This window comes from Juglans microcarpa x Juglans regia, chromosome 6S, assembly GCF_004785595.1.
Source record: "Juglans microcarpa x Juglans regia isolate MS1-56 chromosome 6S, Jm3101_v1.0, whole genome shotgun sequence".
NCBI lineage: Eukaryota > Viridiplantae > Streptophyta > Magnoliopsida > Fagales > Juglandaceae > Juglans > Juglans microcarpa x Juglans regia.
The window spans coordinates 17,906,992-18,048,643 of record NC_054605.1 but is presented as its reverse complement, the minus strand read 5'-3'; the positions used below and the strand labels follow the sequence as shown (position 1 = coordinate 18,048,643).

Genomic DNA, 141,652 nt, shown 5'->3' with positions numbered 1-141,652 from the left:
TTACCTCATATACCCCCACATATTACGTGAAAATTTATTATTTTTTTCATAGAATATGATGATATTTTTTATAAAATATAGAGATATTTTTTATAAGATGTAAAAATATTTTTCATGAAATATATGATATATGATAATAAATAGTGACTGATTTAAGGAATTTTTACTGCTTTTAACTCGGACAATGGTGACTGGACACCGGGAGTGCCTGTGTGGCTTAGAACAACACCGGGATCAACTTGCTTTTCTGGCTTGCCGAGAAAGCTCCTCTTCTTTGTATAAATCACCAAAATGCCATTTACATTTTCTTACCATTTCTTTCCCAATGGAATTTTGGAGAATGTTTGTCTCGATACACTCTCCCTTTTATAGTTTAGTCTTCAAGATCAAATTCATTTATTTATGGGTAGTATTATTTAAAATTTTTTATACTATACACTATGCATATGATATGATCTAAATTTTAAAATTTATTTTTTAAATTAAATTATATCACATGAATAGTATGTGATATAAAGATATTTAAATAAAATTATTATTTGTCAATTCTCAAAGAAAGTATGTGTTAGCCAAGATCTAATTTTTATCCTTTTTTTTAAAAAAAAATGTAGAAACAACTACGTGAAAAACTACATTAAAAGCTCAAACCTTAATATAATGGAAAAGTTCCAATTTTTTTTTTTTAAAAAAAAAAAAAATCTAAATTAGGGGAGAGTTGTGCCTCTGCACTCAACACAACATGCAACGTTGTGTTTATGGTTTTCATTGATTTTATTTTCGTTGGAAGAGCGAGCCAAGTCAGCGTCCACAAAAACGAAGGGGAAATGGTCCAGTCCTGAGAAGCCATGACCAGGTATCTCGCTCATATATAACATTCCAAACCGAGCCAATATCCTTGCATCTCAATTTTCTGACTTCTGACTTCTTCTAATTCTTCTTCTTCATCAATTTTCCTACTCTTCTGGTTCTTTATTTCTCTCTGATTTTTTCCACAGTAAAATAAAATCTTTGTAGTTTGTACTCGGGATCGTCTACATCGAAATCTTTAGATTCAACAATGCGTGCAACGGACAACCAAGGTTCTTTTCTGAACCGAATCAGTATCCGCCGGAACCAGGTGGTTTCCATGGATGGAAATCACGAGCAGGAGCTCCAGGACCTTGAGCTCTTCCAGAAACAGGTGGCAGACCGCTTCTCCGATCTCCTTTCATCCAGCTCCGAGGACGGCGCCGATGCCCTCCTCTCCGTCTCCTGGCTCCGCAAGCTCGTTGACGTGTTCCTTTGCTGCGAAGCTGATTTCAAGGCCGTTCTGGTAGTGGGCCGAGACCCTTCACAGATTTCCAAGCCCCCACTCGACCGGCTCGTCCCGGAGTACCTCGACCGCGTCGTGAAGGCGCTTGATGTTTGCAATGCAGTCTCGCACGGGGTAGAAGCGGTTAGACACTACCAGAAGCTGGCGGAGATCGCGGTTTCGGCTTTCGAACAGAGACCCATCTTCGATGGACAGGTCCGCCGTGCGAAGAAGGCCCTGAATTCTCTGATGCTGACTCTCGAGGAACAAGAGGGTAGCAACCTCAAGTCTGCGGAGCGAACCTGGTCTTTCGGGCGTAGGGGTGCCACCATCAAGGACCGAGCCCTGCCCGGACAAATTCAGTCCTTGTCGTGGAACATGGCGATCGGATGGTCGGCCGCGAAGCAAATCCAGGCCATGTCGGCGAATCTGGTGATGCCGCGTGGGGCGGAATCGTCCGGTCTGGCCTCGCCTGTCTACATAATGAGCACGGTCATGGTGTTTGTGATGTGGGCTTTGGTAGCGGCGATACCGTGCCAGGAGAGGAACGGCTTGCCAACCTATTTCCCCTGGCCGCGGCAACAGGGCTGGGCCCAATCTATGGTGGCGCTGCAAGAAAAGATTTCGGAGGAGTGGAAGAAGAAGAGGGAGAAACCCCGCTTGGCCGGGCTACTGGAAGAGACGCAGAGATTGGAGAGGTTGGGGCAGTCTCTGATCGAATTCGCCGAGTCATTTCAGTTCCCGACGGAGGCTGAGGGCTTGGAGGAGGTGGTGGCGCAGGTGGCTGAATTAGCCGAAACTTGCAAGAAGATGGAGGAGGGGTTGGTGCCTTTGCAGCAACAAATCAGAGAGGTGTTTCATACGCTTGTGAGGAGCAGGACAGAGATTCTCCATGTGCTAGACCAAGTTGGGAAAGTGTCTGCACCCCCAATGTAAATCTGGCACACAATAGAGAGGGGTACTGATCGATCCAGGCTCCTGAAGTTAGAAACTTTTTAGGTAATTTTGTTGATCCCAGGTTCAACTTGGTCACGGCAGATTATCATCTATGGTGTTCTTGGCCTATGAACAGAGGAAAGTTTGAACCTGTGATCATTGATTTGGATCTGTACAGGAGTCTTTTTTGGAATTGTAGCTTCAGCCACTGAGATTGCGCTGAAGTATGCATTGCTGAGTTCGAAATCTTACAGAAACTTCTTTGGTTGAAGAGAAATGTACATACCCAATTAAGGTTATTTTGTTCTTAAAGGTTATTTTTGAGGTTCTCTCTTAGGAGGGTTGTCTTATTTGCGCGTTTATTGGTGACAATAGTGATAAGCGTTTATTGGTGACAATAGTGATAAGGAACTTAACACTTTGATTTTGTTGCAAAGCAAAGGGAGTTTATCCCATTGTAGTAAATGACAATGGGAATGCCATTTGGAGGTGTCGAGTGTGATTGTTTCTGACAAGGTGCTCCCGGGAGTTTATCCCAAAAGAAAGACACGGTATTTTAGCCTTTAGGTTTGATGAGTTGAGCAGAGTCATGGGTAAACATAGATGCCTAAGCAGGCTTCATGTAACATGTAGGGGAAGTGGAAGTGGAAGTGGAAGTGGAAGTGAAGGATTTCTCTTTTGAATTATCCGTTGTGTAAAAATAAGTGCACTCGCAATTAGTTGAGATTTTATCCTTGACATCTGCTATCAATCAAATCAAAGAAATTATACAAATTTATTTATTTATTTATTTTTAGGCAAGTTTCATTGATAAAATGGAAATTAGAGTCTGACAATAATTATACATATAAAGAGGAAGGATCTTTCCTACTATAAAAGTCTAGGAGATATTGTGGGATTAAAACGAGGGAATGCTTCCAAATTTCAGTTTGGATGCTGCCTATTGCACTAAGTTATGTGCGCATCGATTCTGAAATCGATAAATTTTTTGCATCTTCCAATCTTCGAACTTGTGTAAGTTGTAGTGGATATCCTTCTTATTGCTTGTATTGTCTAGTCTAAGGCTACCTTTGGATTTGAAATAGCTTGCACTACCTATTTTGAGTCTCCTTCTATTACAATCTTTTTTTAATTCCCTTGTTTGCTGCTTGCTGGATGGCCATAAGTGCTACCGGTGCTTCTCCTAAGTTTGGGTTGGTGCTATAGATGTAATCTGTCTGAAAAATGATTGGGTTTCTACTTTCTAATCTGCATACTGAGGCTATGATGCTGCCGTGATCTTTGACTACCACATCAAATGTTAGTGAATAGTAACTTTCTGGGGGAGTTTGCCACTTTAGTTCCTGTTGATGTTCTTTTATGGTCCAGACTTTTCTATGTTCTTTGTGGAGCTTTGTGACTTTGAAAACAAACCACTCAAATGTTGAGCATTGGGTATTATGAAGAAGTTGGTTTCTGAGAAACCAAAGATTGTCCATGGCAAGAGTTGCAAAGAGTTGGAATGGATGAATTTCATCTTTTAGAATTTTTATGAGAGGTGCAGGATTGAGGATTATTTTAATCCAGTTCGAGATTGGTTGATTGGCAAAGGTGGAAATGTTGATTGTCTCCATAAGATTCTAGAGAAGGGACAATTAAGGAAGAGGCGAGTGAGATTTTCTTCTTTAGTCTTGTAGATGGAAATTACTCTTTTGATTAGAGATTTGGTGGGTAGAATATTATGCATTATTTTTCAGAGAAAGAGTTTAAGTCTGTCCTACATTTTGAGTTTCTAAAGCTTTTTTCAAATTTCAGAGTTTTGGTTTTCTAGTGTAGAGTTTTGTGTGTTTGTTAGGTTGGCATAGGCTGATTTGACCGAAAAAGTTGCCATTGTTACGATGAATCCATTTGATCTTATTATTTATTTATTTAGTGATTAAAGAAGTGATTTTAAATGTATTGATGTATTTTTTTATTTTTAAAAAATACTTAATCTATTAAAAAAAGTGAATATAAAAAAATAAAAAGTTAAAAAACAATTAACCGTCAAGTAGAGCGGATTTCTCTTAGTAGCAGAGTAGCCCAACTCTTTCAAGAAAGTATACAAATTACATTAAGTGTCATTTGGATTCGAAGATGAGTTGAGATGAGTTGTGAATAGTTATGAGATAGGTTGTGAATAGTAGTGAGATTTGTGAGTTAAAGTTATTGAATAATAATAAATAATAGTGGGATGAATTAAGATAGATTGAGATGAATTGTAAATACAAACGAGATCTAAAGGGCTATCATTTATGCTCTTTCAATGATCGAACCCAAACATCAGACAGCTTAGAAAAAAAAGAACCCAAACATCCGAGACGCCTGAGTTGCTGCATTGAATTATGCCGACATTACGGTGTTTAGTTGTAATTGGATTAATTTGTTAAAATAATAAAATATTAAAAAAATCCTTCATAACTTTTTAACTACATAAATTTTTTGGATTTCGAATTTGGGTTTCGAATGTGTCTTTTGTTGTGAATTTTTTATTTTTTTTAATTATCACTTCTGAATATCTCATTAAATTAGTCAATATTACATTAAAATTTAATAAAAGAATGATACTTAAAACTGTAATCAACGGGGGTATTAAAAAAAATGTAATCAACGGAATAAACCAATAGTCTGCGAGCGTGTAATCCGCGCCGTCGAGATATTTTCGGGGACACGTGGTATGATTTCCCAAAACGCTGGCAACGACTTTCGGTCTAAAGCTATAACGGTGTCCTGGCTCTTGGACCCGCTGTAGAGCCACCGACGTTTGTTTATTCACAAGTTCCCATCTTAGATCACAGTGCAGAAAAGCTCCTACTATTTCTATGTCTGCAGGTTCAACTTCAATGCTCAATTCCTTCCTTCCTTCCGTAACGATTGCTCTAATTGCTTTTCTATTTTTCAAGCTACAGTTCGTAGATTAATGGCCTCCATCTCAAACTCGTTGCCACCCAAGCATGGGCTGTCGCTCTGGTGCCCTCGTGCTGATTCTCTTCATCCAACTCACCAGCCTTCTTCGGTCGGATTCAGTGGCTTCCGGAGAAGCTACGTGGCCGCCTCTTCGGCATTCGCTAACGACAACAGAGAGTTCAGTTTATGAGTTTCTTTTTTTTTTTTCGTTTCAGTTTTTGCTTTTTTGGGTTCCCGTTTGAAGTTAAGGTTTTGAGTCTGAAACTTACACTTTAAATTTTATTCTTAACACTCATCTTCCTTCAAGGGAATAATCCGACATACGAAATATTTAATTAAAAAGATTAAATTAGAGTATCAGAATTTAAATTCAAAACTTTGTTACGATACTATGTAAAATTCAACTATTCTCCCAAAAATTTAAGTCAAGGGAAGGAGTTAGATTCAATTACTGTTATTATATTATTGACCAGAAGGGATCTTTCAAATGCGATTTCGCTAGGTTTGTGATCGTTGGAGGTGGCAATGCGGCTGGTTACGCGGCTCGGACTTTCGTCGAACATGGCATGGCTGATGGACGACTCTGTATTGTGTCTAAAGAGGTGAGCCTGCCTTCATTTCTAGATTCATTTGATTGGCCACTGCGTTCGAATGATAATTTGAAATTTTAACTCACAATTTCGTTTATTATTTGAAAGCTCTTGGCTCTTTTTTTTTCGCAGGCATACGCGCCTTATGAAAGGCCGGCATTAACGAAAGCTTACTTGTTTCCTTTAGATAAGAAGCCAGCACGCTTACCTGTAAGGACTATCATTCTTTACGCATTGCATTAGTTTATGTACCCAATGCTTCGAAATTGTGATCTGAAGTTTTTGTGAAGAGAGCACCTGCTGTTAGATCGTGTCGTGAAACTTAGTTTGTATCCTCTAATGAAAGTTTGACACATCAATGTCCTACCTTGTCCTACCTTGTGGCAGTTTTGATTCCTTGAATTTGAAATAGGATATGTTAAGCATACCAAAAAGAAAAGAAATACGATATTGTATAAAAATGTCATTTTCTTAATTATTGTTGGCAATGATCAGGAAGTGTTCTGATTTTGAATGTTAATGTAGGGGTTCCATACCTGTGTTGGATCTGGTGGGGAAAGACAATCCCCTGAGTGGTATAAAGAGAAAGGGATAGAGGTATTCTTCAGAATTCTTACACTGAGCAATGTATAACTTCTTGGAACTTTTCCAATTTATTCTGAAGGGAACATTCATAATTATTTTGTGAATTGCTATCCATAAGTTTGAAATCTTTGTTTTTCTCCTCCCTAGATGTTTTATGAAGATCCTGTAACAAGTGTTGATATCGAAAAGCAAACATTGATGACAAATTCAGGCAAGCTGCTTAAATATGGATCACTTATAATAGCTACAGGATCCACGACCTCAAGGTACTCTTGAAATTTTGAATTACTAACTAATTTGAGTGCTTTCAGATTATGCATCTAAATGGTTCAATTTTTTTTTCACTAATTTTTCAGGTTTCCAGAGAAAATTGGAGGAAACCTACCTGGGGTTCACTATATCCGAGATGTTGCAGATGCTGATTCACTAATATCATCATTGGTAGTTTCTTTATTGTCTTTTTATCAACTTCTTTTGACTTCTTTTGGTATGCTATGCCACTGAATAAGCATATAATTTTTAAACAGCTGCACCAAGTGTACAAGTGTCATATGAGATTCTTGTCAAAATCCATATATTCTATATAGGTATTTACCTTCTTGTTAATAAGGAAGTTTATTTGTCAAACAAAATTGCTTGCTGTTAAAAGACATCATCATATTCAACCAGAACATTTGAAGCTATGCTACATCAAGTGTTAAGCAAATTTAGCTAGCTTTTCATTTACATTTTCCTTCAGTATTCTTGAAGTGGAAGTTTGAAAATTGAAAATTCAGAAACTTCTATAAATGTTTTTTTTTATAAGTAGAAACTTCTATAAATGTTACCACAGAATGTCATCCTTTTATTAAACAGAATGAAATATACTTATTTGTTTTTTAATTTTATTATATAAAAAGCCTCCTATGACAATCACTTAGATGTAGTGGAGAGAATTAGCCAGCCGTAGAGATAGGGACAATGATCCTTTTCATTTAACTTGATTTCATTAAAAATATAGGATGCCTAATTATTTCACTTATCAACATAATCACTTTTGGACGTTGTATTTCTAAAATATCTCATATTTTACACTAAATAGATAGTGTTCATGTTAAGTGAAATGGAGAGGATCCTATAATGTGGAAATGGTGAAATTCTCAGATGTCAACTCTCTGTAAGGATAGATGTGTACCCATTGAGATTTGTGACGCACTAAAATTTTGTTAAAATTGATTTCAAGGCTATTTTGTGGTCTGCATGTTCATCAATGATTGCTTCATAGCTGGAAGCTGCTTATTCCTGGTTTTATATTGACTTCCCATTTTATTTTTAGGAGAGGGCACAGAAGGTGGTCGTTGTTGGTGGTGGTTACATTGGCATGGAGGTTGCTGCTGCAGCTGTTGGCTGGAAACTTGATACGACGGTATGCGTTCTGTCAATCAGCTGCTTAGGTAGGGATGGATTTAGTTAATGAAAGTGACGAATGTTGGAACTTACAGAACTCATAATCATTTCCATTCACATTTTTGGAACATAATTGTTGTTTGATGTACCTGGGCCTCTGCTCTGGTAACCCCTGCCAACTCTTATCTTATTTGACTGGTTTCTCAAGTTCACTTTTAAAAGTTCTATCTTCTTGCCCAGAAAATCCTCAATACCTTAATTAAATCTATTCTTGTTCCAATATCGGTTTGGATTGCTCAGTAGATATGTCATGAAGCAGTTTTTACATGATGGACAGCTTGTGAAAGTTTTCCTTCTATATGATGGGAAAACTTGATGGCATGAAACTTCAGCAGAACTGCAATTTAAACCATCTCAGTGTTATTTGAATTTCTTCCATCCTTTTGTTGAATAAAGCACAGAATGTGTACTCTTACATGGTGATAACTCACTTTTTTTTTTTTTTTTCCTTAAAAAAAGATCATATTTCCAGAGAGTCATCTTTTGCAAAGACTATTTACTCCTTCTCTAGCCCGAAGATATGAAGAACTCTATCAAGAGTATGGTGTCAAATTCTTGAAGGTACTCTCTCTCTCTCTCTCACGCATACATGCACATGCATCATTTGTGTAAAATAGTTGTGTTTAAGTTGTGAGCAGCTGCCATTTGATTATTTCCCTACAAAGAGACTATGTTAGCTTGTTTCCTTGTCAACCAGGGTGTCTCCATTAAAAACTTAGAAGCTGGTCCTGATGGACGTGTAGCTGCTGTCAAACTGGGGGATGGATCTACCATAGAGGCGGACACAGTAATCTTCTGCCCATGTTTGTGAATTATATTTTACACATTTATTCTTATCTAGGGACAAGTATCCTCATCGTTCACTGCATGTTGTATAATTTCATGAGAATGAAATTTGGTCTGTCTTGTTTGAACATGCGAGGTTAAGATTTAGAAGTAGATGAAATGGAAAATGCTATTTTTCTTTTGCAGGTAATTATTGGTATTGGAGCAAAACCTGCCGTCAGTCCCTTTGAAAGTGTGCACTTAAACACCACTGTTGGTGGAATACAGGTGAGCCTAATTTTAAATTACTCTTAGGTAGCGAAAATTAATGCAAATTTGACTTGAAATACTTTGTGCAATCAGAAATCTGATAATAAATTGTTCCAAGCTAACACAACTAAAATAAAGTGTCTTTTCTTTCAATAATCATGATAATAGTTTGTTTCCAACTGTAACTTTGCCTACATTAGGGGCCAGAGAAAAAAATAGATAAATCAATGTTCGTGTAGACCTGATATATATAATATCAAATCTCAGGTTGATGGTCAATTCCGGACAAGTATTCCTGGAATTTTTGCAATTGGAGACGTCGCAGCTTTCCCATTAAAGGTATGTTTATCTCAAATTTTGCTGTAACAACCTTACTTAATCTAAAAATACGTGTGGTTTGCACCGTATAGATTTATGACCGTATAGCTCGAGTTGAACATGTGGATCATGCTCGTCGGTCAGCACAACATTGCATTAAAGCGTTACTGAGTGCCCAAACACACACGTATGTCAGTTTCTTTTCTCGTACTTAATTTCCAGGACATAACATTGTTGTCAGTGTCTTTTTCTCCCTTCTGAATCATTCTATTCATCGATTTGCGTTGCTGATTTGCTTTACTTTACTTTTTGATTTACAGGTATGATTATCTTCCATATTTTTATTCGAGGGTATTTGAGTATGAAGGTAGCCCAAGAAAAATATGGTGGCAATTTTTTGGGGATAATGGTAAGAATCTGTAACGCATGTACTGTAGCATTGAATGCTAGATATTTTTCCTTATATTGGGCACTCTATCATGGTTTATTTTCCCTTCTGAACAGTTGGAGAGACGATTGAAATCGGAAATTTCGATCCTAAGTTAGCTACCTTCTGGATAGATTCTGGTACTGTAATTCATTTGAAATTCTCTCTCTCTCTCTCTCTCTCTCTTCATGCGTGTATGCATGTTTAATTTTCTGTTATTGAAAAAGGATGAATAGTTTATTCTTGTCTTACAGGTAAACTGAAAGGAGTTCTTCTTGAAAGTGGAAGTACTGAGGTCTTTTTTTCCCCAAATTTTAAATACCATCGATGATAGATTAGTCAATACAACAAAAGAGAAAAAGTTTGTGGCAATTTTTTTGGAAGATTTTCGTGAAACTTTGGGATGTTATTTGTTGTGATAGCTGAATAACACAACAATATGATGTAATTTATCACGGGAGAAAACTCATGATCAATGAGTTTCTTTTAATAGGTCTCACAAGTCTTAGGTTCATGCATATACTTCTACTAGAATATATCTGCACATTATTTCTGATGCCAAAGTATGGCATAAGCAATCGAGAAAATGAAAAATTCTTTCTCATCACCCACTATTTACTATCTCACACCTCACACTAAAAAAAAAAAAAAAAAAAAAAAAAACAGCTGTCAGGTATAGGGTGTGGGAGTGAATAGTAGCTGATATATAGCAAAATCCGGTGAGTCAACCTCTGTGCAACCCAAAATTGATAACATGTTGTAGACATACCCATTTAATTAATCAAGCAAACCAAAAGTCGTAAGTAGGAACGGAATTTGAAACTAAAGTCATTTTACAGCTCGATTGTTGGGGTAAGATTTTTAACTCTCGTATTCCTGCATAGATTCTGGGCAATCAATTGGAGCCTGAAGAGAGGACAAGAAACTGATATCTAACATTTAAATATAGATTTTTTTTGGTTCTGTAAAATGCCTCCCACTTTATTATATTAAGCAGACTCTGGATTATTGAACTATTATACTGCCTTTGGCTTAGTAGACTATAAAACTGACGCCTTGTTATGCTGTTTAAGGAATTTCAACTCCTTCCAAAACTTGCAAGGAGGCAGCCTTTTGTTGACAAATCCAGGCTTCAGAATGCATCTTCAGTTGAGGAGGCTCTAGAAGTTGCTCGGACTGCCTTAGAAGTTGAATCTGCAGCCTAACATACTACAAAATAATGCAGGCAAATCTTCAGAGTGCTGATCATCAACCGACATTTCTTCTCTTACCAATATGTAATCAATAAATCTTCAATAGAACTTTGCAGAAGCAGTAGTAGTTCTAATAATGATGTTTTATTTGGGGATTATTTTTCCTCAATTCTCATGCTCTATGCGTAGGAGTTTATGGAATCTTTGGTTGTGTACCAAAGAAAGTATGTACAGAGAGAGAGACAGATGGTACTTGTGTATGCAAATATAATATGATCTTTTTCATTTTTTACTAATATATGAAAATCCAAATAATCTAATGACTCTCTCTCTCTCTCTCTCTCTCCCCTAAATAAATGCAATTTTATTAACAGAAAAATACTTAATAGGGTTGGGTCAAAACCGAAATTCAACCACCTGAGTAGCCCAGTGGCACACAACCCAACAAGGCCAAAAATCAAGAATTGACCCAAAGTTCAGGAGACAATGAACTTTATTGCAAATCCGAGAAAGGCCCATCTCAGATCATTTACCCATACAGGTGTCTGTCAACTTGACTCAAATCAATAGATTCAACACCCATCTTTGTTACATTTATGCCTTTTTTGTTTTTATAATTATTTTTAATTTATCTTATTTTATTTAATTATTATAATTTTTTTAATTTTTATATAAAATAAAATAAATAATTTAATTTTTAAAAATTATAAATACAAATATTATTAAAAAAATATATTTTAATAATATTTTATTCAATTTTTTATTTTCATTTCAAATCATCTCAACATTATAAATTTCTCAAATTTTCACATAAAAATATAATAAATAATTTAATTTTTTTTAATTTTTAAATAATAATAATATTAAAAAATAATATTATATTCATTTTGTCTCAAATATCTAATCTCATCTTTCAGCCTTTTTGGTACGATTTCTTTTTGCAAAACAGAGGATTTGCGCTCTTACACGAAAATAATTGCACCTACCGTTACCAGAGGAACTAAATAACCCAACCACTATGAGAAAATTCAAAATTACCTTAAATGGCCGTCACATTCCTTCCAACCTTAGATGTTTTTTTAGTTACTAGAAATATAACTTCCCCGCACTTCCTTAAAAAAAAAATGGGATAAATTTAGAATTTTTATGAAAAAATTATTTTTTTAATAATAAATCCTACTTTTTAAAAAAATAAATAAATATGCTATATTTAAATATTATAAAATTATATTTAACATTATTCTTAGTTATATATACAAATCAAATATGCATAGGCTCAGAAAGAAAGAAAAAAAAAAAAGAAAAAAAAAAAGTTGACAAGCATAGATAGGAATTGAGATCTTGACAGGTAAAAAAGCCTCAGTGGAACATTTATTGAGATCTTGACAGGTAAGAAAGCCTGTGGAACATTTTTAATATCTTTTTAATATCAAACGTGATAGTCCCCACATTAAAAGTAGTGTTTCCACATCAATCTTTAAAAAATAAATTATTAATAATTTACATAAAATAATCTTAAAATGTCAAAAAATAAAAAAAAAAGCCGAATAGCCTTTCAGGGATGTGGGATCCACTCGAATCACTCTCATCACGGATGGCCGACAACCTATATTTTAGTAATACGGTACAACGTCTATCGCTTCCAGCTGAATTATCGTCAAGTAGAATTGATTTTTTTTTTTTTTATATATATATTTTAATTTTTTTAAAAAAAATTACAATATTATTAAAAAATATTTTATTAATCACTAAATAAAAAGAAAAAAAAAAATAAAAAATCCCAACGATAAAATTGAACGGTAAAAACCATCTGTGAGAGTCTGAGACTACTTGGAACGGTTCAATAACTTCAATTAATGTGCGGTTTTTCTTCAGCTGAAACGCTTTGTCCTTCGAGTTGCCAACTTCTAGACCCATCGTGTTGTATCCCATGCCATATGTGTTGATTTTTCCTCTTTCTTTTTAGTACTTAATAAAGTAGGAATCTTAGGGGTGTACAGTTCGATCCAGTTTTATATATTTTTCGGAACCGAGTCGGTATATTTCGATTTTAAAATTTTAAAGAATTCATATCGAATCGGTTCATTATTAAAATAAAAATTTTTAATTTTTTTAATTTTGATCCGATTCAATTCAATTTTTTTGGTTTTATAAATTATTTATGTTAGTAATAATATGATGTTTATATATATATTTAACTATTAATCTTTTTATATTTTATTTTATAATAATTAACACATACTATTATAGTATTGAATTAAACTATAATCTATATAAATTCTAGACTTTTTATATGAATATATATAATAAAATGTATAAAAATATATTTACAAAAAAAATATATATTATAATTTATTATATGAAAATGTATCTTTAATATATATATATATATATATATATATATATCAAACGTAAATTTATATTAATAACTTAATATTAATGTTTATGTTTAAGATTAAGGTTTTATATTATATGAATTTTATATTATAAGATTAAAATTTATATGTTTATATCAAATGTTATATTAAAAATTATAACATTATTTTTATGTTATATCATATATTATATTAATTTTATGTTATAAAATTAATAGAATTGAATAATACGATTAAAATCTCATGTTATATTAATTAATAATTTAGCATATATTATATAATATAATATAACAAATTATAAATATATATATCGGTACAGTTCGGTTTGAATTGATTTTCAAAATATGAAAATTTTTAAAATATAAAAACCGGTACCATACCGGCTTATCACTGGTTTCAATTTTTAAGAATAGCATCACATTAGACCACTTAAAAATGGGACCAAATTCACCGATTCGGTTTGGTCTAATCTAGCTTGACTGTTTTTTTGATATATTTTTGTTTTTTTTACATCCCTAGGAAGATTCCTAGAAACTTTAGAACAACTCGACATCATACATGGTACAAATTACATGACATGTATATGTATATGTTGAGGCTAATAAATTCAACATTTAATTGTCCAAACTGTTATCATCTCTCACTAACAACTAACAATTGTCAGTACCTTTTTCTCTAATTTCTTTACCAACTTGAATAGTCTAATACACAGAGATACAAACACAACATCAAATGCTCATATGGGTTTCATATTGTTCAGAAATTTATATACACATGATATTAAATATTGTAAGATACACATGATACGTCTCTCTTTTCAGAATTAACCATTTAATTCCATCTTTGCAATTATTGAAGACTTTTATCATGCAATGCACGTGTCTATGGTTGTGAAATAAGAAAACGATTTATGTATAATGAGTGGAATTCAATTCAAAAGAAATGGAATTCAATTCAAAAGAAACTTCGTAAGCATTATTAATGTATGGCTTTTCAACACCTTTATCGATCGGAAAGGTCGTAGAAAGTGTGCGCGAAAAGGTCTAAAGCCAAGACTAGCTATTCAGATTGTGTGTGAAATTTCATTCTTCTGTACTAATTCGGTAAGAGTTGTAAAGCTTCTTGAATTATTTTCTGGGTGCTGTTAGGGTGCCGCCAACAATCATTTTTGGGCGTGTCATCAGGTAAAATTTATATTTTAATTTTTTTTAATATTTTTAAAAATAAAAAAAAATATCAATATATAATAGTTACTTTCTTGACTAATAAATGTTAAAAAAAACAAAAAACGCGTAATAGCCTTATTCTTCTCCAAAACGCGTAAATTTTACGTAACGAAAAGGGCATGACTTTTTAAAAAGCCATGACCTTTGAAATTACAAGGGATCATTCAATAATTGACCTAACTTCTGTAGACAAGGACCGGCCGACATGAAAAGATAAAATGAAATTATCTTGTAAGGGAATGTTGAACTCAAATGAGTTGAATTAAAATAATAAAATATTATTTTTTAATATTATTATTATTTTAAAATTAAAAAAAATTTTAATGATGAGTTAAAATAAGTTGAGATGAGTTTGATAAGTAAGATAATCTTGTCCTATATTAAATTTTTTTTATAATTTTTTTAATATTATTTAAATATAAATATTTTTTAATTTTTAATTTTTAACTTTTTCATTTAATCAGTATAATTTTCTAACTTTATAATATAAAAAATAATCTTAATTTTTCAAATTTCAAAACATAAATTATATTAAAAAATTATATTCTAGTTTTATAATATTTTTATTCAACTTTCTCTCTCCTATTATCTTTTCAAGTAATTTTACGTATAATTATGAAGAGTGCGTAAACGTCACGTAATTATTTTGAAAAATAATGAGAGTCTACTATTAAAAAATTATTTTTTTTTCTTTTCATATAGGTCTCATGTTTTATTTACTTTTTTCAAAATAATTATACGACGGTTACACAATTCACGATTACAAATATTTTTTCTAAAATACAATAAAACTAAATTAACCAATTAAATCATGACACTTGGTGGTGAAAGTATGTTCCTTGGTGTAGATGATCAAGGTATTAGTGTTTCATCAAACAAATCTTTTGAGCCAAGTGGGTCTCCCGATGGCTCAAGTCATTAACTAAAACCTTATCTTGTATGGTGCCCTATTTTTCCCAGTTATATGATATCACTCTCTAGTGATGACGTGTGGGAATATTCCGATATTAATTATTGAGTTTGTTATATTTATAAGTGAAAAACGTTTTAATAAAATTCCATACTATCGTTTTTTTAAAAATAGAAATAATATTTACATCTTATTTTAAAAAAATAGATAAACATAAAAAATACTTTTTTAATAATAAATTTCACTTTTTTTAAAAAAAAAAAAGTACGCGTAGCTTATATGCTTTGGACCGTATCAAGCATTCTTAAAATAAAAAAATAAAAAAAAAAGTGTAAGATTTGGTCTTTAGAGAACCATTTTACATACTTAATAGCATTTAATGCTCTAGACTTCCTATAAAGTTTAAACCCTTTATTATTTGACATAATTGACGGTTAAATTGGAGGGGGAGATAAATAATATATAGACTTACGTGTTTATCTAAAATTGTATTATATATATTCGTCAGTAATTCTTCTCATCAGATACTATTTGTTATAAAGATAAATAATAATTGATATATAGTAAATTTCATTTGTACCATCCAATTCAAAACGATAATCAGAAAGGATATTTATTCCATGCTAATACAACCCTTGCATCCGCAAAGATTTTCTGGCTTTCCCACCACAGGTTGGTTCCTAAGGCATTTGCTACTCCCTTTCGTATTCACCCAGTTTATCAAAGGCCCTTACATCTTCCAAAACCTATTCAACGAAGAGAAAAGTAATAAAAAAAAAAAATTTTCTTTCGCACCCTCCTATTCATGTTCTTCATCTTCTATTGCAGGTCATACTCACTAAGAAGTACTAAATATTGTAAAGTGATCCATATAATGTATTTATTTATTTTTAAAACTTCACCAATATTTAATTTGATTAAGTAATTAAATAAGATTGATCTATTTTCTTACGAGTAATGCTAGATATAGTCATGAAGTACACAAATACCACACAATCATTTTGGAAAAGAGTGGAGTATACTATTAATTTTTTTTTACGTGAATCTCATATTTACTCACTTTTTTTAAAAAGATTATGCAATGCCTGTCCATTCAACGACTGTAAATATCATTTCTACTCTGCTATAGCCTTTATGTACTCGAAGACGTTGATATAAATAAAAACCTATTAGGCAGTCTATAAGTGTGGATGATGCGTCCCAATTCAAAATGTCATATTTTGAATAGTCTCGAGAGTATTGACACGTCGTATTCTTATCCAGATGTTATCCAGATATAAAAATTTGGGGAGAAGCCACTGTAGTGGGAGCAACCGCTGCACACCCTACGAGGCATAAGTAAAATGATGAAAAACACCCTACAACATTCATCTCCCAAATTCAAAATTACTATGGACTGAGAGAGAGCTGATGAGAGAGAGAGAGACTGAGATGTGTGAGAGACGATGAGAGAGAGAAGGAGATGAGAGAGAGACCGACGATGACAGAGAGATTGACGATGAGAGAGATGATGAGAGAGAGAGAGAGTGACAATGAGAGAGAGAGACCGGGATGGAGATGATGAGAGAGAGAGCGGAGATGAGAGAGAGAGTGTGGCGATGAGAGAGAGCGGAGATAAGAGAGAGAGTCGTTGATGAGAGAGATGTTGGAGAGATGATGAGAGAGAGAGGTAGCCGTCTGTGCGTACAAAAAAACAAAATAAATAGACTAAAAATAACTACATAATATATGCAATGTATGCACAACTACCGTAGCTGCTATGTAGCAATACTAAGAGATTAGTAGATACAAATACCACCAATTCCATGACTTGATACACAGCTTTCGGGTCCACCTGCTACTCTCCAATTTAGTTGACTTTTTTTCTTGACTTGCTTTTGGAATTCCCCCTAGTTTTATTTAAGTCCTACCATCTTCCAAAACCTGTTCATCGAAGAGAAAAAGACTTGGGGTTCTCTCTTTCTTCGCACATTCTCCTTCTTCAGCTGCTTCACTTATTTAATCTCTGCTCATCCATTCATCTTATATTATATGTGATTAATTAAACTAAGCTGTGTTAAAACACATTTATTTTGCTTCCCCCTTCCCTTCCGCCTGTGTGAGAACTTTGGACCCAGGAAAATGAAGGTGAGGTGTTGTTTCACGATTTTTTTAATGAAGTAAACTGCATGCAATTCTTATACTGTAGAGTTCTTGATGAACTTTACTGTTGATATTCCAGAATTCGTTGTTTTCTTTGATCATTTTCTTCATTGCACTTGTCACTGTTCTTGAAACTATCCCTTCTCTGAAAACCTCTGGATTATTCATAAGCAGACTTTAGAAATTGATTTCCAAAAGTATGAACTTTTCTGGGATGATCGTCTTTCTTTATTTAGAGAGTATTACTGTTTCTGTTTCATCATGGTCATGTTTGTTGTCTCCAATCTCTGAAACAAAAATATTTTGTTTTTGTTGCAGAAAGTTGTGTTGAAGCTGGACTTGCACGATGACAAAGAAAAACAGAAGGCCCTGAAAGCAGTTTCCAGCCTTATAGGTATAGACTCTAACAGGTTTCCAGCTGCCTATGTTTTGTTAATGACAAAGACAATGAAACATATTGGTCGTGCCATCTCTGTTTCAAGATTTATTTTAAGATTAATTGAATGCAACTTTTGTTATTCGGATAATTTTATTTCCCTTCTTTTTCCTGCAAATATCTGCGACCAGTTGGAGCTATCAGTCCTATCTAATTAAACGTCTCGGATTTGATTGAAAAAAGAAAACTTAATCACTCTCTGCTCATAACTTATCTAATTCTGCTCTGTTCAACAACATTTGCAGGCATTGATTCAATTGATATGAACATGAAGGATCAAAAATTGACAGTCATTGGCACGGTAGACCCGGTGGATGTTGTGAGGAAGGTGAGCAAATTTTGGCACACAGAACTTCTGACCGTTGGGCCTGCAAAAGAGGAGAAGGAAGATGAGAAGAAGGATGACGCTAATAAAACACAACCTCCTCCCGTGCTCACATACTATTATTATCTGCCACATCATGGAGAAGAGTATCAAAATAACTGTGTCATATGCTGATTGGTGAGGCCTGAGGAAACAACTGGAAGATTGGATGCTTTGTTGTAAAACTGAAATCTGTCAATAAAACCCATTGCAGAAAACCATGAGCAGAGGTCCCTCTTGTGTTTAATTCATATCTGTTGAGGGAAAAATTAGTTGATTGGCATATTCTTATAAAAATATGTGTAAAATTGAGTTGTAACAAGTGTTGAAGCAGTGTAATATGAAAAAGACCAAAGTGTGCTCAACATGGCTCAACTGGCGCTCGAGCAGGACCTTCTAGAGAGGTTCGCTCGACGTGCGCTCGATTCAGCGCTCGAGCGGAACCAATACAGCGTGATTCGCTCGATGTGCGCTCGATGCAGCGCTCGAGCGGAACCATACAGAAAGGTTCGCTCAAGGTGCGCTCGACGTGGCGCTCGAGCAGAACCCATCCAGAGTGGTTCGCTCAAGGTGCGCTCGACGTGGCGCTTGAGCAAAACCCATCCAGAGAGGTTCGCTCAAGGTGCGCTCGACATAACGCTCGAGCATAACCCATCCAGAGAGGTTCGCTCGATTTGCGCTCGACGTGGCGCTTGAGCAGAACTCATCCAGAGAGGTTCGCTCAATGTGCGCTCGACGTATCGCTCGAGCGGTTTCAGAAGACAACGTGCGCTCGACCTTCGCTCGACACCTCGCTCGAGCCAATGTTCAAGACAACCTAATTTTGAGCGCCGTGTCTTGCTGGGACTATAAATAGAACAGGTTATTTCTGTTCTTTGGTGTGGAGAAATAGAGCAAAAACCCTAGTTGCCTCAAGAGCCATAGAGAGAAGTTTTTCCACATTGTTGAATCTCTCTTGGACAAACACATCTCCTCCACACCACACTCAAGATCAAATATTATTCAAAGTCCATTGAAGTGGACGTTTTGTTTAGCCGGAAGCTTTCCGGAGCTGCTGTTGATGCAGAGATCGAAAGGTTCTCGTGGGATGCTATAGAAAGGTCGGAGTTCCGACACTACATGCGTGTAGAGATCGAGTGGGTCACTCATGATGTTGCAAGCCAAGTTTAGGAACTACAAAAGTTTTGTGAGTGTCTCTAAATTAGTTGTAATAAACTTTTTCTATAGTGGATTTTAGGTAGTGGCTTACACCCAGAGTGGTTTTAGATTTTGAAGACGTTCTTCAAATTAGTTTCCACTTCGTGACCAAAATCATTGTGTTGATTATTTGTGTTATCTGATTAACTGTTTGTTTGTTTATAATTTTGTAAAGACCAACAAATTTGGTTTACACCTATTCACCCCCTCTAGATGTAGTGATTGAGAAAACCACTGCTTTTTCAATATCGATTATGTATTATGCAGGTTAGCACTTGCAATTGAAATCCAATGTTGAGAGGACTAGAGGAAGTGGATTATAGAGTATAGAAAAAATGAATAAAGTGAGTTATGGATAGAGATATAACCGGTCCGGTTCAGTCCGGTTTTGGATAAAATTTAGGACCGAACAGGTATGTACCGGTTTTGTATTTTTTAAAACCGATTACGCACCAGTTATCCTCCTAAACCGGTACTTCCGGTTTTACCGGTTTCCGGTCTGGTCCGGTCCGGTTTTCCGATTTTTTTAAAATGTAAGTTTCACAATTTGTTATTAAAAATTTGTTTATAAAAAAAAAATTGATTTAAAAACAATTGTTTTATACTTTTATTAATATATTAGACTATATAATAGTATTAATATTAGACTATTGGTATAGTTATAAGTTATATATTAGTATTAGTTATAAACTTTTAGTGATTTAATATTAACATTTTATGTAATAATTTATAAATTATAACAAGAAATTACTTCATATATGAATATATATAATTATATATATTATATATAAAAATTTCACATAAAAATTTATAATTATACATTATATGTTAAAATTATATATATTAATATTTAATATATAAAAAATATTTTGTATAAAACTTATATATAAAAATATTATTTTTTATTTTTTTTAATCAACCGGTCCGGTTCGGTCCAAAAAATCCTGGAACCGGAACCGGACCGGAACCGACTGGTTTTTAGATTTTAAAAACCAGTTCCAGACCGGATCGGTTCAAAACCGGTAAAACCGGTCTGGTCCGATCCGGTTTGGACCTGTTTTCCAGTTTGAATTTACACCCCTAATTATGGAATTAAAGTGGTTTCTTGTCTGTATTTGAGAATTGTTTATTTTCATCAACTGGTTATTGTTATTGGAGAATTATTACGCATGGGTACCCCCGCCCACTTCAATAATGGACTATAATCTATTAGGTCCAAAAATTATTTCTGAGTCTAAAAGTGATAAAAAATATATTTTTAGATCCAAATTGTAAATTTAAATTTGTAAATATGATTATAGTTTAAAATTTGTTAGTACATATTTTGTGTAAGTTGTAGTGTAGTAAGATGACCCTTTTATAGATTGCCTTCACAATATAAGTCTCACACTTAAACAATGTGAGACTCTTGTATTGCCTTGACAATCTATAAAAGGGTTACCCTACTATACTACAACTTACACAAAATATTAAATAAAAGTTCTACTTAATACATATTACTAGATTTATATATAGTAAAAATAATAAATATTTATAAATATATATAGTAGAAATATATATTTATATAATAAAATATATAAGTGTGTGGTGGGGAGGGCCTATGTGGGGCAGGGCGAACGTGGGCAGGGTAGCGGGGTGGGGTGCACGGCCCCGCTGCCCAGCCTTAGTTATTTTATAAAAATATCTCTCATTTTAAATATAGTTATATAAAAGGTTGTAAAAGAGATTGTATGTCTATCAATTTCTATAAAAAAAAAAAAAAAAAAAATATCAATTTGTAGCTCAAACATCGTATGGTCGAGTCTTTTTTTTTTTTTTCCTGTACAGAAAGTCTTTGACATACCCATTTCCAAATTAAGAAATATTTGGTCTACAAAAAGATGTTACAAAAAAACTTATGTGATCTAACTAATACGTTAGGTTCTAAAGCATTTTTAATCATAAAGTAAATTTGACATATTATACAAGTCATAAATTTACTTTTATAAGATTTAGAAGTAGATGAAATGGACAATGCTATTTTTCTTTTGCAGTAATTATTGGTATTGGAGCAAAACCTGCCGTCGGTCCCTTTGAAAGTGTGCACTTTAATACAACTGTTTGTGGAACGCAGGTGAGCCTAATTTTAACCGGTTGATGAAAATAAACAATTCTCAAATACAGACAAGAAACCACTTTAATTCCATAACTCACTTTATTCATTTTTTCTATACCCTATAATCCACTTCCTCTAGTCCTCTCAACATTGAATTTCAATTGCCAGTGCTAACCTGCATAATTCATAATCGATATGAATTCAACACAAGAGGGCCCCCTGCTCATGGTTTTCTGCTATGGGTTTTACAGACAGATTTCAATTTTACAACAAAGCATTCAATTTTCCAGTTGTTTCCTCAGGCCTCACCAATCAGCATATGACACAGTTATTTTGATACTCTTCTCCATGATGTGGCGGATAATAATAGTATGTGAGCACGGGAGGAGGTTGTGTTTTATTAGCGTCATCCTTCTTCTCAACTTTCTTCTCCTCTTTTGCAGGCCCAACGGTCAGAAGTTCTGTGTGCCATTTGCTCACCTTCCTCACAACATCCACCGGGTCTACCGTGCCAATGACTGTCAATTTTTTATCCTTCATGTTCATATCAATTGAATCAATTCCTGCAAATGTTGTTGAACAGAGCAGAATTAGATAAGTTATGAGTAGAGAGTGATTAAGTTTTCTTTTTTCAATCAAATCCGAGACGTTTAATTAGATAGGATTGATAGCTCCAATTGGTAGCAGATATTTGCAGGAAAAAGAAGGGAACTAAAATTATCTGAATCACAAAAGTTGCACTCAATAAATCTTAAAAGAAATCTTGAAACAGAGATGGCACGACCAATATGTTTCATTGTCTTTGTCATTAACAAAACACAGGCAGCTGGAAACCTGTTAGAATCTATACCTATAAGGCTGGAAACTGCTTTCAGGGCCTTCTGTTTTTCTTTGTCATCGTGCAAGTCCAGCTTCAACACAATTTTCTGCAACAAAAACAAAATATTTTTGTTTCAGGGATTGGAGACAACAAACATGACGATGATGAAACAGAAACAGTAATACTCTCTAAATAAAGAAAGACGATCATCCCAGAAAAGTTCATACTTTTGAAAATCAATTCCAAAGTCTGCTTATGAATAATTCAGACGTCTTCAGAGAAAGGGATAGTTTCAAGAACAATGACAAGTGCAATGAAGAAAACGATCAAAGAAAACAACGAATTCTGGAATATCAATAGTAAAGTCCATCAAGAACTCTACAGTATAAGAATTGCATGCAGTTTACTTCATTAAAAATCGCGAAACAACCAGAAGTTAGACTAGCATGGAGGGAAACCTCACCTTCATTTTCCTGGGTCCAAAGTTCTCACACAGGCGGGAGGGAAAGGGGAAGCAAAATAAATGTGTTTTAACACAGCTTACTTTAACCAATCACATATATATAATATAAGATGAACGGATGAGCAGAGATTATGTACGTGAAGAAGCTGAACAAGGAGAATGTGCGAAGAAAGAGAGAATCCCAAGACTTTTTCACTTCGTTGAACAGATTTTGGAAGATGGCAGGAATTTAATAAATGAGTAATGCTGAGTGATCGTGTAGTGTAAGGACCGTATATTTATTTTAAAAATAATAAGATTTATTATTAAAAAAATAATTTTTTTTTATAAAAATTTTATGTTTATTCTTTTTAAAAATAATTACATAATATTTACATACTTATCACTGTAATTATTGTGGAATGCCAAAGACAAGTCAAGAAAAAGGTAAACTAAATTGAAAAGTAGCAAGTGGACCCGGAAGCCGGGGACCAAGTCATGGTATTGGTGGTATTTGTATCTACTAATTCTTGAACAGTCTTTGAGAGTATCGACACGTCGTATTCTTATCCCATTATAGCAAAACGAACCAAAAGCCAAGACTGAATAGTAAAATAGTAGTAAAAGAGGTATAAGAGTATATTATTCTTTATCAAAATCGCATTATAAAGTACTACTCCACCATTCAGACCTGATTTTCTTTTATCTTTTCAAGTGCAAAGTTTTTAGCCTGTCTTCTAATTCCTCCCATTCTTTTTTTGTTGTTGACTATTATCTCAAACACATGAAAAAGAAGCGTCATTCCCTTCTGAAAGTGCAAGTAAACCGAGATCAATTATGTGTAGAAAATTAAAACTGGATTAATTAGCCATCCACAATCTCACTGTCATGGGCCATATATGCACATTCATTGGTGCTGATGTGAATCGTTGTTAAGAACATACGTGGAAGGAGTATTTTCATTCATTTACAAACCGCTAAGGCTAAATTGATTGATTCTTGAAATCCTTTAATTTTTTGTAAAGATTACAAAACACAGGGCCCAAATTATGAATATTTAAACAACTTTTTTTTTTTTTTTTTTTTATTTATCGTCATGGGATGGATGTGCATAATGATTTAAATTTTTTTTTTAACGAATGAGATTAGATGAGAGTTGAAAGTTGAATAAATATTATTAGATAATTTTTTAATATAATTTTTATTTTGAAACTTGAAAAACTTGAATTATTTTTCATATTTTGTTTAAAAATTTAAAAAATTTGTAATGATTAGATGAAATAAGATAAGATAATTTGTAAAAATAAGTAAGACATTATTTTTTTGTTTTACGCGTAATTATTTTTTAACCAGAGAGTCTGTCGAGGGAAAAACAAAAAAAACAAAAACCATATGAAAACAAATCTCCATCAATGACCTGACCCAAGAATTGGACAAAGGAATTCTACAGGAAAGCCTCAAGGAAAAGGCGTAAAGACTTGTCTCTTCCAAGTCTACCCCGGCTGCAAAGTCCAGTTTGGCTGTTTGGGCATTTTAGGATTTGGACAAAAGTATTTTTAAATTCTTATTAATATTGAACAAATAAATACAAGATGCTATATATAGAAAATACAAAAAGAATATTTTCCTCGATATTTTACAAATAGAGAATGTGTACTACACAATACATTATATGATTATAGTAGAATTTGTTGATTCTCTTTGTTGAAACCATTACAAGCGTGTCTAGAGAACAAGCACCCATCTAACTACGTGATTCCTGAAGATTTTGGATCCTTGGCTGATGTTGTATAGCCTTGTGATGTGGAGGCTAGCGTGGATGGCTCAATTTGCCCCCTCGAGCCTAACGGGGTATGAACAACAATGAGGCTCATTTAGAGAAGATGAAACCGAGATGATGCAAGGGGCTTTGTAAGGATATTAACTGTCTTTGGATGGAAGGAAGACAACTTAAAAGGTTTTGGCAGCAACTCTATCACGAACAAAATGGAATCAATTTCCATATATTTTGAGCGAGAGTGCAAAATTGGATTAACGGACAGATATGTCGCATCGAGATTATCACATCATAGAATAGGTGTTTTAGGAAGGAAAATCTACAGTTCTTTTAAAAGATTTTGAATCCAAAGTAACTCTACAATGGTATTGGCAAGGGTCTTATATTCGGCCTCTGTACTTGAGCAAGAAACAGTCCATTGCTTGCGAGAACACCAAGAGATCAAATTATTACCTAGAAAAATACAGAAGCTACCCGTAGAGCGGCGATTGTCTGGGCAACTAGCCTAGTCGGCATAGGAAACATCTTGAAGTTAAAGGGAGGAAGACTTGTGAAGAAAGAGACTAAAGTTTAGTGTTTGTTTGAGATATCTGAGAAGACGTTTAACAGCCTGACAAATGTGAGTGTCTCAGGTTATGCATAAACTGACAGATTTTGTTAACTGTGAATGCAATGTCTGGCTGAGTAAGAGATAGGCATTGGAGACTCCCAAGAATGTTACGATAAAGAGTAAGGTTCGAAAAGGTAGGAGTATCTGAAATGGAGAGACGACTGGAAGCTGCCATTGGAGGATTAACTCCATTGGCAGAGAGCATGTTTGCTCGAGAAAGCAGATCACATATGTATTTCCTTTGAGACAATAAAATGCCAGTGTCCAGATAATAAATTTCAATGCCAAGGAAATATGACAACTTTCCTAAATCTTTAATGGAAAAGGCAGACACTGAAGAGGAAATAAGATGGTCAATTTGAGATAGATTAGAGCTTGTTACAACTATGTCATTGACATAGACTAACACATAAATAAGGATTGATTGACAATTGTAAATGAACAATGATGGATCTGCTTTTGAAAGAAGTAATCACATAGGTGAGAGTTAGGGGTGTAAAATTTAATCATAAAATTGGACTAGACTGGCCCGAAACGGTGGAACCGGTTTTCCTAATTCCAAAACTGGCCGATATCGGTCCGGTTCCGATTCTATACTTTTTAGGACCGGACCGGACCGGACCGGTTTTACTATATTATATATTTTAAATTAATTTTTTTTAATATTATATATAATATTTTTTATATTATATAAAATATATATAATAATATAAATTATAATTATATCTAAGATAATGTTATTATAATTTATAACATAAAATTTTAATCTTAAACATGAAAGTTTATTTTATCATATGCTTTAAACATAAAATATATATATATATATATATTAATAACATTTTATGGCCTAATAAATTATCAACATATTCCTTTTAATAAATACATAATATATTAGTAATACTAGTATACATTAGTATATTAATTATATTTCGCTTTATTTAATTAGTATACTAATATATATATTAGTATATTAACTACATTTTATGCCCTGATACTAATGTTATTCAAACTGAAAAACTGGACCGAACCGGACCGGAACCAGTAAAACCAAAGGTACCAGTTTAGGAGGGTAACTTGTGCATAATCGGTTTTTAAAAATGCAAAATTAGTGCATACCGGTTCGATCCTAAATTTTGTCCTAAACCGGACCGGACCAGTTACACCCCTAGTGAGAGTTGAGTTGGGTGAACCAAGCACGCAGTGCTTGTTTGAGGCCACAAATGGTCTTGTGCAGACAACACACATACTCAAGGTGTTTAGGATGAACAAAACCTATTGGCTGAGACACATAAATAGTTTTGGTAAGCTCACCATAGAGAAACGCATTTTGGATATCAAGTTGCCAGAGAGGCCATTTGTGAGACACATCGAGAGACAGGACCAAGCGGGTCGTGGTTGGTTTTGCAACCGGACTGAAGGTCTCGGAGTAGTCAACACCTTCTTGTTGGTGGAGTCCCTTAGCGACAAGCTTGGCTTTGCGTCGATCAATCGAACTATCAGTATGATACTTCGTTCGGAACACCAACCTACAACCAACAACATTAGATGAAGGGGGAGGGGGAACAAGTGACTAGGTTTTGCTCTGAAGGAGAGCCTGAAATTTGCGATACATGGCATCACGCCACTCAGAGAAGTGGGAGGTAATGGTGTATGATGATAGTTCTTCAGGAACTGGAACGATCAGAGTAAGGTAGTGACGAGAAGAGGGGTAAGGAATCTGACCATGTGTGAAAAATTTTGGACAGGAATTGTTAGTTTTAGAGCGGGTAATGATCGATGATCTAGGAGGTGGAGGGGGTGGGATAAGAGGAATTGTGAAGGTAGGGTTATGGGGATTCGGGTTGGAGGTAAGAGAAGGGGAAGAATCGATTGGAGAGGTAAGAGTTGAGGATGGGGCAAGTGTAGGTGGGCTGGAAACAAGGGTTGATGGAGTAGAGTTATTTGATGACGTTGGGCCCAAAATAGATGGAGTTAAGATTGGTAAGGCCGTGTGTGTTGGTGGAGAATAGTGGCGCCCCGAATCAGAAGAAGAGTTATAGGGGAATGAATTTTCATTAAATAAAACATCACGATATATGTATAAGCGATTGGAGGGAATGTGGAAACATTTGTACCCTTTGTGGATCGGGCTATATCTGAGAAAGAGACATGAGAATGAACGAAAATGAATTTTGTGGTTGTTGTAGGGCCTCAAGTTGGGCTAACATTCGGATCCAAAGGCTTTGAGAAATGAGTAATCCGGATCTTTGTTAAAGAGAAGAAAATGTGGTGATTTGTTGTGGAGAGATGGTGAGGGGAGAAAATTTATAAGATAAGCTGTAGTGTGAAAAGCACCGGACCAAAACTTGAAAGGAAGAGATGCCATTGCTAAAAGAGCAAGGCCGGTTTCAACAATATGATGATGCTTTCTCTCCACCACACCATTTTGTTGGCGAGTGTGGGGGCCAGAGAGTCGATGTGTGATGCCTTGAGTTTTGAGAATATTGTTTAGGGGTCAAAATTCACTCCCCCAATCACTTTGAACAATTTTAATCTTTGTATTGAATAATTGTTCAACATTTTTTTGAAAAAGAACAAATGTAGATGTTGCATCACTTGGAAGCCAACGGATAGAACCAAGTATATCGACTATAGTCATTCACAAAAGAGATGTAGTAATGAAAATCATCATGTGAAATATAAGGGATGGACCCCAAACATCTACAAAGATTAAAGTAAAGGTCCTGGGGACTGATTAACATTAAGACGAAAGAATAATTGCCTACATTTGGCAAGTGGACAGTTTGACTAGAAAAAAGAAGGTTGACATATGTCTTATTTCTTATGAATTAGGATTTTTTGGGAAGGCCTTGTATTTTGGCCAAGGGCTTATTTGGAAAGTTATTATTTTATTGACCTAGGGTTAGGGTTTTACTGTAGCGAGTACTGTAACCGCGTTACTGTAGCTGCGGCACTATTCATCCAAAGGCATTTTTGAAAGATGAGGATTTATTTTGGCTAGGGTTTGATTAGGTTTTGCTTAAATACTCTTTGTTGCCTCATGTTAAGAAGTTTATGAAATTTGATGAATTTATTCTTTGTGAGTTGAGTTTTACTCCTCTTGTTCTTAACTGAACCCGCAGAAATGAAATCCCTTGAACCCACAATCAATTTGAAAACTCTCCAAGAAAGTCAAAATCAAGTCAACGGATGGAGAACCTAGACCTGATGAGAATTCGTTTCAAGAACCTAGATTATATTAAAATCTAGACTCGTTGAAGAACCCGTCTCAAGAACTCAGATTACAAAGCAGGAACGCCACAAGGTTGTGATTTACTTTTGATAAGTTCAAGAGTTCAATCAAGAACAAGAGGAGAAAACTCAACTCACAAATAAAATTCAATATTGTCTAAACTTCAAATGAGGCTACAATGAGTATTTAAACTAAACCTAATTAAAACCCTAGCCAAAATAAAACTCCTTTTACCCAAAATGCCCCTGATGAACAGTGTCACAGCTACAGTAACGCTATAGTAACCTCTTGAAACCATAGTTCCTAAAAAGTAACTTTCCAAATAAGCCATTGGCCAAAATACAAGGCCTTCCCGAAAACCCTAGTTCAATAAAAATAAGATGTTTGGGCCAAGCATCTTCAAGCCCACTTATTCTAAACTGATAAAATAAATCATTTAATCAAATCAGAAGCCTCCAATAACAATGGGCCCTATCTCTAAGTCATGTCTTCCACAGCTTGAATCAAGTGGATCAAAGCTGGTTCTCCTTCTGTCAAGCCCATCTTGAGTGTTGGGCTCTTGCTAGCTTCATCCCAAGTAGATTGCATCAATCCGTGCATTACTTCATTGATCTTCTTGGCCTTTAATCTTGTAATTAGCTCATCTGGAACTTGCAAATGATCTTTAAGAGTAGGTCCACCTTGGTTCTGATCAGTTGAGTGGGGGTAAATGGCAGACACTTGGTGCGAAAGATGTGAGACACAAGCTGTAGTGAAGGGTGGCTGAGTCTATGATGCCACTGGGCAATGGTAGGTCTCTCACCAACAAGAGCAGCAGGAGATGGTTTGGAAATGACTAGAGGAGGGAATAGATAAAGCCCATCATGCGTTGTTCCTTAGAGTAGTAATGTCTCAGTTTGCTTGTCCTTCACATAGAAACGAGAATCATGAAACTAAAAAAAAAAATACAATTATTTTGACAGAATTGATTAACAGAGACTAAGTTCTTTGTAATATGAGGAACATTTAATAAATTGTGAAGAACAAATTTAGAAAAGGAAGAAGAAATGTGAGAATCACCAATATGAGAAATGAGGAGATTAGTGCCATCGCCAATAGTGATCTGCTCAAGGCTAGTTTATAGTTCAAAAGAAATGTTTAAGTTGGTGAGATCAGATGTGATATGGTTTGTTGCTGTGGAATCAAGGTACCACTGTGAGTTGGAAGAGGGTTGCGAAGTTGTGTAGTGGGCCGAAAGGGATCTAGGAGGGTCATACTGGTAAGCTTGGTCAAATTGGTGGTAACACTGGAGAGCAACATGGCCAACTTTATTGCAAACTTGACAGGTGAGTTTGTTTAAGGATTGAGACAAAGCTCGAAAGGAGGGGGAGTTCGACCACCACAAGTTCGAGGGCCACCACGTCCTCCAGTTTGATCATCACGAAAATGACTGCGTTTGCCACGAGAGAATGAAAGAGTGGTGATGTTAGTTGTTGGAGTTGGAAGAAGGCCATGCTAGATTGAGTTTAGGGAAATGTGGCTTTCAAATTTTAAGAGTAAGTTGAACAGTTCAACTGTGGTGATTGGGGTGGCTCTTGTGGTGACTGAGGGAACAAACAATACAAACTCGGAGTTAAGTCCATTGAGGAGATAAGAGACAACCTCAGAATCACAAAGAGGTTCGCCAACAGCTGTCATTGTATCAGATAGAAGATGAACCTTTTGGTAATAATCAATGACAGAGAGGGAGCCTTTTTTGGGGTTAGTGAGTTGATGTCGAATCTGGAAAATTTTGGCTTGAGACTGAGATGTAAACATGGTTTCAAGTGTTACCCATAGCTCACGAGAAGTACGAGATGAGATTACTTGGGCAAGGATTTGTTCGGTAAGGGAGGAGAAGAAGGCACTGAAGAGAAGTTGATTTGTTCAATGCCATTGAAGCTAGGCAATACTAGTTTTAGGAATGGAAGATATGGATGTTGAATAAGAAGCAGATAGAGGAATGGGAGGAGGGGGAGGAGCCGAACCATCGATGAAGTTGAAGAGCTCTTGTCCATGGAGGTAAGGGATAATTTGAGCTCGCCAAAGAAGATAGTTGTCAGAACTAAGCTTAACGGAGACAATATGAGAGAAATTGTTGGGAGGTTAGAAGTTGTGTGGGAGGGAAGCATCTTTTTTGGAGGAAGAAGAACCATCACCAACCATGACTGAAAAAAAAAAAAAAAAAAGGAGACGTGAGTCACTTTTTAGCTCTTGATACCATGATAGGATTTGGAGAAAAGTATTTCTGAATTCTCATTAATATTGAACAAATGAATACAATGTGATATATATATATAGAAAATACAAAGGGAATCTTTTCCTGGACATTTTTACAAACAGAGAACGTGCACTGCACAATACATTACATTACAGCAGAATTTGTTGATTCTCTCTGCCAAAACCGTTACAAGCGGCACCAACCTAGCTACTTGATTCCTGAAGATTCTGGATCCTTGGCTGATGTGGTAGAGCCTTGTGATGTGGAGGCCAGCGTGGATGGCTCAATAGGGCATTATATGTGAAGTGATAGGATGAGGAATATTTCAACCGAAAATGTAAGAAGGCCACCTTATTAATTATCCCATTAAATTATTTATTGAATGAAAACATTTTATGGTTATAAATGAATCTATATATCTATATATTATGTGATTTTCAAGCTTTCATTGAAAATCAGTCTCTAATGCAAAGAGAGAGAGAGAGAGAGAGAGAGAGAATTTAGGGAAGCTGTACATACAGGCGATGTCTTTAATTTTTTGTCTTCCAAGAGGAACTTAATTAACAAACTACAGTCCTAGTTCATGAACATGTTTATTATTGCCATGGAAATGCAGGAAGTCGATCTGCTACAATTTTGCAGTGGCTTTATCTTTGAATGATTTGGTGCTTACCAGGAGTCGTTATGCAAGATCATCAGTCTTACCAATGCTCTAAATCATTGCACATGCAAGACCAAATAGCAGATACCATGCAGTACTGCAACCACTTGGAGAATGGTGAATGAGTGGATGAAGTGCTTAGTTTCATTTGGGTTCTTTCAAAGAATCTGTTCTCTGTTTTTTTTTTTTTTTTTTTCCTGAATACTGTTGAATAATAATATGATCAAACTGATTTTGTGCAAATACTATTACACACTTTTGTAATCAAGAGTCTTTAATCTTATTCGTTAAAATACAGAAATTAAATGGATGCTTACAGAGCAATTTCTTACAAAATAAATGAAACTTTTTTCACCATCATTTGGTATGTGAAACAAGAAAAAAAATGCACTCAAGAAGGAAGAAGAAGAGGGATAAATGAATCGAATTATCCCCATGCGATGAAGAGAGCCACTAAATGGTTCCAGGACTAATGCATCAACATCCCTTCTCAAGGAATAAGTTTTTTATTCCTTGAAAAATGGGTCAGCCTAACTTCCTAGGGATAAATTATGATGTTAAAGATTGCGTCAACCTTTATCTTAACAAATAAATGGTGGAAAGTCACAATCTCTATATCTAAGTCCTGGCTCGAACAAGGGGAGAGTGTATAGGGGAGTGAGGAGACAACAGGCACTGTGCCATCAATATGTCATCTCTTCTAGATGAGAAGCTGAGTCTTAGGTTGTTGCTTCTTTCCCAACACTGTCTTTTGCTGGGAACTCTGACCTTATTAACAAAAGTACGGATTCTTGTTAAAGCCACATCCATTGTGTTGTCATCCATATTAGCAAAGCAAACTCTGAACCACCCTGGCTCTGAGCAATGGAAAGAAGAACCAGGAGAAACATTTAGCTTGACTTCATCTATTATAACTCGCCACAGTTTCATCTCTGCTTCAAATGTCTGCTCTTTGAGGAGCCGACGCAAATCCATCCAGACAAAGAGACCAGCATTGCTGTTCAAACAATCAATGCCTACTGAAGCAAGACCCCGAGTGAAGACCCCATGTCGTTTTTCCAATCTCCCAGCACTTTCTGCAATCAATCTATCAACAAACACATCATCTGAGAGCATCGATGCAATGAGATGTTGGGTTTGTGAGGAAACAAGTCCAAAACTGGACATTTTGCGACTGCAGTGAACTACTGCATCATTGTAGGAATAGACAATGCCAACTCTAAATCCAGGGAACCCCATGTCCTTTGAAAGACTATAAACAATGTGGATGAGATCACGGTTGCAAGTTATTTCTTCCTCTATTATCTCGGATATGCTTATGAAATTAGGTTGACTGAAGACAGTGGCAGCATAGATTTCATCAGAGATCAAGTGGATGTTCTTTTCATTGATGAAGCTCACTATATTTCTTAGCGTCTCTTTGTCTAACACAGTGCCAAGTGGGTTTGAGGGATTGGTAATGAGCAAGCCCTTTACAGTGATGTTGTTCTCTCGAGCTCTCTCATAGGCAGCTTCCAAAGCTTTTCTTGTCACCTTGAAATTATTAGAGCTTTCACAGACTACTGGAAGAAGTTGTACTCCTGTTCTCCATCTCAAATCCCGATCAAAACTGCAATATGAATCCAATTTTTGTTAGAATAATCCTGCATATGTAGATGAACTCCTGTGATATAAATATGCAGTACTGTTATTCTAAGACTTATACACCATACTGCTTACATGACATAATTTGATTTGAAAGATAAATTTTCAAATTTGAATCTTACAAATCAAATATTATTATTTAACTGATTTGAATAGTGTGTTCTATACATCGACTTGAGAATAAAATAATTCATAAATATATATAGACTTTTACTACACCATATTGCTTACATGATATAATTTGATTTGAAAAATAACTTTTAAAATTTGAATCTTACAAATCAGATCTTATTATTTACGTGATATGAATAGCGTGCTTTATACACCAACTTGAGAATAGAATAATTTATATATATATATATATATATATGTTCTGTATATTGCTAGAGGTCTTTCACATATCTTTGTATACTAGCCAAATTACTGATGATCAAAGTTGTAAACTATGTAGCCTGCATCATTGCCTAATGGCTTAATTTCCTAATTACTGCTTTGACAGTTGCAGTAGTTATATGAAATCTAATATGGATATGAAAAAAATCGTAACCTTCTGACCTCAAGGCAGAGTACTACTGGAGAATCCTAGCTATTACTTGAAAACTTGTCTTATTTTATTTTTAAAAAGAAAATTTGTTGCACTCGTGTCCCCACACACCCCCCCCCCCCCCGGGAGTCATGCTAGTTGAAAGGAATGCTTGTCGCCATAACAGTTAACACCAAAATCTCTATTCATGGGAGCTAGACAGCAAAAGGCACGTGAAAAAAAAAAGAAAAAGAGCAGAGGTCAACGTACGCTGGGTGTATGTGCAGAAAAACAGTGCAAAACAAATTTAAATCGAAGCTCAATAACACCAACTTGCATTATTGGGACATTTATAATTTCCTTGACTTTTTGATTAGATAGAAAAGATCTAAAGCCATTAATTAGAGAGGTAGAAAATGAAATGCAGAGATGTTTGTCCGTACCCTGGATAATAAGGAGTAGGTACGAGAAATGCCTCCCCAGGGTCTGCCAAACAAAAGGCGATCATCTCATGTGCCCCAGTTGCTCCCCCACTCATAACAATGCGGTCAGCCTCGAATCTCACTCTGTCTCCTCTTCCTTTTGCCATAAACTTGGCAACAGCCTGTGGATTTACATAAGAATCTTGATTATTATTTCTTCCGATAATTTTAGCATACAGATTTTCCTTTTAATGTGCCTTTCTCAAGAATAGAATGAACAAAACTTGAAGAATATATATGAGAGAAAAGAGTGATACTAATTGATAAATATTATATTTACAAAGAGATTTTATAGAAGAAAAATATAAATTGATGTGACATCTTGTAACACGTTAGATCTATTCTGAACTAAAAGTATTTGTATAATATAATATATCACATCAATCCATGTGAATTTATTTTTCGTATTATGTCATATCATTTTTATACGAGGGAACATATTTTAATTACCTCTCTGAACTCTCGCAAACCATGATAATCCTGAAAGATGGCTATATCTCTGAAGTCATTTAGTCCTTCGGGCGTGCAGATGGAGGCTTCTGGGTTATTCATTATCCACTTTTGAATCAAATCAAAACAAAGCTGCATGCACGCACAAGACATAACAACCATGACTGAGTTTGATCAGTACTATATATGTGCTTCAAACGAGTTACCAAGCTAAAATGAACCGATAACCAAAGCTTAATTATAAGCATTTTCTTACCTGATTTTCTGCAAGACCCATTTGGATAACTCCATGAGGGTTCTCGTTAAAATGAAATGGATTACTGTCAAACGCCTTCCAACCATCAAAGTAGGGAGAATCTTCCCCATGCCCATTGCCGGTTGCTATCTTAGATAACAAGTACTTCTGTTGGTTGGTGTTTTTCAACCCCATTTTTTTCGTGGGATCGATGCACAGAGAAATGTCTAGATGTGTTGTTCAGATCGAACGCAAGAAGGAAGTACTTTACAGGGAGGAATGAGTAGGCTTAGACGTTAATGGACAGTCGTACAGCTTTTTTTTTTTCCTCTCGCGTTAGAAAGTTGTGCAGCTGTAGACAAACACTAGCATTTGAGGTTAGGATATGCAACTTCAACTGGGTTTATTTATAGTTGGTACGTAGCAGTCTGAGGTGACTATGCGTTTCCGGGTTACCTTTGTTCTTTAAAAAGGGCGAATACTAGTTCAAAATCAGATGAAGTTTCCATGAAGGACACTTGTTTGAAAACTTGGGGTGAGAATTAATAAGTGCATGTGCAACATTGAAATTCATTGTCCATCTAATTTTAATTGAACTAATATTATTCTTCATTTTAGATTTTATCATTTCCATGTATATTGGTTGATGTGACACGTTAAAATAGTTTTATAGTCAACCACTTAAATGGATAGTCATTAAAAATGTGTTATGTCATAATTATAACCGACAAGATTTAAAGATGCCTTTGGATAAAAAAGTATTATGTGAATAATAATAATAAAATAATAATAAAATAATAAATAATAATAATAAAATAATAAATAATAATAAAGTATTTTCATATTTTAACTGAAAACAAAACTAATGTCCGATTATGGGTCGAGACCCAATGGATTTGCACCACTATCCCATATCTTCAATTATGATTGTACACATAACGATAATGTTACAGTCCAATAAATTTTAGATCTTGTCATCCCTAATCATACTTACTGAAATGATACAAAAGTACTGTCTTTATATATCATGAACCACTTAAAATTATGCCACGTAATGGATATAGTCAAAGACAACAAAATTCATTCAAAACGGAGAAAATCATTTCTCAAAAGAGTGGTTTTCATGATCTATTTTGAGCAAGTTGAGAGCTAGCTAGGACAGATCAGGGGGTACCCGATACAATGGGCAAGCCGCTACATTAATTTGGTCCTATATAAATGAAACAGATCAGTCGAAAGCAGCGACAAGTACCCAAGCAAGTCATGCCCACGCCAGTATCCTACGAAGACAAAATGCACTATATACACACACGCTGCATGCTCCTTTGTGAAAGCTTTCATATATTAATTGTATCAAATGATCAAGGTAGTACGTACGTACATGATACAGTACCAATATTATTCAATCTGCATGCGTGAAAATAAATAAATAAAATATTGAATAAATATACACAATTAGGCCTTATTTGGACAGTGAGATAGGATATTGAGATGATCTATAAATAATAGTAAAATTATTTATGAATAATAGTAAAATTATTTGACTTGAGATGCTTTATAGAATTTTGAGAAATGAGAAAAAAAATTAAATAAAAATATTATAAAATTAAAATATTGTTAGAATATATATAATTTTTTAATATTATTTTTATTTTGAGATTTGAAAAAGTTGAATTATTTTTTATATTTTTTTAATTTAAAAAAGTTGTAATGATTAAATAAAAAAATTAAAGATTTAAAATTAAAAAGTATTTATATTTGTAACGTACCTATATTTAAATATTAAAATAAGATAAAATGAGATGAAATGGAATGGAAGGCTGTTACTATCCAAATTAGGCCTTAGTAGGCATTACTTTGTCCAACATTAATTATTTTTTCATCGCGTAGCTCTATTCCACACGATCTATCTACCAGGAATTAATTGCATGCTGGCAATAATGCCAAACCCTGGGTGACTCCGAAGGAAATGAAAATGGTAGTACACCCGCTAGGATTTTTTACTTTTTATTTTTTATTTTTTTACTTAATAATTAAAGAAATATTTTTTTTTTATCAATGATATGAATTTTTTAAAATATTTAAAAATTTTAAAAAAATACATATAAAAAAATAGATTAAATATATTAGTGAGAGCTCTCAGCAGTGGCTGTAGAGCCAACCAATTAAAGAAAATATTATTGCATGCGCAAGTGGGTTTTCAAACTTTTTGACCTACATTTATATATTATATGAAGTGTTTATGAAGACATACAAATATATCTTATTAAATCACTTATTTATCATGTAGGGTTCAAAAAATTCAATTCGTCGATCCATCCAGAATGTTCAACTACAGCCAGCAGGCCACATGTTCTTAATTATAATGCACCTAATTCTTAAAAGTTCCAACTCATAAAACTACACAATTAGTTTGAGTTATTGGTGAAATTGACATGTTTGGGAGATATCTCATCTTATTTTCTTCTCAAACATCATTAAAAAATAAATACTTTTCAATTTCAAAATTTTTAATTTTTTAATTTAATCATTATTTAATCATTACAACTTTCTCAAATTTCTAAATAAAATATAAAAAATAATTCAAAAATTTTCAAATTTCAAAATAAAAATTATATTTTAACAAAATTTTAATTTTTATAATATTTTTATTCAACTTTCTTTCTCTCATTTTCTAAAATCCCATAAAACATCATAAATCAAACATTTTTACTATTATTTACAAATTATTTCACTGTTATTTACAGATTTCTCATATCATCTTATCTTTCAAATATTATCTAATCTTGGAAAATATTTCTGTCGTGTTTGCTATAGTAGTTTAGCTGGTAATGCAGCCATGCATATAGCATGGGTTGGGTCAAGATATTGAAGGACTGGTGGTTAGTTTTAGGTTACTAATTATATGCCTAAGTTGTCCAAATTAATACCAAATTTCAATTAAAAAAAAAAGTGTTGCAGCCATAATTAAATGGTCATCAAGTTTTTGTCAAGCATCATGTGGGTGGCTAAGGTGATAAGTCGCAAGCAAACCAGATTTTTGGATCATAGACTGCGATTTTCCTTTCTTTGGTCAACGGAGCGGTTCAGGCTCTCAAGGTTTCCAATTAGTCAGGCTCTGTTTGGCTATTTTCCATTTTACAGTAGTTAATGAAAGACCATTGTATCCTATTAGTTTTTAGTCAAAGTCATCCCCTATGTTCTCACACGTGGAGCGTTGAAACTTCCCCACGTTAATTAGTTTATTCCTATTTCTATCCAAAAATTCTATTCGTTCTCTCTCCTCAATAAATGGTATATTTACTTTGAAGTATATCACATACTTATTTAGCTGCGTTTGTACGTTAGAGATGAATTGTAAATAATAATATTTTATAAATTTATAAGTTTAATTTTTTTTTAAATCGAAATAGATTTATTTTTTAAATTAAAATGTATAAAAAAAGTTGAGATAAATTTAATATTTTTATGAAAAATTAAAAAAATAATGAATTTTGTTAATAAAGTAGATTGAGATGAGTTGAGTTTGATTTCAACGATCAAACATAGTCTCTTTCGTTTTTTTTCACAATTATTTTCATTTCATCATATCTTATTATTATTACAATTTTTTTAAATTTTTTTAAAAAATAAAATAAAATAAATAATTTAATTTTTTTAAATTTTAAAATAAAAATAATATTAAAAAATATATTATAATAATATTTTATTTAATTTTTAAATTTTATTTCAATTCATATCATTTCATTCATAAAAATAAACTACACGACAGTCAAGAAGTTATCATTAACTCGATGACGTGACAGTACCGTGTGGCAGTTTAGGGACCCCACATCAGCCCATACGCAGCACATACGTGAGAGTCCATGCACCCAGCATTCCTGTTATGGTTATAAGGCTATTGCACTATTCCGCGAGTTAACTCCATCAACTTTTTACAGCCTTACATTTATCTAGTCTTAACAATTTGGTCAGATAATTTAACAGCAACTTTATCATACTTTTTTATTATTATTATTATTATTAATTGATAGATGGATAGGTTTCTCACCAGTAAAGATGATCAGACTTTCTCACCAGAAAATGCAGCCTACTTTCCATACTTTTTCCTGTATATTAAGTACACATTTAAAACGCTGGCAAAAGCACCGGAAAGGGTTTCAAGAATTACGTGCGATACAAAACAGTTCAGGTCTAGTCAAGCAATTTATATGTTTCTCTATGCTTTACGCCTCCTCTGTTTTGGGTTAAACCCACAATATAATATGGGAAAGATGAAGTTTTACGAGGAAGCGTTCAACAAGCATGAGCAGTGCAAAACCATCCTGTCTGGTCAAAGAAATATATTCAGATTCAAGATACATGTTGAATGGAAAACTAGCCATGGTTTAATTCTTAAACATGAGTAGAACAATACGTTTGAATTCAAAATTGGCAAATTCTAATCTAAACCTGGTTAAACTAAGAAAATGCGACTCTTTCTGGAGTGATCTCAGTCAAAATGTTAACCATGGCCAATATGACACATGCAAAACATAGTTTCATATGGATTGTTTAGACCAAAATCCCCATCAATGCTTTGATAAAGTTTTCTTGACTAATAGATGATAAACATAAAAGATCCGACCAATTTTAGGGAAGAGCTCATGCAAATCTAGAAGACACGTCCGTCAAGTACCACAAAGACCAAACTTAAAAATAAACAGCCATCACCAGGTGCAAATAACACCACAAATTTTCTATTCCAACCAATTATGTTAGTTTTGGCAAAAATCCATGGGATGTGTAAGCAGTATTCAACAATAATAATCAGGCATAATTCTTACATTTGAGACACTATCTTTTGGCCAATTTTTATCGCCTCATTAGAAGAACCACAGTATGAGCTGCAATACTCCTATTCTCTCCAAGGCTGTCAACATTCTCATGAGTTTTTGCTTTCAGATTTACAACAGAAGGGTCTGCTCCAAGCAGTGCAGACAAGTTTGCCTTGATTGCCTCCTTGTGCGGGCTCACTTTTGGTCTTTGAAGAATTAAAGTAGCATCTAAGTTTCCAAGCTCATAACCAGTCTCTTGCATGAGTCTGACCTGAAATGAATCGTATCAAAGAGGATAAGCTTGATAAGAAACTTCAACAACTGCTAAGAAAGACATTTGTTGTATCCACCCATGTTCCAACAAAGATTCATTGACTATCCAAAAGATTATTACTGTGAAGAAAACGGAAATTGATGGATTATTACATTGTTATTTACGAACCATCCTCCAAGAAAACCTCCTGCAATAAAAATCGATGTTATGACAACGACTGCTACAGCATTTGTTCATTTAGTCACTATATGCTACAAGCTGCCAGAATACGAGTCAAAGTTCAGAAATGTTATCTAGTCATTTTGATCATGTTTTAAATGCACTAGTTTGCAAGAAAATCTATGCCTTTTTCCCCTTTCTCACATGTTCATGGTAAACCACATCGCAGGTGGTTCTCATCCACATACTCAATACCCTCCTCTCTTCAGGTGAGCCCAAAGACCTCCCCTTTCACAGGGAGTGGCACCACTTGACTACAAAGGGTGGCAGACCCTTAGAGAGTATTAAGTCACCCAGTACGTTAGCCCTATCATAAAAAAAATAGCAGGACCTCACCCATTTTGATGCCACTTATTTTCATGGTGACTAGAATAATGTCCTTTAATTCTCATGCTTGTAAAGATGTTAGGAAAACAAGATTCTTATCCTTTCTTTATATCTATTTCCTTTTGCTAGGATATTCTGATATTCATCTCAAGGTTGAGGCCAACAGCATTCTAATTGGGTCTATAATTTTTAAATTTAGCAAACAAGGTCTGTCAGCACAATAGCATGTATCCAAATCTTCAGCACATTCTAAATGTAACATAACCCATTAGTGAGGTCGTGTTGTTTTTAGATAATGTAATAACACCATTCTGAGAAAAGAGAATATTGGATGGACGATATATCTGAGCTTATGCAGGGTTGGAAAATAAGTAGTCAATGCTATGAAAAGCTAAACGCTATGAGGTACATTAAATTGTGGTCAAATGAAAACTCACAATACCACTTCATAGAAAGAAGTAGGAACTCGGACCCTTAGGAATCATAAAGAAAACAGTTTCCATCATGTTGAACAAAGACTGACGGACCCAACAACTCTGATTAAATTAGTAGCCACCGCCACCCAATCGCCCCAAGTTGGCCAGTCTAGTTCATATGCTGCTTCACCAACAACACAAAATATTCTTGCTCTCTTGCTTTTTCCAAACCATTCGCAATTATCGGAAGATAAAACATTTCAACATTCAAAAGCATAGTAACAATTAAATATCCATAATGACTTTCTACAAATGCCCCATAGCTACTACATTCAACAATAACTCACAGCTTCCTTGATGAAAACTGAGGATGGCGCCCCCTTCCACTTAGGATCGTTGTCTGGGAATATTTGTCCGATATCAGGAAGCCCCAAAGCACCCAAAATCGCATCAACCACACAATGCAGCAAGACATCCCCTGCAACAAAAACAACAACAATAACAGTTACAACTAAAAAACAACAGCAGCAGAAGCAGCTAAAACAACAGCAATAGGAGCAATGGAAACAAATCACAAAGAAAATGGCCGCCTTCGCCAGCAGACTTAAATTCAAAGAAAATGAAGGGAAAAATGGAAATCCAAAACTTCTTAATCTCAATTCATCCAAAAATAAATCACGACATAATCCAATAGAACAGGACGAAATTATTACCATCAGAATGAGCCTCACAGCCTCTGTCATGGGGTATGTTAATCCCACCGATGATCAGAGGGTACCCGGGCTCCAACCGGTGGAGATCGAACCCGTGCCCGACCCGGAAGGGCAAGACTTTGGCGGACGTGGCGGAGAGTGGAGCCTGCCCGACTTCCAACGCGCTGGTTGTGGCGGCCGACACAGAGTGCCTAGCAACTATTGTTTTCGTGCGTACGGGTCGGATAGACAGTTGTGAGAGAGAAAACGAGTGAGATTTAGTGAACGGAGGGAATACGTTTTGAGGGACTGGGGGTACACGAAGTGGAGGTGCTGCCACGGCCATCGAATTTTCAAGAAGCTAAGGGACGCTGATGAGTGACAGAGTGGTTCCGGTTCGTGTGGTTGCTGACTCTGTCGGGACTTGGAAGTGTTAACACTCATCTACTTTAATCGAATATTCCGATATTTTTTTTTTTTAACATTTAATCATCCATCAACAAAAGAAAATCGATGAGAAAAAATATCTAATATTAATAGAATTAGTTTCCTCTATATTTTCTAATTAACTTTAGGAAAGTCAAAATTTTGTAATTCTAATGTCAATTCCATGTTATTAATTCAGATTTTATCATATATTAACTGTTATTTCTAAATAATATTATCAAATTTTTCACTCTCAAAAGTATACCGAGCTAACAAAAGCTGCAGAAGGCATGATGCCAATGGCATAAGAGCACCTGATCACCTGATGACCACACAGGGATCACCCAACCGTACATATCTCTCTAAATCACTTCATTCCTCGTAAACTATCACAGGGATCACCCAACCGTACATATATATATATATATATATATCTAAATAAAATTTGATTTCTATGCACAAAATTTACACTTCTCACTTCTAGCTAAGCAGCCTACAACAGTGAACATGCAAATGCCCTTCATTCCTTTGGAAAGAAGAGCTCAGTAGGAAGATGCCCTCGGTTGCTTGCATCCATGCTCGGGTATAAGATGTTCGGTTGCAGCTCTCTTCGGTCTCAACTGCAAAACAGAAAGGCCACGCAAATCAGAAGATTGACAGAAGCTAAAAAAACTGACCTATGTTTGTTTGTAGACCCACATATCCACTTGGTGGCCACACTAATTGAGTATGTCGTGTGTGTACTTAAGTATGAGATGAAGAACTTGTTGCATCATGTCATGTGTGTGTACTTAGATATGAGATGAAGAACTTGTTACATCCTTCTCTTCAGCACGCTGATAGATGTGTCTCAAAAGGATATTTTTGGCTTCAGTAGTTATCACTGCAGAATAAGTTTCAGACAAGTCAGTTCCTCATTATCAGATACCTATACTTTTGTTTATTTGATGTCATTAACAGAGAATACTTGACAGCACAACAGCCACAATTGTCATAATGCATGTAAAATGAAGGGTAAAGGTCGAAAAAGCCCCATCAACAAATAAATAAGAGAAGCTCCAAGATGAAACAATGAGGAAAATCAGGAGGTACTAATTGTCTTCATTACCTTGATCAGGTGGCGGAAGGGTGCGGCTGTGAGTAGGATGATAAGTTGCAGGCGTCATTCTCTGCGTAAAGATAGAAACATTATTATATATGAAAAGAGAGATCCTATTTTTCTTCTTAAACATAACAAAGAATACAAAGTCATAAACTTTTTCACTCTTAAAATCACAGGCAAAATAACATCATGCAAGTTAGTGCAATTTTCCAAAACCCATACACACTTAAGAGCCTACCAGAAGATCTAAATGTCACTAATTTTATAAAAGGGATAGTCCAGCACAGGATGTATATAGCAGGAATGGATATTATTATACCATGAGGTTATATATCCAAATGTAACTTGATTGGAAGAACTAGATCAAATAAAATAGTAGCCTACACTCTGCAGGCAACAAGTTAGCATCTTATGACAAACAAATAGAGCCTGCAGTGATTTTGTTTATACACATGGAGAAATTGCTGAATGCCATTTATTTCAACTGGGAACAATTTTACCATAACTTGAATAGCTACAAAACAAACCCTCCTCAAAGAAAGTTGACTAATACGATTGCGAACTTCATTATCCACAGCTGATCACATTTAATCCTGATTAGCTACTTTTTTCTATTGGATATGCTCAAGCGTCCAAAAAATCAATTCAAGCATCTTAAACAAAATCTCACTTGCTTCTTGTGAGAGAAAACATCTAGGTGTGAATTTAGAGGTGAAAGAATGATTGAGACAAAGAAGGATAAAATAGGGAAGTTCTTTCCGATAATTCTTTTTATCAATTTGGCCACCAAACCCAGCTAGAATTTTAATTTTCAGATACTTTCGTTGACATGAACAATTACGTCACTCAAAAGGCCAAATTAAGTACGAGAAAGTGCAACTCATATATCTTCCATTTTATCACTCAAAAAAGTGTATTCATGATTCCACAATTATATCTTGGAAAAGCAAGATCTCCTTTTAAGCCCTCTTTAAAATCAATTTGTATATCCACTTTCTCTATGAGTTCTAATACCATGAAAAGGCAAAATTTGAACATCAGATGAAATTTATCCCGGTAAACATCATAGAAATCGAAGAGTCACTGACCACCCAACACATCAAGTTAAACACTTTAATCCTCAAATTTGAAAGTACATCTGAATGAATGCCAGCATCTGTTACAATGAAATTTTATTTTTACAGGCACGATGCTGCAAATAAAGTCAGTACCACAACTGGAAGCGACTGATCAACTGATCAACATCAGCCCAGTGTCTCAAACCTACAATGTCTCATTATGTAAAAACTAAGATAAGCCAACCAAGCTAAAGTAACAATCAGTTCCCATGAATCTAAGCATTCGTGAAATCAAAACGAAATATTTCAGAAACTATAATTTAAATCTATTTGATTCTAAAGTTTAATCTCACCAATAAACATATTTACTAATTTCCATGACCTTCAGTATCCCAAGAAACACAAGTGGGTACATCCAAAAGGCTACTCTGATCACACAAAGTCATTGCTTTTCATGGCTACGATACTCAATAAAGTAAACATTATCAAAATGGGCTAGGTTTAGAAAATAAAATACTTACTGAAGGAATGGAAGGATCGGCCGGTCGAAGTTGGCTGAAGTTGTGAGGGTCAAATGACGGCCAGTCGCCGAGCAGAGACCCCATCAAATGCTGATTTCCGCAACCAAATCTAGAGAGATTACGAGGGGAAGAGAGAACACAAGCACAATGCCCGATTCAAGAACCAGCCTCTCATAGAGGGGAAAAAAAGAACCCAATACCCGCATACGATACTAGGACCAACCGACCAAGGAGAAGGTCCACTCATGATGCTTGCGGTAAATCGATGACCTTACATATATTATTATTTTATTTTCAGGTCCATGCATAGTATATGATATATCTGGTATGACATGGGTTGATTTAAAAAATAAGACTCGATTGAAAAGTTATCTTATTTCATTATTATAATTTTATTAAATTTTTATATAAAATATAATAAATAATTTAATTTTTTTAAATAAAATAATAATAATAATATTAAAAAATAATATTCTAACAATATTTTATTCAACTTTTATCTCAACTCATATCATCTCAATTCACAATCTAAAATGAATTATTTTAAAATTTAAATTTTATAAATTAAATCGATTTAAGTGATGTAGATGGTGTAAATTAAACACCAGATTGAATATAGAAAAACTATTTTTTTCATTTTTTTTCCTTCCACTTATTAGTTCTTACCAATGCTAATCAATAATGCTTTCTAACAAATTAATTTTTAATTAAATTATTCAACTTATTTAGTTTTAAATAATGATTAAGATTCAAAAAGTTTAAACATAAAATAAAAATAAACTTAATATAGAAAAATAATGATCTTATATGAATTGATAAAACTCAATATACTCTTGGTTTTATAATTAATCTTAAAAGGCTTCATTGAGTAACCTTTTGAATTTTAACTTGCAATCGGAAAATATTGATTGTTTCTCTTTTAAACATGATCATTTTTAATCTTTTTATGTCAATCATTTCAATCAACAATTACTTAAAATTCATCATTTCAATAAATAAAATTAAGTCGATTAGACTTAAACTGAAAAATAGTATTTTTCTCTACAATATAAATAGACATGAGTCTCAAATCTTTGTTCGAAGAAATAGAGATATACTTACAATTACAAATAAATTATACTAAAATAAATTTACAAATTGATATCATTTTGTATGATCAATATATTAGATCTACTTTATATGAATAAAAATAATTTTACAATCTAAAATATCGCATCAAGCCACGTCAGTTTGTGAATATATTTTAATGACATTTTTTTGTGGCCAAGCATTTCTCTAAAACATAACATTCATAGCAACAAAGGTGCACATCAACGCTGTTGATGTCGTGTTTCGCGAGCCTGGGCAAATCCACACCTCAGGTGCCGCGATGTGAATTATTTGGAGCCCCCAGCAGTGTTCCAGTACGGCTGTACGGTAGCGTTTCATATGTCGATAGCAGTGAATGAAAAATAAATACTGTGAAAGTAAAAAGAGACGACACAAGATTTACGTGGTTCGGCAATATGCCTACGTCTACGAAGGTTGGGGAAGGAAGTCTCCAATATAATATATATCTATTTATAATCACTCATGGATCCTCATATCTCATTGTATAGAGAAGGTTGGAGCTCTTCCTATCTGTATATTTCTATCGATTCATTCGTCCAGATGGTCTCCTTTTTTCATCAGTTCAGAAGTCCAAGTCCCCTTTAATACAGTCTGAGCATCCCCTTTTATAGGCTTGCCTGCCCCTTACTGTACATGTCAGCCAACTTTGAGTCGGCAAATCTCCCTTACGTGAACTATTTGCCTTCTCCCTCTGATCCTCTGACATTTTATAGCCTCTCACATCCCTCTTGTCTCATTCTTACCTCCCTCTAACATTTACAGCCTTTATGTCTCACTCATATCCATTCTTATCTCTTCATGGTCTCCCTTTTGTCCTTAATAAAGGCTTGGTGGGGTAAGCCCTAGTTTTATGGGCTATGGGTATTTTTCCCCTCCACAAACGTGGACATCAAAATTGGATGAAACTTGTCAAGGTATGCATTCAAATGTTGAAAGAGCTAAATTCATGTGGTGCATTATATGCATTAGTGTTGTCTATTCCCATTATTGTGTCTCCCATCTTTAATTTTTTATAAGCTTGGATTATAAAATGGTATCATTCTTGGCGGGCACGCTTGTTGGTTTTTTACTCGTGCTTACAAAAGTGTATCACTTTAACAACTTGGAAAATTATTCGAGATTGAGATATTAAAATTAGATTCTCATGAAATTTTGAACACCGCTACTCTAAATTCTATAAATATATATATATATATATATATTATCTCAATTATACTAATTTATATGACATAATTTAAGCGAATGTCTTGCACTCATGATCGTATTTGTTGATACTGTAAAAATCGCACAATAGGTCGGAGAGAGAGAAAGATTCATTCTCGGCCTACTGGGTTGACTGGGCCTTGATCGGTGTTGTTTGGAGTCCCCGACAGTATTCCGGTATTGTTGTACGATGGCGATACGTATATCTGTGGCTGTGAATGAAAAATAAGTGCTGAGAAAGTAAAGAGAGATGGATACCAAGATTTACGCGGTTCGACATTAGGCCTATATCCATGGAGGTTTGGAGAGGGGAGTTTCAACTATAATATATTTGTTTACAGTCTCACGTAATATCTCTTATCTCACTGTACAAGGATTGCTAGTGATCTGCTGGCTGAATAAATTCTTCATGGAGCTTGCTGTAGGTTGAAGAAGAAGTCGAAAATATGATCGAGAGAGCGAGTTGAAGTTTGTCTAGGCATCCCCTTCTATACGATCATCTCCCTGCAACTGTTGATAGTTGTGTGTCTGACCCTTCACTGTGCATGCCAACCTGCCATGAGTTGGTTGGTCTCATTTGCGCTTGTTAGCTTCCATTCTCTTCCTACTTTCCCTTTGACCCTTCTGGCACTTGTATGCCCTCATGTCCCTCATTGTCTCTTTCTTATTTGTCTTCTTATCTCTAGTGGTGGGCTGGGCTCAACTATGGGCTATAGTATTTTCTCCCTCCACAGTATGGATTGAAACTTGAACTATTTCTTGTGATGTTAGGATCTGGATGTGCCTATGCTTCATCACAAGATCTCGTTTGGTTATACAGATAAGATGAGATGAAAGTTGAATAAACTATTATTATAATATAATTTTTTATTTTGAGATTTGAAAAAGTTAAATTGTTTATTTTATTTTATATGAGAGTTTAAAAAAAATTGTAATGATTAGATAAAATAAAATGAGAACGATGCAGTTTAATGTCGTCCAATCTATTCCTTATTACAAACACATGATGGACAGAGCTATGCTCCCTCACTCCATCTTATAATCATAAACAATTTATTAGTCCCCACTCCCCATGTAGTAATTCCTTGAACAATCTAGTACTACTTCTGTACACATCAGAACTATTATTTGCAGGTCCTACTGCTTCAATGGAATGATAGCTGGTTCAGATGCCAGCTTTAGATAAGCTATATATAATATAGCTCCTCGAAACCGAACCATTTCATATAGCAAGCTGAAACACGCAAAAAATGAAAAATGGAGTACTTGGCATAGACAATGTTACATTAATATTCAGAAGAATGAGAGAAAGCGAGTACATATTTTAGGCTAGCAGGTGCATTACATTAATATTCAGAAGAATGAGAGAAAGCGGGTACATATTTTAGGCTAGCAGGTGCATTAGAGGCCCATCCGTGTAGGCCTGCACAGCGTTCAACCCGCACTGGTTTTGGGCCCGACCCGACCTGACCCGTATCCAACCCAACAAGCAAAGAACCGACCCAACTTTAGTCGGGTCAACCCATCTGCCAATTTAGAACTTAAAAGTCAAAATTGTCCATCGCATCTCATCCTCCATTTCTTGAAGATTACAGACACGAGAAAGAAGAAAATTTTTCTTCTGCACTGCAAAAACCCGTCTGCCAGTTTACAACCCAACAAGAATGGTCGAGTGAATTTATGGCTTCGCATCTTCCTCTCCATTCTCCAAAATCGCTTCGCTTCCTCTCCTTCCAAACTCGCTGCCGATCAATTCTTTCACTTTTTCCATTCTCGTATTGACGACATTCTCCTCGATGGGGATGAGTTGGGTCGTGTGATGTTTTTCTTTGGGCTACCAAAATGTTTGAAGGTGAGCTTTGTTGATAAATCTTTGGTTGCTTGGTGGACGAGGGATTATGATGAATTTATGGTTGCTTGGTGGTTGGTGGACGAGTTACTCCTCTATTTTCCTTATTTTCTCTCTGTTTGAGGTTGTGCTTGTTGCTTGTTGGAGTCGACAGGGAAGACAAATGGAGTCGACAATGATGACGAACAGAGTTGACGGTGATGACAGAGAGAAATTGGGAGGGATGGCAGCTAGGGTTTGAGATTTGGGGAGGGATGGCAGATGGTTTGAGATTTGGGGAGTTTTAGTCGGATCGAAACCGACAGTTAGTTGGTTTGACCCGTAAGTTAGTTCAACCCGCTTTTATCGGTCGGGTCAGGTCGATTGGTACGAATGGTGTGGGTTGACGGCTTTTCTGCACAACCCTACATCCGTGCACACAGCTGGATTCCATGAAAGTGGAGCACTGCTTGCGCAAATACCTTTTGCAGTGGCAAAGAGAAAAGGGTACTTGCCCATATATACCACCATATATACCTGTGCATGTCCATTGCCTTCGTTGCAGCAGTAGTTTATACTTTAGGCTATCCCCTCCTTTAATCCAATCCTACTGACAAGTATTGTGCCTGTTAACCAAAGATCAGACTCCACGTACGTAACATATATATAAGTGGTCTTAATCTTATAATACATGCAAAGACATGATGCATCTCGCAATATTAACGAAGGCTTTATTAATTAATTGTATTATTGGTTCCAACATACATATACACGTTCAAAATCATCAGTACTAATTGTCTCATGTTTAATAAGTCAATAGAAAATCAGTGAATCCAATGATTTAATAAAATCCACGACATGTAGATGAACACCCCTTTACATGATCATCCCGTCATTTGTAGACTAGATATTTTTGGATAGATTTATCATTCATTAACAAGTTGATTTCTTTTTTCATGTAGTTTCAGCAGCTAAATAAGGTTTTTTTTTTTTTTTTTTAGAATAGGACGGTACCCTAATTTTATTGATAAATCTCACTTATGGCGGAGAAATACCTTGGTTATAATCAAATACTTAGAGGTTACAAATAATTATAAAATCCCAAACCAAGTATTAAAACCATTATTAAAATCAATTTAAACATTATACAAGCAAACTAAGACCAAACAACACAAACAACAACAAATAACAATAAAAATCCCATCCCTCTAAATCAAGTTCTAATATATGGAAGACCAAGTTTATCAGTCCTAATCATTCCCCTTAACAAAAAGGGACAAAAGACAAGGACTCCCACGTAGCAGCACAATCATCAGATGCCAGCTTTGCCAAGAAATTTGCCTGGCTATTACCTTGCCTATAGACGTGCCGGATGGTGAAATTGAAGTCCTGAAGCAACTCTATTTGCTCAATCCAATAATCTTCTAGGTACCAAATGGGACAATTAGAGGCAATTATCCAATTTACAACAACCATAGAATCCATCTCTATTTCCACATTAGTAAAACCCAAACTCTTCGAATGTCTAACACCATGTAATAGGGACATGAATTCGGCATAATTATTATAAGTACTGTACTCTAGAGGGACAGAAAAAGCAAGCACCAAATTTCCTAATGAATCACGTATTAACCCACCTGCACCTGCCTTCTTCAAGCTTTCCTGACTGCTTCCATCTATATTTAGTTTCAAATAATGTTCCCTTGGTCGGTTCTAGCGCACTATCTAAATTGGCATGTTCTTCTTCAGCTTGTATGAAATATTTAAATTAGCCAACAAAATCTCATCGCACCGAGATAAAGGTTTCAAAACCTTCAATTTCTCGCTCAGTTTAACAAGCCAAAATTTAATACTTCGCCAAATATCCTCCACCGACTCCCACTTTCCTTCCATACGAGCTCTACACAGGCAAATCCAAAGTCTCCAAGTTACAATAGAGGGAATAAGGCCCATAAGGTGATCCTTTGTCAATGATTTGGAGGCTCTAGGAAACCATGCATAAACAGTTTGCATCCACGTGCATTGTTGATGTCTAAGGAACCCCACTTGCATAGCACATCTCTTCCAAATAGCCCTTGCCACTTCACCCGATGTCAACACATGATTTAAGTCCTCATATTCCCCTTGTGCACAACTGTTACATTTTGAAACTAAGGGAATGCCAATACTACGAATTTTATCATCCACAGTGTGAGCATTATGACTACTTTTCCACATGATAGTTGCCATATTTTTTTGGAAGACACGGATGCCAAATCCAGTCAGTCCATCTAACATTTGAAGCTTGTATCCGAATAACCTCCCATGCACTCTTGGTAGAAAAAATACCTTCCTCCTTAGCCGTCCATATTAGACGATCAGCACCATCCCTCTGCCTACAGAAATTATAAGAGATTTCTTGCACCTTTTGAACACCCACTAACTAAACAAGCAAATCTATATCCCAACCCCCTTCCATGCGACAGTCTTTCAATTTTAAGTTTGGTAAAATAGTAGGACATGCAGCCGCAAGAGGCTCATCACCTAACCATTTATCCAACCAAAATGAAATATTATCTCTCTTGGGTTTCCATCTCGAATGATCAATGACGTCTGGTATACTCTTCATCACCATTTTTCAAAATATAGATCCATTGGTTGGGTTAACAATGGAAATATGATTCTACTTGATATATTTGGCCTTAAAAAATTTGGACCAAAGAGAGTCTTTTGATAATAACCTCCAAGCAAATTTCATATGTATAGCTCTCTGTACCCCATCGAAATTTCGAATGCCAATACCACCCTCTTTAACGGGTTTGCACATCAAATCTTAGGATTTCCAATGTTTCTTTGGCTTTCCATCCTTATAACCCCATAAAAAATTACTAAAACTTTTGGAAATATAGGAAAGGACAAATTTTGGTACTTGCAAAACCGAAAGAAGATGAATCGAAAAACTGACAAGCACATGCTTCAAAAGTAGGAGGGGAGCTCCACTAGACAAAAGCCGAGATTGCTATCCCCCAATTTTATCTTTGATCTTACCAAGGAACTCATCAAAATGAACTGCTTTTAACCTCTCAGACACAATAGGAACCTCCAAATATTTGAATGGCAGAGACCCTTTAGTGAAGTTAGAAATATGTAAGATGTTTCTTCGCCTAGCACATGAAATAAGGGTCAAAAAAATAACTGAGGACTTCTCTTTGTTGACCCGTTGCCCAGACCAACTATTGTAAGAACCTCATAAATGGCGCAATTCAACTTTTTATCACCACTAGCAAAAATCACAATATCATCAGCATATAACATGTGAGATATAGTTGGTGCCCCTCTAGGATGCTGAAAAGGAGAGATATTCCTTTCTTGAAAACTCTTTTTCAACAATCTGGAAAGAATTTCTTCCACTAAGAGAACAATATCATCAACATATAACAGGTGAGATATAGTTGGTGCCCCTCTAGGATGTTGAAAATGAGAGATATTCCTTTCTTGAAAACTCTTTTTCAACAATCTGGAAAGAATTTCTTCCACTAAGATAAGAGGTAAGGAGATGAAAATGATCTCCTTATCGCAAACCTCTTCCTCCTAGAAAAAAATCCTTTGGAATACCATTCATGACAACTAAGAACCATGGGGAAGAGACACATTGACGTACCAAAATACAAGCTTCCTCAAAAAACCCATAAGCAACCAAAGAATGAATAAGAAAATCACATTTAATACTATCGTAGGTCTTGGCCATGTCTATCTTCAAAACCACATTACTTCACCGAGCCGGTTTATTAATGTTTTGAATCATCTCCTGTGTTAAACTCACATTTTCAAAAATGCTTCTCCCAGGTATAAAGCCTCATTGTTCCTAAGAGATTAATAGAGGTAATAAAGAAGATAACTGACCCACAAGATTTTTTGTACATGCCTTATAGAACACTAAGCAAAGGCTAATAGGACGAAACTTATCAAAACTTTTTAGATTATCAACCTTGGGAATCAAAACTAGAAAAGAGGCCGTGAATTCCCTTAGGATTTTACCACCACTAAAAAAAATCATGTACTCCATCCACCACATCTGAACCAACAATACCCCAACAGGCTTTATAAAAACCCGACCCGAATCCATCAGGACTCGAACTACTATCCGTAAGAATTGAAAACATATCATGTTTTACCTCTTGGATTGAAGGAAGCTCTAGAAGAGTCACATTGTCATCCTCCTGAATGACCCGATCAATAAGCGAAGATAAATCTGGTAATGGTGATTGGTGATTAAAGGCCAATAAATTTTGGAAATAAGCCACAGCCCCTAAGGGAACTTCCTTCGAAGTTTTCAGCCATGAATTCTCACTAATTTTCATTTGCCCCACCACTTTATGACTTTTGGAAGCCATGAACTTGAAAAATTTTAAGTTTGCTTCTCCCGAATTCAGCCATGTTTGCTTTGCTTGTTGGGCCAAACAACTTTCTTCTCTACTATTCCACGTAGCCAATTCAACTTTGGAAGTTAATAGATCTAGTTTTACATCCTCTGAGACACCAACTTGCAATTGTTCCTCCAATGCATGCACCATTTCCTCCAACTGCTTAATTTGAATCCCAGTCCAACCGAAAACCTTCCAGTTCCATACACGGAGAGCACCCTTCAAACTTTTTAATTTCCTCACCAAGCGAACCATTCCCCCACCACACTGTTCCTCCTTCCATGCATTAGTAACAAAGTCTAAAAACTATTCATGAGTTGTCCACATTTGCTAAAACTTGAACGGAACATGTTTATATCTCATATCTTCTCGCATCAAATCAACCTATAAAAGAGCATGATCAAAAGGTATTTTTGGTAAATAAAATACTCTCGCCGAAGGATACTTTAATACAAAAACCGAATTGACAAGAGCTCAATCCAATCTTGCCCAACTCCAAGACCTCACAACGTGACCATTACACCAAGTCATCTTATTCCATTGGAAGCTCAATTCACCTAATCCAGCCATATCAATGAAAGAATTAAATTCCTTTATGGCAATATGCGGGTGAGATCGCCCCCTAATCCGCTCCTCATCCGATCCGATTATATTAAAATCTCCAATAACCATCCATGGAACATTCTGAAGATGTAAACTATATAAATCATCCCACAACATCCGACGATCCCTATATTTACATTTTGCACAAACAAAAGAAATTCACAAACTTTTACCATTCAGATTTATCTCCATTATAATACTCTGGGAAGAAGAACCAAGCACAAAGGTTTTCACATCTTTAGACCATAACACCCAAAGTTTGCCCCTTCCTCTTGATTCAAAGCACTGCCTTCAAAATAAACGTATTTCTGCAAACGACAAAGTTGTTGCCCATCAACAAAAGGCTCAGCTACGACAAAAATACATGACTTACTTGATCTCACCATCTTCAACAGTCTTTTTCTAGAAGTCCCAAGTCTTTGAATATTCCAATACATAATCCTATTCATCATAAATTTAAAACGCAAAGGCTTGCTTTTTGCCCTATTAGAGCTTCTCACCTTAGTTCCCATCATCCCATCAATGTTTCGGGATGACTTATCAGAGTCCGATATAACTTCTTTTTCCTGTTGAATATGAGCATTGTGCTGTAAACCTTCCGAATCAGACAGGGTCTGAAGATGCACGCCAACCAGCGCTTCCTCTTGAACCTCTAGTTGAACATCATCAATGTCCGTCAGTGGAGGCATGTCTAGATCAATTTCATCATCAACTTGAAGACCATGGTCTTCTTCCTGAGCATTCTCCCGTTCATACTCCAAGCCAACAACCCCAGATTGACAATGGCCAACCTCCACATTTGCCACGACCAAAGTCACATGTGGCTCCTGCACAAGGTCTTTGTTAAGTAAAACTTCACCCTCTTCCACCTCCCCAATAAGAACTGTTTCTTCAGTCACCAATGCTGACCGTTTCACATGACCCTCCTGCACTACAACATCTCCTTGAGAAACTAGCTCCACGTGAATAATAATGTTCTTCTGATGGCTTTGTGGTTTTCCTTCCTTCCTCAGATTTTCTACTTTATTCTCAAGCACCTTATTGCTTTCATCGGCAATTACACCTACCACATGCACTTCATTGAATTGAACCCCAGTAATGAGATTTGTCTGTACTGGCGCACCGTTTCTCCTTATGATTTATCCTGAAGACCCTTACGCACCCATTTCTTTCCACCCACTTTCTGAGTCGATATGCCTTTCTCACCTTCAAACTTACATGTCATCTCATTATGTCCTTGTAATTTACATTTTGTGCATAATACAGGGAGAGTTCCAAAAACAAATTCTTGTAACTAGCTAGCAGCAGATCCAGGGGAACCGATCCAGAAAAAACTCGGGGAGTCTTCGTTGCATCCATCTCCATGCAAATACAAGCGCCATCTGTTCTGACTGCACAGCAAGTTATATTGTCACGACAAATAAATCTTCCAATAGACACAGTGAAAATCTTCAGAAATAAGGAATGATAAAAGTGTGGTGGGAGACCTGGTAGGGAGATCCAAACTAGGACTAAAGATGGTTCCTTATCCTCATTAAACTCTGTCGACCAACGGAAAGCCCGATAATGCACTCCATCAACGTCAGGTGCTTCCCGAGCCAAGGCTTTGTTTAAATCATCCTCTGACTAAAACTGTAAAAACGTTACATTGCCTACTCATCGTCGAAACCACAGGGATTCCTGACAAACCCCAATGAGTATGAATGAAAGATCGGATTGTATCCATAGAAGGTCGTCACCAAAGGAATTTCAGAACAAGGGAGAACCGGAAAGGTTCTGCAGATCGTTTAAGTTCATCCTTAGAAAACAAAAAACAAAGCTCACCATCAATGATTTTCGGTGCCCTAACTGGCACATCATATTCCGGAATCGACTGAGGGGCCGCTGAGACTAGGTTCGTGAACTTCCAATGATGACCCTAAGTAGCCGCTGGCCCATCAGCAGTTGCCATGGAGAGGCACCGGCGCGCTCAAAATGGCAACCGAAAAAACGTTAAACCAATCCGCCAAAAATCACCAAACCAATCACCCGAAAATCATAGAGAATTTTTTAAAAAAATTTATTAGGTTGTTAGGCCTCATCAGCTAAATAAGTTGAAATCATATAAATATCATATGGTACCATTAATTAATTAATTAATTACATCAAATTAAGGTGATGCAAATCCAAATTAATACGAGGTATTGATGCAAACCAAATTGATATAAGATATCCAAAGTTTCTAGTCGTCAAAGTTTTGAATAATCCACACAACAATTAACGGCGACGTATAATGCACGATTTGACTCAGATTCAGTCCTAGCTCAGTCCTGATAGCCAACCCGCGTGGTACGCACGTAGATTCCGTCCCCTTCATCCGAAGCCCAGACCTTAATTCCAGTCTTTCCAAACCTCCCCCAAGTGGGCCTCTACTCTATTCTCAGTAGATTCCCTACGTAAAGCCAAGCTAAGCCTAGAAGTTGTCAAATCTTCGGTGGTCACCAAAAGTCCATTCTCGAGCGAGCTTCCCCTGCATCTCAAGGAATATAAAAACCATACTTAATTAATTCTTTGAATCGCTATAATTTTCTCTACATATATGATCTCTGGACTCTGTTAATCCTACTTCAAAACTTTGAGACTTTGACATCATGAATTTAGACTTTCGGAAACCTGCAGGATGTCTATATTGTATGCATTAATTAGAGTTCATCATGTTATAAAAAGAAAACGATAATTCAGGAGGTACGTACTTAAACAATATATAATCTTTCCATTTTCCTTTTTTTTTTTTTTTTTTTTGTATTGATAAAGATCAGTCCCAAGGTCCAGGCCATTAAGCTCGTGGCCAGTATTGTGTCGGTAGGGGGTTTATACGTATATCACACGGGCAAGTTGCAAGCAGTAACTTGACTTATGATTCTTTGACGGGGATGCTTCTTGTCTTTGAACGGCGGTTCATGATTTTGTGAACAAAATAATTATGCCCTTATGGGCATGCGCTGTCTTAGTGTGTGTTTGTAGCAAATTTGACTTTGAGCATATATATCATATCAAACTGATGGAGTCGATCAGAAAAAGACTGTCTTTTAGGGCTTTAAGGCAACCTTTTTTCATGCAAAGTGCAGAAGGGATGGAGATCGATCGATCAGGGACCAACCAAGATATAATTATATATTGATCTAGGCCTTCTATATTCGAATCAAGGGTGTGTAAGATACCGCGTGACGGCCTGGACACTAGCATAAAGCCCCATAACGGCTGAATGCGACCCTGATCATTAAGCTGGTTTGTGACTATATATGCAGATCTATCACTTCAAAAGTTCAAGAACTTTATATATACTGAAAGGAGAAGTTTAATGCGCATAGATCATCCCTTTGTGTGTGTTTTTCTTCTTTGGGTTATCCTGAATCATTAATAGTTATCAACCTTAGTTCACGTATTTGTAGATTTGATCACTTTATCTCCAATATCCAATATCTGAAAATTTAATTTATAATAATAAATATAGAAAAATATTTTAACCGGATTACACAAAAATAATATCACAAATTAATGTGTGCGAGTTGATATGATTCGTCATATTGTAAAATAAATTTAAAGAATCACATGAAACTACATCAATTTATAGGATTACTTTCGTATAATCCAGGCTGTAGCATCTCATAAATATAATTCAATTCAAATGGTTTGCAAGTGAAAATCTTATGAGCAGGATCCACGTGGTCGACGCACGAAAGAATGAGTACTACTGTATATAAGCGTATCCAAAAATTCCAAATTATTGGTCCTGATCTCTTATTGCATGATAGACGTACAGAAGTAACCACGAGAGTTCCTAAAAGAGTACTGCATGATACGCTCAATTTTCTTCGGTACAAGTTAGAGGAACAAGAAGGTACTATCAATATTGTCGCGATTATTGTTTTTTGTTTATGATCGTAACCTTAATTTGACTTTACAAATTGTCAAACGAGTAGACATTCACAACAAATTAATTAGGAAGTGGTCTTCAAAATGACGGTTTTAGCATACCTCTCTGATCTCTCTCTCTCCCCAATTATATATAACCAAACCCTGACTTCAATATTTTCCTCACAAAGTTCTCTGCAGTTCTCTGGCAGTCTATACATATATAGTCACCTCCTCCTCCGCCGGAGTCCGCTGCTCTCAGCTCTCTGATCTCTCTCTCTCTCTCTCTCCAAATATTATAAGGTCTTTGATGAGTGAATTTGCATGCATGGAGGACTGGGATTTGCAAGCTGTTGTAAGAGGGTGCATAAATATTGAAGCCCCTACTGCTATCCTTGGGGACCCAAAATCTTGTTTTCCTCCTATGAATGCTGTAGAAGATGGTGCTTTAAGCTTTCCTGAAAACAGTGAAACTACAACAGTTTCAGATAAACTGGAAATGCTTTACAAGCCCTTCTATCCTGTCTTGAACCCTGTTAATTCCTCACAAACCATCCTTGCAAGCTCCATATCTGCTCCTAAAGAACTCAAAGAACCAGACCAGATCAAGCAAAGTATAAAATCACCAAAATTAAGAAGGTCGGTTATTCGGGGGTAAAAAGTTTGCTCTAGTCTATAGATTTGAAAGTCCATTGATCTCCCAGAAATTTTTGATACAATTATGTTCCATGTATATATTGCTGTAGGAAGAATCAGCAGAAAAGGGTGGTGCAATATGTGACAGCAGCCGAGGGATTTTGCTCAGATATGTGGGCGTGGCGTAAATACGGTCAGAAACCCATCAAGGGATCGCCATATCCGAGGAGCTACTACAGGTGCAGCAGTTCAAAAGGGTGTTCAGCAAGAAAGCAGGTGGAACGGAGCCCTTTGGACCCGGGAGTTTTCATTGTAACGTACACTTCAGAACACAATCACAGCCGTCCAACTCGCCGAAACTCCCTCGCTGGCAGCACCCGAAGCAACTTAACAACACCCAGAAAGAAAACCAAATATTCTCAATATTCTTCCAAAGTCCTTTCTCCAACAACCCCTTTGATGGCATCCATTGAGGACGAGTTTGTGCAAAATGCGAGCTCGAAGAAAGAGGAACAGCAAATATTGGTGCAAGAAACTGATAAAGGTAATGAAATTTTCAATATAGATGATATAGTATTGGAAAACGAACCATTTCCAAGCCTGGAGGATTTTGAGGAACTGGCCTCAGAACCGGCGCCCTTGAGTGGATGCTGTTTGGATTCATTATTGGAAAACATTCCTGTACCTTGGTTCGTTGATCGATCCACAGCCACAAATGATGGTCATTGACGCGGAGCATGCATATGCGATATACAGGATATATATATACAAACTGTAATTTCATTTTCTTTCATTTTCCCCTCATTAATGGTTCTTGTTCTGTAATATATTAACTGAATTAAATAGCCTTTTCAGGCATTGAACAAACGACCCAACCTATTCAAGGCTACTGTAGATCTATTAATTTTCCACAATCATTAAATAAGGATTTGTAATTAAAATATCTTCTTTAATTAACCATTTTAATTGATGTGTAGAGCATATATCATCTACATTACTTAAATAATAATATCTGATTCGTAAAATTTAAAATTTAAATTTTAAAATTTATCTTTCAAATCAAATTACATCATGTAAATAATTTATTATGCCATGCATGTGATCTATATACCAAATTGTGAATATAATTTTTCATTAATATTTTATTTGAACAGGATAATCAAGACTTCGTTATGCAGGATCTTACTTTATTAATGTTGAGTCCTACCCACAAATAGTGAAATTATTTTTTAATCATCATAACTCTTGGCTGATTAGGAGTACTGCTGATCTAATTAATCTATTATTTGGAACAGAAACAGTTCTACTTCGATTGCGTTCGACTATATATGGAAAAGAAAATCTCGAGGGATTGTTGTTTCAAAGTTTGGAAGCAATCCCCATCATGACATATAGTTTGTGACTCAGGATCGAAAATAGCATATTTGCTACAAGTAATTTTTATATATAAAAAAAAATGAATATATTTTCATTACAAATAATTATATTTATAATAAATAATTCTCATAAATACTCAATTTCTTGTAGTGGGACCTACCTACATGGAGTATCCCACTTAGCTTGATACTTACAAAGCCAGTATAGTATGATAAGGAAAACATTATAGATACAAAAGGATCTCACACACTGATATCAGTGACCACATATTCCCCCTATTTTTTTCCTTTCTCCCCATCCCCATGCCCTCTCCCCGAACCAACCATGGTGGTCAAGGACCACCTCATGGTGGGCAGAAAAAGCCGACGGACATCCAAGCAGCACCACCGACGTGGAGCGCCAATAAGGAGGTAATCGAGAAAGGGAGGTGCTGCTCGGGGAGGAGGAGAGAGAGAAGGGCTCCGATTGTTGCGGAGAAGCTTATGTTGACGAGAGGCTGAGTGTAGTGGCGCAATTGGGCTTCGACGGCGGCACTGGTAGCTACGAGAGGGAGAAACCGTGTGAGAGGGGCTCAATTTCGAGAGGAGGAGAGGAAGAGGGGCTGTACTATGGGGGGTTGGGTCCAGTCGGAGGTACTAGTAAGGGGGAACTATCGCTGGTGGTGACCAGCGACAAGCTGCAGTGGCGGGAAAGAGAGTCGGGTGAGGCGCATGATTGCTGGGAAGCTGGAGAGAGAGAGAGAGAGAGAGAGAGAGAGAGAGAGTAGGAAAATGGACACATGCCACACTGTGCCACATCATTGTCTCTAGCAGCGTCCGTATGATAATGTACTTCTTATACTAGCAACTAGGACGTAATTGCATGGAACCGCGGCGTGGAGATGTGTGGTAGAATTTATAGGCTGTCTACGTACGCGGTAGAAAAGTCAAAACAAGTTTGTCACATAGATTACATGCATAATCATCACAATATATAAGATACTAATTCCCACTACCTATACGGTAGCGCTCATGATCATTAATCTCATTTTCAAGGCCATCCTTTTATATGATCTGCACAGCTTAGTACTACTTCAGCGTACGTCTATATATATATATATATATATATATTATGGTCTTGCATCATTTGGCATCTTATATATTAATTGCTAGTTTGTACATGTACAAATTACAATATCAAAATTTAGGCCTAAACTTTGATCAAGTTTAACTTCTTTGAGTAATTGCTGCCTGAAGGTCTCAATTAATAGATCAAGAGATCAGGTTGACACGTGATCAAGTGGACCCCACAATATTTATTGTTGACCGTTTAAATATTTCAAGTAACAATAAATAAAAAATAAATTAATGTTGAGAGGATTTTTTTTCACAAAGTCTAATATTAAAACTTAAGTTGATGGGAAAATATATTCACAGATTAATCATTTATATTTCATAATTCTTCTTTATGGCAGTCTGTGTGGATTAATCTTAAAATGATTGCCATTAAGATTTTTCACACTGATCTAATCAGTTTATTATAATTTGGCCTGATAATTTATTATCTAAGGAACCCAAATACGTACGTATAGATCAGCGGGTATAAATAAATTAATAATTAGCTTAATCTACGTACGAGTTGTTTGTATATATACTATATTGTTGGATAAACTAGTTTCGCAGCTATATATTTTGCAACGAGCTGGAGATCAGAGGATTTAATTTGTTCATATGTTAATATGTTGTCATGAAAAATTAAGAAATTAAAAAAACTGGATTAATAATTAGAAACTTCGATATACATGAAAAACATGATTACTTGGAGCTAGCATATATAAGGGCCATGAGATCATCATGATCAATGGCTATTCAAAAGTCAGCTTGCGTGCACGATCGCTAGCTTTACCTACATGCATGAGTACGGCTATATATATATATATTGATCTATATATTAAGAATTAATAATATTTACTTTACTTAATTTACCGTTGATAAAATATTCAGCCACTAAGAAATGTACGTACTTAGGTTGTAGTTGAACTGCTAAATTCACCGCTAGACCGCAGAATATATAAAAGATAAGAACGAGGCCTATAATTTATAGTTATTTTTATATGCACGATGATCCTTAAGTTTTCATTAATTATCAGCTTAGACGTGCGTTCCTTTAATGTGGTTTTAAGCGCGCGCGCATACAGTACTGGCATTTCTGGGTGTAGATAACTTGTTATACAAGCTAGCAGAGTACTACTCATGAGGTTTTTCCTAATTAAAAACCATGAACGAAAAAAGTGGCATTAGAATAATATATATATATATATAATTTGTAATGTTATATATTTAAATTAATATGATCTATATAATAATTGAAGTGGTGAGTTAATTATTTTGCAGCCGGAAGCTTATGATGATCATGCCCGCTGAGAGGGTTAATCAGAGTGGCCGGTCAGCCAATTGATGAACAAATTCTGAACTACCACAACAACATTTGTTCTTAACCCAAAGACGCTGGTCGATCTGATTAGCCGCTTTCAATACCTAAATCCTGTACTTTAAGCCATTTAGAAGCCAATTGTCTTGCACGCATGTGCATGTGTAGGTGACAACAGACGGTGGAGAGAGAGATAGAGAGAGAGAGAAAACTTCCTGAGGAAACCCTAGCTAGCTAGCTTATGCGCATGATAAAGCCAACTATACTTCACCTACTTCTGTTCAACTGTCCTATTGCAGAAAGACATGTCCAAATAGATGGAACTCTCTCTCTCTCTCTCTCTCTCTCTCTCTTTGAGCATGGAACTCTCCAAACATAAGCGAGTCTATCCTTCCATTACATTCAAGGTCCAAATTAACATATATAACCCCAAGCTAGCCTCTACGTACTTTATTCCTTAGAAACTAGCTTATTCCTTGGGGAGCTGTTGTCATGGACGAACTCCCCCCTCCACTGACTCAAAAGATTAACGTTCCGATCTCCTACTCACTTCCATCGCCTCCACGTGATCTAATGCAAGAACCCAGATTAATGCAAACTCAAATAGCTTCAGACATCGACTGGGTTAGCCTCCTCTCAGCTGGTCCCAACTTCAAGTTTGGCAACCAAAATCCCTCATCAACAAGCAAACCCCTAACGGCTAAGAATGGAGCCGTAGGCCGTGAAAATGGCAGTACTAAACATAAAGGAAGAGTAGGCAGGACAAAGAAAACCATTCCACCGAGGATTGCCTTCCACACGAAAAGCCCAGATGATATTCTAGACGATGGATTCAGGTGGCGGAAGTACGGGCAGAAAGCTGTGAAGAATAGTATCCACCCCAGGTGCTATAATTTCCTGCCTCAGTACTCACTTTGCTAGATCTTTTGTCCCTTAATTGCATTCAGTAATTTCTCTCGTATGCCATTTTCTAATATATTTGCTTCGGGATACCCTACAAATCAAATTAATGTTGTCCTTAAGTACTATGGTTACTAACAGAAATTTTTTGGTTGTGCAGTTTTTGGAAAATTTATTACCTTTGTGTGACTGATAAAAATAATTACGCTCTACTTGGTTCAAATTATACCTCAATTATTCAAACTATCACTCCATTTATACATATGCTACATATGCAAGATCGATAAGCTACTAAAATTGCCACCACTTTATTCTTGTACAGTACTATTCATTTTGCAAGTTGGCTCCTTTATAGGCCCGAGCGTACCCCTCTCATGAGGCAGATCGGCAGGCGCCCACCCATGCACAAAGGCGGGGGCGGGTGCTAGGCTGAGCCTTAACCCCAACTTAGTTTCACCTATCCACCCAACCCAAATATATATACATCCTCTCATCCTCTCTTCTCTGTTCCTCCTGTCCTCTTCCTTCTCCCATCTTCTCTTTTCTTCTCTTCTCTCCCTTCCTTTCATGTCTCAATAGCCACTCAACATCCTCTCTTCTTTCTGCTTTCTCTCCTTCTCCCTCTTATATTCTTATTCTCCTCCTCCTCTAAGACAGTTTCTCTCTCCACTGTTGTGAGTCACGTCTCATGACCAATGGCCAAGTTGCAATCTTATCGTCAAGCCACAGTCTACGATGATAAGACCACACCTTGGTCATGAGTCTCTATGACTCAAACCACGGCCGCCGTTGTGGATCTGTAAGTTAATGAACGACGGCTACGACCATGGGTTTGTGAGTTTTATAACCCATGACCATGAGCTTGGGCCATCCCACAAATCTTTATGTTTGTGCACATATCTTTATGACCCATGGCCGCGGTCCATGGCTATTGCCCATCAATCTGTGCACAGATATGAAGATATGTGCAATTTGTAACTTTGGTAGACTATTTATTGGATTTGTGCAATTTTTCTTATGTATATACAATTTTGTTGGATTTTTGTGAAAAAAGTGTTGTCAGACGGGCTGGCCGAACAGTGGTGGGGTCAATCCACCCACCTGGCAGGCCGATGCAAACGGTCATCCTACCCAGACCGAGAAGGGGTGTAGAGATAGATCTAGTCACCCTACCCAAACAGGGACAGGGTGCAAGATGGGTGGCTACCCGCCCGTAAGGGGCTAGCACCCTTGCTCCTTTAAATTCATTCATTGAGACTTATCACATCAGTGCTTTTTCTTTAATGATCAAAACATGTTAAAAAAGTTGATTACATATTGTGGATCAAGGCTACTCACTCTTATAGTTTGCTAGTCATAAATTTTTCACAAACAAATTGGTGACAATTTCACATAAACATTACTTAGTTTTTTTTTTAAGTATCGATATGCATATGCAATAGGGTTTTTTGTAAGGGTGCTACCCGCCCCCTACGGGGCGGGGCCACCCCTTCCCCACATCCCGGGGTCGGGGTGTGAGGCGGATACCCAATTTGCCCCGCCTTCGTCCACTTAAAAAATATGCTACATTTCACTAAATCTAAAAATTATTCAAGTCCAAAAGTGATTAAAAATATATTTTTAGACCCAAATTGTAAATTTAAAATTTGTAAATATGACTATAATTGAAAAACTATGTAATTTTTAAATTTTCTAGTGCATATTTTGTTTAAGTTATAGTGTATTAGTTTTTAAATTTGTTAGTGCATACTTTGTAAACAAGTCTAACAAATTGTAATATATATTTATATATACACAATTTGTAAAATATAAATATATATTTATGTTTATATATAATATATATATATAAATGTAATCGGGGGCGGGGCAAAAGAAATGCGCGGCAAGGGTTTGGTCCTCCCCGCCCCCCACCCCGATAGGGGCTCTATATGCAGCCCCCCCATGGGTAGAGCGGGGTTGCCCTCCCCGCCACGCTGGGGTGGGGCAGCGGGGCCCAGTAGCCCATCCCTAGTTTTTTGCATGAGAAGTGCTACAGACACAAAAAGATTTCACAAAAGTAAACTCATAAATTAGTGTAGTTTCATGCAATATACATTGGATTTACTTTATAATAAAAGTGACTTTACAATCTGACGTACTACATCAAGCTACGTCAATTTGTAAATTTACTTTTATGAATCTTTTTGTGGCTAAAATATTTCTCAGAAAAAGAATCCAAAAAAATATATAAATATATATATATATATATATATATATATATATCCAGCTAGTTTTATATATGTTTGAACACCTTCTATTTTAGTACTGAATTTCCATACTTCTTTGATGATTGATCACTTCTGATTAAAAAAAAAAAACCCTCTGTTCTTAATGTATTTAAAGATTTCTATATGATAAACATTTCATCATGTGTATAGGAGCTACTATCGCTGCACGCATCATACATGCAACGTGAAGAAACAAATCCAGCGACATTCAAAAGATGCAAGCATCGTCGTGACAACATATGAGGGCATTCACAACCATCCTTGTGAACAATTGATGGAGAGCCTAAGCCCACTACTGAGGCAATTGCAATTCCTCTCAAGCTTCTAGACCCAATCTATCGTTTTATAACTTTTATGTTTTGAGCCTAAGCGCAAGTGTACAGAACATCTCATGAATAACTGCTTTATGGCAACATTGTTTGAAAATCAAGAAGACAAAGGAGAAAAAAAGCAAATGATGATGATTTATGTAAACTAAAAACACAACTTTATTATGATCTTTACGAACTGCATGCCTTCTCTTTATCACCACAAAATCAGTAAATAAAAAGGATTCCAAAATTTCCTCCCAAGCCGACTAAAATTCATAACGCAGAATTTCAGATTGCTTGTTACCGCCGTGGCAACCTTCTGAATAGCCTTTAAAATCGTTAAAAAGGAATTGCTTTATACAGAACAGAACCGGAAAAAAGGTTACAACCAGACCCAGTGTAGTTCTACATCCTAATTGGTTCGGCAATCTACTGTTAAGAATTACATGGAAATCACCCTTCCCTCATCTTTTCTAGCTAGCTGAATAAAAACAAATATATGAATGCATACATTAAGACCTATATAGCTATCTGCTTTGAGCAAAAAGTGCGTGTTGCATTGTTCATTGAGCAAGTAAACACTTCATAAGACACCGAAATAGAATTGCACCCCCGGAAACTTGATGATGATGATGTGATGATGATCAGAAATTAACTAAGAGCACCATATCCTATGCTGGTAAAATCTGAAGGATTTATCAAATGAAAAAGACTTCCTATTTTTATTGGTGAGAAAATTGCAACTGAAAATGCAAACTGGTTGAGATTCCCTACTTCAATATAAGACGAAAAACTTCAAAGGGCTTGCCCTTGACAATCTGCATGTGAGGTGAGGATGCTTATAACTGGAAAGTGCCCAACTCATGGCCATGCCTTGAAAGAAGTAGTTTCCGTTCACCCCCCCAATCTAGCCGATAAGACAGGTCAAGATTATGAATCAATAGTTTCAGACTGTCCGCATGACTTGAAATGCTGGCATTCTCCTGTGAATTGACCTGTCTATCATTTCCCATTATGCTTGCCATTATGCTTGACCTAGAAGAGTTCGGTGAGAATCCCTCCCATGGAGGAACAAAGATAAGTTTAGTGCATTGCACGGGAACAAAGTTTCTGCTCAATTTTTCCCACCACACGGATCCCAATGACCACCATCTGATCATCAAACCATGCTCAGAAAAAGCAACCAACCCCTGCATTTAACAGGAATATATTTAGACATTTGTTAAAACGCATACTTTGTGTTTACAGGGTATATCAATGACAAGTACCTCCCCATCTGGCGAAAAGCTCAATGCAGAAATTGCAGTAGTTACCACCGTTTCTGATGCCGTTGCAAGCAACGTTGGAAGTCCAGGAGGTCCACTTGCATCTAAAACCTTGATCTTTATCACACTGCAGTGAAAAACAAAGACACGAAGCTAATTAAGATGTAACCATAAGAAGAATTTCAAAAAAACATTTGTATCGAGATATGCAGAAGCTCATGTTTTCTTTAATTTGATATCATACGCACCAGTTTAGAATCTAATTGATAATTGACCACTTAGTAGTATATGCTTGGGTTTTTGCTATAGAGAGTTAATCATGATACTCTCTTTTGGTGTGTGTGTATGTGTGCGCGCACATTTCTGGTGCATCTGTACATAATTATTTAAATTCATAGGCAATACTCTGTCTACTAGTACCTTTGCATGTCATACACCCGAATGTTAGCACTGTTCATCTCTCCAATCACATCCCCAACGGCCAATCTGGTCCATGTGTCATTCAAGGTGACCATGGGGAATGCACGTACAACTTCCTTCAAGGCAGTCATTGAACTTTGAAAGCACATTTTACGCATGACAGAATTGCTAGGGTCCATAGTTTGCAAAATGAAGTTAACCACCTGTAAATCTGCCCAAATGTCAAATACAAATTTAAACAGAGACTTGACACAAAAAAAAAAAAAATGGAGGACAAAATTTATTTAAATTTAATTAAATATAAAAGATTATTCAGCAATATGAATATTTACTGTTAAACAAACAGGGACGGGCAAGATTGTTACTTTTTGGTGGGGTAGAGAAAGATCTTTTAGCTTGAGGTGAAGTCAACAGACATCAAGCAATAAAAATAATAAAGACCGGTACTCATATAGAGGCTTATCCTGCCATAAGTAGTTATAAGTTACACATCTCAAAACCATGGATAAAGTAAATCTAAGTTGCACGGAATGGTGGATCTTCTAAAATTTCTCTTAATTTCATGCGTTTAAGATTTCAATTTTTTATTTTTACCCTCCACATTGAACGTGGACCATACGAACCTTATCAAGGTACTGAGCCAAGTTTCTTGGAGAACTGCGCACAACCCTGATGAGAGTCGTAAGAGATACAAGATGAACAGGTGAATCGGATGCAGTAGACCAGATTTGGCTTTCTATAACAGTTAAAAACCCTGGTATATCAGCCATTGCTAAGCTTGGAAGAAGAACACCAACCAAAGTCTCCTGGATGGCAACTGGTACAACTGGATTTTGTGCAGCTAAGTTGGCTGATGGACCACTTACACATTCTATTTGAAAGAATATGTCTCCAACCAAACGAGGTATTTCAGAACCAAGGCATGCTTTCCATGCACTGTCCATACCTTCTGCAAGGAGCTCTGCTGCAGTGGAACTGTATTTCTCATTCACCGCCATAACCAATTTTACTAGGGGATGAACAACCAGCATGGCAAGACCTGGCTTCACAAGGCTGGGATACCAAATAGCCAGTGCTGCTGCAACAATAATATGAGATGTCATGGCATCTTGGCTTGTTCCTCCCACGCAAGAAATCCAGTCTTGCATTTCAAAAGATTCTAGCCAATCATGTATCTTAGATTCCTCAACCCGGGAGATCCCTTGTGTTTCTAGGAGCTGATCAGAATGCAATCTGTTAGCAGATGTTTCTTCTATATTTACATTTTCATGTTCATTTTCTCTGATGCCAATTAGAGAGCTCATATCTGCTTGGTCAGTTGCTTTTTGACTACGTAGAGGAAGTGGAATTGCCCGTGAAGCAGTGCAGTGGAATAAAGAGCGAGCAGCCATACGTACATGTTCACTTTCATCTTGCCAGAAACTCACCAAAAGCTGTAATACAGAGAAGCAGAAATAAAAACATAAATTTAATGAAAATTTGACTAATTGGTAAATTCAACCATGCCAGTACGGCTTCCAACACAAGATGCAACCTGGAGTAGAGGTGGCTTTACATCTGGATATTTTTCGGCAAAATTCCTAGTGTAGAATGCTGCTAAAGCACTGCAAACAATACAATCAGGTTAAAAGATCAGCAAAAATAATATAACTGGTCTACATGACTTTTTTCTATAAGTAATTCAAATTTTATTATTGATAAAAAAACGTGTGTGACCTCAGTAAACAGAGAGTATACCAAAAAACACCTAAGCAAATGAAGAAATAAGATCTAGAAAATCCTGAAAACCAGTGATAGAAAAATAATTCAATACAAACATTCAGAATGAAGATTATTAAGAAAGAAAGCCTTGAAAGTCTCCACCTTCTTCTCACAATTTTCAAAACCGGTCTACATTACTGGAAAAGGGATTATACAGTTTATGCTCATTTGTCATGCATGAATAACATTTAGGAGATAATCTTGGCACGGTAATTACCTAGTAGAGGAAATAAAAGCATACATAGAGAGCAGCGACATGACATTTAAGCTAGTGCAAGAGGAAATCACATATGCAAGAGATTGAAAAGTAACCTTACCATCAGACTAATTTTGTAGTAAAAATTTCTAGGCTTAAGGTAAACTGATTGAAATATCCCTAATCCTTAATTTGAAGTTTTCTTTAAGGAATAAAAATAACATAAAAAAATAATGGAAACTCTTGTTTTAAGCATGTAAAACAATGTCAGCCTCCATAGAAGATATTAAATTAATATAAAGACAAGAATATCCAGATGACCACCGCAGCAGCAATCATACAGTTTTTTAAATCACAAAAAAAGTTAATAAATAATATTCTCCACACATCTATTACATTAGAAAAACTCTACTTGCAACCGGCTGTGGAAACCCCCGCGTAACCGGTTGCATAAAAAATTTTATTTTTTCCCACACTCTCATTTCTTTCCCTCTCTATCACTATCAATTTTTCGTTCCTTATTCTCTCTTTCAGATTTTTTTTTTTCTTCTCTCCACTCTCATTTTCTCTTTACCCAACCATGGATATGGAGCCCTCTTCCTTCTCAATTTTCTCTAGTTTCAGACGCGCACACTCTCTCTCTCTGTTTTCGTTCATGTCACTCATTCTCCCCTTCAGATTTCTTTTTGTTCTCCCCACTCTCTCATTTTCTCTTTCCCCCAGCCATTCTGAGAAAATGATGTCTCAGACACAAGCTTGTTCTGAGTCACCCTCAGCCACTCAAAGTGACTTGGACAAAACTTCTTGTACAGAAGGGGTGGAAAACGGAATCAACAATCAGTTACTTGGAACCTCTGATTCGTTTACAGAAGATTCAAGACTTGATAAATATGTCCCAAAATGCAAATCTTGGAGGCCTTGTTTTAAAGCTGAAGTGCAGGATTGGACTGGTGTAACTTCTGAAAGTGACCTTAAGTGGTTGGGCACCCGAGTTTGGCCATTAGAAAAAGTGGATCAGAGATATACCATTGAAAGGGATCCAATTGGTAAGGGAAGGCAAGATTCGTGCAGCTGCAAATAGTTTCTAGCATCATTGAAGATGATGTGTATACATTCAAGAGAAAAAGATTGAGAGACCAACATAAGGGCGAGGCTTACTGAATCAGGGGCAAAGGAATTAAAGAGGCGATCTGGGTTTTTTTCCTTTATGCCTCGCATGTAGGGATCGCAGGAAAGGTAAAGGTTCTTCACCAGAACTGCGTTCGAACCATCTGGGACCTTCAATCGTATGGTATTAGTACTAAAGTACATGTCCGATTCTTTAGGATTGCCATCTATGTAGTCTCTAGCCGTTTGTTCTTCACTTCTTCACCAGAGGAAGATAGAGATGAAGGTGGTGCAATGTAGTTACAGAGGACTTGACCAGAGACTGAGAGAGAGAAAGAGAGAGGAAGAAAGGGATAAAATGGAACCCCAGTTTGTCAGCCGGTTACGCAAAGGTTGTATATGCCGGTTGTACGTAGCATTTCTGATTACATTATCACCCAAGACTTAAACAAGTTTTTTTTTTTCTCTTCATTCTTTCCAGCTCTTTCAAGATTTCAATAATCTTACTTTTCCTACAAATTTTTAAAAGAATTTTCATATTTTAGCTCTCTGCCGAACACATACTAGATTTATGCCAATATAAAATTGATAACCTGATGTAGAATTTGAAGAATATTAAATCTGTTAGAGAAGATACAAGTTGGACTCTGTGAAGTTTTTTTTTTTTTTTTTTTTTTTGGGAACCTTTGCAATACCTGCTGGCAGCCGAACTGGAATAAGACAAGCTAATCATTCGTTGGGCCAGGGACACCATTGTCAGTGACCTCATTGCACAAAATTCTGATGAGGATTTCCAGAGCTGAAACATTATAACAATGCCTCAGGAAAAAGTGCAAGGAGCCAAACAAGAAAACATGACCCAACATTTAAAAAAATTCATTGAATTACCTCAAGAATAGTACTCAAACCAGGAAACGTCAATGTCAAAGACCCTTTGTCCCCTAGCAATCCAGAAGCTACAACAAGATTCTCTGGCCTCTTTAGCTTCATGTCAGCTATAAGCAAATTATCAAGCTCACAATCTACATTCCACAGGTGTAAATATGACAAGCTAAATCGAAGTAAACATTCTTCAAGTGATCTAATCCACTCAAGCTCTTCTATAGAAGTATTCATGCTCTCATTAACATCACCATCGTCTATATTCATGTGGTGGGGACTTAGTCTGTCATTAGCCTGTTCCTTCACATTGGTATCGTCTAACTTATTACTTTCATTGGCAGTGCGTCCGTGCTTCTGATGAGGAAACATCAATGATCCAAGGTCAAAATTCAGAGCAGCGATTCCAGGGAATGGGCAATAGCATTTGATGGAGGGCTTGCTGCTTTGAAGTATAGATAGAGTGGTTGGAAGTGATTTTGCCGAAATTCCTTTACTAATATGTGCTTGGGAAGTATTGGGCTCAACTATATTTGCAATACTTGGCACCACATTTGATGAAGTGACCAACTTATCTGTACTATTTAAGTTAGAATGAGAAAAGCTTCCATCCTCAATTATTGGAAGACTTAGTAATGAAACTGAGGTATTTCCATTCAGTATAGTGCCCGATATGGAATTCATACTGACACCTTTACAAAACTGATCAAACATTGAATGAGAAGCGGTCCCACGAAGAAACCGCTCCCGAGCACCTGTCTTTACATCCCAAATGTACAAAACATCACTCGCATCATATGTCCTCGAACGGTTTTGGCAAAGGCATGCAATATAACCTCTTACTCCATCCCACACAACTTTAGCAGGATAGCTGGGGTGTCCAGGAAACATTCTCTCAACTCGCAAAGTCTCCAGAGAAGCAAGAGCAACACACGAGTCCTCACCAACAGAGAGGAAGCAGTCATTCCAAGGACGGTCAGTCCAGGACGGGGGAAGAATTATTTGGTGCACAGGAGCCACATGTTGGTGCATTACAGTAATGAGATTGCTCGTTTCAAGGTCCCATATGCGAACCGTGCAGTCCATGCTTCCAGAAATTAAGACCTGATTGAAACTCCATCCTTTGGCAGTTCCCACCATACGATGTGCAGCCAAACATAGTACAGCACCTGTGTGCCCTAGAAAATATTGTCGGGATGCATGTGAACCCAGTTCATTGTGTGAATTATTACCTTGAGAAGTTATTCCATGAAACAAATCAAATCTCACAACCTCGATTTCTCCATCAAAGAAACCATACACAATAGCATAAGGGGCAAAGAGATTTTCTGAAATAACCATGGAAGAAGATACGATCCGTGCCTTGTTGGACTGATAACATGCATGTATATTATTACCACTTATTGGACTTGGAACAGATGATTCCCAAGAACTTAACTCACTCTTCCCATCACTGGGATCCTCAATTTTATGAATTGAAGTAGGTTTTTCAATCCAGTCAACAGAAAAACTGCCTTCTCCAAGTATTCTGAACTTACAGCACAACTTTCCATGGTCATCATGTTCTGTATGTGGTGAATAGATGGTGATGTGGGGTTTCCACAGTAAAGGTTCTTCAGCATAAATACAATGAGAACAAATGCGAAGAAGATAGTGGTTCAATTGAATGAAACAAACAGATAATCTCGCATCATCAGGATGAGAAGTGGTAGGGATCTCACAAAGAGCCTCACACTTGAATATGTTATTTAAAAATGATACACAATACACAATTGCATGACCATCATTATTCCATACAATAAAACTGGTTGTAGATAATTCATCGAAATCGTCAGTATTCAGCTTACTCGCAGATTCTTCACTTTCAAGAAACGTCCCCCCTATAACATGTGAGTGAGTAGACCTGCCATTTAGATAGACGATCTTGTCTGAGAAAGAAATCTCTCCAATTGTGGTACCAGTTTCCAATAGCCTAAATATGCAGTGCTTTTTAAAAACAAAAGCAATAACATTCTCACAGATTGCGATTGACACAACCTGTCCACCTTCACTCAACCCATCTGCCCAAACAGTCATCTCCGACTGAGAACTTTTATGCAAACCAGTTGCATCATCCCCAAGCTGGTGAGGATCCTTTAATATCGGAATCAATTGCAGCCTACCAAAAGAATCACCCATGACTACTGAATGTTTCTCTTTGTGCTCAATGGACGAAACTACAGCCATAAACTTCAATGAACCGATAGATAAATTCCCATGAAAAACGGTTTGGACAATCATAAGTGTATATGAATCAACAACTACTACAGCACATTTTGGTGGTTTTCTGTGCTGAAATTCTCCATAAACTGATCCCTCAGCTCCTTCTGAGGAATCAACAGAACCGCGTTCAGACAATTGGACATTATCTATGAAAGAACAGCCAATGCACACATATCTTGCGTTTGAAGGCAATGTTCGAACCATGGATGGACTGCCTACCCAAGGTGGCAATTTCCTCCTCCGTCGGCAATGCCCACTGCTTCTGCTCCACACACACAATACGCCATCAGTGCACGCACTGATTAACGCACCATAATAATCAGGAGTAGAGCTTGCCAGAACATTACTTGAAGCGTCTAGCTTTTCATTTCTTGAAAAAAACTACGGGATAACAAATTCCGAGATCGGCTATGGGTGCGGCGTGGCCACATAACATAGCAATTGGTTTAATTTCCTGTCCAGATGAAACCTCATTAGTTTGGTGCATGATCAATTTATCGAGGGAGAAAAATATATTTGTTTTTCTATTAATAATTAAAGAAGAAAATAACTCGCCCGTCCACTGAGAGCCTGATCGAACTAGAATTGCGTCCTAGGAGCAACTATTTAGTTAGTAAGAAGAAAAGTACATGACACCCAAACCATTAAATTTCATTTCTACATTTTCTCAGCAAGCAAACAGAGCCGCATGCCGAAACAAAGCGAATCCATTTGAATTATACCAGAGCCTAATTCTTGTATTCAGAGGACAGTTTTCGGTTCAGTGGCTCTTTGAAAAATAGATGGTGAGTGAGAACATTGAGTCATCTAAAGAAGGAAGAAGCGCAGAGGAGCGAGTTGCAGTTACCGGATTGGAACCGGAGGAGGAAAGATTCCACCAGATGATGGAGCCATCTGATCCGCCGGTATAGAGAGTTGGAGGTTGTTTCAGCACGGCGGTGGCGGTTACTCTGTGAGACGGATGCGCGCCCGACCATATGCACGCTACGGATCGGCACTTCATTCACTCAGTGAGTCGACGCGATCCAGCTAGCGTTCGTAGCGTAGCTGCGTAAGACCGAGAAACTGTACGAACGTAATGAACTTTAACCGGAGAGAGGTGGGCGCTGATTAATGGATTGAGGGATTGTTTTTTTTTTTTTTTTTTTCAAGATTGAGGGATTGTTTACATTGAAAGAGAATCCTCAACTCGTATAATTTTTTTTAAAATTTTTATATAAAATATAATGAATAATTTTAATATTTTAAATTTTAAAATAAAAATAATATTTAATTCAATTTTCAATTTTTATTTACTTTATCTTAACTCACTGCATCGAAAATATTATAAAAAAAAGTGATTAATCAGTGTGATTAGAAAAAGGAAAGCTTCTTCTTCCCAAAAGAAAAAAAAAAAGGAACACTTTAAATTACGTGGTTTAATTCCGAATATATCAACATTAATCATTTCAATTCACATTTGCATGAGAAAATATATTCGGTGATTTTTTACTTGATAAAAGCTAAATATTTTAAGAAAAATTATATAGACAAGTAATGCATCTTACTTGATATAACTAATATATAAGAAAGATTTAAAATTAGTTTTTTTTTATAAATTAAATTATGACATATCAACAGTGCAGAGTGTGTGCTTATTACTAGCCTTACTTAATTTTTAATTAATTATTTGTAAATTCTAAAGTAAAGGGACCTCAACTTTGCAGTGAAAAATGTTACCATTTAAGAGAAATTTATCATTCCTATGACAACATTTGATGTGCTACACTTTACTTTCTTATATCATAAATTTGAATAAAGTCTAACCTGAGTGTAATTGAGTAGGCCTATGCATTCTGGCTCATTATTTTTCGGTCTGGTCTGTAATTTGAAAAATCGGACTCATTCGGGTGGATATATCCAAATCTTATACCCGCTCCTATTCGGATGCGAGTACAATTATATAATGCTAATAATCACAGATTAATATTTGGTATTCATAACCGAATTTATATTTTAAAAAATTATCTTATATATAAAATAACGTTGTTTGTAGCCCTCCTATTTAAAATTGTTTTCTGACAAATTCGAATATTCAATTACAATCCGAGTATTTGGATATCCAAATTTTATAACTAGATACCTACTCGGGTTAACTCAGACAAATACTCAAACTACATTATAGACTCGGATGCAGACTCAAATATAGTTGGATACCCGAATTTGCATCTTTACACCCTATAATTGAGGAAGAAGCATTTCAATATAAATAAATAATATTTCTCCATCACAATATCTCATTTAATATAGAATAATTCTGATTAAATGATATTCTATAATAAAGTAAAAATATCACATGGACCACGGTCCATACTAGACTAGACACCATTTGATGTGGGTTTTTGAATCAAGAAGACGACACGTCGTATCCATGAAACCTACAAATAGTGAATTTTCCAAATTTGACTACATGTCGTAATATGCTTCTAGTTCCTTGCGTAATTCAGTAATTGTTAAGCAATACGTAACAGTCTCCGTCATCCGAAAGTTGGAAGGAAGTTTCCAGAAGAGCACTAATAAATCCTGTTTCAACTTCTGGGGTCCCTGCACAGTTTCCCTCCACTTTCTCTTCTCTGCGTCCAGGTCGGATCACTCCCAGAAACTCCTCTCCTCTCTCGGATGGGAACCCAATTAGCGGCGAAAGCGAAGGATGCCTTCTTGGACGACGACTTCCAATTGGCCATTGATCTATACGCTCAGGCCATTGCCTTCAACCCCGACGACGCCGATCTTTACGCCGACCGAGCACAGGCTCGTCTCAAACTCGACTATTTCACCGGTACTACGTTTTTTTATTGGTTATGAGTGGTTTTCTTCGTTGCTTTGATTCTGCTAGATTTCTCGGGGGGAGTTACTGATTTTATGTATTTGTTTGTTTCTGTTCTTGTTTTTTTGGTATTTGTTCGAGCAGAAGCGGTTGCGGATGCAAACAAGGCAATAGAATTAGATGCTTCAATGGCTAAGGCTTATCTGCGTAAAGGGTGCGTAATGCTTCGCATATTAGTCATGATCGTTGAGTTCAACTATTCTCGTACAGGATGACTGTTCGGAATTTCAAGTTTAAAAGTGGTTGTCATTCAGTTAGACGTTCCCGAATTTATGTTTATGTTGATAATTCCTAATGTGCTCAAGTAGTTCAATAATGATAAAATCCCTTTTTTTTTTTTTTTTTTAGTTCTCTATTCCTTTCTTTAGATGTTGATTTACAATTACAATGTATAACGATTTTTTTTTTAAGTATAATACTGATATCCGATAGGCGAGAGGTATAAGCACCGCGAGGTGTGAAGCGAATCAGTGATCTTGTACTAACTACTAGATTGTCCTACTTTTTAAAAACTTCCTCTATTACTTATTGCCTAGTTTACTTCCGTCCTCGACAGGATTGCGTGTATAAAGCTCGGTGAATATCGTAATGCTAAGGTATCTCTTGAGAAAGGCGCATCTTTGGCACAGAACGATTCGAGATTCACCAAGTTGATTGAAGAATGCGATCAGCGCATAGCAGGTATATGATTGTTGGCGGTCTTTGAGATATGTGTCTTTAATTTGTTCGGGCTACTCTATAGAGTTTTTAGAAGCAAGCCCGAGTTTTGGTCTTCGGTAGTTATTGCTAAGCTGGTAGCTGAATTTTTATTGGGAGAGTTTTCTATATTTTTTTCACGGATGCTTCTTCAGAGGAAGCTAATGATCCAGCGGAGAGCTTGACACCAGATGCGTCACCAACTACGACAACGGCTTCTACTGCATGTGAATTATCTGATGCAGCTATTGGAACTCTTGAAGAAGCTAAGAAAGCATTTGACATGTCCCATCCGATGAGCACTTCAGTCAGACCAAAATACAGGTTCTCGCACTTTTTCTCGCCAAGTATTTTTGCACCCTGTCTGCCCTCAATCTGAACCGCAAAAAGTTGTTGTTATAACTCTGTAACTTTCCAGAGCTTTTGATTATACTCGTTAGTTATCCTAGAAGTCCTTATACTTCCTTTCATCCCATCCATTATGCTCTGATTATGTGGCCAAAGGTAATGTTTGTATGTAGATTATGGGCTAGAGAAAGAGGAGGGCTTCTTGAAGTGGGGTTTGAAGTAGCTATAACCTTTATTCATTCTTTTTTACCTCGCTTTAAGTTTACCTGCAGTGAGAAATGGTGGAAAGCACTTGCAGTTAGATGACCCAATGGCCCTGTATAGACAAATTATGATGTGTAGGTGTATGTAAGGGGTTAGTTGTTGTGTGCAGTTTCTTGCTTGATGTTTCATTCAGTACTTCTAAGGCAAGGCATAACTGTTGATACATGGAGCACTAATCTAAATCATCAAGCATAATAAGGTTGTTTGTGTCCCCTGTTGGACATTCCCAAGTTAGAACTCTTAAGACTACCACGATTCCCTCTACTATTCTCACCCACTTATGTCATTCAGGTTACACAATCTCATCTTAATTGTTATCTGATGATTGATGGTTGAACAGACATGAATATTACCAGAAGCCAGAGGAAGTCGTTGTTACAATATTTGCAAAGGGCATACCGGCCAACAATGTGGCTGTCGAGTTTGGAGAACAGATCGTACGTAGATCTTCTAGACATATTTGTTTTTGACATGAGATAAATTTTGCTTTCGTTTACCCTCTGTAAACTGCTGCTGTTTGGTGATTATTCTTTTCAATATTCATGTAGCTTGAGATGGCTTTGGTTGTATTTGTTTGCCTAGATGAGCTAATTTAATATTTCTTGTCTTGCAGCTAAGTGTCACCATTGATGTCCCTGGTGAAGATGCTTATAATTTTCAACCTCGGTTATTTGGGAAGGTATTGCATGAACTTACTGTATGATGCCATTGTTTCTTGCATGGATTATATAGGAATTTCCACTTCATTATCTACCAGCTGAAACATTACAAGGGCATTTCAGAAACCATGTTGTTCAACAATTTCTTCTACTTGAGCTCTGAATGTTTGTTTAACAAGTGGAAAAAAAGTAATAGGACTCTATTCATGTCTTTCTTTCAATTGTTTAGCTTGTAAGTGATGAGCAGAAATGGGGCAAAATATTTGTCTTCTGCTTTGTATTTGTTTTTCTTCCCTTTTTTTTTCTTCTGGAAAGTGAACGAAATGGAGAATTAACAAGACTTTTGATGGCATTGCACCACTTTGAACCTCTATATGTCTTGAAACTTGGCTATGAACTGGTATTTTCTTTTTTAAATATCAGCCTATCTATAAGTCAGCAAGGTGTTGAATGAACATAAATATTAAGTAATTTTCCCAAACCCAATCCTTACGTTTGACCCAATATAGATGCATAAGTATTTGGGAGTCTGATTTTGGTTTTTGGATTTGTATGAAAAACAGATAGTACCTGAGAAATGTCGATACGATGTACTGTCAACTAAAGTTGAAATCCGTCTCGTGAAAGCTGAAGGTATCAACTGGTCATCGCTTGAATATAGCAAGGAAATTGCAGTAACTCAAAAAGTAAATGTCTCGTCAGGTAAGAGACATGCCGTTGTAATACACACTTAGATACTGTTTGTAGAATTCTGATCTCTGTTATATAGGTAGGTGCTTCATTGTTATTTAATAGTAGGTGCATTATGCCAAAAGCATATGATCTCCATTGTTACAGTGAACCAAGAGGAGATCCTTTTTTTTTTTTTAATTCCAGTGATTGTTTATTAACTTGCTTCCTTTTATTAATTTTCAGTTGGATCTCAAAGGCCTGCATATCCATCTTCAATGCCAAGGAAAAAAGATTGGGATAAGTTGGTGGTGCTAGTGAAGAAAGAGGTTTTTAAGCAACCTGTATTTTTATATTGTACGGGGGATTTCTGTTTTAGAATACACCCCCTCCCTGTCAAAAAAAAAGAAAAAGAAAAAGAAAAGAAAGAGAAGAACATAAAAAGGAATTACAAAATTACAATAATATGAAACTCTTGTCTGCCTTTACGTGCTTTAGCTCATGTTATTGATATTAACCTTGCGATGATTTGAACTTCAGGAGAAAGAAGAGAAGCTAGATGGTGATGCCGCTGTAAACAAGCTGTTCCGAGAAATTTACCAAAATGCAGATGAGGACATGAGGAGAGCTATGAGCAAATCTTTTGTAAGATTCCCACATATTTGTTATCTTTTATTAACACCTTTGCCTTAATTCAAGTTCTAATATTCTACAAAATCTGGCTCTAGCTGATAAATTTGCCAAGTCCATAGTCTCCTCTCAGAGTTTGCCTTTGTTCTGATCAATCAAACATTTGTTGTATTTTTCTTCAATTTTTTCTTCCGTTCAAGTCCTTCCATATAAGGAGCAATGCTCAATTTCTTTGAGGATTTTTCTTTCCTTCAAAGATTCATGGAAATGTTGTAATTTGAATTCTGCTTCAATGTTACAGATAGAATCGAATGGGACAGTGCTGTCAACAGACTGGAAAGAAGTGGGTTCAAAAAAGGTTGAAGGCAGCCCACCTGAAGGTATGGAGATGAAGAAATGGGAGTATTAATGCAAGTGGTGCCAACTAAAATTCTAAGCCTACCCAACCCTGCTGATGTGCTGCATCAGTATGGAGTAAGAATCCGTAAGCGAGCGTGACTGCAAGATCCTTTTGTTTTTTTTGGGTTCATAAATCAACCTTTATTTTTTATTTTTGGCCTTCTATCAGCATCTATGAAATTTTTTCAATAGAATCCATTTAGAGCGAGGAACCTTGATTTACATAATTCAGCCATCCTAGCCGTGAGTTATGCATTCAATTCAGCCATCCTAGCCGTGAGTTATGCATTCAAATTTCAAATTCACACCCATGCGTTATATAGGTAGAGATTGTCCGATCAAAAACCTTAAGAGATGTAAATCCTAATTACAATAGGTTTTTGATCGGACAATCCTAATATGCGTTATGCAAGTGGTGCCAGATGCCTTTAACCAACTTATATTGGGTGTGTGGATAACCTTGAAACAAATTCACTCTAATTTAATTTTTAAATTGATGAGCAAATTTCATATATTTAGATATCAATTGGAAAAGAAAAGAAAAAAATTGAGTAATATCCTTTAGAAAGAGTAGGATTTATTATTAAAAAAAATTATTTGAATTTTATATTTATTCATTTTTTTTATAAGGAGTGTGTGACGAATTCTGCGATTGTAAATATCATTTTTCTAAAAAAAAGAAAAATAAAATAGTTGTTACTCTCTTACGTTCGAATGAAAGGAAAAGCTTTTACGAGTGCAGTGGGAACGTAAACCGCACGGTAAACTATCAAAAGATGACATAACCACTTAGAAAATTATCGAAATCAACTGTCAATACCCACTTCAGAATTCCTGAATACAGACAGACCAACCAAACTAGCATATGACTCGTCCAAGTTAAAAACTTTACAAGGTGATGGTGGGATACAAAATTGGTTATGGCAAATTATATTTACCAGCTGGGTCTACCTGTGGATACTGGTTATGTGAGGACGGCCGGCATTTCTGCTATTGGCGACAGATACCTGCTGTTGAGGTGTAACACTGTTTGCTGGAGGAGTCGGATTTGTCGGTGGTCTTGCAGTTTGTGCTGGTTGGGTTGGCTGAATTATAAATTGGCTATAAGCAGAATATGCCGGACCTGACAGACTTCCACGCATTCGACCCCTGGGCCACTGATTCTTCTCCGATGTAGAGTCCACCAAACTAACAGCCCTTGGCTGTGACATTGTTCCTGTGTTCTCTCTTTGCTCCCATATTCCCCCTCGGTTACCATTAGCAGTCACTGGCAAAGAGTTTTCAGTTCTTGACGTTTGACTTGGAACTGCCACAGATAGTGCCTGTCTTCCCTGCTGAAAAGCAGCTTGATAAGCAAGCCATTGTCTTTGACTGCTCATACCTGCAGCATGACTGGTTCCCACTTGTGCACCCCCTTGCTGGATTAGGGTATGTGGGTGGTGTGAAGATGACCGGTTAGCACTTGACGATTGACCCACAGACTGGAGCTTCCTTTGGTTTAAAGCTTGCTGTAAGTGGGAAGTTTGAAAATCAGTTAGAATGTGCTTTAAAGCACTTTGCCATCGACTTAAAGCTGAAACGAAGGAATGATCTTGATAATCACGGTTCTGAGGGTTTTTAATGAACACAACGCTATTTTTTTCCTTAAAAGAGAGGTAAAAAAAAGGGACTGCAACACTTTTACCAAAGCAGGACAAAGAACACAATACAGAGTTCACGGTAAGTAAATCCCAACCTGCAATGAAGAAATATCTGGCACCTGAAGTGGACTCACATGACCTCGAAAGTGATGCTGACTTTCCATAGTACTATATATTGGATTGAAATGATCTGCAGCGGAAGTCGCAGAATGGAAAACATGAGAAGAAATCGAGGAACCATTTGGAGTCAAAGAATTCAAACTACTCTGTCTTCGTTGCGGATTTGGAGCCTGAGGCTGCACTGGCAGGGCCTGCACTGCAATTGGAGTCCTGCTCACATGTCTGGGTATTGCTGGCAACCTCACATGTTCATTGTTGGCAAGAGAATTCACATATTGTGACTGTTGCAACTGAAAATTATTGGAAGAGCCTTGACTTTGCATTATAGGGGTGGTGAAATCAGATTCTTGATTAATGGCCGGAGAAAATGCATCAGTCAACACAGGAGACTGCATAAGATTAGCAGTAACGGGCTCAAAGATACTACCAACTCTTTGGGCATTTGACCTAGCACTGGAGTTCATTGGCTCGGAACTCAAATAAATTCCAGGCCAGAAGTCGTCCTCTACTTCAGCAGCAACACTTTGATTAGCCTCATTTATTCTGTTCAATTCTGGAGGCAAATTTAAATGTGTTGCAACTGGAAGACTAGCCTGCAAAGGTTTCCGGTCTTCAGTTTCGTTAGAGTTCACTGTTCCCATCTCATTGTTGTCCTCTGTAAGTTCCAAGACATTAGGAAGAGAATTTGAGACACTGGTAGATTCTTGCCACCCAGTTCTTTCTTTCTGGGAATTGGGGGTCTTAACTGTTGCCTCATCTACAGTACCATCACTTTCCAGTACAGCCTTCCAGGATCCATCAGCAGAGATGATAACTTCATCAACATTCTCTCCCACCTCTCTCAGGACCTGCAAAGAAGCCCAATTTTTATTTAAGGAATAAAAGAAGGCAAGAAAGAAAATAGAAATAAACCAAACGGAAAGTGGAAACCCATAGCTACTTGCCTTGACCATATTCTGATCAATACGAATCTCTTCATAGCAGACATGCTGATTGCAATGTGGGCAGCGCCAGGATGGTCTTCTTGAATTTATATCAACAAAGTTATCAAAGTCGAAACACTACAGCAAGCACAAGTAAGATATAGTAAATCAAAGAACAAGAATTCTTATAGTTATCATTATTGACAGATGAAAGTGAGAAAAATAACTGGAAAGAAATTACCCTGCACAAAACAGCAATACAATTTTCAACTTCAATGAATTTTTAAGGGAATGGAAGCAGACACACATGCAGGCACAACTTCCAAAATCCAAGAGATCCAAGATCCTGATGTTCTGATCTATTCTCTCCTTTCCCCATGCTGAACTCTCAGCAGTTCTTTTTACCCTTCCATGCTGAACTCAGCAGTTCTTTTTACCCTTCTTTACTGAAATTCTCACCAACCTTCTAGCAACACAGTCCTTTTAATCCCAAAGTTTTGAAGGCAATTATGCTTCAATTATAAGTATAACGAAAACTGGAGAAATTTTTATGATTGAGAGACATCGCAAATTTTTATGATGGGTTATGAGATAGCAATTGGCCAATAGTTAAGCGTGTAAAATGTAATTTAATATTTCATGAAGGAAAATTACACCTATTCCCCTCAACTAGCATTGACACTGCAAGGATGCCTTCAAACCACAAGTTCCTGTTCTTAGCACCCTAAATCGCTATTCTAATGTTAAAGCAGTCCTGACGTGGATGATTCTAATTGGCATGAAATGCAGTGGAAGCTGGCCTATTGGCCAAGACAATTCCCATTAAGTTTAGGTGTGAAGAATTCATCGCCATCAACTCAAGACTAGTGAGGCTGTGTCAGTCACAGTTAACTAGCGTTTGAGTTGCACCAGTTGTAGGCTCAGCCAAGAGAAAGCAAGAAAGTAATGTTGATGGTGAAGCAAATGACACTGGAAACCATGATCATGGTAGAGCCGGAAGCAAACTACAACAGACTGGTTTTGTTGGATCATATATGCAACATGGTGGCATGTAAAGAGGGGGGGACTCAGTTGAATGGCAGACTTGTTGACGCATTGGCGAGCTCAACCAGGTTCCTGCCTATTCATCTCAGGTCATATGCACTCGAGCAAGCATGTTCAACTCGAGCTCCAGAGAATTTGGCATCTTCGAGGATGGGTTTGGAGAGGATGGAGGAGAGAGAGAGAGAATGAGTGGTACACGTGTTGCACAAACAAAGAGGAAGGATGGTTTTTGGCGGGAATGGCCTAACTGGAAGTTATTTTTGGTCCATTTTAATGCTGAAATCCAACAGAGGGGAAAACCTGACATTTGATATTATTTTAGCGTGCTAAATGCCAAAAAATGGCAAAAGAGGACACACACACATTGACATATATACATATGTACACATATACACATAATATACACCACACACGCATCACTTCTTTGTATTGTGACTTGCAATTGCTCGGAGCACTCACCTGAAGATGTCTACATGAACGTCCTTTGACAGGAGTCTTGATACGTGTATAGCTGTTTGGGATGAAAAGCAAGAGGGTCAATAAGCAAAATATCAATAAATTTTTGTTTGTACCATTATGATGGAAACCTGATCGTGTTATAAATTTCCATAATGGTACCGGATCGTGTTATAAGTGTCTATCCGGTTTGTCAACAGAAAAAGAGAAGTATGTTGTTTGTTTATTTGTTTGTTTCCGTTCATATACAAAATTAAAGAAAAATAAAATAAAAGAGCTCCAAAAAGAAGTAAAACATCAAGTCCTAAGCAACGAATATGGCAAACCTTATTGGACAATGAAGTGATATTCGTGATGGTCCTTCAATTATGTCAGAATCTGGCATTTAAAAAGTAAATGCGATATTTGTGCATCAAACATCAATATAATGGTAAGGGAAGCACTACATATTGCAAATCAATTACTATAGTGAAACTACTAGAAACACAAAATTAGCGAATTGTCTCTATCATCTGCTTAGGCATACCCGGGTCAACTACAGCCACAGCAGGTTGCACATAATCAGATGGCACCAGGGTGTCAGGTGATGAACTCACACTCATGAAGGCAACAATTATGACATGATGACCTAAAATTGATGAGCTGGATCAAGATCACACTGCATGCCAGGATGAATTAGACATGAAAGTCTTGCATTCAAGCTTACCCTTAAACTGGCCTACTGCTTGAAGAAGATTTGTTCCATATTTAAGAATTGAAGTCACATTTGTTGGTAACTGTGGCCCAGTGTCCTGAAAAAGGAAATGAAGTACAAACAGAGACATCAGATCAATCCTATGCTACAGAGGCAGCACCAACTGCAGTCATTAGCAAAAGGTTATCTACAACGTAAATGAATTGCACTAACCATTAGAACATTAGTCCTCCTGTCTACTCCATTTCCATTCAGAAGAAAACTACAAATGTTAAAAGAAATGTTCTCAGAATAAATTAAATAATTATAGTATATTGTAAAGAAAAAGGAAAAAAAAAAAGTCATACCTCACTAGGGGAGGACTTATAATACATGTAGATGTGTCTATATTCTCTGTCTGTGCTACAAATAACCACTGCAAGCCAAATAGAAAGTAATGGTTACAATGTGAGATTTTAAAAATAATTTTCTTACTTTTCCCGATTCCATGTGTTAAGATTAAAAAAAAAAAACCAATACACAAAGTGAAATTATGGTCAGAAAGAACTGCCCAAATCCTAGATTGAGTCCAAATGAATGGACATTACCAAAGTTTAAGGTAGAAGAGTACCCAGAAGGCAAGCTGTCTTACAAGTTGTGAACAGATATCAGACCACACATTGAAATAGATCCAGTTTGATGTCTTACAATTTTTTCTTGGGAAGACTGTGTTGAATTCTTTGAAATATGGAAATCAATCACGTATGCCCCATATCCGGGCTACAACACAAACAGAAATAGGTTAAGATGTGCTTCAAAATAATAAAAGAGAATCAGCTTTAGAGAAGAGGGGGCGGAGCCACCTTGATGTCAAGGGAAGCAAGTATCTGTCCCATCCTCATCCGTGGGTAGAACCTTCACAGAGAGAGAGAGAGAGAACAAGAGAACAAAAAGAGCATTTTTTGTAAGTATGTAAAGAGAGATCATTTATCACTCAATTATAATAATCCAGAAGAACATGATCATAGTTAGTAATGACTCAATATTGATTTACAACATTATTTTTTTATGATGTGGAATCTCACGGGCCACCAAGGCAGGCCCTTCAGACCCAGCCCTAGGGAGTAGCCCCAAAACACATGACCCACCTGCCAAAAGCATGTGTTAGGTAATCCAGGTGAACTCGTGGGGAATTGAACCCTGGATGGAGCCTATAGTTCATCCCAAGCTCACAGTTTGACCATTAGTCCGCACCCTGACAAGTTTCACGACATTCTTAACTACATCATTGGTCCAATTAGGACTCTCCTAACATCAATCCAGATGAAATAATAGTTATTAATATCAATATCAAACACAGAGTAACATGCATGTTACTATTGACAACTCTACAGTTATAGTAAAACCAAAGTTACAATAATATCCTTGCTGGCAAAGTTATCGTTTGACTTTGCCTTAGCCCACATAACTGCACTCAGCCCAGTGAAAATAAACTGAAAAGAATATCCATACTAGCACCAGCATGGACACCATTAAGAAGTAAAAAATAGAATGGATCCAACGCACTACCAGGACCCAAAGTCATCAGCATTTACATAAGTCAGTAATTGCTTAGACATAAAAGGGTAACTGAAGAAGTAGGAGTATCTTCTGTACATCATTCAAAGGATAAGGTCCACATACTCCTAGTAAACCCAATTCTAACTAGTAATACTACATGCAGTCATGAAATGTGCAAGTCCCGTGCAGTCGCTTTGAAAAAGAGTGAGGTACACTATTAAAAAATTAACTTCTTTTCATGTAGATCCCATATTTATTCACTTTTTTAAAAGTAATTGCACGGCGCTTGCACAATCACGACTGCAAGTATCATTTCTCATTTCTAACTCCCTATGGTTCGCTTTGGGGCCTCAGCTACAAGCCTGGTACCATTATTTAAAACAACAGGTTAAATAACTAGTAGCCAGAAACTTTGGTTGCACATTAATATAAAGTAAGAAATTCTGCAGCACAAAGTATGTTCCCACCTCTCCATGATTTTTTTAATAGTGGAAGAAGAATCACTAGGTCCTGTGCTAATATCTCCTGGACTGCAGAAGCTGCTTCCTATCTGTTAATAAAAAAACATAACTATTGGCTATAGCCATATCATTCAAAGGCAAATTCTGAATATATACTCTCAGAAAAATATTTCATAACGAACCTCATTTGCAAGTGTGAAAAGTTCTTCAGACTCCTTTTCTGAAAACCACCCAATCTTACAGGCATTCTGCCATGAAGAACCATAATTCATTAGAAGAATATAGTACAAAACGACTAACAAAATTATAAAGTATACTGTGTAATTTACAAGACAGATTTTTTCTTCGATAAGTAAGAAACTTGAATGAAATATATTATGATAGAATGCTAGAAATTCTGTATTAAACAGCAAAGGGAAGAAAATGATTTTTCAAAAAAAAAATAAAAACAAAAACATTTTAGTGCCAAAGAAGCAAACCACAAGGAAAAGAATAGCCCAGTAATATATGAATGTTTCATTCAAGCCCCACAAATGCAGTACTTTATTCACTGTTCTTAAAATCCTCATGCCACACAGCACAGAGCAAGACAACTATAGCAGCCTTTAAAATAACTAAGCCGAAGCATTTCGCAATAATGTAAAAGGCGCCTCATAAAAAAGAATCCATTCCAGTCATTGAATCTGTTTCCAACAAGCAAATCGTAGCAAGGGACTTGAGACACTGATATCATTGGTCAAATCCCAAACCTAACACTAAAATAGCAGCAATTAACTCATACCTTCACAGACATCATAAGCACCATGATAGCTGCCAGTAAGGGGAGATCATTTTTACGCTGGCATACCTACACAACATTGCATTAAAAATGGCCTGTCTTGCAAAATAAATAATAATACAAATATGAAGAGAAATAGTATGTAACCAATCCTTAGAGACACACAAACATTCATAAAAGAATTATATCATTTGAAAATGGATGGCATCCAGAGAACAAGATTCAAAACATAGGCCTGGGAAGATATAGCATCAGGGTTGCTCAACAGCTACATTGATATGTGAGTCAGGAAGCATGACGACAGAGAATAAATCAGGAGAGCGAGATGGAAACAGAGACAAGAAGCATCAATGATTCAGCAATTTGGAATTTATGTACCCAATGATCATGTTGACTTGCAAACTTATATTTATACATGAAAATATGTGTACCACAAATTACCACTTAGGGCTTGTTTGTGGATAATTAGAATATCTCAGTATGTCTATAAATAGTAATGAAATAGTTTGAGTTAAGATATTTTATTGGGTTCTTATAAATGAGAGAGATAAAGTTGAATAAAAATATTATAAAGTTAAAAAATGGTTTGAATATAATTTATTAATATTATTTTGTTTTGAAATTTGAATAAGTAGTATTGTTTTTTGTGTTTTGTTTGAGAGTTTGGAAAAATTGTAATGATTAGACAAAAAAGTTGAAGATTTGAAATTGAAAAGTGTTTTATATTTAAGTGCGGTTTGGGAAGGAAATATCTAAGAATACTTGAGAAGTGTTATGTTGCCAAACGGGGCCCTTACTCATCAGTAACTCGTGAAATTTCAAACTGCGGAATATATTTTGAATGTCCATAATACAATATGCATCCATAGAAACGATCATTTAGAGATGATATGATTCACTTTCCATTTCCTCTGGGAAAAATTCAGGTATTATGTTTATTCAGGTAGAAACAAAAGCTGTGTGTCATAGTATATATCCTAAAGTACAAGGGAGACCCTATGAGCTAATCCATAAGGCAATTTGTTATATATATCATTGACGAATTTGAAAATGGTATCATTTTCTTCAGACAGGATATTGCAGCTGCTGTGCTTCTTAACAGAGTGATGGGGAGAGAATAAACTTAAAACTAAAACAGATTAACCATGATATCAAGAAAAACTCATTATATGCTAGTAATAAGTACATGAGAAAGTTAAAACACTAGGATGCTACGATTCTACAAACACCAACGCCTGCAATTTGCTTATGCAGTCCTAGGCATAACAGGCATCCAAAGGACCAAAAAATAGGTATAAGACATGAAGAATCAAGAACTCAACATCTATATGGTGAGATAAAAATCACCTGTTTCAACAATGAAGGCAAATCTTGAACTTTGGATGGAACCTCATTGTTTGCAACTGCATAATCAATACCTCTGTTTTTGTCAAAGTAAATCTAGTCAAGTACAACAATACTAACACTAACATGATAATATTAACAACAACGATAGTGATAATGATGTTTATGATTATACATCACACTTTTGTTTTTGATAAGTAATGATTATACATCAAACATGATCTCTAATTGGATCAAATGATAAGGGAAGTGCACTTACACACACACACACACACACTGCTAGTAGTGTAGCCCTCAAAGCTCATCGCTCCTATCAAGCACTTCTAGCCAACAAAGCTTAATATTCTTATTTCTTAGACTTATTTTTTTTCTTTGATAAGTAAAATGAAAATTTGATTGATAAGAATGATTTCTTAAACTTATTTTTTTTTAAGGGGTAAATATCTAATAATGGCATTTACACAATTACCAAGACAATGGAATTCAAAATAGCAGCATAAACCAACGAAACCACTACAGGAAACCTTATATTCAACCTCAATGTAACACCCCAGCCCACATTGGGAATATGCATTGGTGGAACTATGTTGAGACCAAAGGGGGGCCATGGTCCCCCTGGCCTCCCAAAGAAAATGTAAAAAAATATTATTTAACTTCAAATAAAAATTGGGAAAAAATAATTTTGATCCCAACAAATTTGAAAACTTCTAGAAATTTTTCAAAAATATGAAAATTTCGTCTAACTCCATCTGAAGTTCCTGAGTCTTCATAAAAGTATGAAAAAGAAGTTTCTCTCTTTTTTTTTTTAAAGTCCATAAATTTGGCCTCCAAAATATTAAAACGAATATATATACTTGAAAAAATCTTTTTTTTTTTTTTTTATAAGTAAACGTTTAAATTGATATGAATAGGCATAGCCCAAGTACACAAGATGGTATACAAAAGGTCACACCTACTTAGAGAGAAGAAATAGAAACAAGAAAATCATGGAAATCGAGGCCACAACAATCTATAGTTGTGGCCCAAAGAAAAAGAGTGCTAACAAAAAATAATCTAAGTTCTTCTAGTGAGCGCTCCTTGTCTTCAAATGTCCAGTCATTTTGCTCCTTCCATAGGCACCACATGATACAAATCGGGACCATTTTTCACACCATTGAGATTTGTGGGAAACCTCGTAGATTTATCCAGCCGGCCATGAGCTCTGTCACTGTGGCAGGCATAACCCAAGCTAACTCCATTCTATTAAACACTTCATTTCATAACATTCCAGCCACCTCACAATGCAACAATAAGCAATCCACATTTTCACCATTTTTCCTACACATACAACAACAATCTACTATGATCACCTTACGTCTTCGTAAATTATCTGTCATCAAGATCTTGCTGTTGACCATACAAAAAATGATGCTTTGGGAGGCACCTTGTTTGTCCATATCTTTCTCCAAGGGAATTGCATATTTTGCGGTTGTGTAAACGTCTTATAGAAAGAACAGACCAAGAATTTACCTTTACATGTGGGTATCCACCACATCGTACCTGCTCCTCGGGTTCTCTGCCCCATGGTGTATAGAAGAGCAAAAAATTCCTCGAAGCTACCAACTTCCCAATCTTGGATGGCTCTAGTGAAATTCGCTTTCCATTGGACTAGTTTCCCAAAAGACTCCATGCAATTATCCACCGAGACATCTTTCTCACCTGCAATCCTAAAAAGCAATGGGAATAAATCCTTTAGGGCTTGATCTCCACAGCATAGGTCAATCCAAAATTTTATTCTAGATCCATCGCCCAACACCAGTCTAGTGTGCCGATTAAAGATCCCCCACCCTCTTCGAATGTGTTTCCAAATTCCTACTCCATAAGCCCCATGGACCTCCCTAGTGCACCCATTCCCCACATGCTTCAATATTTGCAATCAATCACTAACTTCCAGTTCCGTATTGTATCTCCACAACCATTTCTCAAGCAAGGTTTGATTGAAAATCCTCAAATTTTTAATATCCAACCCACCCGGAGAGATTGGAGAACATACCTTATCCCACTTGACTAAATGATACTTGAATTCTTCTCCTATCCCACTCCAAAGAAAGTCACGATACAACTTCTCGATATGGTTTGCCACAATTGTTGGAATAGGGAATACAGATAGAAAATACATCGGTAGATTAGAAAGAGTACTTTTGATAAGGGTGATCCTACCACCTTTCGAGAAATATGATTTCTTCCAACCTGTCAATCTACATTCAATCTTCTCCACCGCTGTATCCCAAATCGATATAGACCTTGTAGGTGCCCCCAGAGGAAGACTAAGGTAATTCATGGGAAAAAAGGAAACCTTACATCCAAGGACGCTAGCCAGTTGCTGGATGTTAGGAACATTACCCACTAGCACCAATTCTGATTTATCAAAGTTCATTTTTAACCTGGAAACTGCTTCAAAACAAAGTAATAATGCTCTCAGTGTTCAAATTTGGTTTTGTTCTACCTCACAAAATCAGTATATCATCTGCAAACAATAAGTGAGATAGGTTAATGGTGCCCCTATTAGGATTACCCACCGAGAATCCCTCGATAAAGCCACTGTTCACAAAAGCTAGAATCATTTTACAAAGTGCCTCCATGACAAGAACAAATAGGAGTGGGGACAAAGGATCTCCTTGTCTTAGATCTTGAGAGCTATTAAAGAAACCATGTGGGCAGCCGTTTACCAATATGAAAAACCTCACTGTTGAAATACACCATCTAATCCACGAGCATCATTTCTGTCCAAAACCGCACCTCCCAAGCACATAGAGTAAAAACTCCCAGTTCACATGATTATACGCCTTTTCCATATCTAACTTGTAAAGGATTCTCAACTGGCCAGATTTTAGCATATTGTTTAGGCATTCGTTAGCAATGAGAATTGAATCCAGAATTTACCTATCTTTAACAAAAGCATTTTGGGATTTTGTAATGATCCTCTCCAAAACCTCTCCTAAATGATTAGCAAACACCTTAGAAATAATCTTATAAATCTTGTTCACAAGGCTAATGGGCCAGTAATCCTTCACCTTTGAGGCCTCAATCTTCTTGGGAATGAGTGCAATAAATGTAGCATTGAGGCTTTTCTCAAATTTTCGAACTAAAAAGAATTCTTGGAACACTTTCATTAAATATGCCCTCACCACATCCTAACAAGATTGAAAAAATCCTATGGAAAAGCCATCGGGGCCAGGTGTTTTATCTTTAACCATTCTCCTTACCATACATGGACCTCTAGTTCCTCAAAAGGCCGCTCCAGCCACGAAACCTGTTGTGGATCAATGGACTCAAAGGCTAGTCCATCGAGTTTTGGCCACCATCCCACCTGTTTAGAAAGTAAGTGTTCAAAAAATCCCACAATATGCACCCTAATTACAGGAGGCTCCATACAGTCCACTCCATCTATTTTCAGCATCTCAATGGTGTTAGTTCTCTTTTGGGATTGCAGTGAAAAATATAACTTATAGCTTTAGGACTTATAACTTATAGCTTTAGGACTTATAACTTATAACTTAATTAATAAGTTCTACTATTAAAAAGTTATTTACTGTTTGGTAGCCATATGTTTAAAACACTTTCAAATTTATTTCGAAACAAATTTGAAAAGTGCTTTCTGATGTAGAAATTACGATCGTTTAATATTTTAAAGCTAATGACCATATTCTTAGAAGTTTAAAAATTGTAATTATCTGAAAGTTATATAGGTATTTTCGTCTATTGATAGTCTTTTTTAAAATTGGAACTACATTCTGGATTATCCGGAAAAGCAAGCTTGAGTAAAAGCAACAAAATTATATTTTTTCTCAAACGTACTTTTTATCTTATTTGAGATTAAAAAGTATTTTAATATGTAATACCCAAACAACCTTATTTTTTCATTAAAGAGCTTCAAGGCTATTTAATCACTTTTTAACAATCTTAACGCAACCCCAAACAGGTCCTTAATCCACCAGTACGTTTTAAAGCATAAGTGAAAAACTAAAAACAAACAAAACATATTCCGAATCCACCAAATTCTATATTCCCTCTGCAACCAAAAACAGCCTAGACAAAGGCACTTCACGTGTCCAATTTTCAACACCAGATTCCCCTAAAGACAAACCATGGATGGAAAGCTAAAATGAGATTCCAAAAGAAAACCCAGGTTTAAATATGGACTTCATTATTTAATAAATTATTAAAACAAGTAATATAATATTTTAAAATTAATTTACCATTCATTAACTAATCAATAAAATTGTGCTACTCCATTAAAAAATATTTGAATTTTATATAACTATCCCATTTAAAAGAGTTTGTAGAATTACTGTAAAAGAGATCATTTTTTAAAAAAAATATGGAAACTCAGCTTGGGGCACGCCAATAAAAACCAAAAAAAAAAACAATTCAATCCGGGAATATTTCATATTAAATATGTGTACTCAGATACGTCTACCAAAAGCGAAAATGTACGTGTGGTACGTTACCTGGCAAGGGATAAGCAGAGTTCGAAGAACTCCATGGCGTTGCTAGGGTGTCCGAGTCGGACGTGCGAGGCCAATTTCTCTACCATGTCGGCGAAAATGAACGAATTTACAGCCGACTGAAACCTGTTCAAACCGCCGGCCACCGGCGAGGGAAAAGTATTTTCCAGCATTCAATCTAGCCTCTCTCTATCTCTCTGGGTTTTTTTCTTTTTAATATTTTAACTAATATAAGGATTAATATAAGGATTAAAGGAAGCGTCCGAGAGAACTATATAAAAACCCGGGATCTGGAAAAACAAATTGAAAATCTGTCTGCTTGGGGATTTTTGGGCTTCCTTTATATTCCATTTACGGGAATGCCTACGTGGGGACGCGTTACATATAGGTTGGAACACAGAAGCCAGTGCGTCCGTACTCGTGTCGATTTCCTATTGAGAAGAAAGTCGGCGCCGGTCAATTAAACACGACGAATTTTGTTGGAGGAAAATCAAATTCTTACACACACCTTTCTGTAAAGTGTAATGGGAAAGATAGTTCAACCGATAAAATCTTCCGAGGGAAGGTACGACAGTGTATTTTGTATTTGTTTTTTGTCTTTTTATTTTTTTAAGCACATGTATGTGTAATTTTTTTTTAAAAATATATATTAAAATAGGATCATCTAGCGACGTTTATTGCTGACGTGTTAGTTATAATTTTTTTTTTTAAGTATTTTTTTAACAATTTTAATCATTAAAAAAAAAATAAATAAATATACGATCTTACTAATAATTATTTTCTTAACTATTAAATAAAAATATATGAGCAATACAATTAAGCGGTAAGTTTGAAGAGCTCTACTAATATTTTTTATTAAAAAAATACAATTTAAAATTAAAAAAGAAAACAATAATTGGTGCAATATTTCCATTTTGGAAAATCAATGGAAGACATTTGAAAAATCTCCAAATATTGTAGATCAATAAATATGACTAAAAGCTTGTGTTCTAATTTTTTATAAAATTCGACTCATCATTTCTATATCACATATTACATATGATTTTTCTTTTTTTATTTTATTTTTTCCTTACCAGATGTATGTTATATGGATGATGAGTAGAAGAATTATTTTAGTTTAATAAGAATAAAAATAAAAAATCAAGTGTGATGTAAGAATGATGAATAGAATGATTTTTTTTTTTTTTTTATGTCATGTTGGACAGTATGGAAACTCAGCTTGGGGGCTTCTTTCACCTTATGAGGTGGAGGTCCTGGTCTCAACATGTTGCCAAATACAATATTTCATTTCTTCTCGGAATATTTAAGAACTTGGAAGGAACATGTCAATGTGTGTCATCCATGCTCATCATTGCACCAGCAATATCGAACTCATGATCATCACAGTAATTTGGAGCTGAATGTATGGTTAGCAGTTGCAGCTTTGCAAAAAACTGATATCCATTTTCTACAACCTGATCATCAAAAAATGGAAAACAACGATACAAATAGGAGAAAATAAATCCTAGGTCTCAAGTCCAAATATTTTTAGTCATAAAACAATTAGCAAATAATAGTATTTCATTTCAAACCTAGCTTAGGGTCTCCAAAAACCAGCCCTACCCTTCAGGTATCAATGTCAACAACCCTAAACCTTAAATCCCAGGGTAACAATTTGAATCCAATTTCAACCTTCAGTCTACCTAAGAACGTACTTTTTTTTTTGGTCATTTTTCAAGCATGTCCTTGTCCATATCAAGAGTCGTCTTTGTATGAGTTTGTAAAGGAATTTAGCAACCTTGTCAACCCCAAAATGTATATGCACGCCTCGGACATTCCGTCTTTATCAAGATCAGCCCACAATAGGTCACAGAGAAGGCCTTGTTCTGGCATATAGGCAGGACAAATAATATTTCTTATATGATCCATTATAAACCTTCAATCACCTCAATAGCACTAGTTTTTTTAATAATGTTATTATACTCTTAATTTATATCACTCACTTTGACTCTTAACGTGACACCATACGGTTTATTAAAAATATTTTAAAATATATATATTCAAAACAAAATGATAGTATGCCACGTGGTTTTGCCCCTTAATTTATCAGGATCAACCCATAATAGGTCATAGAGAGGGCCTCATTCTGGTACATAGGCAAGACAAGTAATATTTCTAAAAAAAATGATAGTATGCCACCTGGTTTTGTCTCCTAATTTATTAGGATTAGCCCACATAGGTCATAGAGAAGGCCCCGTTTTGGCACATAGGTAGGGCAAGTAATATTTCTAAGAAAATGATAGTATGTCATAATGTTTTGGGTTAGCCCACAATAGGTCATATATTTTATTTTTTATTTGATTTATTTAATAGTTAAAGGAGTGACTATTAGTGCGTTGATGTAATTTTTTTTAAATATTTGAAAATGTTTAAAAGAAACTAAAAAATATAATCTACACTAGGGGCACGCCCAGCAATAAACATTGGGCGTCCTATTTCTAATATGATCCTAAGAGCATTGGCAATAGTCTAGCCATTGCCAAGTCTAATATTTGACTAAAAGTTGAAGTTTTGACTAAAACCATTGAAGATATTAATCTAACTTTGACTATATATTTCAAAGTCAAAATAATAATGTAATATTATATATTTTAATAATAATTTTTTTATATTTTTTTTATATTTTCCAACTACACTTCATATATTAATTAATGATTTAATTTTTGCTTAAAATTATTATTTCTCAACTATTTTTTATAACCTAATTATCCAACATGATATAGCATTGTTTATAAAAAAAATATTTCCTAGAAAATATGGACATAATATAGCCTTGTCTACTAATGAAAGTTTTAAATATAATTTAATAAAGTCTTGTTGATTATTTGTGAATGAGAGATTGGTTTGATGGATGAATAGTAACTCTTTAAATTTGAAATTTTTTTTAGAGTTGTTGTATCTCAAAGTTTAAGTTAAAGGTTTTTAGTCCAATGCCAGTCCTCTTATAAACCTCCAATTGCCTCAATAACACTAGTTTTTTTTTTTTTAAGTAATGCTACTATGCCCCTAATTTATATAACTTACTTTGCCCCTTGACATGACAGTATATGGGTTATTAAAAATATTTAAAATATATATTCAAAATAAAATAACATTAGAAAATATAAAAAAGAATAAGATTAAAACTCTAAATTCTTTATACTTTTTTTATATTTATGTTTTTAACTACCTTAATAAACCACGTGACACCGTATTACAATGCCACGTCAACATAGCAAAATCAATCGAATAAATTAGAAATATAGTAGCATTATTTATTTTTTCTATGAATGACGTATAGTTAGTAAGTGCCCCTCTCACAAGTTAAAGATGATTTATTTGAATTGAGATAATAAAATATTATTATAATATTATTTTTTAATATTATTATTATTATTTTAAAATTTAAAAAAATTAAATTATTTATTATATTTTATATTAAAATTTAAAAAAATTATAATAATAAATTAAGATGGATTAACGATCTAAACGTACCATGAAAGTCACCTTTCCAAAAACCACAGTTTTTAATTCTGATATGATGGCTTATGAGTGTCCACTCCGAACAAGATCAAATAAATTCGCTCTCACATGTTTCAATTCAAGATGTGGCATACCATACTTATCTTACAAAATTCAAAGGATGTGACATTCCATCTTCATTTTAATCTACAGTACCTTTTTTTGTTTTTACAAAATAATCCGATTTTTATTGAACTTATATGCATGAGTATCGCTAGTTTCACTAAGGCGAATATTTTAGAACGAAACTATTTGGAGAGCATCTTTCTCTACCTCAATTATTTCATCTTTCTTCACTTTGATATCTTACCAGAAAATGCATTAGTGAACATGACTTACAAAATGGGTCATTAATAACAAATAAAAAATATATGTTTTATATAAAAATATCACAATTTTCTTGGTATGATCACCGGATAATTTTAGTAGTTCTCTAATCCTCAATTTGAAATATAAATTGAGATTTGCCTTATTGTCAAAATATAACTATTAAGATAAATAATAAAAGGTGATGTTGTAAAACTTCTTGAAAAAATAAAAAGATTTATAGGATCGTTTACCTCTAACCATTTGGGTTTGAGAACTGAAAAGTCTACAAAAAATAGTAAAAAATTTTTGTAGATAAGAGACTTCTAGTATTTTGCCTTAGAATTTTATGGGGTGAGTCTAATGGAAAACACAAACCCCTTTTATATAGGCAATACTAGAGACTCTTACTTATTACTCCTATAACCTTTGGGTTACTCTCATTATTTCATCCATAAAAAAATAGTAAGGGTTAACCACTTCATTTATAAAGGGCAATTACATATGTTTGATATATGAAGTGAATCATTTTCGATAAAGTGAACCACGTTAGGGAAGACAAATAGTTTTCTAAGGAAATAGGCCCATATGATCCACATGACCCTGAAGTTGTTTTACCTGTAAAACTTTGTTCATTGGATCAGCTAACATCAAATCTATATTAGTATGCTCAATATACACCGCATTATTTTTTATGATCTTTTTTACAGTTAAATACTTTATGTCGATATGCTTACTTCTGCTTCCTCTCTTATTGTTCTTTGAGAAGAGCACTGCAGCGGTGTTATCACTAAGAATCTTTATTGGTCTTTGAATGAAATCGACAACTTTAATACCAGAAATAAAATTCTTCAACCACATGGCTTGTGTCGTTGCTTCATAGCACACAATAAATTATGCCTCCATAGTAGACGTAACAACTATAGATTGCTTCGTACTCTTCCAATATGTATCTCCTTCAACAATAAGAAAGATATATCAGAAGTAGAAGAATCTCTATGCAAATAACATAAGAGGCTTCACTCATATCCTTAATTTCAAAGTTTTGGGAGAGAAATTGTTTAGTCTAATGTAACAAGTCCAAATTGCTGCTTGCAAGAAGAATATCGTCTACATATAGGACTAGGGAAATGTATTTGCTCACACTGACCTTAAGGTATATACATTGATCAACAAGATTCTCGATAAAAGCGTATGAGATAACAATCTTCTGAAACTTTAAATACCATTGATGGGAAGCCTGTTTTAGTCCATAAAGATATTTCTTCAACTTGCATACTTTCTAATTGTCATTATTGAAACCCTCAGGTTGTTTCATGTATACAACTTCATCAAGATCCCCATTAAGAAAAGCAGTTTTCACATCCATTTGATGTAACTCTAAATCAAAATGAGCTACTAAAGTCATGGTTATCCTCAACGAATCATTCTTAAAAACCAGAAAGAAGGTTTCGTGATAGTTTGTGCCTTCAATCTGAGTTAATCTTTAGCGACAAGTCTAGCCTATATCGTTTGACATTACTAGAAGAATCTTGTTTGGTTTTATAAACCCATTTGCAGCCAACTGTTGTCGCCCCTTCTAGTAATTCGACAAGATCCTATACTTTGTTCTTGTAAATGGATTCTAACTCATGCCTTATGGCATCCAATCAAAATGTAGATTTATCTCCACTCATGGATTGTAAAAACATAATTGGGTCTTTTGGACGTCCAACATCAAAATCAAACTCATTTAAGTATACAATGTAATCATCTAGAATAGCAAGCCTACGTATTCTTGAGAATATTTTTAGAGCCATTACTTCATCATTTGGAGATGGCTCAATTGGCTTAGACTGTAAATGCAGAATAACTTCAGGTTGAACCTCATTTACAAGAACATGTTTTTTAATTGGTGTCACTGCATGATCTTGCGATCTATTTTGCCTTAAGACAACCATTATTCCTCCAAAAGAATACAAAGTAGCATGTTTAGGTATTTCCTAAAAAATGACCTATTGAGGATTCACACTCCCACTAGGTTCAACATCCTCAATAAATCTTACATTTTTAGATTCGACAATTCTAAGGTTATGACTGGGACAATAAAATCTATATCCTTTGGAGTTACCTGGATACTCAATAAAGAAATCGCTAATTGTCCTTGGGTCTAACTTCTTTATGTTAGGATTATAAATCCTAACTTCAGTAGGACAACCACATATGTGGATATGATTTAAGCTAGGTTTCCACCATTTCCACAACTTGAAAGGTGTTGTAGAGATAGACTTGGATGGAATCCTATTCAATATATACATTGTAGTTTTAAGAGCTTCATTCTACAAGGAAAGTTGCATGTTAGATTTACTAATCATGCTCCTTACCATATCAATTAGCGTACGGTTCCTTCTTTTTACGACACTATTTTGTTGTGGTGTGCCAAACATTGAATGTTGGGTAACAATGCCTTCCTCCTAAAGGAAATTTACAAATGGACCCTTCATTTATCTCTGTTTTGTATACTTACCATAATATGTCCCTCCTCTACCAGATCTTACGATCTTGATTTTCTTTTTACTTTGCTTCTCTACTTCTGTTTTATAGGTTTTGAAAGCATCTAATGCTTGAGCCTTCTTATTCAGAAAATAGAGATACATATACCAGAATAGTCGTTAATAAATGAGATAAAATATTTCTAACCATTTAGGCAATGAGTAGGAAATGGTCCATAGATATATGTGTATATAATCTCAAGAACACTTGAACTCCTTCTTTAACCTTTAGAATTAGAGTTGGTCTGCTTGACTTTTATGCAATCCACACAATTCTTAAAGTCAGAAAGTCAATATCTTGTATGACCCATCCTTTTACTAACCGTTTCATCATCTTTATAGAGACGTGTTCCAATCTCTTATATCATAATAGAGAATATTTTTCATTCAAGAGGTTTTTCTTAATGTCAACTGAATGCCAAGAGAGATAATTATCCTCAAAATCAGAATGAATATCTAATTTAAACAAGTTATCAACTAAAGTTCCAGAACCAACAAGAGTTTTATTCTTAAAAATAGTCATAGTATTTTCAAAAATGAAACTGTAACCTTTGATAATAAGTCTGGAAATATAAATTAAATTTCTACTAATTCTGAAATATAAAAGGCATTATTTAAATCCAAAACATGTCTCGATTTGAGAATCACTCTAAAAACTTCAACTGCAACAACTTGTGAACGCCTTTTATTTCTGGTGAAAACTCAAAGTTCACTTGTTGTTAGTTTCCTTCTGGTGAGAAAACCCTGCAATGTATTCATAATATGGATTGAAGAACTGGAGTCAATCCACTATGAATTTTTAGGAGCATAAATGAAAAAAGATTCATGACGCACAAGAGAGATATATCTACCTTTATTTTGAAGACACTCTTTACACTTGATGCAGCTCTTCTTTACATGGCCTTATTTCTTGCAAAAGAAGTAAATCACATTTTTGCCATTAGATTCATTAGATTTTAATGATAGATTATGCTTGCTTTTCTTTTGAGATCCACCTTGGCCTTTCTTGGTCTTAACTTTATCATTCACAACCATATTTGCACTTTCAGATTAATCATGCTTCATCATTTCCTCTTCTTGCACACACATGGTTAGAAGATCCGTAACTAGCTAATTTCCCTTATGTGTGTTATAAGAGATCTTGAAAAGCCCATACTCAGATGTCAGTGAGTCAAGGATGAAATAGACCAAGAATAGCTCAGATATCTCTATCTTTAAGCTCTTAAGTTGAGAAACAATGTCTCTCATTTACATAATGTATGCACACATACAATTAGAACTGTCAAACGTTTTAATAGTGAATTGCCTAATAAGAGTGCTAGCTAAGGCCTTGTCAGAGCGAACAAACTGTTCCTTAGTTGCTTGTATTAATTCATTAATTGTAGCGTAGTCACCAATAGAACTTCTAATGCTCTTACTCATATGAGACTTTATGAATATTAGACTTAGGTGATTAGATCGCTCCCACTATTGACCATTTTTTATGACTTCCTGTATATTAATATCCGTGGCAGCAGGTGGTTGCTCCACACAGAGTGCATAGTCAATGTCTATATACCCAAGGTAAAATGAACTGAATCTTTTCTGTCAGAATAATTAGTATTATCAAGCATTGGAATAAAATAAACACCACCAGCTAAGGATTGTGGAACAATAGTTGCAAAAACCAATAAAAACTTTAATGCTATGAATTCAAGTAAATTTTAACCTTCTTATGGGAAAAATTTGCGTAATAGCATAAATTTACTTATCTTTATTTATAAGATAAATTATTCTGAATATTAACAAATAAAACTATCCACACCTATAAGTAGAAGACAAATTTAACTGTCAATACCAAAAATCACTTTCTTATACTAATTGAATCACAAAAATTAAAGATTTTCCTGTAGGGATAAATATTTAAAATTTATGATTTAGTTAAATGAGATTCTAAATATATTTATGTATTCTTTTAAATAATAAGGATGTTGTAGCATTACCTTCATTTTTCAAAAGGAATACAACTGGGCATCTACTAAAATAGGTAAAAACCTATTAACTATAAATTAGCCCAAAGACCCATCAATATGTATGAAGCTTGAAAGTAAGCTCAAACTCAAAACATGCATTTGAAATTTATTAATATAGTTGTGAGCACATAATCATTCGGATATGAATTTAAAGACAAAACTTAAAAGCCAAAGTCAGCCCATTTCCGAAATCATTAAAGACTCATTATATGAACAAAATTGAAATGCTAATAATTCGAACACAAAGCTGAAAGGTTTAGCTTTGATACCAACTGTAAAATTTATTAAAAGAATAAAGAGATCCATAGGATCTTTTACCTCCAGTCATTTGGGTTTGAGAACTGAAAAACATATAAAAAAGAGTAGGGATTTTCTGTAGAGAAGAGACTTATAGTCTTTTGCCTTAGAACTTTATGGGGTGAGTCTAATGGAAAATACAAGCTCCTTTATATAGGCAGGACAAAGATCCTTACTTATTACTCCTACAACTTTTGGGCTACCCTCATTATTTCATCCATAAAAAAATAGTAAGAGTTAACCACTTTATTTAATAACGGTAATTACCTATATTTGATAGATGAAGTGAATCATTTTAAATAAAGTAAATCACCTTAGGAAAGGCAAATGGTTTTCTAAGAAAACCAAAAGTCTAATAGATGTGACATGGTATTGATAGATGGATGTTAGATATTTTTTAAACCAATTTTATGAGAGCCCTTGAAAAAAAAAATTCACAAATTGATACACATTAAAATGATAAGTTAAATTATAAGTCTTTTTATAATAAAACAAATTTGAAAATTTCATCTATATATATAATTTTACATACATAATCATATATATTGATATCTCAGCTATTGAAATGGTGAAGATTTTAAAATTTAAAATTTGAAATTCAAATTAAAAAATATATACTAAAAAATTAGGACAAATGCTTAGTATATATAATATTATGTGCAAAATTGTTGGTACATGAAATACTAGTCATCACGACACTTAAAAGAGCGATCCAAACCGGCCAAGAGCATGATGCTATATGACCAAATTCTCCAAATGAAATACTTGGTTTGTAAACCCTCATCCACTTTTATAAAAAAAAAATGAAAATAATATTAGCACACCTGGACAGCTGAACTGGTTCAGGATTTTCTAGCAATCCTATCTCCATCGTCAAACCAAAGTCTCACCCCACTCGATCAGCCCACTCTATGCTGCTTAAATAATGGATAATGCCACGTCAACCGGATCATAAAGGGACGCTAAACCCACCGGAATTTCCCCACCGACGGACCGTTCCGAAGCAAACCTCGTCTTTTCCCGAAAACTATAAATACTCCTCTTACTTACCCCATTCCCAATTTCTGTGCCCTAGAAGCCTTCCTTTTCGCCTCCACTCGCCGCAACATCATGTTCCCCCTATCCAAAAACCCATTTCCCCCTCACTTTCCCACACTTTCTCGCGTCCTCTCCGAAACTTCCCCCACGCTTTCTCACCGAAATTTCGACTCGGCCAAGCAAAGACGGTCCCTTTTTGCTCATTTATGATCCGTACCGAAATGTCTCGGATCGTAGGTGATGCTTGTCGGTTCTTGTAAATTGGGTGTCTGTTGTTGGATTGGGTTCCTGTTCGGTGATGGATGCGTTAGAATTACCGTTTCCTCTGGACGTGGCGGCGCCGAAGCTCATGGGGTCGGACGGGTTTGTTAGAGCTGGGGTTACCGTCAAGGAAGCTGAGGCTCGTGAGCAAGGTGGCGTTCCGGTTCTCGTAAGCCCTCCGATCGCCCGGTGCAGCTCTGTTCTCAGAAAGAAAGGTAAGGTTTTTCTTTTTTTTTTTCTTGTTTCAGCTCAGGCTTTCCTGGATGTTGGCTTTGGTTTAGCAAAATTCGACGCTATATCGGGTTATCGGGGAAACATTGGTCAAAATAATGGTAAATGTACTGAAGAAGAGATTACTTTGGCTCTAATTTTTATGCATCATTCCTATTACTTCAGTTATTTCGCTTACTTATTTTGGGAATTACACGGGGATAAGGGTATTGGATCAGTAAATTTTTCTATGGAACTACATATTGGTGTCTCGATGAGAAATACTTGTGTTAAAAGTAGAAGAAATTTAGTTTGAGGCTAGATAATGGAGGAGTGAACGCCCAGACGGTTTTTTTAGAAGTTAGGCTAAGGTGTTGGAGCTCCACGCGTCATCCACTAAATTAATCCCAGGAATCCTGAACGCTATTATAAAGCTTTTGAAGGGTTAAGCTACTATCAGTGTCTATGTCTATTTCTTGTATTATCTTGAGAACATGGCTCATAAACATCTTATAAGGCCATGACTACTCGCTGCAACTTGAGGGGACCTTGACGACATGGTTTGCAAAACAAGACTGCTTGATCGCAACCAGGAGATTCATTATTCTATTTATACCCCCAAAATATCAAAACAAGATAGCAGCTGTACATTTAAACGAAAGAGAGAAACAAAAAATGTTATAGGAATGAACTCTACTAATCTGAATGATGGATGTCATAGGTAAGCAGAAAAAATATACGTATTCCCTTTCCTACTCTTGCCTCTAGTAGCTTAATCCCTTTTCAAGCTAAAAAAGAAAATATGTTGTCTCCGTGCTTTAAATGTTGACATAATTACTGGTTATTCACATTTGTATTCATAATTCATTCCTTTATTACTTTATTGCTTAATATTATGCACCATATAACATGTGCTATTCGGATGCTACTTTTTGTCGTGGCTTTAGAGTCTGCCTGCTGTGATAAGGTTCCAGATATGGAAATGTGTACGCTTGCTAGTCAGCTGCCCACTTTTCAAGGTGAAGACGTGTCTGAGCACCTTTATGGTATGGGCAAAAATCGTCGTTTACAGTATCCTAGGTCTGATAGTGTACAGCAACAACGGAAAGCAGCAAAGGCGTCAAGAAGTGGTGGTGTTAGTTCAAAGAGGCCACGGCTGGCTCAAATGGAAGATTCTATGAGTCTGGCTGGTGTTGAGGACAAAATGGATATTACTGATAAGCTTGGGCCGTTTCCTACAAGGCGCATATCCCCAGGTAATACTGTTTTCTGCTATAATGTGTTGATTATTTGACATAAACGGTTGTCTATCAGCTTCAAACTCTGTTTACTAGAAATTCTTATTTTTTCTTAAAAAAGTTGCTTAGTTGTGCAACATGCCATCTTGGGTTCCATAGGAAGAAAATGTTTATACGCCCTTTAATATGTGCTTATTTCCACATTTTGCATAACCTATCAATAAAAAGGAAAAAATCTAGTGTCCAAATCATGCCAATTTCCTTATGTGATGCATGGATATTCCTACATGCACACGCACATGTTATGTGATCCAAGATGGTTATAAAATAGCCCTCTTAAAAATTTAAAAACAACTATCATTTCTAGGTCGAAAGTTAAATTTATACTAATTTAAGCATTTCCGCCACTTCATCCACAACTTCCACTTTTTACCAAATTCTTTGGGGAGAAAAAAAATCTTGGATAGCTAAAGGTAGAAACTCGAAATAATGCAGAGGAAGATCCACTTCAAAACTATATTATGATCTATTTTGACACGTCTTTGATGCCTGAATTAACAAAAATTTTAAAATTTCTTATGTCAGTAATTAAAGCAATTGAAATATGAAAAGTTTCTCGTTAAGATGTGGGCAAACATTTGGAATCATTCATATCGGGCTACCTTTTTTTTTGGCAATATTGATTGGTGTGAGTAGTACTTCCACTGCCCAATCAAAAGAGTTTTGGATCAATTTTTTATTATTTGATATGCACGCCAGGTGTGTTATATCGATAATATTTACCATTCTTGCCATTGGCCTCAACCCCAGTGATATTCCAGCTTGGATGCTGACATTTTTATTTTATCTTTGTTTGCCTTTGAATTTAAAACTTGGTTTATAAATTACCTTTATCACTCTTCTGCTATGACAGAGTGATTAGTTGGTTCAGTGATTTCATTTTCCAGGTGTGATCTAGAAAAATATTTTGATCTTATATTCATATCATAAATATAAATGATATGATATTGATATGGCCTTTTCGCTTGATTAGATGTTTGGGTTCACATTGCAGCTTATGAGAGCTGGACTGATACGCAATTCCTCTTTTTGTTTTTTTTTTCTAACATACATTGTAGAAAATACTCCATTGTTGACACAAAAGAACAACTTCAACAAGCGAAGTGATAAGAGAGGTTTAAAAGTTCCTGCAAAGATCAAATATGATTCTTTTTCTACGAAGGCGGGGTTGTTGAACTTCAGTTCAGCTTCTGGAGGAAACAACTTTTTTGGTATGACATTGTCAAATAAAATAGTTCTACATTATAATTTGAAGTTCACTTTTTTTTTTCCCCCTGTGTACTTGGCTTTGCCTATATTAATAAAAGAGAAATACTTTAGCCATAAAGTGATTACACAAAAGTAAATCCACAAACTGACGTGGCTTGACTCGGTACATCAGATTGTAAAGTTATTTTTATTGTAAAGTAAATCTAGCGGATCACATGAAGACACGTCAATTTGTGGTTTACTTTTGTGTAATCCCTTTGTGTTTGTAACACTTCTCTTAATAAAATTCTTATTTACTGATCAAACAAATTTTGAAGTTCACTTTTATAATTTGAAGTTTGTCTCTTTGAAGAGGGTTTATTTATTTAATCTTTCTGAATTTAATAAACAAAACAACAAGCTGTAAGTGCTAACTGCGATACATATCTATATGTTTATTCATATCTGTAACTTTTACATGTCTATCGTAAAATCGGGAAATTTAGATAAGGAATGAAGTTAATTTTTCAGAAGGTTGGGGTGATATCAATCGAGGATGAAATGACGAGCAGTCGTTGGAGATGGGGGTGTGGGTGTGTACAACAGATGCCTTATATAAACATTTTTTTATCAGTAAAACAAGGACTTTATTGAGGTCTTATATAAACATAAAATGATTAAACATACAAAAAGAGAGCCAGAATGACTGAAGTTATTAGGGATGATGTGATTGTTACAGATATAATTGGGGACATGACAATTAAGTATAGCTGAGTGTATAGTAGCTTCATTAAATTGACCACAGTTAGTTAGGATTAAGGTTAGTTGAGTTGTCTATTACTATGTCAATGACTGTTCCGTTACCATCCTATATCAGCATTTTTTTTCTGATTCTGTATTGATTGATGAGGAGGCTACAATATTACCTGCACGATGTTTTTTTTTTTTTTTTCCTTTTTCTTTTCTAAATATAAGTTACTATGAAACTTATAAAAAAAAAAAGCTCCTATGAATCTCATTCACGAATAATGAGAATTATTATCAGGGTTATATGGTCTGAAGTTAGATACTAATGACATCACGAAGCTTGTGGATGAGCTGGCTTTGAACGATCTACTTGATGGCACTTACAAGTGTTCCAGTATGGTTAAAGACAAAGGGAAGAAAGCTGAAAACATGAGTGAAGATATTTTGCATTCAGTTAGAAAAGCTTTCTCGGTCCTGCAGCTCTCCAGGCCTGTCCAGTCCCAAGATATTGCGGATGTAGATAGCTTCTCCAACAAGAAAATATCTACATGCATAGTGAGCTCTGTTTCTGGCAATAAAGGAGAGTCCTGCACGCCGGATCTATCTACATGTAATAAGGTTAGTTTTGCTGGAGAATTTAGGATGCTTGCCATTCTGCCTGGATAACATCTTCAGAAGTTTTTTTTTTTTTTTTCCGACAGTCTCAATGGACAAACATCAGAATGTTGATTTTTCACTTGGAATTCATTGCAAGGAACCCCAAGGGGTTGGCCCAAGTGGTGAAGGCCTTGGTCTTGGGGTATCACTCCCTTCAAGGTCCAAGGTTCAATACCTCATGGGTGCAAACAATCTTTGGGGCCACATCTCTTTTAGTGAAAAGCCAGCGATTTAACTAGTTCCGTGTAGGGAAACTTCCGAGGGTGCGCTGCACGGTACTGGGGTTTACTCTGTAGGGGTGGGTCCGAAGGTGGCCCTGCCTTGGAGAGGTTCCCCAACAAAAAAAAAAAAAAAAAAAAAAGAAGCTAAATCTTCTTATTGAATACCAACTCCTGAACCTTTGATATTAAGGAATCAGGCCAGCAAACAATGGAAATCTGGAAAAAATTATTGGAAAATTACCTGACATGACTATTCACTATAATTATCAGAATTCATAGAAATATATTTTTTCTAGAAAGAAAAGATACATTTTAAAGACCACTTAGACCAGATCTGCTGTTAAGAGAAAGGCGCGTCAGCTGGTTGAGAGTCTTGGACACACAAATACATATGCTTTCTTTATTTGATATGTCACCCTCATCCATATTTATAACAATAATGCTGCATCGAAATAGTTCATTTGCAACAGGAATGCTGAACCCCCATAGTACATGTGCCGCATGAATGCTGCTCCAACTCCATTGTCCATATAAATAAGGAAGATTAATAACTTTTTTTGGTTGATAAATAAGGTTGGAGGGCTACAATAAATAATGTATTTATCTTGTTCCTCCATACAGGACTCTTATAGCAAGCCTGATATGCTTGTTAATCCGCTTGATTTGCCATTGTATCAACCTAAAGATATTTTAAAAAACTTGGTGCTTGCTGAACCCAAGGATTTGGAGTCTCTGCTCCTTGATGCGGCCAAGTCTTCTTTAAGGAATACTTCTGATATACGACCAGGCAAGCAAATATCACGCAGGGTCAGCTTGCCACCTTTTCCATGGTCACATACTTTTAGTGGGCATTGTAGAAATAATTCTGATGCTATTAAATCGGCTACAACTAGGAGCGCGTGCCAAGGTAGATGGGTAATGATAGGGAATGTTTCCAGCTTTCCAAGGACTACCACCGATTTTCTTGCAAGCATAGAGTCACTAACTTATGACCAGAGCCTGGTTCCTCCAGGACTGAGTTCAGAAAATAAAATTTCCCCATTGACATCTGTTAGATTACCTTGGAGTGATCGGGATTCATTATCTTCTGCAACATATTCAAAAGCTTCTCACATATTTCGAGGTAAAGTTTATTCGAGATTCTTCCTTTCATCTGTCTGTACGATTTATAATTGTTGTTGATTTCTGGTTTCATTTGGGATATTTACTTCTCATGAAAATGCAGATCCTGGAGGCCAAGTGAATTATCAAGGAAATGGTATGACTCCCCATTATAGTACCTTTTTCGTTATTCTGTTGGTTAAAAATATGCATGCTGCTTTGCATGTTCATATAACTGTCCGTTTTTTGGGTGGGTATGTCATGTTTGTGTGTTTTGGAGCTGTCTCTCTTTTTTTTTTTTCTTTTTCTTTTTCTTTTGTGGTGTCTTAGAGGAGTTGGGGTGAGGGGATGCATACCTGGTGTGAAGGAAACAGGTGAATGGAAATATGAGGAATGAAGGAGAATGATGGATATGATGTCATTTGACATATTTCCTCCCAACTAGTTCTGTGATGGTCACTTTTGTTTGGCAAACACCTTCTCATTAGAGATCTAGCTGCCGTATATCTGGCTTAAGCTGTTGGTTCCTCTTATTAAACCCGCCATAGTGATGTGTGCTGCTTGAAATTTGTTACTAAGATTCAAAAACATATCTTTATGACTAGATGGGATATGGGTCATGTTTGCAGCTGGGTAGTTGGGCACACCTTTGTGCTGTAACATCACTGTCGTGTGCTCATTTAAGAAATGCGTGGTATTAATTGCATTTGATATCTAAGCTATGTTCTACCCATCAAGGTGCAGCCTAGTGGTCAAATGATGGGTTTGGGATGAGTTGAAGACTCAGATTTCCTGAGTTTGTTTCGCACTAGGAGTTCCCTGGATTACATGATACACAATTCTAACAGATGTAGTCATGTATTCAGGATTTACTCCCCTGGGCTCTATCTTGTTGAGATTCTAGGTCATTAAAAAAATTCAAGTCATGTTCTGTAGTCTCTGCTTTATAATGTGCTTTTTGCTTTGACAGCTGGCCAATGTCCAAGATTAATAGCTGCTGCACAAACTCTGTACGACATTGCTAATCACTCAGTCAAGCAAAATCCAGATGGAATGATAAGGTGGCCAAAGAAGCCTCCACAAAAGGCCATGAGAGCTCGCAAGCTGAAATCAAATGGTAAACACGAAGAAATATTTGCAACATCGATTCCTTTGTTCTCATCTAACAATCTGGTAAGAAACGTGGACCCTCTTATGTCCTCAAAAAAGCCTAAGCTGTCCATGATTGAGAGCAGTAAGGATCTAGATCATTCGAATTGTCTTAGGAAAGGACCATTAAGTTGGTCAACTCCCAGGTCAAGCCGATCATCGCCAGGCAAATCAACTAAGGACACGATTGCAGAAATTAAGCATTCAACTGTCAGCATTTTAAAACAATCATGCACAATGCCCCCACCTACAAGGGTTTTGGACAAGGCTTGCAACAACAGTCTTCAGAAGGTAAGAAAATTGTTGCCCATGGATTGGAACAGAGGACGCGACGGCCTTGAATAATCGATGCTGCTTTCCTTGTCTGTGATTTGTCAGTTAATGCTTCGTCTTTGGCCAAACCATTGGTATGTATATATTATGATGCTAGGTGGAAAGGAATTGTTGTAGGGGTTCAAGCTCTAGCTGGAATGGAATTGTGGTAAGGGTGAATTGGGGTGGGGGGGAGTGTTCCAGTGTTGTAATAGTTCTAAATTTGTACACACGGCAGGGGAATTATTTGCCTTCTGTAGAGCATTTTCATGAGGCAATAGAAATTTACGTTCCTGATCTCTCAAAATGCTTTGATCGCCGCTTCTATCATCATTTCTTCCTTCGTCAACCTGCCGAGACGGAACTACCTAGAATGCTTGCAACATTAGTTTTGTTTGCTCAAGAAAATAGTTTTTTCATTTTTGGGTAGAAAAGATTTTCATTTTATAAGCACCGTTTTCTATAGATTTTATACTATCCATGGTGGAATAAGTTAGGGGGGCATTAAATAAAGAGTAACGAAACTACAAGCGGATGATTAACATTGTATGCTGATTTTCAAGCCAGACAACTGTGACGTTATTTTTTATTTCCCTTTGTCCCTTTTTTTATCTTACATATAATACCATCATATAAAAGAACGTCGGGGATGTAGCTCAGATGGTAGAGCGCTCGCTTAGCATGCGAGAGGTACGGGGATCGATACCCCGCATCTCCATTTTTTGCAATCTAATTTGGTCGGGCGGCCAATCGATTGTCATCGTATTATCATCACAACACTTTTGCTCAGCAATTGATAAATATATACGGAAATTCCATTAGTTTGCCTAGGTTTAATTCGCATTTTCATTGTGCTTTCCGAAACGTTTGCTACCAGCAATAATATTGTCATGACCTCTTGAGAACTCAGTCATGACATGACATAGCAACTCATGATCTGGCTTTAACGATTCGATTGGCAACTGACTAAAACTTGTTTTTATTTATGCAAAAAACATGTTTTTTGTCCAATATTACACCTAATGAAAAATCTAGGATCTAGGAAAACATTTGATCTAAAAGCAAAACCAAAGCCATAGCAAGTCCGCGATCAAAGCCAGGCTGTACCACCAGAAGAAAAACCTCAAGCCCAAAAGACACCCCTCCTTTAATGGCTTCCTTCCTCTTGATCTCTGCCATAACCCTCCTTGACTGTTCATCAAACACTTTGCATGATCTATGGGCGTACGAACCTTCAATCACGTAACTATATCTTCTATCTGAGGTCCCAAGAGATGCATATGCAAGCACATTTCGATTGGCATGTAAAATGTTGACGTGCTTTCTCAGGGAGCAAACGGGCATCTTTAACGATTTACCTGTTCCACAATGGTCAGTACTAGTTGCCTCCCCCTCATACACAAGCCAGCTATCTACTAGCCTAAGCGCCTGCCATTAATCATAATCAAGATCAATAATATTCTTTCAATATTTACAGAGAATGATATTGAATTTAATCGCCACTATACAATATTCTATCTTGGGCTGTGTCTTACTCGTGGAACTAGATATATTGCGAGGACGGAACATCAAATGAGAGATTAAAGATGATATTCACCTTCCGACGGCGCATCGTGAGGATGGGTTTTCCGGTGCCATCCATAAGAGTGACTTCCTGGGGACGACGTCCCCTGTAATTGTCAACCCGGTAGACCAAATTTCCATTAGAATCGATGACAGTAAAACCATTACAACTCATCAGAAGTGACTTTCTCCACACTGTTAGAGACATGCATGCCCCACCATCACCAATCTTATCCTCCTCATGCGCCTGATCATCATGATGCACTTCTTCATGAACTGTCCTTGACATTGATCTTAAGAAACGAAACATCCCTCTCTCCCTCTCTCTCCCCCAAGTTCTTTTAAGCTCTTGAGCTTTGAAGATCTAGGGCATTGATCAGGAAAAGTAGTAGATATTTATAGATTAAGAATGTTTGACGGGGTTTTCTAATTTTGGATCTTGGAAGAGTGACATGCTTACGTCTTACGTGCGAGAGCTAGCTCTGTTGATGACACACACATTTATTCCATTGACTGTAACGTACGTATGCATTATAAATAGAATAATGCTAGAGCTCCCGCTCGGGGGTCTCCCGCTGGAGCTCTAACATGTATTTTTATATGTTTTTTTTTAAGTTATTTTTTATATAAATTTTTTAATAAATTTAAATATTTTAAAAAAATAAAAAATATTTACAATATTATGAAAAAATATTTTCTTAATTATGAAGTAAAATAAAAAATAAAAAATAAAAAATATTTTTTTATGATTTTTTTATTTTACTTCATGATTAAAGAAATATTTTTTAATGATTTTTTTTTTTACTTTCTAATTAAGAAAGTTTTTTTAATAATGTTCTAAATTTATTTTATTTTTAAAAAATATTAAAAAAATTCTATATAAAAAATAACTTAAAAAAACACATCAAAACATATGAAAACACATGCTACAACTCTTGCTGGGGCTCCCAGCATCGTCCTTATAAATATATATTTGTACTTTTGCTTTTTTTTAAGCCATAATTATCATGTAATATTTGATTAATAATTAAGTATCTAGAAGTATCTCATAATTGATTTCTCTATGGCATTTATTTAATTAATTTGCTTTATTTTCTTGATATATATAAGACTAATTAGAACGTCTCACCTCGCCCCATACTTAAAAGATCATGGGTAGGGGTGACAATATTAGGTTTTGGCTGATACTTATACAATACTTTATTGGGTCCATTCAACATGACTTGGGTTAAGCAATATTCGATGACACTTCACAAAATATAATTGGTCCTCGAAGAGATAGATTTTTGTTGGATCCCTTCATTAATACGTAGCCTTATGTAATTGGCCATTTAAATAGCTAGCGTGCTACGTACATTGGACCTACCTAGCTACTTGGTGAAACTTGCTTGGGCATTTTACGTGACATGTTCAAAATCTTTCCTTGTTTTGCGATAAAGTCCGTGGCTCGTAGACTATGGGGACAAGACATTTCTCCATCTATAATCCTCGTCAGAGGGACAACTTTACCTTCATTACCATTGCTGGTTTTCAAGAGACATGCTAAGATGTGATTAAACTATTCATGAAGTCTATCTTATTGACCGTATATATAATTCAGACAATTTGCATCGGAAAAGGTGACACGTGTTAGCTAGTTTTGGGTCGATGGCCTCAAATCTTCTCTTCTTTTGAGCACGAGTTAGGTTTGTATTTGTTTACAGAGAAAGGGAGAAAGGATCCAAAAAAAGGAACCCTAGTAAGTTGACAAACGGGAGAATTATGGTGAAATCTATGAAAATTATTGTTCTTCTTTCCGTCAAGATTTAGGATGAATTCATTATTTTTTCCTCTTTTATTTGTCCTAATAACTCAGAAAACTTGGTTGCAAATTAATAATTAAGAAAGAAGAACAAAGTTATAAGCTTGTCGAAGGCTCTGTAATTTTAACATTACAATCCTAATTAATGCTTGCAGAAAGTAGGCCAACTGAAATTTATAAGAAAAATTATATGTATAACTTAATTTCCGGTGCAAATTACATTTCATTTATCCAATATTAATATTCCATAGTTCATACATATATACATTCATGCATATATATATTACTTCTAGCTAGTTAACAAGCTTAATGATCAATATGTATATCCTAGCAGAACATGTACTTAAATATCCTTTTGAGAAAAAAGGGTACTTTATTTTGCAAAAAAGGGCATTAGAGAATAATCATTTTTATCTAATGATATAAACGTGCGTATATAAATATAATCATGATCAAAGTGTATTATCTGGAACAAGTACGTATATAGTACGACTTTGATTAAGCAGATCGTAATGGTTCAGGGGAGGATTGCTGAATTAAGATCTCTCAAATATCAATCATATATACATTATATTTTTAATCGCCAATCTTAATGATTGTCGTCATACATGTAATAGTGATTTTTTTTTTTTTTTTTTTTTTTTTTTTTTTGCGTTTATTAATATCAGTACGTAGTACTTTCTCTTAGAAAATGGTTTAAGAAGGGCCGCGAGACATGACTTTACCTAATAATTAATTAAAAGAGCTAGCATGACAGTAGTGGAGACATGCAGCAGCCAATAAGTCAAAGAAGCGGCCTCAAGGAGATTCGCATGCTCATGATGATCAGATGCCATGTGTCATACAAAAGAATCTACAAAGAGCATGTCTATCTTAATTGATTTTCAAGGCTAGTTGTATATATATATATAGGAAGATATTTCAAGCTCTGGTGATGATGATCCTTTCAAATATTTCTCAAAAACATTAATATGGACGAAGCAAATTAATTCTGAAAAACATTGCTAGCTCATCATCAATTCCTAATTTTAAGAAATCTTTCAGAGAATCAGACTTTCTGCGGCGTTGAACTTAATATTCGCTTATCATCATATATATATATATATATATAGAGAGAGAGAGAGAGAGAGAGAGAGAGAGAGAGATAGATCAGTAGTAGCAATCAGCAAGTCATTTTCTTCTCAAACACATCTTCCATGCATGCTAATCGTGTTAGAGAGAAAATTAAGGATCAGATCCGAAATTGTCAATTAAACAAGTCGTAGGGAACCGACCATGGCCGCAATGACAGGAGACAAAGGTGTGATCATGAACGATTATGGGACGGTGTTATTACCATTAATTTTCAGATTATCAACAGTATTCGATCGTGTCGGATCATTAGCAAAGTATATAGTTGTAACTTAATTAATTAGTCGGTACTCTAGCTAGCAAAGTATTTGAATAATATTACATATGATCATTTAATGTTAAGCCACAACTTCCCAAAAACTAACTGAAAAAGATAATCTACTAATTAATTAAAAAGAGTTCATATTTCTTGTCTTTCAAATAGCTATTATTCTCACACGTGTGAGAATAATTTACAGACGTTAAGTACTGCATATATATATATATATATATATATATATATATCCCTCCCCCATTTTTCTTCCATTGAACAGTCCAGAACTAGCTGGAGATCAGTACGAGTCCACCAATTAATTCGCTGTCTCTCGTCACTGACGGTGAAAGTAGTTTTGTCGGTCCGCTCGATCGAAAGAATTTTCGCATGATATTAATAGTGGGTAGAACAACATAGCAAGCTAGCTGAGCTCCTTTGATAATTCACGATTGACCACAATATTCATGCAGACTAGGTCATGCCAAAAGAAAAGATAGAAGAACACGTATCCATCTGACCCCCATATGCACATACAAAAATTCTTCATTTTTCCAAATGATCTTTATAACTACTGTCATTAAATTCACATGAGCTTGGAAATTAACAATTGAATTTGAGATGATCGACCTAGCCAATTTATACATACATGCATACATTCTTTTATTTATATATTAATATTGGCAATTTAATTTGAATCGCGATCTTGATCTTTCGATCAAACATGACTAATTAATTCTCTGCGGAATTGTCTCTTGCGATGTATCCATCTGCAATTGGTCTAATCATGAGGGCGGGGTTTCGTTCAGTTGATATGATCGTATGCATGCATGCTCATGTCCCTGTTGTACGTGCGTACTGTGAAAAAAAAAAAACTTTAAAAAAAATATATTATTTCTCAAAATTAAGCTAATTACTTACTAAATCAAATGGGACTCGAATAGAATAGAAGAATAGAACCACATTTCTTTTTGAGAAATGTCCTCTATAGAAAATATACAAGAGAGATATATATTCATGACTTAAAGGTTATTGTATTTAATTATTCATTGATAAATAATTCTACACTTCCCTTATGGCCAAAATTCATTGGTGAGTCCAACATGATGCGAAATTTTTTAACTTAAATTATAGCTAGCTAGGGAGTGCAGATCATGACTCCAGTAAAAGTTCACACCTCGAACCACTAGTATTGCAAAAATTAGTATCTGTATATATATATATATATATATATATATTGTAGTAAGGATTTGAATTCATGATCATATTAATTAAACTATTGATGATTATCTTAAAAACTTAATGCCCAAAAACATATACATATAAATTAGCATAATTCCAACTTCAATTTAGAATAAATAGTACTCTAGCTCTCAAGATAGCTATATAGCATATATGCTCACTAAACCAACAATTATATCTTTATTCTCTCCTAAGAATTATATAAAATCCTACTCATTAGAAAAATGTTCTCATGTATAAATGAAATATATGATCATACAAAAATGAGATTTAAAAGAAATCACCAAAACTATCTGTGGTGAAAATAATTTTTTTTTTTTTTGGTAAGTTAAAGTTAGAGCATTGGTTTTTGGTGTAGCCAAATGCAAATGCAAACACATATTTAGCTAACAATTCTACTTTTTCTCTTGCATTAGATTAGCCATATGCAATTTTTTTGCTTATTATGAACAGTGTTTCTACCTATTTCTTGATTTACTGTTCATCCTTTATTTTGCTACTTTTTTTTCTCTCCTCCCACTTTCTCTCTCTTTCTCACCCAACTACTTTATTTTTCTCTCTCCTCCTACTTTTCATTTTCATTTTTTCTCTACTGCATCGGTGTATATTTGTTGATGTTCAATTTTAAGACAACACAATTGATGTATATTTGTAGATCTTATTAATGAGTTTTAATTGTAAAATATATTAAAAAAAATAAATTTTAGGGAAAAAAGTTAATAGTAATAACAAAATAAGATTTTATTATTATTTTGGTTAAAAAATACATAATTTAATGTGAGAGTTTTTGAAAAGTCAGCTATTTTTTTTCCTTTTACTCTTTGAATTTGAACTAAAAATTTCAGAACATGAGCACTTTCTTGCATAATTTAGCAGAAAATAAATTCAATCAATCAACATAATCATGTAATTTAATTAAAATAAATTCAATTTTATAAAAATTGAGCTTCTTATACTCTTTGAGTCATTTTTTATAAAATGAAATTTATTTTTAATTAAATTACATGATAACATGGTTGTTTGAATTTATTTATTTTTTTAAATTATGTAAAATGTACTTATGTTCTGAAATTTTTAATATAAATTTAAATAATAGAACGAACAAAAAAAAAATGAGTAATAAAATAGTAGTAAAAAATGTAAGAGAGTATGAGAGTATTATTACTTTTTTGACATTTACATTTGACTACACTGTTACCAATCTCCCCCCAACAATAATTCAAAAGAATATGATCCACGCAACAAAAAGTGTGTCTGCTGTTGATTCTTCAACCGTATGTATACTTCATCAAAGTCACCTAAACGAGCGAGACGAGGACTTTCTTCGAATAGGGAGAAGCAAACAACGGTACGTACGACTTTTTTGTAGATAGTTTTTATCTTCAGAAATGAAGACAAAGCATTGACACGTGGCAAATTTTGCAGCATGTTTGTAAGAACAGTAAAACAGGACTGATGGCCCCCGCTGAGATATGTTTCACCACCAAATGTAGAAAAAAAGAGGGAGTGGGGGCCACGTTGAATCTGGAGTCAACCACGTGCAGTTTGTTAAGGTCCTACTTACCAACCTCTAATTAGCCCAATGCTGTTTTGGTCCAAATTTAATTGGAATACTTAAAAATCAATCCTATACTATTTTTGAAGACTTTTATAGTTAACAGAAATGATATATTGAACAGTCTAAGAATATGCAGTCTCGCATACTCTTTTTTAAAAAAAGTGGATAAGTTTGAAACTCATATAAAAAATTAATTTTTAATAATGGACCTCACTTTTTTTCAAGAAGAATGTGCTAAACTTACAGACTTAAGACTGTATTTAACATTACTGTTATATGTATGAGATTTTTTAAAATGAGTATTTAGTAGCATTTTGATATAAAAGAAAAATAATAATATTCGATCATCCCATACTCGATCGCTCGTACCCATAGGCAATTCTAGATTAAATCAAATGAAAGTTATTTGGATCTCAAATATTAATAATAACAAAATAAAAGAAAGTTAAAAACATGATGAGCATCTTGTTGCCATTTTTTCTTGTTTGCTTCTTATGCATTGTAATATGAAGTGGACGGGCTCAAGAACCTGAAGACTATAAAGTAATATTGGGCCGGACCTTTATGCTCTTTCGGGCAATCGTACGGCCCAGTGGCCATTGAGAAAAGACCTCAGAAATCGGCTTTTTTTATGTGTATGGGCCCCATTGATCTTATTGTTTGATTGTATTTCCCCTTGTTTTGTTAATGAAAAACTCATCTGAGAAAAATTAAAAATATATTTTAAAGGAATAAATATTGATGTTATAAAACCCGAACCAATTCATTTGAAAATAATGATTAAAATTTCAAAAATTAATTTAAAAAAAATATTTTTAAATTAAAATTTCTTGAAAACTCGAGAAACACTTGGTGCATTTTCCACAATAACATGTGTGTGTGTGTATTTATATATTTATTTATATTCACATGGTAAAGGTGCCAATTATTAGTTAAAAAATGATCTCGAGTGGAATATCTGAATGATATGTTTCTCTACCCTCTTCCATGTATGGTAAATGTCATCGATTCATGTGGACGGTCTATAACCAAGACAGGTTGCTTCGGAAAAATTTAAAATGGGTTGCTTTGATACAGAGATTTCAAAGTCCACAGCTACTCAATTAATGTTATCCGACTATATATTTTATGTGAATATGTTTATTTTCAAAACTCTTTATCTTAAATATTTTTATATATCAATTAATATTTAAATAAATAATTACTACGTGTCATATAAACTTGATATATAATTAAAAATGATATATAAAATCTAAAATAAAATAAAAAAAAACTAGAATTATTTTTTACGTCACAATCTATGACACGTCTGGCAGCGAGGAAGAAATGGAGATGAAGAACTGCAGAGATGAGATCGAACTGCCCTAACTAAGGTTTGCGATGATAGGTTTGAACAGTAAGATGAGAATTTTTTATTTTAGACCAAAGTTTAAAATATTATATTTTAATATTATTATTATTTTAAAATTTAAAAATTTTAAATTTTTTATTATATTTTGTATAGAAATTTAAAAAAATTATAATAATAAAATATGATGAGAATTTTATATTTCATCCCGCTTGCCCAACCTAGTCAGGTGGGCTTTTGTTATTTGGATGTAATAAGTCTTGTTATGTTTTGAGTTGGGTCAGTAAGGGTCTAGCGAGAAAGGCCCGTGTCTGTAAGAGCCTAAGGCCGTGAGGCCCATGCTAGTGTTATTTGCGTCTGTGTCGTTTGAAGTAGGAGTTGCTGTCGTTTTAATTACCAGTCTTCTAGAAGGAGAATCTGTTTGTTACGTCTGCAGGCAGACCTATTTAGAACAGGGGCCGGCTCAAGGCCCCACACCTTGAGTAGCCCTCAAAAGGAAAAAAAAATTATTATGACTCTAAAAAATAAATTATAAAAAAATGATTGATTAGCATAAAATATGAAATTTTTTTTACATAAAATAAAAAAATTTGGTAAAAATAAAAATAAAACCAGTAAATATAGAAGTTTTATTAAAAAATATCTTACTCAAAATATACAAAATTTTTAGACAATAGTAAAATTGGAATAAAAGTAGCAAAATAATGATATATTACCCTTGAATATTTTATAAAATATAATGTTTATTTTGATATCAATGGCCTTATTTGTTTTCATAATGAAGTATTAAAAGAAGTATATAATATACGAATAACGGATAATATTTTATTTACAGAAAAATTAGATTCTCGTTCAAATTGTTATAGTACTTATAGATATTATTAATCACAACAATATTCATATTTATTTCGCATTTTAGAAAATTTTAATAAAATTTTATTATTTAATATTTAAATATTATTATTATTTTTAAATTAAAACGTCATGTATTTAATCGTTGCCTTAGGCCACAAAATACATTGAACAGTCCCTATTTTGGGTGGGACGCCTTGCACTTTGTCAGTGACTTAGAATGCAAAATCCTGAATGAAGTTTGTTATTCTATCTTCTCTCTCTTCTCATTCCTCTTCTTCCTCATTCACGGAGGTTCTCACCTTCTAAGTGAGTTATCAATATTACATTCCTTAGCCAATTCCAGAAAAAATCTTACATCTACACCACCAGAGTATCACTCAATCAAAATTAATATAACGTAGGTAAGTAGAAAAAACAAGGAAGCAAGCTTGCTTAGTCAAGCTAAAGAATTTCGTACACGGTTACAGCTAAATCTACCAACCCTAAATACCAAAAAGATAATGGTATAACATGAGGTGCGAGACAAGGACTGGCCATATGAAATTTCTTTCTGAAGCTTCCTCTGATCTCCTCCCAAAATTAATTTTCTTATTCGTTTCTTGAATGCTTTCTTAAATAATTATATATTAATCCTCCTCCTTGGTGCAAACTTTCTCGATCTGTTGAAGTTTCAGCACTCGTAAATTCAAAAGAATAATTTGCAATCCCATGCATGCATTGCGTGTATGAAGAAAGAAACAATTAAATGAATGATTTCCTCATTAAGGATGCTGCAGACTTGATGATCTGCAGTTTTAGCAATTTAAATGTTTATATTTTGAATATTCAAATATTCTTAGAGCTAAGCCGTTCATAAGCTCTCCCATTCAAAAATAGGTGACTTGGGCTACATATTGTTTCAAGAGATCAAATGCGTGATTTCATAAAATTAAAATCATAAATTGATGTAATTTGATATGATATATCATATTATAAGTTATTTTTATTATAAAATAGATCTAACGTATTACATGAAGTCACTTTAAGCAAAATGAATATTTGTGACATTTTTTTGCGACAAAAATGACTATTTGTGACGAAAACAGACTAATTTTAACTGGAAATAGTCATTTCACTGAAAATAACTGATCGTAAATAAGCAATTTTCTTATAATGAGTCATTTTCAATTGGTTGCTACACACACATATATGGTTTTCTTATTCTTCATCCTTAGTAAGAATATTATTAATAGGTTTGCAACAAAAATCTTTACAACCAAACGTAATATTAAGAGAATTAGCTAGATTCTTCAGTAGTAGAATGATAGTTCGGATCATTTGTACTGAATTCATCGATAATGGATGATTTGAAAGATTTTGATTCTAAAATACGAATCAATTATTCTTTAATATTGTTATTAATATTCAGCTGATTTCTCCTCTTTTTCATCCTGCCATATACATATATTTATGTATGTCGTTACGTTGATCCGTGAGACCCTAAATTTGGGTTAGTAATACCAAATAATTTTATGACATAATTTAAGGCGTCGTTTGACCTTGATGAGACTGAAGCTAGGTAAAATGGAAAACCAATAGCTGCAATTAATGACTTTAATTAAGCAACCCATCGTTTACGTGTGTTGAAAAGACTAGATCAAGATATAATTGATGAGGGTAAGGGAAAAAAGATTTTCTATAAGTCGTTTTTTTTCTTCGATCTCTCTGTTTTTAGCTGAATATCTTAATTTAAAGTCATAAAGGTACTTTTTTCGTAATGATTTTAACCTTTTTTTATTATTGGACCCGCCATGGAATTAAAGAAGGGGACCAAAGTAAATGGCCTATGTATATTTTTCCTTTCCTTTTAGATGCGTTTAGACGTCTTTCGATCTCAAACGAACTATTAGAAAAATTCTCTCGTAAATTATTATTTATTATTTTATACTTTACATTATGAAAAATACACTTATATCTTATAAAAAACACCCTCCTATCCTATAAAAAAAATATAAATATAGAATATGTGAATAAATAACGATTGATGCATAACATTCATCTGTCTATTATTATAATTTGCATAATATCTTTTATATGTGCGTAACATTTATTTCTAGAAAAAATAATACTTGTATGCAATACTAACTGCTGAGGTCTCTTTATGCAACAATATTTTTATTTATTTATTGTTGAATGTGAAAACTCTTTAATTTATCATCATATCGTTGGGTTACCGGAGATAAATATCGATCGTGTTGCTATCTTTTTTCTCAATTTTGCAATCTTCAATTAATTCATATTAGGCCATATATATCGGGTTTCAATTATTTTATTTAAAATTATCTGTATTGTTTTCAAAGCCTTCTATAATTTATTTACTCAGCGCATATATTTGTCTTTTTTTTTTTTGTTTGAGCTATTTTATTTTTAAAAAGGTGTGTAGAGAATATCATTCACATAATTTAAATGATAATATTTAATTTGTAAGATATAAATTTTAGAATTTATATTTAAAATCAAATTATGTCATATATATATATATATTTATTAAATGTGCTTTATTCACTGATTTAAGAATATATTTTTTCTTTTTATTTTGTAAAACCGAGCAGTACTTTAGCTGCCAATTTATATATATATATATAAATATATTCTTAAATATATAAATATATAAAAATAAAAAATATATTCTTAAATCGAGGCCTGAGGCTGCCATGAACATCATTCTTGAGCATTATTACAAATCATGGACATTGGAAAAGGAACAAAACGTATTAGCAAGCATTATATATACAGGGATTGATGAACAACGGGTATTATAAAAGGACACTTAATTGGGATGTTCGGACATGGGAGTTGGTGGGCAATTGACTTAGATGAGTTGTATGGTGTTGGTGGACCCCATAACATCTCTCCAGGCCTTGTTGTACTTGACAACTTCTAGAACCCTAACTATTCTCATCCGTGGAACTACCGTTTGTTTGTATGTGTATATATATATATATATATTATTTTTACTTAATTATTAAAAAAATATTTTTTAATAATATTATGAATTTTCTTAAAAAATATATTTAAAAATATATACAAATACGTATAAAAAAAGAGAAATGATAAACTATCATCTGATTTATTACTCTTACCATTCGTTTGTATTTAAAATCCACCACAACTCATCTCATCTTATTATTACAATTTTATCAAATTCATACATAAAATATAATAAACAATTTAACCTTTTTAAATCTGAAAATAACTTTTTTAAATTACCATATAAAATATAATAAATAATTCAACTTTTATTCAATTATTCATAAACCATTTCAATCCATCTCTGAATCTAAATTACTCAAAATTATTATTGAATAAAATAATATTTTTTTTAAATTTAATTTTATTTTTTGGTTTTGATTTGATGTATCTAAAATTTAAAAAAATTATATTTTATAAGAAAGTAGTAGATAGATGGGTTGTTAGTGTATCACCGCTCATAAAAAAAAATATAAAATTATCTAGCGGTAGCTGTATAGCCAACCATTCCCATCCCCACTTCTCTTGCCATAACAAGGACATGCACTGCGGAAACACTTGGCCCAGAATTCTGTGTGTTTTCGACAATTTTGCGCTGACAAGAAATGAAAAGCTAGGGAGTAGCTGCATGACTCCTTTCCATTTTGTTTGTTTATGGCGCACTCAGCCTTTCATTTTCTGGCTTTCAAACTTTCAGTACGTTTCAATATAGTTTGGCTAATTAATTAGCAGTACTATTCGTTGGAGCTACGAATACGTATGCCAATTACCAAGAACAAGAAACAAATTCGATCGTGTTGAACAATATTAGTCGTAATGACTTTTATTGACTTGCATTTACATGATCACTGGTATGTGATTCCTTTACATTTTGTTTGTTTCTATCCTATTTAATATTTATTACGGCGGTCAACAAAGTCAAAAAGACAAAAAAAAGGGGAAAAAAATTCTTATATATCCATCTTCGCAAAAGTCTTGAAAGGCTAGCTAGCTAATCCAATATCCGGCCCAGCCTGAACAGGACGAAAGGAAGATCATTATCCATGTGAAAACCTTTCTAACGTCCCTCGAGCCAAATGGGATTTAAAGTATTTTCTTTACAGAGTTCCGAATAAATCACATGCAGGACATGAGATCTACCCTTTTTTCTTGCAACTCTCTCTCTCTCTCTCTCTCTCTCTCTCTAGTTTGGTAACAGATATTTTGGGCCATAGATTTAATGATCATATGTGCATTCAAATTTCAAATCGATTGGTAAAATGAATATTTCATAGTAATGCTATGTATAGTCGTGAAGTGTGTAAGCGTATTATAGTCGTTTTGAAAAAGAGTAAAATATATTATTAAAAAATTATTATTATTATTATTTTTCATCTGAGTCTCGTATATATTCATTTTTTTTAAAATTATTGCGCGGCGCTTGCATACTCACAATTGCAACTATCATTTATATATATATATATACTTTGATGATCGGGAGAGAAAGAAAAATTAATGAACTGTTGTATGGTTCTTATATGAAAAATGATATATACCAGTCTCAAGTGTACAAGTCTCGTGCATGCTCTATATAAAAAAGGTGTAAAAAAACTCAACTTTTTTAGTGGATCCATATTTTTACAAAAAACTTGCACAAAATTTATATTTTTAAAATTTATACCTAGTATTACTCTTCTTATATATGATGTATGTTCCCAACAACGGAGAATGCGATGGTGTAGTATATACCTATTAAGAACGAAGACAAAAAAATAACTGCATGCATGGGAATGTGGTCATGAACTTTGTTTTAGTTAAGAAAGAGCTTAATTGGTGGTTGATGTTTGTCAAGTGGAATTTCTTTTTCAAGATCAGAATTAAATTAGTTGGTACGTAGTAGTTTAATCTTACGGTACAAGTCAGGCGGGAGAAGATTTCATTTCTGAATCGATCCGAAAGAAGAAAAATATTAGATAATCTCAAGGATGATCACTCCGCGATATTTAAAACCTGATGATCTGAACATATATACGTGACCATTTTTTACTTTATATTTTGAGCTAAATATCAGATTTTCATAACACAAAGTACTCGAGTCTTAATTATAATTTAATAGACATTCCATCTTATCATTCTTGTTTTCTTTTTCACGTCATGTTTTAAAGGTTGAGAATTATTGGAAAGAGTTGTGAATAGTAATGAAAAATTAATAATAGAATATTGAGGTAATTATATATAAGAAATCGAAACTATTAAAAGAAAATAATGACATAAATGACTGATTATTATTGTTACGAATGACCAACAATTTTTAATATTTGGAAGGCTGGAAGGAAGTGGACATTTTTCAACAAGGATCTGCCTGTGCTATTATTAGATCCCGATCGAGGTCAATTAATTGTTGGTTGGCATGATAACTGGGTTTTGAATCATGAACATGAATATCTTCCTGCAAAGATTGTCATTTATCCTTTTGTGGAGGTCGGTTTTTCATAATAGTCTGCCATTTGATGTCGGTACCGTAATCAAAATTCCACTTTTCTTTGGCTTCAAAATGACATTATTATTATGCTAGTATTCAGGAGTATTTGGACCATGACGTGGCCAGTACTTAAGCTTATCATATTCCATTGGCACATCATGATTCATCAGCTGTACGTGGAGATATTTTACAGATACAATTAATGCAGTAAGAGATATTGGGAGAATGAAGTTCGGGGCATGCATGCATGCATGCATGCATTGGTGAGATAATAATTGATCATATGGAAGATCGATCAGCTTCTTTACCGAATTATTAGTGACAATTAAGGGGTTTATAACATGCAAGATTGGTTTGTTCAGACACTGATATATATGACGTTTCCGCAACTGGCCGGGTTTTAACCCTTTAGCCTGGTTTGAATAGCAAATACTTTCATTTCATCCCATTTCAATTAATATCTAAATATTTTTTTAATTTTTAACTTTTTTTTCATTTAATTGTTACCTAAACATTACAAAATTTTCAAATTTTTAAATAAAATATAAAAAATAATTTAACTTTTTTAAATTTCAAGATAAAAATAATATTATAACAATATTTTTATTTTATAATATTTTTATTTAATTTTTTCTCTCTTATTTCTCAAAATCTCATAAATATCTTAATTCAAATCATTTCAATATTATTCATAAACTACTTTACTATTATTTATAGATAATCTCATCTCCTTCTACTATCTAAACTAGGCCTCAACATTCCTTGTAATATTTAAGCAGCCAAAGGTTCACATTCTCATGAGATGGACCAAGTCCTCCTTTAGAAAAACATGTGAAGCTCAATTTTGACGGAAGCACTTCTGCTGAACCTAAAGCCCTCTTCAGACACCAATATATTTTGCAAGTTCGGATAAAAAAATAATCTCTTATTTCATCTCATTATTACAATTTTATTAAATTTTTTTATAAAATATAATAAATCATTCAACTTTTTTAAATTTTAAAATAATAATATTATTAAAAATAATATTTTATTTAATTTTTAATTGAGGTACCATAATACAATAATATTTTATTCATTTAAAACTTATCTCATTTCAACTGAGGTACCATCCAAACCTCTCCGAACACCCTGCAGCCCCAGTCCAACCGCGTTTCTTTCGCAAAATGTGAAAGCAGAAAAAAACAGAGCCTGAGATCAGCTAGAGAGATCTAACATTGACGTATTCTTGGGATTGAGACACAGTGGTCACAGACTCAAAAGAGAATAATTTGCACTAATTAGCAGGAGAGATTATTTTTAGGACATATACATACATATACACCACATTATTTATAATCCTGATCTGCTTGGGATCGAGTTCATCCCACCAAATTATAATTTGGATATTTTCTATACATATTTGTATTTATTTGTTATGCATTTTAAATATTATATTCTTAATAATACTAGATATAATGCCAAAAAATAAATTATAAACGCATTGCCAATCCAAAATTGTAAGTATGCATTTAGATATTGAACTGAGTTGAGTTGAGTTGAGTTGAGATGATAAAATATTATTTGTATATTATTTTTTAATATTATTATTATTTTAAGATTTGAAAAAGTTAAATTGTTTATTATATTTTATATTAAAATTTAAAATAATTGTAATAATGAGTTGAGATGAATTTAATAATCAAACAAAACAATCTTTTTATATGTTAGCATAAAAAAATAATCTATATTTTAATTTTTCTTATGTTAATAATAATAATAATAATAATAAATTTCTTGATTATAGAAATTAACCTGATTTCTCATTTTCCGTCTGACGCGTACGTGTCTTTTCCCAGAGATTCCCAAGTACCAACGCGTTTGACGACTCTCCCTCCCTTAAAAAAAAATAGTCCGTCGCGCCAAGTCATCTTCAACCTCTCTCTCTCTCTCTCTCTCTCTCTCTCTCTTTCTCTCTCTCTATCGAGTTAGCAACTACGACCATTAATAATCTGTTATTAACTCCTTACACACAAGTACACACCATATAAATATGCATGTAATATGTATTTTTGTTTTTGTTTTTGTTTTTTAAGTTTTATGGGACGATGAAGGCCAGCAATCCTAACCACGAACGCCGTTGGGCCTCTGACACCGTTCCCCACGGAACGGCGTTGAGCACTGGATCCTCGCCGGCTGGAACTGAATACAGTTCCGCTGAAGAGTTCGTTGAAGTCACGCTCGATCTTCAGAATGATAATACAATTGTGCTTCGAAGTGTTGAGCCGGCCACGGTGATTAGTATTGATGACGGGACAGCCGCTGCAGCTGCTTCGGTGTCGGCGCCTGCGTCGAGGTCGGCTTCGATCAAGAGAAGCTCGTCGAGAAACCTTCGGCTGTTATCTCAGGAGCTGCGGGCCGAGCTGGTGAGGAGGTTTTCGTGGAGCCACAGCCGCGCATCCCGTACTCCGCTTCCGACTTCTGCTGCGTTGGTAAATGCTGTTCAGAACAGCGCCGGAGCCGAGAGCAGCGGTTTCGCCTCGGTTTTGGCCGCTCGAGCTCTGCGGAGGGAACGAGCTCAGCTCGACAGGAATAGGTCCGGCGCGCAGAAAGCGCTTCGTGGACTCCGATTCATCAGCAACAAAACCAACAGCGTCGATGCATGGAGCCAAGTGGAAAGAAATTTCCATAACCTCGCCAAAAACGGTTCTCTTTACCGCTCCGATTTCGCGCAATGCATAGGTTCAGACTCATGATTCTCATCGGACCTAAGCAGTCCGAAAAATACATATATTCTCTTTTTTTGGCAAGAAAAAATCACTTCCGGAATAACTCTTATCCATTTTTTCTTGACTTTTCGATAAATATTTATTCAGGAATGAGAGATTCGAAGGAGTTTGCTCAGGAGCTGTTCGATGCTCTGGGACGGAGACGAAGGCTCAAAGTTGACAAGATTAGCAGGGAAGAGCTTTACGAGTTCTGGTCCGAGATTACCGATCAAAGTTTCGACTCACGTCTCCAGATCTTCTTCGAAATGTGCGTACGCACGCATACTTAATTAGTTTCAATCATCAGTTTAGAGCGGTGCTATATTTTTTTTTTAATTTTTTTTAAATATATTTAAATATATTTTTTAAAAAAATACATCAATATATTTAAAATCATTTCTTTAATTATTAAATAAAAAAATAAAAAATTCTACAACAATACATTAAAACCGTACATTTTGAACGGCATACAAGATTTTCACTTGAGCTTTTGTTTATTTAATTATTCCACTTCCTCTTTTTTTCAAGAGTTTATATCAGAGTCCACGATCAATCAAATACGTGAATGGAAAGGACAAAATTATTTTTCATGCTTATTAAATTATTTTTAAAAATTAAATTATGCTAACTACTTCACAGTAATTTACTAACTTGATATTATGTTAATTATATTACAGGGTGGACAAGAATGAAGATGGTAGAATTGGTGAAGAAGAAGTTAAAGAGGCAAGGTTTCTGTCCAAACAATTTCTCTGCACGTCTCCCTATTTTTTTTCGATATTTCATTGGAAGTTGCGGGAATATCATACCTGAATTATTTAATTATGTATGATTTTTCCCATGCCATCTAGCCTAGGAACTGAAATTTTGGTTAGTTAAAAAAAACAAAAAAGCTTTGGGTCTCGAATTGAAATTTCTAATTTGTGTCCCGAATGCATTTTTTTTAACTAATTAATGATTAAGGAAATATTTTTTTAATGATATTATGATTTTTTTTTATTTTTAAAATGTTTATGATAATTAAAAAAATACATAAAAAAAAGAAAAGAAAAATAAAAAAGTGAAATACACCATTTGGGACAATTATTCGGGTCACTTTTTCGATAATTGTAGCAGAGTTCTAAAAAACAAAGAATGTACGGATGAGTCAAAAGATTTTAGTAATTTCAAATTAATTAGTCTTGCATAATTAATTAGCTTCATGCCTACCACTTAGGGTGATGGCTCAGTGGTCCATGAGTTTGACAGTGGACATTAGGTCCTAGGGTCGAATCCCGCAACGAGATGCACTCATGATTATAGGTGATCTATTAACTCATAGACCATCGATGCTATAGTAGGGTTGGGGTCAGACTATGACTCAAATCTGATTTGTAGGGAGTACTTGCGATTCTCGTCGTCTAGGTCCTTCTTATCTAACTTCCTAGCGGATTGGATGCTATTATAATCACGCCTGATAGAAAAGTGATCTCTGGTTGCCCCCTTTGATCCTTTTTCGCCGAAGAAAAAAAAAACTAGCTTCATGCCTTGGTGTATGAAACTGCGAAACTCATCACAGGGTCTCATTAATTTGGGAGTTATAAATATATTGTTTTTTCTTAAAACAAAAATCAACGTTAGGCAGGATTCGGTAACCTTAAACCCGTGAAATTCAAGAACTAACCACTCCAACGTTATAAATGAGGGATTAGGGTCTTCACATTTCGTACTCCATGACGTTTCCTAATATTGTTCTAAATTAGGCATCGTATTATCTAGTTAGATGGACTTTCCAAGAGTTAGTGAACCATAATGTCGGTTTTTTAGTGCTTGAGAATAAGGTGGACAGTGGCGTCTCGAATTCTCTGTTTTTAAGGGAGATTAGAATTCGTTGATGCAATAATGTCATTTTCAGTGGGGTTGGTAATGGTTTCTCGGTCAATCTGTTTCCTTTTCATGAGTATCGTTGAAAATTTCATTCTGTTTTAATGGTTTTGAATTTCGATTTTGTTTTTATTTGATGGTTTAGATTATTATGCTAAGTGCTTCTGCGAACAAGTTATCGAGACTGAAGGAACAAGCAGAGGAATATGCTGCTCTGATCATGGAGGAGTTGGACCCTGAAAGACTTGGCTATATTGAGGTAAGTTGTTTTATATATCTCACATCCCCATCTCTATATTACAGTGGTACTACTACTTTCATGAGTTTTAGGAAAAAGAAAAGTACTATAATTATATAATTAAATTCGTTGTCTTTAATTCTCAAATTATGCTTAGGCATGCATTGGAGAACTAACTACAGTAAACCCGAATTAATTTTGTTTCTTTATTGAATGTTTTCTTGTAATTTCAGATTAGTTTCGGATTTTATATCCATAATCAACGTCATTGACAATGATTTTTTTTTAAGTTTCAATCTTGTACTTGACTTGGACTTTTTGGTCGAAGACTAGTACTGTATGTTGGCTACTAGTCATAATTGAGTTAGCATGTGGTCACTATTTAATATCAGCGTTGATTTTTTTTTTTTTTCAAGCACATCACCATCCGATTGAAGTTAAATAACTTTATTACTACAGGCTACATTTTACATACCTAAGCATTATTATATTGGTATGGACAAGGTAATAATATTGTATACATTTAATTGATATTAGAAGATAAATGGTATTTACTGTCTTGTTGGGGGAAGTCTCCCATACTTTTTTTTTAAAAAAATAGATAAATATAAAATTTACATAAAAAAAAATTATTATTTTTAATAATAACTTCATTCTCTTAAAAAATAATATACAAGACTCAACTTCCTAGAAACGCAACTAACATTACACATCCTTTTTAAAGCCTCGCGACCTACTATAGTTCCGATTCACCGTTTGACATGTCTAAAGTAGCGTTCCCATGTGCGAGTCACTTTATCCAGTTTCACGTAATCCCAAATCATTATACCCATAGCACGCGTGTTGTATTGTCGATCAAAGATTTTGCACTATTTAGCTGACATGTTCTAGATCATAGTGTCCCCCACATGGTTAAACTCGTGATGACTTTTCTGCTTAATTTGTACATGTGCTTGGTGTTGGTGATGATTCGCAGCTATGGCAATTGGAAACGCTTTTGTTACAAAAGGATACGTACCTAAACTACAGTCAAGCGTTGAGCTACACAAGCCAAGCCTTGAGCCAGAACCTACAAGGGCTGAGAAAGAAAGGCCCCATAAGAAGGTGGAGCACAAAATTGCTGTACTATTTGCAAGAGAATTGGAGGAGAATTTGGATCTTGATATTGTGGATAATGATCATGGTTGGACTGTTCACATGGAAGTTCTATCAGTACAAGAATAGACGTGCCTTCGAAGTCATGGGTTATTGTCTTACTACGGCCAAAGGTGCGGCTGAGACCCTTAAGTTCAACATGGCCCTCATTCTCATGCCCGTCTGTAGAAACACCATCACTTGGCTCAGGTCCACCGAACTGGCTTACTTTATACCTTTTGACGACAATATCAATTTTCACAAGGTACAATTCTCACCCAGCCGATCCTTCTTGGTCGTTTATTATTGCTTTATTCATACGTTAAATTCATATCTAGGACCGGCCTTCTAGAGAGACTTCATATTTAAAGTCAACATTAAGGTTGATCTCAGTCGTTATAGGACTGCACCCATTCACACGAAATTGAATTCTAAAATAATTAATCAGCGCCTAAGCAGAACATTAGTTAGTTTTTTACGTTTGGATAGTGAGAATACATGAAAAGTGTTGAGAATATTTATGAATAGTAATAAAAAAATAATAAAAAAGTAATAATAAAATATTAAAAAGTATGTAAAAAATAATAAATAGTAAAAAAGTAGGTAAAAAATAATAATAAAGTAAAGAATAATAGTGAGAATACTTAAAATATTCTCACTTTCCAAACATAGTCTTCAACTCTCAACAAGTTTTCAAATCCCAAAACATGATTGGCTGTTTTAAGACCTTTTCTTTTGTCCAAGAAATGAAAAAAGACGCGAATTGTGCCACCAACCGAAGATGTCGAGGAATTTTTTTTAAATAAATCTTGATCTAGCTGAATAATATAAAAGAGATCAGTAATATTACAGGTTTTTTTAAGTGTCTAGTTCTCATGCATTTAGGTTTTTTAGAAAAAAAATATGTTATCCATAATGAAAAATATGGTATCACTTTTTTTTTTTTGAGTTTTTTTTTTAATTTTTTTTTATTTTTTATGTTAGATAATAGTTCGGAACTTACAAAATCTAAACATGCACAAATAATTTTCTTTTAAAAAATCTTCTAGTTATTTTTTTTCCATAGAAGTGGCTGCGCTATATTTTATTATTTTACACCAAAAGGTCCAAGGTGGTTGTTGAATAATTCAAAAGATCATATATCTTCCTAAAAACTGTGCACGCAGTGCCATTTCTAAATAATTAAATTTAATATAACGATGACATATATGGATCATATTGCATCTTAGATACCTTTTTCGTCTTCAAGGGTTTGGCTTAGCAGTCTTTGTTGGGATTAACGGGATATTAATTGCTAATTTGAAATATATAATGGAAGTAAATAAAAGAAAATTCAACAAATATTATACAAAGAATACCAAGATTTATGTGGTTTGGCTTAGAACCAAAGTTTTAAATTTTATACCGTACCGGCCAGTACGGTCGAAATATACCGTTTCTATGGCTTAGCCAGTACAGAGAAGGGTATAGTTTCGTGCTGGTCAAAATTTTAGCCGTTTCGGTTCGTACCGGTAGATACTTCGACTGGCTGAGTCGATCTCAAGGAATTCACTATCACAAAATAGAGTACAAGAGAGGTATCATAAATCGCTCATCAATCCCAAAAGCCCTAATACACCTAATGAGCTCTCAAAATCTTACAAAATGAGTTTTCTCACTTTTCTCTCTGTTCATCATCTCAAAGACACAATAAAATGAAAAATAACAAGTATTTATATTGTACGGCGCAGTGCGAAAGTCTTAAAATAGAACTTTCGCTCGAGCGGCTTATTGAAAGGTACTCGAGTGAACATTAGAGCTGGCATTATGCTCGAGCTGAGTGTTGAGCAATTGATGGGTGAACTCTCTGGTTGGCTCTTGCTCGAGCTGAGTTTCAAGTGAGTGACGAGCGAACTCACGAGTTGACATCCAACTCGAGTTGACTGCTGAGCAACTGTTGATCTAACAATCTATATGAAGCTTCATTTGAGCGAACAATCTATAAAGATGTTTTTTTAATAGGAACAAGCCACCTCTCAACAGTCTTCATATCAAGTACGTACCATTACTCGCCGTAGTGGAGTATTGTTAACTGCAAGGAGGAAAAAGTTGGTTTGTAGAGGTCCTGAATTCAATATAGGGTAGTGCTACGTCCACCGCTCCCAGCTACCGTTGGCAGTTATCGTTAGATTTAATTGTTCTTCTTCTTTTTGTTGTCTGTTTTTACATGTATTTTTTTATACTTTTAAATATTTTTTTAAAAAAATAAAAAAATACAATATTATTAAAAAATATTTTCTTAATTACTAAGTAAAAAAGAAGAATCAAAAAATAAAATAAAAAATTTCAACAGTAACATCGAGTTGTAAGAATCAGTAGTGAGAATATCATTTTTCTTATTCCCGTTAGTTATTTCATGTGTTTTTTTTTTTTACTTTTTTTTACATGTATTTTTTTAACACTTTTAAATATATTTTTTTTAAAAAATATTTACAATATCATTAAAAAATATTTCTTTAATCACGAAGTAAAAACAAAAATAAACAAAACAAAAAAATAAAAATAATGCAAGCGGTGCTGGGAGCGGGACGCTCACATTTTCCTTAATATATATGTTGGAAACCTCGGCCGACCAAACTCAAAAGCTATTAGAATACTTGATGTATGACTTCCTGTCTACCTCTGAATACATTCGTTTTTATTTATTTTTTTGTTAACTGCTCCTTGCAGACCATCGCTGCAGCCATTGTAATTGGTATCATTCTCCATGCCGGAGACCACCTTGCATGTGATTTTCCAAAACTGGTGCACCTGTCTGAGGGAACCTATACGGACACTTTTCAGCTTCATCATGACTTTGGGGTACATAAACCCGATTACATAGACCTGGTTAAAGGGGTAGAAGGTGTGACTGGAATTCTAATGGTGATCTTGATGGTGATTGCATTTACACTGGCAACACGATGGTTCAGGCGGAATCATATCAAGCTGCCCAAGCCCTTCAATAGGCTCACTGGTTTCAATGCCTTCTGGTATTCACACCACCTATTTGTCATTGTCTATGTGTTGCTCATCATCCATGGTTTATTCGTCTATCTTGTGCACAAGTGGTACCTTAAGACGGTATACTTTTGATATCTTTGACTAGTGATATTCATATATATCTTCAGATGTAGCCGAACGTTGCTTTTGCTTAGAAGAGTTGGATAACATATTGAGTTCCTGCGTGCAGACTTGGATGTATCTTGCTGTTCCGGTTTTACTATATGCTGGAGAAAGGACCCTTAGGTACTTCCGGTCTGGTTCCTATAGTGTCCGTCTTCTGAAGGTGAGAAGATCAGTTTACCAACCGCCTCTGCCATTTACTTAACAACAAACTCAAGCTGCATATATCCGCTTGATTGAAGCATTACTGTGCAAACTGTTTGCGTTTGGAAGGCATCTGGAGCTCACCCAACTGGAGCCAATGCCTTCCACTTGGATTGCATATATATTCTCGTGGTGTTTTTCTATTTATTTCAAGGCTGACAGAGCTAAAAATTCCCCCCCTTGAATTGTCTAATTTTTAGGTTGCCATCTATCCTGGAAATGTTCTCACGTTGCAAATGTCTAAGTCACCCCAGTTCAAGTACAAGAGTGGACAGTACATGTTTGTCCAATGCCCTGCCGTTTCTCCTTTTGAGTGGTAAGTTATTGCAGCTTTTGCTGATCACTTATCTTATATTTTGGGGAAAATCTCATATATTTACCACTTCCGCTAGTAACTTATATTTAATGACATTCTTGTAGTCAGTTTAAGTGCTGTGTGTGAGAATATATGCTGGATGCTTTAACAGTTCATTAAAATAAAAAACTTCTGGTGAGTATCTGAATCACCATGCTGCCTGCAGTGCTAAATTCCTGGCATCTTGGCAAGAAAGGAAAAGGAAAATTAGAAAGTTGAGACAAAGTTAGATTTCTTTTTAATGCCTCAGGCTTATTTTTAGACCATGATATTTGAACTCTGAAGAATTGAATTAGAAAAACTCAAGAAGACCTCCCTTCTTGGCGCCCGACTTCACTTGGCTCTTTATGTTAGAAGACCTCCGTCTGTATCTGACTTCTCTTGATTCTTGATGATGTTAATATGATATGGTTTGTGTATTGCAGGCATCCATTTTCCATTACCTCTGCTCCTGGAGACGACTATCTCAGTGTTCACATTCGGCAGCTAGGTGATTGGACACAAGAGCTTAAGAGGCTATTTTCTGAATCCTGTGAGCCTCCTGGGGCTGGAAAGAGTGGACTTCTCCGGGCTGATGAAACAACCAAGAAAAGGTACATTTCGTATCTCTTTCTAATGTCTGCCCTCCTTTAGTTTGCACTTCATAATACATCATTTAATATGCAAAATTCCTCTCTGGAGATAACAGTCTACCGAAGCTCTTAATAGATGGACCGTATGGGGCTCCAGCACAAGACTATAGCAAGTATGATGTCCTGCTACTTGTTGGTCTGGGGATTGGGGCAACACCTTTTATCAGCATTCTAAAAGATCTGCTCAACAACATTGTCAAAATGGAGGAGGAGGAGGCAGTGAGTATCTTGTTTTATTTTGCAACATCACTAGTGAAGGCATTCTCTTAATTTTAAACCTGCAAATATTGTACATACTAGTTAAACAGTCCTATATTATATTATATAGAATCATCACAATGCCTTGGAATAATGTTTTTATCTTAAAACTAACAGTTCAGTTTCCTTCTAATCAGGATTCAATCTCAGATGTCAGTAGAATATCAGACCTGAATTCTGGAAGTACAGACCCTGATATGATCAATACAGCATGTCCAAAGCGGAAAAAAACTCTGAAGACCACTAACGCTTACTTCTACTGGGTAACTAGGGAGCAAGGCTCGTTTGATTGGTTTAAAGGAGTCATGAATGAAATAGCCGAGCTTGATCAAAGGGTAAAGAAAACTCTGAACAACCAACCACCAATGCCTGTGCTTAAATTTGTCGTTAGTTGCATTCTTTTGTTGAATATCTAGTTTGGCGACTCTTTAACTTGGTCAAATATCGATTTTATTTAGGGTGTCATTGAGATGCACAACTATCTGACTAGTGTTTACGAGGAAGGAGACGCCCGATCGGCTCTCATTACCATGGTGCAAGCTCTCAACCATGCTAAGAATGGAGTCGACATTGTTTCCGGCACTAGGGTATACACTTCGATCGACGCTTACAATTTCACATAATCTTTATTATTCTAGACACCATCAATATTGCCATCTTTATACCAAGGAGATATGCTTCTATAATTTAATCACACAACCAGTACAATATGGTTGCATATGCACACAATCCTGCATGTGTTTACTAAACATTTCTGGTCCCTAATATTAGGTGCGAACCCACTTCGCGAGGCCTAACTGGAAGAAAGTTTTCTCCAAATTATGTTCCAAGCACTGTTCTGCAAGAATTGGTGAGTGAAGCCACCAAATATATATATATATATATATATATATATATATATACACACACACTAGCGAATTTATATAGCTTTCTTCTTATGGTGTAATTATGGTTTTGTTGGTATGGATTAGGGGTATTCTATTGTGGGTTACCGGTTCTGGCCAAAGAACTTAACAAGCTCTGCTACGAATTCAATCAAAAAGGTCCTACCAAGTTTGATTTCCACAAGGAGCATTTCTAGAAGACCGCGTGGGTAACTCTATTATTTACACCCTCCCTTCACCAATCCATCTCTACACTCCCATCTATTACAGGAATTTTTTTTGTATCGGTGTACACAGAAAGAAAAACAAGAAAAAAAAAAAAAAAAAAACAAATTGAAGCAATATACAAAAGAAATATGAGAAATGATATTAGCAATTATAGAGTGTTTAAGTAGCATAAATAAGAGACCCACATGAAAAAATTAATTTTTTAATGATGGATCCCACTCTTTTTCAAAATGAGTACGCGATGCTTGTATAACTCATAATTGTAGCTAGTATTACTCTATAAATATAGCATATAGAAATAGAATTTTCCATTTTAGACCGCTCTGGATTTCTACACATGGCATAGCAGCTACAAAAGGGGAGTAATTGATATGGCCAAGCATGATTATTGATTGATTATCCAGACGATTGGAAATAGGACTCAAGGTAGGTTTATGGAGTGGTGGGAACCGGTTGGATCGGCCTTTTGTTTCCAAAACTTTTCAACATTTTCTTAGTTGGGGGCAGTCCTTTCTGATCGAGAGTGTAGATGCTGACAAAGATGTCCACATGTTTGGTTCTTAGAATAAGGAACATCATCTGTAAATCAACTTCGTATTGTTATACGCAATCATATTATCGTCAAATAGTTGAAATTATGTCCAATATGTAACATATAAGATGTATATCGGTTGCCTCATGTTTTGATTTATAAGAAAATTGGGGCTAGGCGATTCGATTTCTAGGCAATAGGATGTACATTCTCTACGAGAGAAGGGAATTATAAGTATCACCAGACAATAAGATAATTAACTTCATACTCTTTAATAAAATTGGCTTCCTATCTCAATACTCGATAGATTGACATTCGGTTTTATCTTTTAAAATAATGAATTACTCTTTTCTTTTTTTAATTTCAGTTTTAACCTATTATTAAATGAAATTTTATAACTGCAATCAACTCATTTATTTTACAAACGAATTTAAATTTATTCTTAAATTATTTAATTTTGAAAAAAATTTATTGCAGCCACGTGGCTGCCTGGAAATCCAATCGACTTCAATGTGCATGATTTTTTTCATCAAGAGCAGTCTTCGAAGGTATGGGGCTGAGGAAATCAGCAGATCAATGAATATATGGGCTGATCTACGGGCTTTAAAACGGGCCGAGCCGAAGGCCGAATCTTTAGTGAGCGAGAGAGAGAGAGAGAGAGAGAAAGAGAAACGCGCTAATACAGAACTTGAGAATTATATGGGCTGCTTTGTGGGTTTTACAAAAAGGACTTTCTTGTAAATTAATTATAAAGAAATTGAGCTTTCTAAAATGTTAGAAAGGGTAATCACTTAAAATTAAAATGATTTTTAATGATGTGGTATAATTATATTGATTTATTAAAATAAATTATAAAAAATTGTAAATATATCATTACCTTTTTAATAAATTAATCCGTAAGATGGTGGGGAAAAAAGAGAAAAAAATATTACCAAAAGCCCAAATTGCGGTTGGTGATGGAAATGACATACATGACCAATTTAAAATCACAAAAATCGTTTATTTTAAGGTTACTGAACATCATCACGTCAACAGAACGAGGCGATAATAAAATAAAGAGTAATGATATACAATATATTCTCATCATATCTTATTTTGATCATATTAAGTGGTATGTGGTACATTTATCACTATTAGATGATAAAGAAGTATGTAATAAATGATCATTTAATGGTGATAAATATGTCACATCCTACTAAATATGCCACATCATACTTATTGGAATGTGGCACATTTAAATAGCTTAATTTATAGCACTATTAATCTTTCTAATTATGGGGTTGCTAATTATTGGATAAGTCGTTATATTTTATTATTGGAGCCAAAAGTCGGTCGTTGTTTAGAAAATATACCGTTGTGGGCCAAATAAAGCTGATTCTTTCATCTCTAACCCATTCATTCAGCGCTTTTTTTTTTTTTTTTTAGGAACATACAGCCTTTATCAAGTCAATAAAGCTGACCCAAATTCCTTTCTGGTTCTGTGCAAGCTTTTGCAGTATTGTATCTGAATTAATGGTCTATATTCTACATATAATAAAGCATCATGCACTGCAACCAGCAACGAAAATGAGACTTGTCATAACAAAAGATTGTATCTGAACGAGCTTCGCATGTATTATTTTAAGAAAAATATTTATTCCATATACTTGTCATAGACTAATTAAATGAGATTGTTGTCGATCGTAAGACTAGATTGTAGTCATGTATAATGCTTGTTCAAAGAAAACCTTGTTGTTTGAAACTTGTACGTGGAAAATTATTGCAGTTCCTTAATAATTAGTTCAAGTTTGCTGTTGGAAAAAATAGTACTGTACCTGTTTTGACTTTTGAAACACAATAGCGTGTAGTCTTGGTCCTCAATGGTTTGCGCATGGGCGTTTAGGCTACGTCGTACGTACCTGATCCGATTAAGCCAAGAAAAAAAAATTTTGTAACGTTGTTTTTCTAAATTGATAATTAGATAACGTCAAACTTCAGCTCAAAGTCTTAGTGCTTATTTGGATATAGAAATATATCATCTCATCTTATTTCATTATTACAATTTTTTTAAATTCTAAAAAAATCATACTATTAAAAAATAATATTTTAACAATATTTTATTCAACTCATCTAAAACTATCTCATCTTATATCATTTCATCTCACTATCTAAACGAGCTCATAAATAGTAATTTACGCAAGTGCACACACATGATACATATATATATATATATATATATATATATATATATAATAGCCTATTCCGGCCTAGAACTCAAATATATATATATATATATATATTATCCTAAGGATTTTGCTATACATCAACTACTATTTACTCACATATCTTATACTTAACAGTTTTTTTTGTTTGATAGGATGTGAGGTATAGTGTGAGATAGTAAATAGTGACTGATGAGAAGAATTATTCTTACCTTAAATGACCTTTTTTTTTTTTTTAAGAATAATAATTTCCTCCGCTGTGTAAACAGATCATTATAGATTATAGGTTTCATGTAGTAGTGATAGAACTTAAAAGGTAGGCAAAAAAATGAGGGGAGTTAAAATGGAAAACTTTGATATATAATATCCGAGTGTCTTTAGCTAGGATAGCAGATCACAGGGGATCAACACAAGAATTATATGTAGGTTCTTTGAGTACTGATATTGTAGCAACAACTTTGGTTGAATCTGGGGGACCCTAGCTTGTACGTCCTTACCAATGAACACTGTGATTGTACGCCACAATAAATTTGTAGTGGCCTGTGAATCGGGAAAGTCTAGAATGGCTGCATCATGTACATGATGAAGATTTCTCGGCCATTAATATTGTTTGATTCCTTCAACTGCATGCATGCAATCCGATACCAGCAGCATGAAACTCGATCGGTACAGCTTTTTCCTCAGACAATATATATTTCAAGTAACCTCGTTCGAACGCTACGCGTGAAAGTTATAATTAATTTCAAGCATCGATCGATCTCATGATCCTTCTCATCTAGCTAGCTACAAGATCGAGGAGACCCCTTTGTAGGATTGTTAGCGGCCTATTTGAAAATACAATTATTCTTAGATATTTTTAGACTATTTTATTATTATTAACAAACAATTTATTAATATATGCAAACAGTTCACTATTATTTTATTACTATTCACAAATTATTTTATTACTATTCATAAATTAATGATATGAAATACTTATATAACATCCAAATGGGATGCTAAGAGTATCTTTCTAGAGGGGATATATGCTTTTAACTTGATATTGAAGTTTGGTTTGCTTTTTTTTTTTTTTTTTTTTTTTTTTTGTACGTAACAATTATCCACTAGTTTTTTCTTTGTCGTTTTTGGTTTCGATTGAACGATCGGATCATCTACATGATAGATCTGCTAAATTGCCTTAGTTTTGGGTAATCAATTTCGTTTGGTTTCTGATCTTATTAGGCATGGAAGTCATGGAGAATGAACAATCGTAAAGATCATAAATAGACTATTTGGCATATTGATCATAAATAGACAATCGTAGTACATGATCTGTTTTTAGACTTTTGGATTTGATGTCCAAATGTAACAATCGGCATCATTAATGTTAAAACCTAACTGAAAGATGGACAAAAATAAGTAACGCGTACTACTTATAATTCAAATTTGGGGTACTACTTGATGTTAATGGATGGCTAAATTTCAACTTATCATGTTCAAAGTAATTATTAGGTGTGCATGAAGTGACAACTTAATTATGAGGTAATTAAAGTACTATTAAAACCCATTTAATTATATGCAACAAGGATTAATCAAGATTAAAGAAAAGCTAGGATGTGCGTTGTATAATTTGACATAGTTCGGCAAACTAAGACTGCATTTAGATGTTGAACTGAATTGAGTTGAGTTGAGTTGAAATGGTAAAATATTGTTCGAATATTATTTTTTAATATTATTATTATTTTAGAATTTAAAAAATTAAATTGTTTATTATATTTTATATTGAAATTTAAAAAAATTATAATGATGAATTAAGAACTTGAGATGGGTTTAGAAACTAAATGAAACCTTAACAATATTG

At 35.0% G+C, this 141,652-nt stretch overlaps 16 protein-coding genes and 1 non-coding gene across 26 annotated transcripts; 9 read left to right on the top strand and 8 right to left on the bottom strand.

The window, feature by feature from the left end:
• The first annotated feature begins 752 nt into the window (after positions 1 to 752).
• Positions 753 to 2,539, top strand: LOC121237581 (protein ROH1-like). The gene is made up of 2 exons (XM_041134395.1): positions 753 to 853; positions 996 to 2,539. Exon 2 carries the CDS (start codon positions 1,058 to 1,060, stop codon positions 2,225 to 2,227), a length of 1,170 nt encoding a protein of 389 aa, XP_040990329.1. The 5' UTR covers positions 753 to 853; positions 996 to 1,057; the 3' UTR covers positions 2,228 to 2,539.
• A 2,383-nt stretch (positions 2,540 to 4,922) lies between these two features.
• LOC121237560 (monodehydroascorbate reductase, chloroplastic/mitochondrial) lies at positions 4,923 to 11,059 on the top strand. 4 transcript variants are annotated; one of them, XM_041134354.1, is made up of 17 exons: positions 4,923 to 5,077; positions 5,155 to 5,329; positions 5,655 to 5,754; positions 5,875 to 5,952; positions 6,268 to 6,339; positions 6,475 to 6,593; positions 6,684 to 6,768; positions 7,643 to 7,732; positions 8,233 to 8,334; positions 8,471 to 8,560; positions 8,746 to 8,826; positions 9,076 to 9,147; positions 9,219 to 9,313; positions 9,447 to 9,535; positions 9,631 to 9,693; positions 9,808 to 9,848; positions 10,627 to 11,059. In XM_041134354.1, exons 1-17 carry the CDS (start codon positions 5,068 to 5,070, stop codon positions 10,756 to 10,758), a joined length of 1,494 nt encoding a protein of 497 aa, XP_040990288.1. In that variant the 5' UTR covers positions 4,923 to 5,067; the 3' UTR covers positions 10,759 to 11,059. The 4 variants fall into 4 exon arrangements, with proteins under 4 accessions (XP_040990288.1, XP_040990285.1, XP_040990287.1 ...); XM_041134351.1 differs by having other exon boundaries at positions 5,851 to 5,952; XM_041134353.1 differs by having other exon boundaries at positions 4,934 to 5,069; positions 5,851 to 5,952.
• A 6,040-nt stretch (positions 11,060 to 17,099) lies between these two features.
• Positions 17,100 to 18,395, top strand: LOC121237645 (heavy metal-associated isoprenylated plant protein 39-like). Its single transcript, XM_041134487.1, has 3 exons — positions 17,100 to 17,384; positions 17,718 to 17,793; positions 18,081 to 18,395. The coding sequence occupies exons 1-3, from the start codon at positions 17,379 to 17,381 to the stop codon at positions 18,332 to 18,334; spliced, it is 336 nt and encodes a 111-aa protein (XP_040990421.1). The 5' UTR covers positions 17,100 to 17,378; the 3' UTR covers positions 18,335 to 18,395.
• Positions 18,396 to 21,571: 3,176 nt separating this feature from the next.
• LOC121236463 (heavy metal-associated isoprenylated plant protein 39-like) lies at positions 21,572 to 22,997 on the bottom strand. Its single transcript, XM_041132890.1, has 3 exons — positions 22,775 to 22,997; positions 22,342 to 22,417; positions 21,572 to 22,054 (listed from the first exon to the last, which is right to left on the bottom strand). The coding sequence occupies exons 1-3, from the start codon at positions 22,778 to 22,780 to the stop codon at positions 21,804 to 21,806; spliced, it is 333 nt and encodes a 110-aa protein (XP_040988824.1). The 5' UTR covers positions 22,781 to 22,997; the 3' UTR covers positions 21,572 to 21,803.
• Positions 22,998 to 31,586: 8,589 nt separating this feature from the next.
• Positions 31,587 to 34,998, bottom strand: LOC121236508 (1-aminocyclopropane-1-carboxylate synthase-like). The gene is made up of 4 exons (XM_041132952.1): positions 34,628 to 34,998; positions 34,372 to 34,503; positions 33,883 to 34,043; positions 31,587 to 32,881 (listed from the first exon to the last, which is right to left on the bottom strand). Exons 1-4 carry the CDS (start codon positions 34,799 to 34,801, stop codon positions 31,891 to 31,893), a joined length of 1,458 nt encoding a protein of 485 aa, XP_040988886.1. The 5' UTR covers positions 34,802 to 34,998; the 3' UTR covers positions 31,587 to 31,890.
• Positions 34,999 to 39,323: 4,325 nt separating this feature from the next.
• LOC121237790 (2-C-methyl-D-erythritol 2,4-cyclodiphosphate synthase, chloroplastic-like) lies at positions 39,324 to 41,851 on the bottom strand. The gene is made up of 3 exons (XM_041134669.1): positions 41,373 to 41,851; positions 41,007 to 41,137; positions 39,324 to 39,694 (listed from the first exon to the last, which is right to left on the bottom strand). Exons 1-3 carry the CDS (start codon positions 41,695 to 41,697, stop codon positions 39,461 to 39,463), a joined length of 690 nt encoding a protein of 229 aa, XP_040990603.1. The 5' UTR covers positions 41,698 to 41,851; the 3' UTR covers positions 39,324 to 39,460.
• On the bottom strand, positions 41,007 to 44,698 carry LOC121237791 (DET1- and DDB1-associated protein 1). Of its 2 annotated transcripts, none has more exons than XM_041134670.1 (5): positions 44,459 to 44,698; positions 42,886 to 42,946; positions 42,596 to 42,660; positions 42,275 to 42,397; positions 41,007 to 41,137 (listed from the first exon to the last, which is right to left on the bottom strand). In XM_041134670.1, the coding sequence occupies exons 1-4, from the start codon at positions 44,540 to 44,542 to the stop codon at positions 42,320 to 42,322; spliced, it is 288 nt and encodes a 95-aa protein (XP_040990604.1). In that variant the 5' UTR covers positions 44,543 to 44,698; the 3' UTR covers positions 41,007 to 41,137; positions 42,275 to 42,319. The 2 variants fall into 2 exon arrangements, 1 of the variants encoding a protein (XP_040990604.1); XR_005934976.1 differs by having other exon boundaries at positions 41,009 to 41,137; positions 42,256 to 42,397.
• A 7,923-nt stretch (positions 44,699 to 52,621) lies between these two features.
• On the bottom strand, positions 52,622 to 53,257 carry LOC121236674. The gene has a single exon (XM_041133110.1). It carries the CDS (start codon positions 53,255 to 53,257, stop codon positions 52,622 to 52,624), a length of 636 nt encoding a protein of 211 aa, XP_040989044.1.
• Positions 53,258 to 57,653: 4,396 nt separating this feature from the next.
• Positions 57,654 to 58,895, top strand: LOC121237880 (probable WRKY transcription factor 29). The gene is made up of 2 exons (XM_041134798.1): positions 57,654 to 58,138; positions 58,246 to 58,895. Exons 1-2 carry the CDS (start codon positions 57,810 to 57,812, stop codon positions 58,862 to 58,864), a joined length of 948 nt encoding a protein of 315 aa, XP_040990732.1. The 5' UTR covers positions 57,654 to 57,809; the 3' UTR covers positions 58,865 to 58,895.
• A 3,391-nt stretch (positions 58,896 to 62,286) lies between these two features.
• LOC121237881 (probable WRKY transcription factor 43) lies at positions 62,287 to 65,792 on the top strand. The gene is made up of 2 exons (XM_041134799.1): positions 62,287 to 62,805; positions 65,239 to 65,792. Exons 1-2 carry the CDS (start codon positions 62,414 to 62,416, stop codon positions 65,414 to 65,416), a joined length of 570 nt encoding a protein of 189 aa, XP_040990733.1. The 5' UTR covers positions 62,287 to 62,413; the 3' UTR covers positions 65,417 to 65,792.
• Positions 65,736 to 74,412, bottom strand: LOC121237877. Its single transcript, XM_041134790.1, is given in 9 exon segments — positions 65,736 to 66,589; positions 66,668 to 66,791; positions 67,085 to 67,287; positions 67,708 to 68,517; positions 68,619 to 68,688; positions 70,844 to 70,947; positions 71,037 to 73,664; positions 73,666 to 73,743; positions 74,137 to 74,412. Coding segments are annotated over 9 exon segments (4,524 nt in total). The 5' UTR covers positions 74,293 to 74,412; the 3' UTR covers positions 65,736 to 66,238.
• A 1,443-nt stretch (positions 74,413 to 75,855) lies between these two features.
• LOC121237879 (protein SGT1 homolog A-like) lies at positions 75,856 to 80,051 on the top strand. 2 transcript variants are annotated; one of them, XM_041134797.1, is made up of 10 exons: positions 75,856 to 76,107; positions 76,240 to 76,309; positions 76,712 to 76,836; positions 77,025 to 77,175; positions 77,804 to 77,900; positions 78,077 to 78,142; positions 78,686 to 78,824; positions 79,038 to 79,120; positions 79,332 to 79,436; positions 79,723 to 80,051. In XM_041134797.1, exons 1-10 carry the CDS (start codon positions 75,948 to 75,950, stop codon positions 79,828 to 79,830), a joined length of 1,104 nt encoding a protein of 367 aa, XP_040990731.1. In that variant the 5' UTR covers positions 75,856 to 75,947; the 3' UTR covers positions 79,831 to 80,051. The 2 variants fall into 2 exon arrangements, with proteins under 2 accessions (XP_040990731.1, XP_040990729.1); XM_041134795.1 differs by having other exon boundaries at positions 77,007 to 77,175.
• A 536-nt stretch (positions 80,052 to 80,587) lies between these two features.
• LOC121237878 (E4 SUMO-protein ligase PIAL2) lies at positions 80,588 to 93,682 on the bottom strand. 4 transcript variants are annotated; one of them, XM_041134792.1, is made up of 17 exons: positions 93,310 to 93,682; positions 88,823 to 88,895; positions 87,479 to 87,544; positions 86,880 to 86,945; positions 86,704 to 86,786; positions 85,540 to 85,591; positions 85,385 to 85,456; positions 85,045 to 85,112; positions 84,911 to 84,959; positions 84,710 to 84,794; positions 84,530 to 84,631; positions 84,330 to 84,381; positions 84,007 to 84,058; positions 82,525 to 82,641; positions 81,726 to 82,428; positions 81,556 to 81,650; positions 80,588 to 81,328 (listed from the first exon to the last, which is right to left on the bottom strand). In XM_041134792.1, exons 1-17 carry the CDS (start codon positions 93,477 to 93,479, stop codon positions 80,768 to 80,770), a joined length of 2,466 nt encoding a protein of 821 aa, XP_040990726.1. In that variant the 5' UTR covers positions 93,480 to 93,682; the 3' UTR covers positions 80,588 to 80,767. The 4 variants fall into 4 exon arrangements, with proteins under 4 accessions (XP_040990726.1, XP_040990725.1, XP_040990727.1 ...); XM_041134791.1 differs by having other exon boundaries at positions 81,556 to 82,428; positions 93,310 to 93,681; XM_041134793.1 differs by having other exon boundaries at positions 81,556 to 82,428; positions 88,823 to 88,878; positions 93,310 to 93,678.
• A 9,184-nt stretch (positions 93,683 to 102,866) lies between these two features.
• LOC121236934 lies at positions 102,867 to 110,473 on the top strand. Of its 2 annotated transcripts, XM_041133453.1 has the most exons (7): positions 102,867 to 103,506; positions 104,449 to 104,757; positions 105,858 to 106,010; positions 107,033 to 107,352; positions 108,234 to 108,735; positions 108,838 to 108,870; positions 109,684 to 110,473. In XM_041133453.1, the coding sequence occupies exons 1-7, from the start codon at positions 103,329 to 103,331 to the stop codon at positions 110,205 to 110,207; spliced, it is 2,019 nt and encodes a 672-aa protein (XP_040989387.1). In that variant the 5' UTR covers positions 102,867 to 103,328; the 3' UTR covers positions 110,208 to 110,473. The 2 variants fall into 2 exon arrangements, with proteins under 2 accessions (XP_040989387.1, XP_040989388.1); XM_041133454.1 differs by lacking the exon at positions 105,858 to 106,010 and having other exon boundaries at positions 102,960 to 103,506.
• Positions 110,474 to 110,819: 346 nt separating this feature from the next.
• On the top strand, positions 110,820 to 110,892 carry TRNAA-AGC. Its single transcript has one exon. It is a non-coding gene; the product is annotated as a tRNA-Ala (tRNA).
• A 115-nt stretch (positions 110,893 to 111,007) lies between these two features.
• LOC121237506 (protein LURP-one-related 17) lies at positions 111,008 to 112,097 on the bottom strand. Its single transcript, XM_041134250.1, has 2 exons — positions 111,772 to 112,097; positions 111,008 to 111,602 (listed from the first exon to the last, which is right to left on the bottom strand). The coding sequence occupies exons 1-2, from the start codon at positions 112,045 to 112,047 to the stop codon at positions 111,213 to 111,215; spliced, it is 666 nt and encodes a 221-aa protein (XP_040990184.1). The 5' UTR covers positions 112,048 to 112,097; the 3' UTR covers positions 111,008 to 111,212.
• A 15,239-nt stretch (positions 112,098 to 127,336) lies between these two features.
• On the top strand, positions 127,337 to 137,724 carry LOC121237921 (respiratory burst oxidase homolog protein A-like). Its single transcript, XM_041134853.1, has 14 exons — positions 127,337 to 128,113; positions 128,248 to 128,407; positions 128,817 to 128,865; positions 130,148 to 130,261; positions 131,217 to 131,639; positions 134,084 to 134,476; positions 134,586 to 134,681; positions 134,923 to 135,038; positions 135,503 to 135,670; positions 135,766 to 135,928; positions 136,105 to 136,302; positions 136,426 to 136,554; positions 136,739 to 136,817; positions 136,939 to 137,724. The coding sequence occupies exons 1-14, from the start codon at positions 127,480 to 127,482 to the stop codon at positions 137,046 to 137,048; spliced, it is 2,832 nt and encodes a 943-aa protein (XP_040990787.1). The 5' UTR covers positions 127,337 to 127,479; the 3' UTR covers positions 137,049 to 137,724.
• The last annotated feature ends 3,928 nt before the right edge of the window (positions 137,725 to 141,652 follow it).

What these genes read in the sequence shown, in the direction of transcription:
- LOC121237878 (XM_041134791.1), bottom strand. Translation starts at nt 93,479, where the DNA reads ATGCTGGAAAATACTTTTCCCTCGCCGGTGGCCGGCGGTTTGAACAGG. An exon ending in TTGCTTCCCTTGACATCAAG is followed by an intron (nt 85,457 to 85,539) that starts GTGGCTCCGCCC and finishes TTTGTGTTGTAG; the next exon opens with CCCGGATATGGGGCATACGT. An exon ending in AGTCTTCCCAAGAAAAAATT is followed by an intron (nt 85,113 to 85,384) that starts GTAAGACATCAA and finishes TTTGGCTTGCAG; the next exon opens with TGGTTATTTGTAGCACAGAC.
- LOC121237645 (XM_041134487.1), top strand. An exon ending in AGCAGTTTCCAGCCTTATAG is followed by an intron (nt 17,794 to 18,080) that starts GTATAGACTCTA and finishes CAACATTTGCAG; the next exon opens with GCATTGATTCAATTGATATG.
- LOC121237791 (XM_041134670.1), bottom strand. Translation starts at nt 44,542, where the DNA reads ATGGGGTCTCTGCTCGGCGACTGGCCGTCATTTGACCCTCACAACTTC. An exon ending in CCGATCCTTCCATTCCTTCA is followed by an intron (nt 42,947 to 44,458) that starts GTAAGTATTTTA and finishes ATCTTTACGCAG; the next exon opens with AGAATGACGCCTGCAACTTA. An exon ending in AGCGTGCTGAAGAGAAGGAT is followed by an intron (nt 42,398 to 42,595) that starts GTAACAAGTTCT and finishes TCTGTTTTGCAG; the next exon opens with TTGAGACCGAAGAGAGCTGC.
- LOC121236674 (XM_041133110.1), bottom strand. Translation starts at nt 53,257, where the DNA reads ATGGTTCGCTTGGTGAGGAAATTAAAAAGTTTGAAGGGTGCTCTCCGT.
- LOC121236508 (XM_041132952.1), bottom strand. Translation starts at nt 34,801, where the DNA reads ATGGGGTTGAAAAACACCAACCAACAGAAGTACTTGTTATCTAAGATA. An exon ending in GTTTGCGAGAGTTCAGAGAG is followed by an intron (nt 34,044 to 34,371) that starts GTAATTAAAATA and finishes GTAAATCCACAG; the next exon opens with GCTGTTGCCAAGTTTATGGC. An exon ending in CCTACTCCTTATTATCCAGG is followed by an intron (nt 32,882 to 33,882) that starts GTACGGACAAAC and finishes TTCATATTGCAG; the next exon opens with TTTTGATCGGGATTTGAGAT.
- LOC121237506 (XM_041134250.1), bottom strand. Translation starts at nt 112,047, where the DNA reads ATGTTTCGTTTCTTAAGATCAATGTCAAGGACAGTTCATGAAGAAGTG. An exon ending in TCACGATGCGCCGTCGGAAG is followed by an intron (nt 111,603 to 111,771) that starts GTGAATATCATC and finishes GATTAATGGCAG; the next exon opens with GCGCTTAGGCTAGTAGATAG.
- LOC121236463 (XM_041132890.1), bottom strand. An exon ending in AGCAGTTTCCAGCCTTATAG is followed by an intron (nt 22,055 to 22,341) that starts GTATAGATTCTA and finishes CAACATTTGCAG; the next exon opens with GAATTGATTCAATTGATATG.
- LOC121237921 (XM_041134853.1), top strand. Translation starts at nt 127,480, where the DNA reads ATGAAGGCCAGCAATCCTAACCACGAACGCCGTTGGGCCTCTGACACC. An exon ending in CTCCAGATCTTCTTCGAAAT is followed by an intron (nt 128,408 to 128,816) that starts GTGCGTACGCAC and finishes ATTATATTACAG; the next exon opens with GGTGGACAAGAATGAAGATG. An exon ending in GATGAAACAACCAAGAAAAG is followed by an intron (nt 135,671 to 135,765) that starts GTACATTTCGTA and finishes TGGAGATAACAG; the next exon opens with TCTACCGAAGCTCTTAATAG.
- LOC121237560 (XM_041134351.1), top strand. An exon ending in AGAAGCCAGCACGCTTACCT is followed by an intron (nt 5,953 to 6,267) that starts GTAAGGACTATC and finishes ATGTTAATGTAG; the next exon opens with GGGTTCCATACCTGTGTTGG. An exon ending in GCTGGAAACTTGATACGACG is followed by an intron (nt 7,733 to 8,232) that starts GTATGCGTTCTG and finishes CCTTAAAAAAAG; the next exon opens with ATCATATTTCCAGAGAGTCA.
- LOC121236934 (XM_041133453.1), top strand. Translation starts at nt 103,329, where the DNA reads ATGGATGCGTTAGAATTACCGTTTCCTCTGGACGTGGCGGCGCCGAAG. An exon ending in CTCTGTTCTCAGAAAGAAAG is followed by an intron (nt 103,507 to 104,448) that starts GTAAGGTTTTTC and finishes TCGTGGCTTTAG; the next exon opens with AGTCTGCCTGCTGTGATAAG. An exon ending in TGGAGGAAACAACTTTTTTG is followed by an intron (nt 106,011 to 107,032) that starts GTATGACATTGT and finishes AATTATTATCAG; the next exon opens with GGTTATATGGTCTGAAGTTA.
- LOC121237880 (XM_041134798.1), top strand. Translation starts at nt 57,810, where the DNA reads ATGAGTGAATTTGCATGCATGGAGGACTGGGATTTGCAAGCTGTTGTA. An exon ending in AAATCACCAAAATTAAGAAG is followed by an intron (nt 58,139 to 58,245) that starts GTCGGTTATTCG and finishes ATATTGCTGTAG; the next exon opens with GAAGAATCAGCAGAAAAGGG.
- LOC121237879 (XM_041134795.1), top strand. Translation starts at nt 75,948, where the DNA reads ATGGGAACCCAATTAGCGGCGAAAGCGAAGGATGCCTTCTTGGACGAC. An exon ending in CAAACTCGACTATTTCACCG is followed by an intron (nt 76,108 to 76,239) that starts GTACTACGTTTT and finishes TTGTTCGAGCAG; the next exon opens with AAGCGGTTGCGGATGCAAAC. An exon ending in AAAAGTAAATGTCTCGTCAG is followed by an intron (nt 78,825 to 79,037) that starts GTAAGAGACATG and finishes ATTAATTTTCAG; the next exon opens with TTGGATCTCAAAGGCCTGCA.
- LOC121237790 (XM_041134669.1), bottom strand. Translation starts at nt 41,697, where the DNA reads ATGGCCGTGGCAGCACCTCCACTTCGTGTACCCCCAGTCCCTCAAAAC. An exon ending in CTGTGAGGCTCATTCTGATG is followed by an intron (nt 41,138 to 41,372) that starts GTAATAATTTCG and finishes TTTTTGTTGCAG; the next exon opens with GGGATGTCTTGCTGCATTGT. An exon ending in CAGTTTTCATCAAGGAAGCT is followed by an intron (nt 39,695 to 41,006) that starts GTGAGTTATTGT and finishes GATTCATTTCAG; the next exon opens with GTCAGACTCATGCAAGAGAC.
- LOC121237881 (XM_041134799.1), top strand. Translation starts at nt 62,414, where the DNA reads ATGGACGAACTCCCCCCTCCACTGACTCAAAAGATTAACGTTCCGATC. An exon ending in AAGAATAGTATCCACCCCAG is followed by an intron (nt 62,806 to 65,238) that starts GTGCTATAATTT and finishes TCATGTGTATAG; the next exon opens with GAGCTACTATCGCTGCACGC.
- LOC121237581 (XM_041134395.1), top strand. Translation starts at nt 1,058, where the DNA reads ATGCGTGCAACGGACAACCAAGGTTCTTTTCTGAACCGAATCAGTATC.